General features: G+C 52.2%; 4 protein-coding genes across 4 annotated transcripts; 1 reads left to right on the top strand and 3 right to left on the bottom strand.

Moving 5' to 3' along the window:
• Nucleotides 1-18,567: 18,567 nt before the first annotated feature.
• Nucleotides 18,568-28,121, bottom strand: LRPAP1 (LDL receptor related protein associated protein 1). The gene is made up of 8 exons (XM_056849104.1): nt 27,918-28,121; nt 24,682-24,826; nt 24,018-24,142; nt 23,417-23,537; nt 22,024-22,182; nt 20,783-20,865; nt 20,428-20,604; nt 18,568-18,643 (listed from the first exon to the last, which is right to left on the bottom strand). The coding sequence occupies exons 1-8, from the start codon at nt 28,119-28,121 to the stop codon at nt 18,578-18,580; spliced, it is 1,080 nt and encodes a 359-aa protein (XP_056705082.1). The 3' UTR covers nt 18,568-18,577.
• A 6,544-nt stretch (nt 28,122-34,665) lies between these two features.
• CD72 (CD72 molecule) lies at nt 34,666-39,245 on the top strand. The gene is made up of 5 exons (XM_056849103.1): nt 34,666-34,815; nt 34,911-35,052; nt 35,290-35,604; nt 35,971-36,137; nt 39,135-39,245. The coding sequence occupies exons 1-5, from the start codon at nt 34,666-34,668 to the stop codon at nt 39,243-39,245; spliced, it is 885 nt and encodes a 294-aa protein (XP_056705081.1).
• A 4,787-nt stretch (nt 39,246-44,032) lies between these two features.
• On the bottom strand, nt 44,033-51,263 carry LOC130477110 (B-cell differentiation antigen CD72-like). Its single transcript, XM_056849102.1, has 5 exons — nt 51,114-51,263; nt 50,877-51,018; nt 50,382-50,675; nt 47,872-48,063; nt 44,033-44,244 (listed from the first exon to the last, which is right to left on the bottom strand). Exons 1-5 carry the CDS (start codon nt 51,261-51,263, stop codon nt 44,033-44,035), a joined length of 990 nt encoding a protein of 329 aa, XP_056705080.1.
• A 26,692-nt stretch (nt 51,264-77,955) lies between these two features.
• Nucleotides 77,956-120,779, bottom strand: TESK1 (testis associated actin remodelling kinase 1). Its single transcript, XM_056848451.1, has 10 exons — nt 120,660-120,779; nt 92,447-92,568; nt 89,611-89,659; nt 89,274-89,420; nt 89,037-89,119; nt 88,169-88,259; nt 87,788-87,871; nt 79,852-79,941; nt 79,195-79,336; nt 77,956-78,905 (listed from the first exon to the last, which is right to left on the bottom strand). Exons 2-10 carry the CDS (start codon nt 92,539-92,541, stop codon nt 77,956-77,958), a joined length of 1,731 nt encoding a protein of 576 aa, XP_056704429.1. The 5' UTR covers nt 92,542-92,568; nt 120,660-120,779.
• Between the last annotated feature and the right edge of the window lie 341 nt (nt 120,780-121,120).

Here is a 121,120-nt window from a genome sequence, read left to right as displayed (position 1 = left end):
CTATTCCCTTGTGTTTGCTCCTCACATATCTGAAGGAACCTTTCTTGTTGTAGCGAGCCTCCCTGGCCAGCAGCAGCTCACTGTGAGCTTTGGCCTCTCTGATGGCTGACCTACAGTGCCCAGCAACCCACAGATACTCTTCTTTAGAGGGATGTCCTTGACTCCATTTTTTGAACACGTCTTTTTTCCTCCCTTAGCTCACCATGGAGTTCTCTGTTCATCCACATTGGCTTCTTATATCCTCAACCATGTTTCCTTCTTGTTGGAATAGTGAGGGCTTGAGCTTGCAAGCGCTTCTGTTTTAGGAGAGCCCCACCCTCCCCTTGCTCCTTTCCCTTCCAGCAGTCTTGCTCATGGAATTACTCTCATTGTGCCTCTGGGTTCATTAAAACCTGCCCTACCAAAATCTAACAGACACGCATGTGGCTACGAACTTTCTTGGTCCCCCACAGCAAAAGGAATTCTAGGAGGACGTGGTCACTTCCCCCTAAGGTCCCCACCACCTTCACCTCATCACCCATCTCTTGCCTGTTGGTCAATATTCAGTCGAGTATGGCTGAGCCCCTCGTAGCTACCTCCACCATTTGAAAAAAAACAAAAACAAAACGTTTTCAGCCAGGCAGGTGCGGAACTTGCGTGACTGTGGTCACTTTGTGGAGTTTGTCTCCCAGCACACATCAGGGAAGTTGAAGTCACCCAAAACCGCCAGGGCATGTTGCTTGGATCCCCTGTCAAGCTGCTCACGGAGGGCCGCGTCCACCTCCTCACCCTGATCAGGAGGTCTGCCACAGACTCCAGCCACAATACCGTTTGTCCTTCCTTCCCTGATCCTCACCCAGATACTTCCCACTGGGCTGTCACCCTCCTCCTAAATTATTTCTTGACAAGTAAAACCTTGCATTACATACAGCGTCACTCCCCCACCTCTTTGACCCTTTCGGTTTTTCTTGAACAACTCTTCTCCGTCCACAACTACATTCTGGTCATGGGAATCATCCCACCAAGTCTCTGTAATGCCTACTAAATCATATCCCTCTGGCTGCATCAGAAGCCCAACATTGCTGGGGGGGGGGGGATATAAGATTAACAAATAAACAAATAAGCTCAAGCTCTTCCTTCTTATTGCCCAAGCTTTGGGGCATTGGTATCTCCGCACCTTTGGCTCCATTAGCCCTCCCAGGTGGGCCTCTGCTGTTTGCTCCCCTTGATTTCAATCCCTATGTTGGTCATCTCCTTCCCCTCGTGGTGTCAGTTTAAAGCCCTCCTGATGAACCCCGCCTGGTTTCTCCCAAACACATTCTTCCCTGACACTGATAGGTGAAGTCCATCCCGTGCTAGTAGGTCGCCGTCCAGAAAACCCAGCCCCTGGTCCCAGAATCCAAATTGCTCCTGCAGGCACCACCAAGGCAGCCAGGGGTTCGCCTCCATTCTGTTCCCGTCACTGGCCCTTTCCTCTGACAGGAAGGATCGAAGAGAATCCCCCTGTGCCCCCCGTTCCCTCCTGCTTCCTCTCAAGGGCTTCACAGTCAGCCTCAATGCTTTCGATGGTGTTCACGGCCATGTCGTTGGTTCCCATGTGGACCACCACAAGTGGGTAATGATCTGAAGGTTTGACCAGTTTTGGTATCTGGTCTACAATATCTTTAATTTTCACCCCTAGCAAGCAACACACCCTTGGGCCAGGGGGGTCTGGCCTGGACCCATGACATTCCAGACCCCTCAGCAGGGAGTCACCTACAGACAACACTTTCTTTTTCCTTCCAGTGCCGTTTCTTCGTGCCCCCTCATCCCCCTCCCTCTGTCTTCCTTGTGTTGGTGATTCTTCTGCTGGCCGTGTTTCTGCCTCTGCCGCCACTGCAAGGGCCTGGAATCGATTCCTGACTTCAGGTGGCACTGAGTGCTGTCTTGCTCAACACCTTTGGGGATGTGCTGTGACACTCGGAGGAGTCTCTTTAGGGCGGCCAGCCGTGCTGTGGTCCCTTTGACCGGTCTCCCCATCCCTGTGTGTCTTGCAGCATCCCCTTCAGCGTGTCTTTTCTCTGTCAGAGGAGACGAGGGTGTCCCTTTCCTTTATCCCCCTGCTGCGTTGCTGTCAGAAAGAAAATGTTTTCAGTGCACCAAACCTCAGGCCTCACCAGTCCCACCGTCAGGCTCCCACCATCAGAGCCAGGGAGGGAAATCAGCAAAAGAAGAAGAGGAAGAGAAAATGCAAGAGCATTCAATAGGTCCAGCTGAGAGGAAGCACACACTTGCTGGGTGGGGGGGAGATACATCAGCTAGGGGGCCCATATGCTCCCACAACAGCAGCAGAAGAGCCCCCACACATTGCCAGAAGGGAGAATTCCAACTTGAGCCGTGTGGCCATTCCTCCGGCCTAACGAAGGTGAGCCACGGGGGTTAGGGTTGCCAGGTCCCTCTTTGCCACCGGTGGGAGATTTTTGGGGCGGAGCCTGAGGAGGGCAGGGTTTGGGGAGGGACTTCAGTGCCATAGAGTTCAATTGCCAAAGCGGCCATTTTTCTCCAGGTGATCTGATCTCTATTGGCTGGAGATCAGTTGAATTAGCAGGAGATCTCCTGCTACTACCTGGTAGTTGTCTTAGGCTATAGTTACTACAACACAAATGAGTGAAACATCAAAGTGTAATCAATGCATACAATAGTGGAAAGGGACAAACATACAACTATATACAATGGTATTTCAATAGTCCACAAAGGTATGTATAAATGTGTTTTTTTCAATAGTCCATAAGGGTACATAGATCCAAGAAAATTCCAATAGTTGGTCACAAGACCTCAGCAGACGTGTAAAAGACTATTATGAAAGGAAGACGATCGTTTCATTCTTCATCAGTTCCATTCCTATGTCAAAAATCATTCTATTAAAATATTACTACTAGGCATAATGGATCAATAAATATCAATAAATATCAAAATGTCCATGTACTTACAATTCATGCAGTTCAAAAGGTATACAAGGTTCAAAAATTCATTTCTTCCCCTTAGGGATAAATCTTATAACTATATCCATTGGCAAATGTAATAGTCCATATGACTTAAAATCTATAGAGGATATAGTTGGAATAAACAGAAGTCATTGCAAATGTAACAGTTCCACAAGGGATACACAAAGTGAATGCTCAGCCGCTGGTTACAAAAGCTTAAATGAAGTACAGGTGGCACATGTACTATGCTGTTTCTTAAAGGGGCAGTATCAAATAAAGCAAGATAGGTCATTTTCAGCATTTAGTCCTTGGGGTTCTAGAGATTGAAATAAATTAATGAAATATGCCTCTTTCTGCCTTAAAAGTCGTTCATTATTCCTTTTGTCAAAGAGTTTACCCTTGAGTCGCCAAACTACAAAAAAACGAAGTTCATTTTCATTGTGGCGAGCTTTAAGGAAGTGATCTACAATGGGTGCAGAACGAATTCCTGCCCTAATTCTGGATTTATGTTCCAAAATCCTGGTTTTTATGGGCCGAATACTGGAACCGACATAAATCAATTGGCAAGGGCAAAGTAAACAATAAACACAGAATTTCGTGTTGCAATTAGAAAAGCTGTTAAGTTTAAAAGTAAAATTGCTGTCAGCACGTTTAAATTCTTTGACTTCTAAAGCCAGGTTACATGCAAGACATTTATTACAGCGAAAGTGGCCCTTAATATTAGTACCCTCATTATGATCACAAATTAAGTCGGCATGGACCAATTTGTCTCTAATAGACACCTGTACTTCATGGAACTGATGAAGAATGAAATGATCGTCTTCCTTTCATAATAGTCTTTTACACGTCTGCTGAGGTCTTGTGACCAACTATTGGAATCTTCTTGGATCTATGTACCCTTATGGACTATTGAAAAAAACACATTTATACATACCTTTGTGGACTATTGAAATACCATTGTATATAGTTGTATGTTTGTCCCTTTCCACTATTGTATGCATTGATTACACTTTGATGTTTCACTCATTTGTGTTGTAGTAACTATAGCCTAAGATTCCTGCACTACTTTCCTTATCCTTGATATTAGTGCAGAGGTGTTGATTTTGGTTTGCTCAACTACCTGGTAGTTGGCAACCCTAACGGGGGCACATCTGGGGCCAGCCGTCAGTGCCCATTGCGCTGCTTCAGTCCCAGGGTTCTCTGCTCCCAAGAAGTTCCCCCAAGAGCCGCCCACCCAGGGCTCCAGGTCCAGGACATCAGCAGGCTCCGATTCCTTCCTGAGCTCACAGCAAAATCCCCACTGCAGGACGCCAGAGCTGCGCCCAGCTGGCCACAAGTCTGGAGCAGTTTTGGCCCAGGCAGAGAGAGAGACCGCCTGCCTGCAACTCCTGCCACCAGCCCCCAGGACAGGCTCTCCGGCCTGCGCTCTTCCCCCTCCAGGCCCAGCATCCCACTTGTCACTGACATTTCTACAAACTGGTGTCTGATGCTCTTTCCACGCAGGAAGTTCGTCCGCTAGCCAACTAATCAAAGTTTCTCATGTTCACAACTGGGCTATGTGGGTCCAGCCAGTGAGTTCATGATTAAGTGAATTAAGAATTCGATTAAGAATTCGAACACAGGACTTGGAGAGGCTTTGGCAGCTCAAAACTGTGGCTAGGGGGAGGCACACCCTGACGGTCCCACATGTATTTGGTGCTCAAGATTGTGATGATCCTGTTGTAGGTCTGGCCATCTCCTTGCTGTGAGCGGGGGCCCCATCATAGGCTGCAGCTGAAAGCGAAGCCTGCTGAGAGTTCAGAATCTGACTGGAGAACCTTTGTGGCCCTTCAGGGGCAGCCGAGGCTTCCGAAAGGGCAGCTCCATTGCAGGTCTGGAATCAGAGCACCAAAGCAAGCCCTCTTTAGGAAGCAACCGCACCGGCCCCGGTTTGGACCAGGGGCCAATTGTGGGGGGGATGGAGGGATTAAACCTTTCCCCCTGTCTTGCCGTCACCACTAAGAGCACGCGTGGCGTAGTGGTCAGAGTGTCAGATGGGGATCTGGGAGGCCCAGGTTCAAATCCCTACTCTGCCATGGAAGCTTGGGCCGATCACACCCTCTCAGCTTACCCTGCCTTACAGGGTTGCTGTGTGGCTAAAATGGAGGAGCAAAGAACAATGTACATAAGCCTCAGAGATGAAACACAGAAGAACCACTACTGGGGTGGGGCTGGGGATGTTCCTCCCATGGATGTGGAGGCAAGTTCATAGAATCATTCCAAACTACCTCCCCCCCCCACACACACACACAATTACCCCCACTCCATGCCCAGAAGATGGCCACGGTGCCCTCCCTCTCATGATCTGCCTAAGGTTACAAAATCAGCAATGCTGACAGATGGCCATCTAACCTCTGCTTAAAAACCTCCAGGGAAGGAGAGCTTGCCACCTCCCGAGGAAGCCTGTTCCACTGAGGAACCGCTCTAACTGCTAGAAAATTCTTCCTAATGTCTAGACGGACTCTTTTAATTTCAACCCATTGGTTCTGGTCCGACCTTCTGGGGCAACAGAAAACAACTTGGCACCCTCCTCTATACGACAGCCCTTCAAGTACTTGAAGATGGTTATCCTGTCCCCTCTCAGTCTTCTCCTCTCCAGGCTAAACAAACCCAGCTCCTTCAACCTTTCCTCATAGGACTTGGTCTCCAGACCAAGGTCTCCAGGTCTCCCTCACCATCTTCATTGCCCTCCTCTGGACTTATTCCAGCTTGACTACATCTTTCTCAAACTGTCTACATCTTTCTTAATGGGTCAGCCCAGGAAGATGGGGCTGAGCTGCCCTGCCTCGGGTTTCACAGCCTCCATGCAGATCTCCTCCCCCTACTTTGCTCTTAAACTAGCAGCAGGAGATTTGTACTCAGAGAACTCGTGTGTGTGTGAAGAAGTCCACATTTCTAGCTGGAATTAGGGCTGAAGCTTTGGGGTGGGGCTGCTTTCCATGTTTGCATCTTTACATACCTGCCCCCCCTTCCTGGAATGTAACTTAGGTTCAGATTGGCCCATTTGAATGGAAAAGCTTGCGTTATTCTAAAAGCATATCTATTCTTCCCTAAAACGATTGATAGCATCTGATATGGTATTCTGGTGCATCGACTACAGTCAACATTTGGGATAAAAGGAACAGCCACCCTCTGTTGGGTCCACCTTTCTCTTGCTGGCAGGAAGCAAACCCCTCCCCACAAGAGAGGCCGGACCAGCCGGTTGGGACCTGAGAGGGGGGGGAGGGCTGTTTTACCCCCAGGGTTATGTCAGCTGTGCATAAAACTTTTGGCCCTTTGGGAGATCCAGGGTTGGTTGTCACCAATGCTCCGATGTCACCCAGTTGTCCATCTCATCATTAGCCAAGCCTCAAGAGGCTACTGGGAAGGGCCCCGGGGGCCCGCGTCTTGAGGCTGAGGGAGAACAACAGAAGAATCAATCCAGACAAGAGAAGAGGGGATGCTGGTTGTGAAGACACAGCGCTTAGCTGGGGTCGATCTACCAGATCTCTTTAGACCATCAGGACAGAAGCCTCGTCGATGGTCGGCCCTGTTTCTAAGAGCGGATTCTTTCTGTTAGTCCTTGTTTGTAGGCTGGCCCCTAATGTAGACCCCGCAGACCTCACCACACTGATCCATCCTGGAGGAAAATTTTGGGTTTCCAGGGAGAAGGTTAAAGGCCCAGACCTCCAAGGTAGCATTCTCAGAATTGCTACTGGTTCCACGTGCTGGGACAACTAGAAGGGCACGGATCAGGCCTCTCAGCGCGGTGCTGAGAGGAAGGGCTTCGCTTTGTTAGGCACTGGGGGGCTTTCTGGGACAAGCCAGACCGGTACAAATGAGATGGGCTTGGCTTGAACCAAAAGGGAACCCGGCTGCTGGCGCTGACCCCTTGAGAGTATGAGGCAGCTGGCAACCCAGGAGACCGGGGGGGGGGGGCATTCTCGGTGGTGGCACCAAAGCTCTGGAACTCTCTTCCCAGGGAGAACCGTCTGTCCCCTTCTGTTGTGTCTTGACTTTTTTGTTTTGCTTGGCCTCCTTCCCTCAATGATCTCTGCCTCCTAACCAATTGTTTGATTGCCATTTAAGTTTTGTATGTATTTTAACCCTTTTAAAAATTAATTTGATGATGTGTGTGGGAGGGGGGTAAATTATGATGTTTTAAAAATGTGATTTTTATCATGTATGTTTTAAATTGTCAGCCCCTTGCTGGCCCTTGTGAGGGCAGAACGGCAGGATACGAATTTTGTAAATAATAAATAAGGTGGCGATATTGTATCAGAATGGTGCAGGAAGCGCTTTTTTAAGGCCAACTGGACTGTGGGCTATAACCCTGTGCAGACTCTGCGTTTCATCCGCTTGCTGTATGTGTTTCCTTATTCTCCCTGCATTGTTGCCTACTTACATATTACCATTTTCTGCAGTTTTGGCATATTATGTCTCCTACTTTATGCCTGGTCTCTGATTTCTGGAATCCTAATCCTGTTACATTGTATTGCTGATTAGATGTCTCACTGTATTGATCGCATCGGCTTATGACTTACACTGTGTAATCCGCCTGAGTCTTAGTGAGAAAAGCAAACCATAATCAAAGGTGGGGGGGATTAAGCAGATGTTACACCATTTATTTCTCTAGCTCTCAAGCACAGCATCCCCGTCGCCCCCTAATAATCAGGTACCTTTGCAATACTGACGCCCCACAGCAAGCGGACACCCTCATGATGCTGTTCCCAAAAAATCTCCTGAGAGGAATCAGAGCAGCCAAACGGGCAAAGCACCTGGGGAAATCAGAGCCACAGGTGCAGTTTGTGGGTGCACGGAAGCCCCCGGGGGAGGAAGTGGAGCCATTCTCATACCTTCCAGCAATGAGCAATAGGATCCATCCATGTAAACAGATCCCACCCACCCCATCCGCATGAAACAAGGAGGCACCTTTGAGCTAGCCAGAGGGCTCGTTCAAATGGAACCAATGGGGCCCTTCCAGATTCCAGACCTGGGGCTCCCCGTAGATGGATGCTTGGGCCGAGGGAGCGCTGCCCCTCTGCAATGGGACATTGTGGGGACGTTTACAAGATATAATCTCTGGTCCTGGCAGAATGGCTCGCTAAACAGGCAACACACGATTCTCCCCCCCCTCCTGCCGCCAAGCCTCCACTGGCTCCTTGTAGGTAGACAAGTTGCTTACAGCCGTTTCAGTCCAAATGAAAAATCCAAAAAGCCAAGAACATGATCCATGACTGCTGAAGGGAGCTTTGACTCTTTCAAGCTCCTAGCCCCCCCCAAAAAAAATCTTTTTGGGGTTTTAAGGTGCTCCTGGACTCGAATCCAGCTCTTCTACTGCAGACCCACACGGGCTGCCCCCACATGAAACAATCGAAGTCCACGCCTTCCCGTTTGAACCAACCCAAGAACACCTAACAGTGGACAAAAGCTTTTGAGTTCCACCAGAACTCTTCCTTGGGCCAGATGTTACTAAGGGGGGAACAGATGTGCCGGGTCATGATTTTAAGACCTGGTCAGGCCCACATGAGGTCGCTCTTCTGACAGGCAAAGAGGTTGAGCTGCAGTCCGACGGCCCTAAAAGCAAGAGGAAATACATTAAAACCCATAGCGACGAGTCTTCCCCCCACCACACACACACATTATGTCCCTAAGTTCTCTCTTGGGAAGAAAGAACAGGACTTTAAAAAATCTCCATTTCACCTCTTTTTCATTTTGGACTATCCAGCCTGATGAAGAGTCCTGAGGGACATGAAAGCTTATGCATTGTGTTGTGTCCTAGGCCAACCCTGCCGGCAAAACGTGTGGCACGGATTGTGCTCTGGGCTTCCTGCGGGTGGCCCTGGAGTCCAGCATGAGGCTGGAGGAGACCCCCCAAGCCCTCTGGCCGACCCCTGGCCCTGCACCCCGGCTCAGAGATCACCAGCCCAGGCCCCGGGGAAACAAGGCCGCTGCTCATGCTGGACTCCGGGGCTGAAATCCAGCTCCCTCTGGCTGAAGCCGGCTGCCCGGCACAAGTAGCCGGCGAGGGATCAGCACCCCGCTTTTGGCACCCCTTTCTCCAAACAAGCAGCTCTGCTCCTGCAGCTCCGCAGCAGTCCGTCACCATAAATCAGGGGGAGAAAAGTCAACTGCAGTCCAGACTGTGCAGTCAGGCTCCCTGGATGCCAACTGCAGCACTGGAAACGCGCACGAAGTCACTAGAGGGGCACCCTGTGGATCACGGCAAGCAGCGCAACTCTCAGCAACGCAGCCTGGAGGGGACCCCCCCCCCCACACACACACACACTGCTCTTCCTGCTTCTGTTCCAGCCAGCTCTCTCCTGGAGGGATGAGGCCTCCCAAGAAAATTAGCAAACAGGAGATGGGGAGGGGGGGCGGGGAGGGCGGCAAAGGGCTATCTAGGGTCGCCAACCTCCAGGTGGTGGCTGGAGATCTCTTGCCATTACAACTGATCTGCAGGCGACAGAGATGAGTTCCCCTGGAGAAAACAGCTGCCTTGGAAGGGGGACTCTTCATTGTGCCCCACTGAAGTCCTTCCCCTCTCCAAACCCCGCCCTCCTCAGGTTCATCCCCCCCCCCACCAACATCCCTGTTCCACACCTGGCCTCCAGAAACTGCCCAAGCAGCCCCACGCACCCACCCCAGTTCTAGGGGAAAGCAGAAGCCTTTTCTTCCTCCTACACAGGGTCGCCATGGGTCGGAAGTAGCTGGATGGCACTTAACACACACACACACACACACACGCAAGTACTTGAAGGGCTGTCATAGAGAGGATGGTGCCCAGTTGTTTTCTGTTGTTCCAGAAGGTCGGACCAGAACCAACGAGTTAAAATTAAACCAAAAGAGTTTTCTAACAGTCAGAGCTGTTCCTCAGTGGAACAGGCTTCCTCGGGAGGTGGTGAGCTCTCCTTCCCTGGAGGTTTTTAAGCGGAGGCTAGATGGCCATCTGTCAGCAATGCTGATTCTGTGACCTTAGGCAGTTCATGAGAGGCAGATGATGAGAGGGAGGGCACCTTGGCCATCTTCTGGGCATGGAGTAGGGGGTCACTGGAGGTGTGGGGGGGGAGGTAGTTGAATTTCCTGCATTGTGCAGGGGGCTGGACTAGATGACCCTGGTGGTCCCTTCCAACTCTATGATTCTATGAAACACATGAAAGGGTGTTATGATTGGGGACCCTGAAACTGTGACAACAGTTTATTTTCCCAAGAGGGGAGTCAGGGAAAACAGGAACTTGATTTCATCAGGAGAACCAGCCACCTGGCCTACCTGCCAAAGGAGGGCGATGAGCGGGCAGCATGAAAACCTGTTGGGGGAGAGCTGTAGGTCACATCGGCAGTGCTCCAAGCATCTTCCACGAGGGGCAGGATTCTTAACTCTGTGTGTGTGTGTGTGTGGGGGGGGGGAGTTCACCTAAGCAGGCAGAAGTTTTGAATGGAGAAATCTTCCTGTGAAATGACTGTGCCTTCAAACAGTTGGTCATAGACCCAACCAGAAAGGAGGCGATCCTGGATTTAATACTCTGTGGTGGTGCCAGTGATTTAGTGCGGGATGTGGACGTAGTTGAGCCAGTTGGCAATAGTGATCACAATGGCATCAAATTTAATTTATATGCAAGTGGGAAAGTAACTGGGAAATCTTTCACAATTACCTTTGACTTGAAAAGAGGAAACTTCTCTAAAATGAGAAAACTGGTAAAGAGGAAGTTGAAAGGAACAGTTACAGTAAGGGAAAAAAGTATTTGATCCCCTGCTGAATTTGCCCGTTTGCCCTCTGATGAAGAAATGACCAGTCCATAATTTTAGTGGTAGGTCTATTGTAGCTGTGAGAGACAGAATAACAACAGGAAACCCCCCAGAAACCCAGAAGACAAAAGTCAGAGATTGATGTGCATTATAATGAGTGAAATAAGTATTTGATCCCTTGGCAAAAGATGACTTAGTACTTGGTGGCAAAACCCTTGTTGGCAATTACAGAGGTCAGACGTTTCTTGTAGGTGGCCACCAGGTTTGCACACATCTCAGGAGGTATTTTGTCCCACTCCTCTTTGCAGATCCTCTCCAAGTCAGTAAGATTTTGAGGCTGATGTGTAGCTACTCGAACCTTCAGCTCCCTCCACAGATTTTCGATGGGATTAAGGTCTGGAGACTGGCTAGGCCACTCCAGGACCTTAATGTGCTTCTTCTTGAGCCACTCCTTTGTTGCCTTGGCCGTGTGTTTTGGGTCATTGTCATGCTGGAAAACCAATCCTCGACCCATTTTCAATGCCCTGGCTGAGGGAAGGAGGTGCTCACCCAAGATTTCACTCATTATAATGCACATCAATCTCTGACTTTTGTCTTCTGGGTTTCTGGGGGTTTTCCTGTTGTTATTTTGTCTCTCACAGCTACAATAAACCTACCATTAAAATTATGGACTGGTCATTTCTTCGTCAGAGGGCAAACGGGCAAATTTAGCAGGGGATCAAATACTTTTTTCCCTCACTGAAGGAGGGTTAAATATCTTGATAAGGCTTGGGGGTTACACATGTCCACATTACTAGAGGCTCAGCGAGCTTGTATACCACAGGTCAGGAAAGGTAGTAATAAGTCCAAGAGGTCACCACCATGGCTAACGGGTAAGGTGAAGGAAGCAATTAAGAGAAAAAAAGTCTTCCTTCAGAGACTGGAAGGTTTGCCCAAACGAGGTGAACAGAAGCAAACACAAACTTGCACAAAGGAAATGCAAGCAAATAATTAGAGATGCAAAAAAAGATTTTGAGGGGCATATTGCTAAACACATCAAAACAAACAATAAGAAATTCTTTAAGTATATTAGGAGTAGGAAACCAGCTAGGGAAGCGGTTGGACCATTGGATGACAATGGGAGTAAAGGAACTCTAAGGGAGGATAAAGTGATTGCTGAAAAACTAAATGAATTCTTCTCATCTGTCTTCACTGTTGAAGATACAGGGCAGATTCCTTCTCCTGAACAGAGATTTTGGAGAGGGGAAAATGAGGAACTGAGGCAAATAGTGGTAACAAGGCAGGAAGTCCTAGAACATGTAGACAAACTGCAAACTAATAAGTCACAGGGACCAGACGGTATTCATCCTAGAGTTCTTCAATAACTCAAAAGGGAAATTGCTAAACTTCTAACAAAGATATGTAATATGTCCCTTCGATAAGCCTCTGTAGCAGAGGACTGGAGAATGGCCAATGTAACACCCATTTATAAAAAAGGTTCCAGGGGGGACCCAGGAAATTACAGGCCAGTTAGCTTAACATCTGTTCCGGGTAAATTAGTGGAAAGCATTATTAAAGATAGAATTGTCAAGCATATAGAAGGGCAAAACCCAACATGGCTTCTGTAAGGGTCGGCCCTGCCTCACTAACCTATTAGTTTTTTTTTGAAAGCGTCAATAAGCATGTGGCCAGGAATGAGCCTGTTGGATTTCCGAAAAGCTTTTGACAGTCCCCCACCAAAGACTGCTAAGCAAACTTCATAGTCATGGGATAAGAGGACAAGTCCTCTTCTGGATTGAGAGCTGGCTGAAAAATAGGAAGCAGAGAGTAGGAATCAATGGTCAGTTCTCCCAATGGCGGGATGTGAGCAGTGGGGTGCCTCAGGGATCTGTGTTGGGACCGGTGCTTTTCAACCTGTTCATCAATGACCTGGAGTTGGGATTAAACAGTGAAGTAGCCAAGTTTGCAGATGACACCAAATTATTTAGGGTGGTTAAAACAAAATCGGATGGTGAAGAGCTCCAGGAGGATCTCTGCATACTGGAAGAACGGGCATTAAAATGGCAAATGAGATTCAATGAGAGTAAGTGTAAAGTGATGCATATTGGGGGGGAAAATCCCAACTTCACATATACACTGATGGGAGCTGTGCTGGCAGCAACAGACCAAGAAAGGGATCTTGGGGTGGTAGTGGATAGTTCAATGAAGATGTCAACCTAGTGGGCGGCTGCTGTAAAAAAGGCAAATTCCATGCTGGCCATAATTAGACGAGGAATAGAGAATAAAACTGCTGATATCATACTGCCCTTGTGCAAATCTATGGTGAGGCCACACTTGGAATACTGTGTACAGTTCTGGTCACCACACTTAAAAAAGGATATTACAGAGCTTGAGAAGGTGCAGAAAAGAGCAACCAAAATGATTAGGGGACTAGAGCAACTGTCCTACGAGGAGCGGTTAAGAAGCTTAGGGCTGTTTAGCTTGGAAAGAAGGCGGCTAAGGGGAGACATGATAGAGGTCTATAAAATTATGCATGGTTTGGAGAGAGTGGACAGGGAGAAGTTTTTCTCCCTCTCCCATAATACTAGAACACGGGGTCATCTGCTGAAGCTGGAGGGTGAGAGATTCAAAACAGATAAAAGGAAGTATTTTTTCACACAACGCATAAATTGTGGAACTCCCTGCCCCAGGATGTGGTGATGGCTGCCAGCTTGGAGGGCTTTAAGAGGGGAGTGGACATACTCATGGAGGAGAGGGGTATTCATGGCTGTTAATTAGAATGGATACTAGTCATGCTGCATATCTATTCTCTCTAGTATCAAAGGAGCATGCCTATTATTTTGGGTGAGGTGGAACACGGGCAGGATGGTGCTGCTGCACTCGTCTTGTTACTGGCTTCCTAGAGGCACCTGGTTGGCCGCTGTGTGAACAGACTGCTGGACTTGATGGGCCTTGGTCTGATCCAGCAGGGCCTTTCTTATGTTCTTATGTTCCTTTGTTCTGGGTTCAAGCACTTTGCCTGGATGCCGTGACCAGCAGGCCTCCTCCTCCTGTGTAATGGGGATGTGTTTGTTCCATCTAAAGTAACTGTCCTGTAATGTAACTTAGCCAGACTCATAGAAATCATAAAAACATGGAGTTGGAAGGGACCTCTAAAGTAATCTAGTCCAACCCCCTGCACAATGCAGGAAATTCACCTCTACCTCCCCCACACATACCCCCCAGTGACCCCCCCCCCATGTTTCATTTGATTTCCTTAGATCTGCATCTTAACTATGATAGCTATTTTCCATGTACGTGCTCTAGTTTAATCTTTAGTAATAAAGCTTCTTTCCTGTTTAAGAAAGCAGACTGTATCTGAAGTCCCTCCTACATGCTAAGACCTCTCATACATACTAAGGACACACATGCACCGGGGAGTTAAAGTAATTGGAAGCTCTGCCCTTTGTACTTGCTCAGAGGTAGTCTTACCAGGGTACCCCAAGGCGCTGGTTACTTCAGAAGCTGGGCTTTATATATTTGGGTGGTGGTAACAAAGAGGAAACAAGCTTTTGCCTGCTGGAAAACATGAACATGCATGTGAGAACACACAAACCCAGGGTGGGATTGTAACAGGGAGAATGTGTGGTAACACCACGGAGACTCATTCCAATGGGATGCTGCTGTTAACTCTTGGGAAAATATTGGTGGGTGTGGGTCAAAATTTGAGAGATTGTAGGGCAGGAAAGTGAGGGCCGTATGAGGAGCCCCAAGGGCCGAGGGGGGCGAGGATCCCTGGAGAGGGAAACAAGGTACAGTTGCTCTGTGCCCATGCTCAAGGCCTCTGAGCCCAGATGGGGCGGGGCTGGAGCGCTTGGCCCTAAACAACCATTTAGTCATAGTCGGTATCACAGAAACCTGGTGGAATGAGGCAGATCAATGGGGCATGGTCATCCCTGGGTAGAGGCTCTTTAGGCAGGACCGGAAGGGGCATTCGGGGAGGGGTGGGGACAGGGCTGCTGTGAGTCAAGAAATGCCCTTGAAATCACCCCAACCTTTGGGACTACAATCTAGGAGTGCAGAGAAAAAACACTCAAAAAACAGAGGCAGGGCTCGAGAGGCAGATCTAAAGTGGTGGGCTGGAGAGTATGAGGCGACTGTTTGCCGGGTCCAGCTCTCTCTGTGCACGTAAAGCAGACGTCCACCCAGGAAGTGAGCTTTTGGATGGATGCAGCTGGTAATGTGCTTACCTGCTCTATGCTTTTGAAAGACAATGTGCACTGAACTTCGCTGTTGTCCGCTGTGTAGAAGTCAGGGCTAGATTTGGCTCCAGCATCTCCAGGTGAAAAGGATCAGGCCGTCGGTGGTGTGAAAAGCCCCCAGCTGAGACCCTGGAGATGGGGCACCCGTCTGATGGACCGAGGGTCTGATTCAGTATAAGGCAACCTCATGTGTTAGATTGGAAAAGTCCTTGCTCAGACCCCTGCTTAAACAGGAATGGGGCCAGCGCCAGTGGCTCGTTCTGCACAGAACCCGCTCCAAGAGGCCTCCCTCATGCCAGAAACCTAAATCATGAAATGCACATTTCTGCTAGAAGATCATTAACGTCTGCCACGAGGGGGCAGGCAGAGAAGCTAAAACTTGGAAATCTGAGAGAGGAGGCAGTAAACTGACTGCTGGAAATATGACTAGGCCCAAAGCAACAGAACATCGACTTTCCTCCTTTATTTTCCCCTTATTTAATAAAGTTTAACAGAATTTATTGTTGCAATCTTTCTCTTTCCTCCCTTGACATAAGAAACAGCACGGATCTGAGAGTTTTGAGGCACAGTTTTGAGCGAATAGCTCGGCCCAGCATCTGCAAGCCCTTCCCCCTCCACAAGTACAGTTACAAGGCTGTGCCTGCCAACGGGAGCTGGGGGGGGGGGGGACATTGGGGGCAACAGCAGTGCGTGAACCATGACGTCACTTCTGGGAGAACCAGAAATCGAAGTAACGTGAATGGGGCCCTCTCTCCACCTTAGTGCCAATGTCCCACTACGATGGCCGACCAAAGAAACCTGGCCTTCTACCATCTCAGCTCACTTAGGCTGAAGGCTTCGGTTTCACCCTCCCCGAAGCAAGTCCAACCTGGGCCATGACCCACACAGTAGCCAAGGGGTCATTCAGTCAAGTGACGAAGCTCCTCATGCAAGTCTGGAAAAAGCCCCCGAGACCTGGAATATGGTGAAATCAGAGCTTGCTTTATTGGAGAACATAATACATTCTGGCATTAGTGATAACAAGCATACAGTAATGCCCATATTAAGATGCAAATATTGCAAAAAAAAAAAAACCTCCAGAAAAACTGCAATGTGAACTGCTCCTGGGAGAGAGGCGAGGGAGCAACCTCGAGTCAGGGGAGGTGACAAAGCCAAGGCAGGTTCTGAGCAGCTCTCAACCGTTCCAGCACCAAATTAAGTAAATGGGAAACCTTTCAGGTGAAAATGCTCACCTGAGACCAGGTCTTCTTTGGCAAACAACTTAAGGCAGCCGGACCCTTCAGCCTGAATTTCTGAGAGGTGCTGACGGATGGCCTGGGGCTGGTTTGGGAATTTAGACAGCAAGAGCAGCTCTTGTTGTAGATAACCTTCATTTAGAGATGGAAAAAGGAAACGGCTCCCTATTGGATTTCTCCCTGCTGCATCTGACACAGTAGACCACGCCATTATTGAATTGTTTAGAGAACGCAGTGGGAAGGAAATGTTCTTTTCAGTTTCCACATGAAATGCAAAGCCAGCTGTATCAGACTTATCCCCCTGCAGTCCCGCAAGGGTCCACACTCGCACCTACAAGGGTACACCTCTATGGCAGGCTACGAAGCCAGGTTCCAAAGGACACCCCAGTCTGTATTCCATTATCTAAAACACCAGAAAAGGGTGTTCACATCCTGAGCCGGTCGTGCACAAGCTGTTGAGGGGAAACAAAATGAAACCTGAACGCAGACAAGACAAAGATGACACCAGTCAGGGAGACCGATATTCCACAAGGGACTGAGGTCCCTAGATGAATTGATCACTGGCAGGTTATGTAAAGAGTTGGGTGGGGGTTGGATCCAGCCCGTTATTGGTGGATCAGGTGAACACCACGGCTAAGAGCACCTCCTTCTGTGTGTGTGTGTTAAGTGCCGTCAAGTCGCTTCCGACTCATGGTGACCCTATGAATGAGAGTCCTCCAAAATGTCCTATCTTTGACAGCCTTGCTCAGATCTTGCAAATTGAAGGCTGTGGCTTCCTTTATTGAGTCAATCCACCTCCTTCTAGTAACACCTTTTTGCTCCTAAGTTACCTCCTCTCCTGGACTCATCTGACCTGGCCACGCTGACCCATTCTGTTTTAACACCATCTATGAAGAGCTGCCGTTAAAGACAACTGGGGAGCTTCTGTCATGCAGCTGTGGTCTGCACTCGCTTAACCAGGACAAGTGGCTTCGAACATCTCACTCGTGCTCTGGGACATCTTCACTGGTTGCCCATTTAAGAGGCAGATGCTTACCTCCGCGGCCATAGACTATCCCTGGACACCACACCTTCCTGTATGAATCCACATGCCAGGTGCAGTCTTCCCAGAAGCTCCAGCTCAGGGTGCGTTCCTGGAAATCTCTGTGCTCCTCTTCCATGCAATCTCGGGACCTCAGTCAGGGGACCAATTTTATGGGATGGAGGCCCCAAGGAGGCAAGGAAGGGACTAGGGGGGGTCATGAGATATCTACTTTCACAGGGCCTTTAATTAAGGTGGGATGTTTCGTATTTGGTGGGATAGTCTGGAAATTAAGAATTAGGCCATGCATTTTTGATATGTTGTATATTTATTTATTTCATTCATACCCCGCCTTTCTCCCCAATGGCTTACATTATTCTTCTCTTCTCTATTTTATCATCACAAGCCTGTAAGGTAGGTTAGGCTGAGTACGACTAGCCCAAGGTCACTCAGCAAGCCTCCATGGCATGAGTGGGGATTTGAACCCAAGCCTCTCAGATACTAGACCGACACTCTTAACCACTACTCTACATTGGCTCTCAGCTGGGATACTTCATTTAGTTTGACTTATTTATGCACACAGGCCTGTTAACTGCCTTGAATCTTCTAAGAGAAGTGGGATAGAGACATTTAAATAAACTAAATTTTCACTATTCCTTTATTTAACAAGATGTAACAACAGCAAGACAGAGACGTGAGGGGCAAGCGCTCAAGCCCTTCAGTTCTGGGTCTGCTCCAGGACCCCCCTTCTCCTTGGGCTTCACACACCTTGTCCTCCCGTAAGAGTCCCCTGGATTCCAGGTGCATGAACAAGATCCGTCCTCCCTCAGTGAGCAGCACTTCTGCTTAACAGATTTCCTGAGGAGTCAAACAAGCCCCCCAAAGCAGCCTCTGCTCTAAAGCTGGAGGGTCAAGAGCAGCTGGGAGAAGAGGGAAGAGAAACCACATTCGGCCCACAATGCAAATCCCGACCAGCTGTCAAGGGCTGCTGCTGCTGATGATCTCTGGGGAAGGGGGAGGAACAGTCTGATGCCGGACAACACATTGTGTGGCCCCTTTCCAATCAAATTCATGAAACAACACAGTGGACTAGCAGCTTAGAAATCCACCCCCTGACAAACACACTAACAACTGAGCTCTCATGATACTCTTTTTCTTAAGAGGCTCCCATTTCAAAGGCTTGTGTTTGATGCAGATATTAGACTACATAATATGGGGGGAAATTGTAACAGATAAAGTGGACCATTTTCACATTAACAGTAAAGTTCAAGAGCTTGATTAAAATACATGATTGGAACAAAAACCCTCCTCACCAAAGCCAAGAGGCATCAGAATTTCCAGCAATTGTACACATCACGAATTCAAAATTGCCTTTTGACAAACGTGCAAAGAGCTTCAGAGTTCATTGTGTTGAAGACCTCTGGAGATTCTGCCCGACAAATCCTGCAGGTGCTTCTTGACCTGAAGAAGAGAAAGACCACAGGATCCACTCAGCGAACAGACATGGGGAGGGAGGCCGGCCCCACCACCCTGGCACGGCGGCCGGATCACCGCAGGAACGAGTCGCCACCTGAAGCCTGGAAGCAGCAGCACAAATGGGGAGCGGGAGGGGGGAGACTGGAAGCTGTGCTGGGCAGCCTCTCTGCCGTGCTCCACCACAGGGACTCCAGAGGGAAAGGGCTGCCCAGCAAGGGCACTAGAGAAGGCCACGGCACCGGCAGGCAGAACGCTAGAAGATCAGCAGAGCTGCCCTGCTGGATCAGACCAGGGAGGGCCCACTCCGTTCAGCCTCCTGTCTCACACAGTGGCCAGCCAGTTAAGTCTGATGGTCCAACAGGACACAGAGGCCGAGGCCTTCCCCTAATGTTGCCTTCTGGCACCAGGATTCAGAGGTTGACTGCTTCTGTTGCCATGGCTAGTAGCCACTGATAGGCCTTCCCTCCATGAATCTGTCCAACCCCCCCCCCTTTTAAAGCCATTAAAGTTGCTGGCCATGGCTACAGCTTCTGGCAGCAAATTCTGCATTCTAATCACTTGTTGAATAAAGTATTTCTTCTTGTCCACCCTGAATCTACTGCCCATCAGCTTCGTTGGATAACCTCGAGTTCTAGTATTGTGGTGGTGGTGGGGAGCTCTCGGTCCACTCCCTCTACCCCGTGCATAATTTTATAAGCTTCTAACATGTCCCCCCTCAATCGTCTTCTGTCAAAGTCTTCAGCCTTTCCTCATAGGGATGGTGCTCCAATCCCCTAATCATCTTGGTTGCCCTTTTCCGGACTTTCCCCAGCTCTGCAATGTCCTTTTTGAGATTCAGCAGCCAGATAAGCCGCACTGGACAAGGGCATCACCATCTTGGCCACCTGATTTTCAGTCCCTTTCCAAATAATCTCAGCTGGGAGTTTGCCCTCTTCTCTGCTTTTGCACAGCTGCTGGCCATTTTCACCCAGCCCTCCACCCAGCCCTCGGGCAGATGGGAGACAGGACCTGGGCCAGGAGGCCACGGCCAGTGTTCTTAAGGCTGTGATCCGGGCAGTGGTCAGCTCCGAGGGAGAAACAAGAGCATTCCTCATTTGGGGCATTTTTACCTCACCCTTTCTCTAACGAGCTTAGAGTGGCAAACGTGGTTCTTGCCTTCTCCACTGCAGCCTCCCAACAATCCTGAGAGGTAGGCTAGGCTGAGATTGGGTGACTGGTTCAAGGTCTCCCAGTGAGTTTCATGGCAAGTGGGGATTTGGACCTGATTTTTCCTGAACCGAGCTCAACACTAAACACTAACCCACAATGGGCCAGTGAAACCGATGGGCAGCAGACAGAGAACCAAGAGCACATGGGGCTTGTTCACACCACACAGTTATAAGGACAGCCATGAGCTCCGAGAACTCTGAAAAACTATGACTCAAAAGTGTGGAGGGGAGGCCCACCGAGGGCTCTTCACTGCCTGGCCTGTGTGCTCCTGCCCCGGGCCTTCTGGGGCACCCCCTCAGACACCGCAGGGTCTGGTCAAGGCTCCTCTGGCCCAGCAAGTCTGAGCCACATTCTCACGAGAAACACACATGCAGCGGAGCTAGAACAGACTGATTTCATTGCAGAGGAGGGGTTGTGAGAGCTTCCCTCAGGACTGGGGTGGCCTGCCTGCGTATGCACTCACCTTTCATTCATCCTGCGCATTCCCAGACAAGCAGACAGCCCCCCCCCCAGGTCCCACAGAAGGCTCAGCAGAGGGCAATGGAAAACCTCACACTGACCTTGTAGCCCAGCTCCTTGGTCTTGTCTTCGAGCAGAGCGTACTTCTCCTTGCTTCTGCTCAGGTGCTCCTTGTCGCCAGTCCCTTCCACGTGCTTCAGCTTCTCATGGGAAATCTCCAGCTGCTTCTGATAATGATGGTGCTTTTCCACTTTTGCTTCAAAATGTTTCAGTTCTTCCTAGGAGAGCAGATCGAGGAACACGTCAGGGTCAAACCCACATCGCAGCAGCATCGAGCAGCCATGGAGGACTCCTTTCACCCATGACCCTCAGAGGGGCACAGTCTGGACTCCTCCTCACTTGGCGGTGTGTGTGTGTGGTCTTTATTAGGCTAAATATCAATGCAGCTCAACTCACCCGAAGTGATCCGAGTTCCTGCTCTGTAAAATTGCCTAGTTTCGCCATATCCCACAAGTCAATCACTCTGGGCTCTTCAAATTCTGTAGGGACAAAGAAGGTGGACTTCTGTTGCCAAAGAGCAAATATGAATTTATTTATTACATTTATGCCCCACCTTTCTCCTCTATAGGAACCCCAAGTGGCTTATCATTGTCCTTCCCTCCATTTTATCCTCACAATAACCCTGTGAGGTAGGTCAGGCTGAAAGGGTGTGACTTTCCTGAAGTCACGCAGCAAGCAGAGTGGAGATTTGAACCTGGAGTCTCCCAGGTCCTAGACTGACACTAACCACGATGTCACACTGGGTCCCATACCTGGTCCAGGGTGACCGAGATTCATTCGTTTATTCCAGAAATTCAAGCCTTGCCTCACTACTATAAAAGCCCTCAAGGGCACTCATTAGTACAACTGGAGAAAATGCCCTCAAAATGTCCAAACATGCCCTCAAAATGCCCAACATGCCCTCAAGCAACTGAAGCTGGCAACACAGACACATGAGACAGCAGACAGCTGCAAGATAAACATCAGCAGTTAAAGCTGTTGAACTGAGGAGAGCCCAGAAAGAGTGTGTGGGGAGGAAGGGTCTCTGTCCACCATGCACCACCGAGCCAGCCAAGTCCTGCATTGGGTCTCAGCTGAGGGGTGGCTCTCATATTTGGTCTGGTGCGCAACGCCGGCATTTTGCAACCGGAGCAAAGGAGCAAAGGCCGAAAGATGGGAATGCGAATGACGGATTTGAAAGGCCACAGCTCTGGGAATGTTGGGGAAGGCCAGCCACACTCAGCCTGCCTGGGAGAAGCCCCTCAGAGTGAAAGGCTCCTTCCCCTCCCTGTGCTTGAGCTCCGGCCCCCGGCCCAATTGGCTGCCTCCCAGCCGCAGTAGTGGGCTTACGTGCGGGTGGGCCCTTGGCCCTCTTTGGTAGGCTAGCAGGGTCAGAAAAGTGGTGTTCCCATGGCTGGTTCACTGCGCCCCTTCCCTGCCTGGCACATGCAAGCACCTGCTTGCGGCCCTGGCATGCTACCAGCTGACCATGCTCCACACACCTCACACCTACACAGAAGACAACCTTGAAGCTGGCTAGGTCTGGACCAGGTCTCCTTCCACCATGCCTAGGGTCACAGAGGCCCACCGACTTCCCAAATGTAAATGTGAAGAGAAGGGCTGCAGCAAGGCGTCCAGAAGAGGAGCGGCTCACGTACCGCTGGTGGCGTCGTAGCCCTGGTGACTGACTCTGCGCAGCCGCTCAAAGCCCTGGTTGATGCTCTGGAGCTTCTCCTTCAGCTCTCGGTGCTTCTGATGCAAGAGTTCCTCCTTCAGCGCATCCTCTTCCAGAGGGTGAATCACATTTTTAGAAAGATCTGTCACCAAGAAGCATCAGCAAGTGAATGCAAAGCTAGAAACGTACAAGGGCCCACCAGCAACCGCATCCAGCGACTCCCACTTCTCAGCCTTCCTCTCACCTTATGCCCCTTAACTCCCTACGGAGACACGTTTGCAAAAAATGCCCCAGGGAAAATGACAAACATTCATCAGACTTAATGCCCAATGTTTACAAGGAGAAATGTGTGACCCCGAAAAATGTCTACATCACAGGATTTCTCTGAGAGGTGGCACTCCGCACCCACACACCCCGTTCTTCCCATGTCAACAGAATAAAGCAAGAAAGGGGGGAGGTCAAAACCATTCCTCTTGACATTCTGACCCCTCCCCTACCTTCAAGGGTGGCATGGGTTGTTCTGTACTCTTCCATTTTATTCCCAGAACAACCCCGTGAGGTAGGCTAGGCTGAAAATGCATGACTGGCCTAAGGTCACCTAGCCCCAATCCTGGGGACCTGAATCTGACCCTCTACTACTCAAGCCTGTCACTGTAACCATTACGCTATGTTACGCTGGCACCTCTACAGTCACACTGGGGACCACAGCACCCGGGATCCACCAAGAACTGCTGATTTCTCTTTGAAACTGGCACGGCTCCATGGGGTCAAGGCGGGGGGAAGGGGCAAATGGGTGCCAGGACTGTGGGCCACAGGGAATACCCTTCACAGCCCAATCAGCGGCTACCCCAGATAGACATGCTGCACATTGACTTATTATTGGGAGAAATGAAGCTCAAAAAACGGTGAAATTTAAAGGTGACCTCTGAGAGAATTCCTGTGGTCCACTGTGGCCCAATCAGATCTGCCAGACGTCCCCAGGGGAAGACCTCCGAGAGACCCCTTCCTTAGCCAGGCTTTTAAATGGACTTTTATCCTCCTCTTTCTCAACTGCGTTTTTATGGCCTGTATATCCAACTTGATGGCCATCTTAGGACCTGTGCTGAGATTTCTTTTTTGATGGTTCTGTTGTCTGTGTACGGGGGGAATAGTATTCTGTACTGTTATTTGGAAGTTAAATTGCTTTTTTTATTCAACAGTTAACCACCTTAAGCAGGTCTCTGGAAAGCTGGCATCAGGGGCAGACCAGGAAGCAAATCGTGCCATGACATTGCCCATGTGACTCAAGCAAGAGCCATGACCTTGAGGTGTTGGTCACTCCCTGCCTCCCCACCAACCACGCCCTCCCTGCTGCCCCAGCCCTCGAGTGCCGTTACCTTCGGTACGACTCACAGTCTCCAGCAAGAGATGGTAATCGTGGACTTTCTCCTTGTGGTGCCTGAACTCCCTCCGCAGTTTCTCCAGCTCCTCCTCGGAGAACTTGTTCGAGGCTTTGGCCTGCAAAGAAGACCCGTGGGTTAGGAGGAACAGCAGTCCAGCGACATGAGCAGCCCGAGCCCAGGGTTTTGCATGGCAGCCTCAAGAAACCGACTCTGCCTTCCCGATACACAGATCCGCACTTAGTTTATAGTTGGGTGGAATTAAGTCTGTGATTGGAAAGAGACCGACTCAAACACGGAATGCAGAAACTCCACTTGAACACCCAATCATCAAATGCCACATGCCACGTTAGGACTTCAGATACAACTACCAGGTACACTCTGCTTGTTTATGCCTTGGCCTTTGGGGGGAAGCAGAGTATTAGGAAGGGAAAAGTTTCTTTCCAGCCTGTGCAGAAAACCAGTAAACAGCAGCCACCGGCATGTAAAAGAAGGAACTTAAAATGGGAGCACAGCTCAGTGCAAGAACCAAGACCGGGAAAACAGCAGCCAGGCCATATGACGGGAGGCCTCCCCCCTCCCGCACTCCCCCTCCCACCTTGTTCCACAGCTTCTCCAGTCTAGGGTCATCCAGCACGTCGTTTTCCAGGCCATCCTTGATGTAGTTTGTGCCCCCAAGATGAGCGTCCTTTTTGCCATCCAGGCCATATTTAGCCATAATGACTGAAAAGGGGGAAATAAGCAACAGAAAGTTAGACGCCACGGCCCACCACTCTGCTCGCACAACTTTTCTCCAAAGGCTTTCTGGGTCTCTGTGGCAGACAGCAGCCCACCTGCAGAGACTGCTTTGGACCTACTGGGGAACCGTGCGAGTTCTCACATGCACAATAGCACCAACAAAAGTGCAAGCAGATGACACGCCAGGACGGCCCCCCATCTTGCTTAAAAACCTAAGTCCTTGCTTAAAAACCTTTTCTGCTGATCTCAGACATACCCCTGCCTCATCAGTAGAGGATGAAAGGCAGGCCTGCCTGTTTACCTGGGCTTTTGAGGGGTTTGAAACGGTGGGCATCTTTTAATGGGGGGAGGGGGATTTGGGGGCTTGCTATGTTATCTTTGGTTTTAGCTGTGGATGTTTATTGTAAGCCACCTTAAACCAAGAGGAAAGGTTTAAGTGTTTAAATAAATAAATTATATAATCGCCATGGCCTGTTAGCCAAAAGTTCTTGGGAAAGCTTGCTCGCTAGGGGCATGATCTTTACCGTGTAGGCTCCGCCTGAGCTTGGCTTCTTTTTCTCCATCTTCATCCAGCCCTTCTGCCTTCAGTTTTTTCCAGCTCAGCTCATCCTTCTCTTGAATCTTGAGGTCGCTGTGCAGCTCAGCCAGTTTCACAGCAGAGAGATGAAGCTGCTACGGCAAAGGAAAAGCCCCCTCAGCCACTCTGGGAATTCAGCGCCATTCAAGCCCTCTGAGCCTGTGCCTCAAAGCAAGCATAGCAAAGGCACGGAGCAATGAGCTGGGGAGAGCCTCAGCGGGGACTGCACCCGGAGAGGAGGGTGGGATGGCCAGAGGCAGCATCACCACAGGGTCTTGTCTTGCAATGCAATCGCTCAGATCCACAAATCTGCACAGTGATCAAATCTGCAAACATCTCTTTGGGGAGAGGGGAGTTACGTGGGGTTTCATTTTGTATCTTTTAAACTGTGTGTATGTATGTGTGTTTCTTTTTTAATTCAGATTTTAAGTCATCTTGAGCCATAAGGAAAAAATAGGATATAAATAGTGTATTGAACAAACAAACGTCTAGTGTAGCATTGTGGCTAAATCCACACTTGCCTAGAAGTGCAACCCATCTCTCAGCCCAGCCCCACCTGTTAGAGCATATGGAAGAACCACAAACTCCCTGGTGGAAGGGCAGAAGAACAAGGTACCGATGGCCATATATATATTATATAAACACATACATATAGTCACAGCTAACTTATGGCGACCCCTCGTAGAGTTTTCAAGGTAAGAGACTAACGGAGGTGGTTGGCCATTGCCTGCCTCTGTGTACACGCTGGACTTCCTTGGTGGTCTCCCATCCAAACACAAACCAAGGGAGACCCTGCTTAGCTTCTGAGATCGGGCTAGTCTGGGCTATACAGGTCAAGACTTTTTACATATTATGTTATTTTAACTGTAAGCTGCCTTGAGTAGGACGCTGAAGAGGCAGCATAGGAATAGCCAGAATCAGTGAACCCTCCTCACTTCCGGTGTCGTTTTCCCCTTCTCTCCCAGCCTGTTTGGATCAGCATAGCAACAAGCAAGGTTTCTACTACGTTTGTTCTTCAACAGCACAAGTGGCTTTTTCCAGATCAGCAATTAATGCCTATTTCTCACATGCACACAGCTTATCTGTCATATGATCTCCACAGGAACACAAGACCAATGGCCGAGGCCCCATTGTCCCAGCGACTGACTGATGGTTGCTCCAGGACTGCTTCCCAGTGTCACAAAATCTCAGCGCCCCTTCCCCAGCTGGGCATTCCACACAGGCACACCCTCAGTGCCACCCATTCCAAACCAAGAAGGTCTTCCACCTCAAGGGTGAACAGTAAAAATGTAACATGGACCGTTGGCTGCCCCACAGGGACCGGCGGCACAGCTCAACAGGCGAGGAAAAATCAGGAAGTTGGGACTATGACAAAACCTCTTACAGAGTTTGCCAAAAGCTTCCCTTTTCCCTCCACTTCCAGATGGCCCTGGCAGCCAAGAGGGTGGTGTAAGAGCAGAACGAGCTGGACTTCTCTTGTTGGTGCCTCCCAAAGGCAAGCCTACAGCATTAACCAGACTTCTCCTTCAGCGTCTTAAAACACGGGCGTGAGCATCTATGCACACGAGGCATGGTGGCTCATGCTTCACACTGGCCTCTGGCACCACACAGGGTCAGGCTGACAGGCACATGGTAGTCAATGGCTCAACAACATCCCTGATGGAGGGGAGGGGAGGTCGGGGCTCTTTCTATGGCCAGCTCATATTCCCTCGCTCTATTTTGTCTTGGACTTCTCCCCATCATAACTCTTCTGCATATACCACTGCATGTTGGCCCTGTGGCTCATGTGTGCATGCATCTTGCTTAGATGGGGCCATCACGCAACATCACATCCACCAGACATCTGAGCAGCCGGCAAAATGAGAAAGAAAGGCCTGATGGAACCACCTCAGGGGACCCGCTCCAAAGTCCAGCAGGCAACAGGATTAGTGTGGCCAGCAATGAGTGAAACCCTGTTAATATTAACATCTCTGGCAATTTAAACTTTAACGTTTGGTCACGTTACAGGATAACATCAGCCAACGACACTGTAGGTCTCCGGTCAGGAACGATCACCATGCAATCTTAGGCCGACCTCTGCATTCAAAATTAAGGCACTTTGACTGCCAGGAGGGAGTGGGTTCCAAGTCCACCTGCCGCTTTCCAACTCTGCATCTTGGGGCACAGAGCATATGCCCCATCCACCTGGACATCACGTTACCAGGGCAAGGGCCAAAGGCTGCAGGACAACTGCACACGGCAGGGGAAGGAGGGGCGCACCCATGGCAATGGGGCTGCTGAGGAGGTGATGGCGAGCGAAGCACTGTGGATCAGTTGCTGTAACAACCCACTTGTCTTCAGGAGTTGCCCAAATGGGTGTGGCCCACATCACACGGTGGTGGCAAAGTCGGTTACCAACCTCCAGGAGGGCATAAAGTTCTCCTGAAGTTACAACTAGCAATGCCAAACCGTGGCCCAGCAGCCCCTGGAGCTGTGGCGGGGGAATCAGTGTCGGGCGCCATGCAGACGTCACAGCCAATCAAAAACCCAGATGCGACAACAGTGCATTGTTCAATGCTGTAGAAACTCTAGGCATTACCATAGAGTAGCTAGCTGGTCAGCTTCTTATTCTTAGGGCGCCAGCCTTTTAGGTACTTACATTTTTAATGGTTTATATTGACATGTATTGGTTTTATGGTTGTATTTATAATGTATGTGCACGTGCTATTGTTAGCCGCCCTGAGCCGAACTTAGTTCGGAAAGGGTGGGATATAAATCAAATAAAGTAAACTAAACTAAAGTCTGACGTCCAGGCTTTAGCACGCTGTTAGCACCCCGCCCGCCCGCAGGCACGTTCAGGCCCGAAATGCAAGGCTGGCGGTGTTGGGGGGGGGGGCGGGGGAGAGGGAGCCTTCCCCAGGGAGCCGCCCACCCGCTGCGGGCACCTGGCGAGCCCGGTCTCAAGGGAGGGCCGCAGCCCCCGCAGGGCACCGCCGGGCTTCGGGGGGCGGGGGCTGCCCATCGCGCGGGCACACACACACACACACACCCAACCGCCAGGGATTTCCCAAGACAGGGTCGGCCCCCCAGGGACGCGACACGTGTTGGCTGCGTTCAGGCGGGGCACACCCCGGACCAGCTAGCTGGCTGCCCCCCTCCCCCCCGGCGGCCGGGGGAACTCCCCGCCACGGGCCGGCGCCTCACCCGGTTGGCCTTCTGCCAGAGCTGCTCGAGCTTGACCAGGCGGAACTCGGCGGGGGGGGCCTCGTTGGCCGCGCGCGAGTAGCGGCCCGCCTCCTGGGCGGCGGCGGCGGCGGAGCTGAGGGCCGGCGGCGGCAGCACCAGCAGCGGCGGCAGCAGCAGCAGCAGCAGGGCCCCGAGCGGCGCAGGCAGGAGCGGCGGCCGCATCGCGACTCCCTCGCAGGCCCACCAGCCGGTGGCGCCCAGCATGCACCGCGCGCAGAGCAGGCGCCCTACGATGACGCGCCAGCGGTCGCCACGACAACAGTACCACTCGTGGGAGCGCCTGCGGTTGGCCGGCCGTCGCCTCGGCTACAGATCCCGCCCCCGGCGCCTAGAATCGCTCTCTGCGATCTGCCGGGGCTCCTACCTTGTCCCCATTGGCCGCGAGTGGCCGGGGCCGCCTTTCCGTCGCCTAGGCAACCCGGCGACGCAAGGGAGGGACACGCCCCTCCTCCCGCTCTCTTCTTCCCAGCCCCCCCCCCCACATGAGAGCGCCAGCGGGGAGGCGGAAGCGGCTGTCCCTGAAGCGCTAATTCTTTCCTTGCGGGGAGTTTTTCTGGGGGCCGCTTTCAAGCCTGGTACCCCCACCTGCCCGGAAGGGGGCGCCCTTCCAGGCCAGCTTTGGGCATCCCCCACCCCACCCCCACCACTGACATGTAGTTGCAACTGAGCCCCAATCCCTGGAGGTCGGTTTCCCAGTGGAGGGAAGTGGCAGCTTCAGAGGGTGGACTCCATGGTATACCATAGAGTCCAGAGAGGCCATGGAAGTCCTACTGTGACATCACATCCGCGCTGAGCTCCCCCCACTCACAATCAGCCCCCAGATCTCCAGGGATTTCCCTATTTGGAACTGGTGAGCCTGGCCACTGTCCTTGCAGCTAAAATGGCAGAAGCCGGGCAGCGTAAGAACCACTTGGGTTGGCAAGGGTGGCGCTTGGCCCGCTGGTCAAGTTCCGACCACCCTTTGGGGGCCTTGTGCGGCTGCTTCTCCCCTCTCCGGCCTTCGGGCAGCAGGAGGGGAAGGCCGGCCGCCACAGGGCCCACCCTCCAAAGCAGCCACTTTCTCCACGGGAAACGAGCTCCGTCACCTGGAGAGCAGGGCCTGGAGACAGAGGTGTTGGGGTTTTTCAATATGTTTTTGGTTAAAAGTATAGATTTTTTGACAAACTTCAGCATAGATTTGAATTAATTTTTTGAATTTTCCTGAATTCATTAAGAGGCTGGTTGGGAAATGTGAATGGATGGGAAAGGGCCAGAGAGACACACAGTGGCAGTCAGCAGAAATCAGCCGCTTGAGAACAGAGGCCAGGCAGACTTGCGGTTTGCTGATATGGAAGTACAGGGGAAAAAATGAGTTCAAAGTGACCTTTTAAAACTCTCTCACTCCTCCTCCCCCCCCCCAATGGGAATGGAAAGGAGATTTCCTTACCTACGTGATTTTGTTTGGGCTTTCTAGCCTCCGTCCCCAGCCAGTCACACAGAGCCATGCTGTGAGCCCCAGCCCGTGCCCCCTCACCCCAGCCCTTGTGACTCTCACCCCAAAGGGGAGGGAGAGGCCCCTGGTTTATCCACGGCAGACTGTGTTCCCGGCAAGCAAGACTGCAGCCGAGAAGGTCACCCGGCAGATCCAGAGTTAAAGGGCGGGAGTTTTGGGACATCTTGGCTGAGAACTACCTGGACCCACGTCAGAATCTGATCATGAGGATCCTGCCCAGTCTCAAGCAAGCTCACAAGAGGTGCTGAGGCTGCTGCACCCTCAAGGCAGATGGCGACTGCTTTGCCCGTAGTCAGCGGCTGCCAGAATTCCTGGCCAGATGAACGCTATCATGACCGAGCTCTCGGCCGGTTCCCTCTTTTCCCAAGAGAAGCTGCAAGTCATCCTGGAGCCCTCCAGCCAGTGGTACCTGCCATGGCCCAACTACTCCCTGAAGGAGTACCCACCCTACACTGGCAGCATCCTGTCAGTGGCCTGTCCCTTGATGTGGCCACACGTAACCCTTCAGGTGGCAGGATGGGTCCACCCAATCCCAATGGAAGATGCCTATGTGGGCAGGTGAAGCTGCAGCTGAAATCGAGTTCCTGCTTTGCCAAGCACCACAGGAGGAGGAGGAGGAGGTGTAGAGTGTGCAACTTCTGCTCTGTGAAAGGATTAAGCGCTTCAGTGCATGCGAACAGGAAGCTGCTGCAGAGAACATGCAAAAGGTCCGGGGGTGGGGGGTGTCACCAAGTGTAGCTGAGGCTGCCTGACAGGACATGCTGCCATGCCTTGCTGTTACCATTGCTGGGCTCTGTGGCAATTCGGGGCCCTCAACAAGCCCAGCTGCCTGACCACACACCCCTCCAAGAGGCAGAAGCTCCATGGCTGTTGGGCCGCCAGTCCGCCAGCCTCCCTCCGCTCAGCGTCTCTAACTTGTGGATAAAACTTGACAAAGCCAGCTGATGCAACAGATAAGAGGAGTTAAGAATCTGTGTTTAAACTGAGTCCAGAAGTTCACTCCAGAGAGTCCCATACCCTGAACTAGGAAAGAGCACGCAGAAGCCCGCCTCCCCCCCCCCCGCCTTCAATCCCCAAGAGCATTTCCAGTTCAAGGGATCAGGTAGTAGGTGATGCAAAAGGCCCTCTTTTGCCTGAGACCCTGGAGAGCCGCTGCTGGTCTGAGGGGACAGAAGTTGGGTGTGAGCCAGGAGACGGAGGGCCGTTTCGTGTGCTCACGTGAGCTGGTGCAAAGGCATAGCTAGAACAGAAATTGCAGCTTGAAGCAACACACCAAGGTCGTCTGGAAGAAGATGGGACAGGTGTCGTTAGGAAGTGCTAAATTTTGCTTGAACTCTTGTTTTGTATACACTTATGAAAGTCATCTCGCGGTTAGAACAGGAGCAGGAGAGAAAGTGATATAGTGAAAGTAAGTGAACTTGTGACCTGTTAACTGACAGCAAACTTTAAATAGGGACCATCTGGCCAGAGCTCAGAGCAGCCCAGGGAAGGAGAAGGCCCCTCCCCCATTTCCCCCACTGACGTTTGACTTGCATAACCCCGGGACCACATCTTCTGCTTCTTACAGGGAAGTTCCTTCCCAATTTGCACGTGGCAAATATATTTAGAAGAGAAAGAGAAAAAAAGTCCGAGAAAGAGCAGTCAAATACCAGGAAACCCTTGAAGATTTGCATGCCTTTTGCAGAGCAAGAGGAACATGGGACAGTCAGGGGGCACCACAGAGGGGGGAGGGGAAACTGGCAACTGGGCTGATGGGCTAGGATAGGCAACACTGATGAACCCAAAAGATTGGGACTGAGGGCACGCTGGGGGGAGGGAGAGAGGGTTAGGATAGCACCACATCCAGCACTCTTGTTCTGGAAGGACAGAGTGGGTGTCAAGCTTCAGCAAATGCACAGCGTTTCAGGTAATAGAAACTCCAATCCAGACAGCACAGTGATTCAGAGGTTTATTCTGAACGTCAGTGATTTCAGTCAAGACGGAGGTTAGAATGTAGAACATTGGGAAGTTGCTACATTTATAGAACGAACACAATAGTTACAGCAATACAAAGGAAACAGTAGATTTCTTTCTCCTGGTAACGACTTTAGTGGGTCAAGTACCGGGTACTTAAGGGCCATCAGAGGTGGGGGGCTGGTGGACTTCCTGGCACTGTGAGCGAGACCGGTATCAGACGGAAGATTAACACGGGCGGGTCTCCATACAAGTGTAGATCTCTTATCAGAGCTAGTGGGACGTGTGCAAAACAGGAGGGAGGGGGGAGCGCATGGAAAGATCATCTTGTCAGAAATCCTATCTGACAGTGGGCTCATCAACACTATTGGGGGGGTGGCAGCCTGCGGGGAGGGCCTTCTCGGTCATGGCACCAAAACTCTGAAACTCTCTCCCCAGGGAGACTCGTCTGTCCCCTTCTGTCGCCATCTTCTGCCAGTGGGTGAAGACCTTCTTTGTCTCCTTTGGCTTTCCTGCACAGATCCCTCCTTCCTGCCCTAAGTTTAAAATGTTGTTTTTATGTTTTGTATGTATTTGGGTCTAGTATTAAATGGTTTAAATATGTGTTTCTTGTGGTTTTGATGGGATGAGAGCCAGCGTGGTGTAGTGGTTATGAACAGTGGTTTGGAGCGATGGACTCTGATCTGGAGAACCAGGTTTGATTCCCCACTCCTCCACATGAAGCCGGCTGGGTGACCTTGGGCTAGTCACAGCTCTCTCAGCCCCACCTACCTCACAGGGTGTCTGTTGTGGGGAGGGGAAGATGACTGTAAGCTGGTTTGATTCTGGTTTGAGAGGGAGGGCATCTTGGCCATCTTCTGGTCACTAGGGGTGTGGAGGGGGGAGGTAGTTGAGAATTTCCTGCATTGTGCAGGGGGTTGGACTTGATGGCCCTGGTGGTCCCTTCCAACTCTATGATTCTATAATTCCTTATGTAGTAGAGAAAGTTGGAGTATAAAAACCAACTCTTCTTCTTTTAAGATGTGGTTTTGGGAGGGAAGGCAGCATGTAGCCCAATCCCGTCAGATCTCGGAAGCTAAGCAGGGTGAGCCCTGGTTAGTATTTGGATGAGGGATCAGATCACCAAGGAAGTCCAGGGCTTCCATGCAGAGGAAGACACTGGCAAATCACCTCTGTTAGTCTCTTGCCTTGAAAACCCCATAAAGGGTTGCCGTAAGTCAGGTGTGACTTGCCAGCACTTTACACACACACTCACACACACACACGAGATGTGGCTTTATTGTGTATGTTTGTAATTTGCTAGCCACCTACTGTCCCTTATGAGGGCAGAAAGGCAGAGTAAAAGAAACAGATGAACATTAATTACAGGCAAATGCTCCAAGTGGCCTTAGCCTCCACTTCGATCTAGGGTTGGAGAGAAGCTCAGGAGTGACTCCGCACCACTTCGCGGTCCACAGGAGAGCATCTTGACAACTGCAGCTGCCTCCCCAGCAAGGGGGTCACAGGGAAGAGGCAGAGAAGCCCTCAGCTAGAGGCCTGGTGGCACCCCTCCTCCCAACACACAGACTCCCCAGTCCTGAGCCACAGCCTGAAGAGTTTGTCTTGAGGACTGCAGGCCTCTCGGGCAGTTCTGGCTCTCTGGCAGATCTGGGAAGGAAGCCCCAACCCTAGCTACCTGCCCCCGTGTTCCTCCTCCTCCTCCAAATCTTCATTTCATTTATTAGAATAATTATTGCCCGCCTTTCTCCCACACGAGTGGGAACCAAAGTAGGGAACAGTATACACGAACGCCACAGTACAACCGTTACACCACAGAAAATGCAGCTGCTGCCCCCCCCCAAGTCCATAACTAGGACTGAGCACCCAGCATAGAAGCTCTGCTGCTCCCCCTGGCACCGGCTTTTGCTCCAGTGGGACAGCGCGGGGGGGGGAGTGCCTGAGCAGTGGGACAGAGTCCCCCGATAAGTGTCCTGCAAAGAGAAATGAGCTGCAGCACTGGGGTGCGTGCGCATGGCCTTGGCGGAGGGGGGGTGTAGTTTGTTCTTTGAGAAGGGTGTCTCCGTTTCAGTGGTATGGCTGGGTAGAGTTCTGATGATGGGGGGGGGGGGTTAATTAAACTGATAATTAAACTGACCTGGGGTGAGAAATTGGTGATCCAGTCGCTATCCAGTAGGGGCCCAGCACAGAATTCCACCTAGTACCCAACCGAACTGTATTAAGGAGGGAAGCCAACAAGGGCTGCATCGCTTCCGAAAGGCTAAAACGCTGGTCTGGAAGGGGGCCTTGAAGAATGGAAGAAACGGACCCTTGTGGAAGGGGGCTCCTACAAAGCCAGTGACTGGTGCCCTCCTCAGACCACATCTTCGACTTCTAGAAGGCAGATCTGTCTCCTGTGTGTGAGGCCGTCTGTGGCAGGGAGAGCCCCTGGCTCAGTGGGAGAGCATCTGCCTGGCAAGCAAAGAGTCCCCGGTTCAATCCCTGGCATCTCCCTTTAGGGGCAGAGGTGCTCCAGACCCTGGAGAGCTGCTGCCAGGCAGAACAGACGATAGCGGATGGGCGGAGGGTCATATGTGGCAACCGCACCCAGCAGCCCTTGCAGAAGGGGACTGGTGAGACTTAAGGAGCGGCGGTCTGTGCCACGAAATTTATAGTCTTTCTGTGCATCAAATTTGGCATGGTTCAAATCCAAGTTCTGTGTCCCAGCAGGTGGGATGAGTGGTTGGCAAAGAGGGAGGGGCTCAGTGGTAGAGCCTCTGCTTGGCATGCAGAAGGACCCAGGTTCCATCCCGGGCATCTGCAGTTAAAGGGACCAGGCGAGTAGGTGATGGGAAAGAGCCCCGCCTGAGACCCTGGAGAGCCGCTGCCGGTCTGAGTAGGGAAGACTGACCTCGAGGGACCCAGGAGGGGCTGGTTCAGTCTGTTCTCATGCTCCAACGCTTCCCGGGGTGGGCTTCCATTGGAGGGCGGAATCCTGACCCCCCCCCCAATATTACGGGCTGGAACAGGACTCCCCCCCCCCATCTGTCGGCCAGAGCCCCGCGGGATCCCAGCCCCCCGCAGCCCCTTCGGCCATCCCGCCTCTTGGGCACGAACTGCTTAGGCGAGGCGGGCCGGCACCGAGTTCGAGCGGGAACCCCCTCGGGCGTCCCCGGGGCGGGGCGGGGTGCCGGGCGAGACCGTCGCGGCGGGGCGGCCCCTTCCTTCTGCTGGTGCGAAGCCGGCCAGAGCGTGGCGGCGGAGCCCCCGAGGGCGGCTGGGCGGATGGCCGAGGCGGTGACCTACGCCGCCCTGCGCTTCGCCAAGAGCCCCCCGGGGCAGAGCCGGCCGCCCCCGGGACCCGCTGACGGCCCTCTCCGCTCCTCTCCCCCCGCAGAGGCCAGCGACGGCGAGCTCACCTACGAGAACCTCTCCGCCGCCCGGCCCCGACAGCAGGCGCCAGGTGAGGGACGGAGGGAGGGACGGAGGGGAGCAGCGCTCGGCTGGAGGGGAAGGGGCTTCGGCTGCAGCCGTCCGCGCGAGACCCCCGACGACCCCCGCGGCTTTCTCTTCCAGGGGCTCTCCCGAGGCGAATCTGGTCCGCAGCCCCGCTGGCCCTGCTGGCCGCCGGCCTCTTCCTCGCCGCCACCTGCATAGGACTGGGCGTCCGATGTAAGTCGGCCCCCCGCCCCCCCCCATGCGCCCGGGACGTGCGGCCCGCCCTGTTTCCCCAGGCAGGCAGCCTGCCCTGTCCCAATGGTTCCGGGCGGGTTGCACCCGGTTTCCCGGGTTGTCTGTCCACAACCCTCCCTTCTCAAGGGCGCAGGGTGCCCCAGAATCCCTGGCTCTGGTGGGGGTGGGGGCTCCAGTCCCTGCCGGCCTCTTGCCCACCCTGCCTTTGCTCTGCAGACTGGCAGGTCTCCCAGCAACTGCAGCGGGCATCCCAGAGGCACGCAGCAGAGAGCAGCGCCCTGGCACACAGAATCGGCGGCCAGGACGAGAACCTGACCTGGTCCTCGCAGCAGCTGTCCCGGGCCCAGGCAGAACTGGCAGACACACAGCTGGCCCTTCAGCAATGCTTGCAGGCTGGCAACAGCACTCAGCGGCAGCTGGAAGAGGAACAGAAGCAACGGAAGGAGGCTGAGAGCTCCTTGACTCTCCTGTGGCAGGAGAAGGAGAAAGGGATCTGGGATCTAGAAGCAGCCACATCCTGCCAGCAGATTGGTGAGGTTCACAGGGGTCAGGCTTGGCTGGTGGGTGGCGCCTGGGCCCAGCCCTCCAAGGAAGAGGATCTTGCCTTGCCCCCAAGCCCCATGATCTGGCGCCAGTTAATGAAAAGGACCGTCAGCCTCGTTCCACCTGGGGTCGCTTGTTTCAGCTCCTTTGAGTGTCAGCAAGAGCTGGGGATGCCATCCGATCTTGCTCTGTCCCCTCTTGTGTGTCTGATCAGCCTCTGTCCAAGTCCAGCAGCGCTTCAGCATGATGCCGGCATCGCTGTGATGCTTGGAGTTTCTGATCTGTCCCTGAAGGCCGCCCAACTTAAAGCACAAGTCAGTATCAAGACCCCCCCCCTTGTGTTTTCTTCGCCAGGCTGCTGCCCCGATGAATGGAGTCTCTTCCGATGGAAGTGCTTGCGGGTGTCAAGTGATAGGAAGAATTGGGCAGACAGCAGGCTGGACTGCCAAAGGCAACAGGCTCAGCTGCTGATTCTAAAGCCCTGGAGGGCCACAGCCATCTGGGAAGCCATAAGAGGAATGGTGAGATGCAATTAGGTAGAACAAAGTATGTGGGCTGGGATTGGGGGGCAGAGAGCTCCACAGGCAAGCCTTATTGGCCCATGGGTGGAGTCTGGAGGCAGCTCCATCCCAGTGCAGAAAGAGGGAGAAGAGCAGGCTTTTGACCTCCATGTCACACAAGGGCTGCTGAGCAGTAGTCACACCACTGAGTGGGATCTAGTGGGTCGTCCTCGTTCCATATTTGCCTCAAGGCAGGCCTTCCTACACCCAGCCCTAGACTTGGAAGGGGCCTAAGAGGCCCTTTAATCTAACTCCTGCTCAATCCAACACTAGAATATTCCAACGGATGAATGTCCAGCCACGGGGGAGAGCACAGGGAGCCCGTGCCCACCTGCCTTGGGGAGGGGGGAGAAGTACACCCCCCCCTCAGCCATTGTTGTGAGTGGACCTCACTGGCTGGCCAGGAAAGGAGAAGCCAAGAGAGGCCGGAGGCTCATCAGCACTGGGGCCCTTCTCCATTTCTGTACTCGGGGAGTTTCCCTGGGGTGGAGCAGAACTTCATCCCATGCCCTGCCCCCAGGACCATGAAAGTGCCGGGGGTTGAGGGCACCTTGGAAAGGACCAAACTCACATGCAGAGGTTAGGAAGGTTGGTCAGGGGGTACTGGAAAGGCGGGCTGGCAGAGTCCACCCAGCAGCCTGTGGGCGAGTCCCAGGAGACCCTCCGTTGCCTCGCATGTCTTACCAGAAGCACTGGAGTCAAGTCACTAGGCGAGCTGGTCTCTAATGAAAACATCCAGGGACAACATTCACCCAGTTTGCCATTTTCTTTTTGGCCCTAGAGTCTTCTGCAAACAAGGGAGTTCTGGGTTGGACTCAGTAAAAGCTGGAATTCTGCATGGGAATGGCGTTGGGTCGATGGCTCAAGCTATGAAGGGTAAGCGGAAGAGAGAAGGGGCAATTTCTCCCCACCAATGGGATTTGTTATGGTTATATGAATAGCTCAGTCCCTCCCATCCTTATGGGGCAGAATGGACTCTGTGACTTTGGCCCACCCCTTGTAATGACATTATTAAACAGTCAGCCAAACTGATGACCCCAAAGTACATGGTGTCCTCTGTCTGGTCCACAGAAAGGAAACCAAAGGCAGAAATCCACCCCCCCCTTGCCAAGGTGCAGAGGGCATTTTGATTGCAGGGGAGTCCAAGTAGCAACATCCCCCCTTGATGGAGTGACACACCCTCAGTGTCCCCATAAGTGGTGCATGGGGACACAATGAGTGTGGTCCAACATGGTCACAGCCCCATGAAGTCCAGCAATTGCCACTCACACATGGGTGACCAGGAAGAGACTTCCGCTCCTGGAAGGGGGACCTTGTGGCTACTAGTAGGGGCCCTGTAGCAAAACACACCAGGTGATCCTGCAGATATGGGTTCAAGAGAAGACCTCTTTTGCTGGGACACCCACAGGGAAGAAAGTGTGGCCGGTTCAGCCACAGGATCCTCTCACTCACTTACTGGAGGCCATACTGATAGAAAACTCATGACCTCTGCCACACCCGAGTTTGGGGCTCAGGCAAGAGAGGGCTTGTCTTTTGCCAGGCTAGGGATGATGGTGCCCATACCAAAGGCGTCCCTGTCAACAGCCCCCTGCAGAAAGACAAAAGGGGAGGCATGGCGGGGACCAAAGCAGGCAAAGGGGAGGCATGGCGGGGACCAAAGCAGGATACTGGTCAGTGGGCAAAGCTGACCCTCTGTCCAGCAGCAGCAAGGTAGCATGAAGAGGCCAGACTAGGACTGTGCCCCCCCCCAACACTCCTGGCTTAGGAGGATGTGTTTTCTGCAGGGGATGTGGGTTTCCCTCCATGCCAGGGGAAGCTTCAGCTGCCCATTTCCATTTTCCCATTAAAGGGACAGAACCTATTTCTCTAAGGCTGTTGTCCTCCCTATATCAGATACCAGCAATTACCTTGGGGAGTGTGCATCTTGGAGTCCTTCCCCTGCCCCTTTCACCTTCCAAGAGGCACCTGTGCATGCAGAAGACCACCTCTTCAGCCTCCCCCCCCCCAGCTGAGGACAGCCAAGGTTAGCCATGAGCCGGTGGGAGGGGCCTGGGCAGATGCACAGCTGAAGAGCACCGCACGCAGGTCCTGAGCAGCATCAGGAACACTGAAAGCAAGTCGGATGAAGGGGTTGCCAGCTCTCTCATTCCAGCGAGGCTCCTGAGTTATATGCAAGCTGCCCTGGCAAACTGCCAATTCACAAGTAGCACTGTCCCCGTGAGAGAGACAATGATGCCTGTCAGACCAGTGTCTGTGGAGCAGCTTTAAATGGTGCAGGTTGAAGTGGAGAGCCAGTGTGGTGTAGTGGTTCGAGTGTCAGATGAGTTTCCGAATCCCCTCTCTGCCATGGAAGCTCATTGGGTGAGCTGGGACCAGTCACCTGCTCTCAGCCTCACCTGCCTCACAGGGTGAGATGGAGGAGGGCAGTACCAATACGTAAGCTGTTCCGTGTCCCCACTGGGGAGAAAGGTGGGTATTAATAAATAAAGAATGGGCAGCAGCCAAGCAACTGGACGCAGAGGGGTCAGCACCGCCGGTGGTCATGTCGTAGAATGGGGCTCTTCCTGACCTCTCCCCCATTGGATGGCTGCCAGTAGAGAGCCCCAGAGACACAAAGACAGCAATGAGCATTAGCATTGTTCTGCAGTGGGTGGGCACAGCTTCGGGGGAGATTCTATAGGGTGGGCTGCCCTGTGGGAGCACTCAGCCACACTGACCCACCCCTTGCATTGGCACTGAGTCTGCCCTGTCTGCTGGAGCTGCTCTCTGGGGTTCTGATCCTGCCAGCCAATGGGCAGGAGTTGGCAGTTAGTCAGGCAGGGGGCTGCCCTACACCCTGGAGAGCAGCTGGGATCCCTCTGTCACCCCCACTACACACACACACACACACACACACAAACACACACACCTTTTTCATGAGGTTTTTATTTTCTTTCCAGCAATGAATTTTCTTTTCTTTCTGGGAATTGTGTAAAACTGAGCCAAGGAGCCCTAAAACAAGAGGACTGTTCTTCAAAGCATAATATGCAATACATTTGTGAGAAGCCAGCCACACCCTCACCCCAGTAAACCCAAGTGCTTGAGATGCCCGCCAAGTCCTAAAGCCAAAAGCAAAAGACCCCCTTTGAAGGACCCAACGGCTTCTGCCAGCACTGCAGTCCCCTCGGGCGACATGGCACAGTCCCAGAGCATGGACTCACGCGGAGCTGCCCTACCCTGTATCAGATCATCGGACCATCCAGGTCAGGATTGAACCTGAGACCTTCGGCATGCCAAGCAGAGGCCCTTCTGTTGATCCACAGCCCTTGCCTGCTGTGGTTGGGGGGGCACCTGAGGCAGCCACTTGGCTGAGGCCAAAGCAGGTCTAAGTGTTGGGAAATCTGCCCTTCCTAACGGTGTCACTTGTCTCCACATTGAGAGGGGAGGATTGACCAGAGAGTCAAATAGATAGAGAGGATGGAAGGAGTCATCTTCAGTTACACCTCACCCTCATTTCCTGTCCCCTTTGATGTTTAGAGATATATTGTTAGCGAAACTTCCCTTCTCTCTCTCTTCCCTTTTGCCCTTCATCCAAGCAAGCCCCTAGAGCCAAGCTCTCCTGTGCTCAGGCCTTCTCACTTCAACATGGAGTGGAAGGCAGTTACCTTTTTATACATAGAAGATTAGCAAAGTAGATTAGGATAAGGGACTCTGTTTGTCCTTTCCTATACTCATTGTATTTCACCAATAAATGAGTTTAGTTTAAATAGAACAGAAGCCTGAAGCTTCTTTTGTTTTCTGACTTGCACACACGCACATGTTGCACCGGATGCATATTTGCGCACCCTGCCTGACTACAGATTTACAACGCTAAGAGCACATGAAGACTTCTGCTGGACCAGACCGGGGGTCCATCCGGTGCAATGGCCAAGCAGGTAATCAGGAGCTTTCATGTTCTCCATCTGAATGGAAGCCCCCCACCCCTTTACGAAGGAGATTCCTTCCCACTCTTCTGGAGAACCCCCTTCCCTTCTCTCTTGAACTGGGGAGTCCTTCATTCCAGCACTAACAGTACGGACTCAACTTCCCCCCACCCCAACCCCTTTTTGCTGCCTACTCAAATAGTATCTGACGAAGGGAGCTTTGGGTCTCAAAAGCTTCTAACCCCCCCCCCCCAATCTTGTTAGTCTCCAAGGTGCTCCTGGACTCAAATCTAGCTGTTCTACTGCAGACCCCCACGGCTGCCCTCTGAAACGATGCTCAAAAGTGGAGAGAGAGACGGAGGACTCCTCCCCCACTGCATGGGGACACAACCATTGGGTGTGTCTTGTCCTCATCGCCACCATGCGAAGGATCTGCAGCTCCTGTTGCTGCCTCTGCTCTGGTGGCATTTGCTCCTCCTCCTCCTCCTCCAGGATTTGCCCTGTTGGCGTGAGCAACTCAGCATGTTTAGACATGGGGGTTGGGTGGGCTACATCACTCTAAGCGTGTATAAGGGTTATCTCCTTGAATGGCATGTCCCTTTCTTTGTTTTAACTTGGGAGCTGCCTCAGACCCCTCCTCTCCCTCTGTATCCACTGCTCTCCTTCTCTCCACATGGATCTTCATGGAATCTCACGTCTTTACAACTCTCTCCTGTAGAAACAATGCCTCATACTCCCATACTCATGGTGCCAGATTAACTGACCACTTGGGACAAGGAAAAGTACTCTTTAGATTAGGTTTCTCTTTCTTCCTTTTGACTGCAATCTGAATGTGAACAGAATCTACTTGAATAAATGTAAGTTTTACTTTTTGCAATATACTTCCTGGGAGATTTATTTACTGCACTCAACAACATGCTTCTATGACTGGGCAAACTCTGCTATATTCACCAAACATCCCAATACACCTTTTGTCCTCTGCCTCTTTTTCCTGCAGAAGCCGCTCCTGCCGGTCTTGGTCTGGGCCTCTTGCCCTCTTAGCTGCTCCCCATTCCTCATGTCTGGCTTGCACCTGGAGTCCCTGGCACTTTACCTTTGCTTCCCTTTCCCAGGTGAGATCTGCTTTGCTTGCAGCTGCAGCTTCTCTACCTCCACCTCCCTGAGGCAGCTTTCTGCTTGCTGGTTCAGGCTCTCAGCTCCTGGTGCCTCCAGTACTGGATGACTGGGAGTGGGCATGCCAGCTCCCACTTGCATACAGAAATTCAGCAAGGGACTTTAACGTATCTCACATTTGATCTCTTTTTTCTCAGACTCAGACTGCATCACCTTCTCAAACCTCCACTGCTCCTCTAGGTCCTTGCTGGCTATCCTAACACACCCTAATCCATAGTGAGAAAATAAAAATGAACCCATTACTCCACCAGCACATTCACCCAAATTTTTAAAATTACCAATTAATTTATTTAGTTTATCTTGATTTCAGTAAGGGTTGATTTCAGTAAGGCTTTTGATAAGGGTCCACATAATACTCTTGTTGACAAGATAGAGTCCCTAGTGAAGTTTCTAGAGTCCAATAAACAGACAATGAGGAGCAGGTTAAGATTTAAGCAGTCCGTTCTTTATTTAGCTAAATATAAGAGCTGGATGGGCAAACCGCTAATATAAAAGCGGAGCGTCACCACAAAGGAACAAAGAGATAGAAGGATCCTTATAGCTTAGGATCGGGGCAGGTACATTGCCTTACAAGGAAACGGTTCACAAAACAAAAAGACTAAAGAGCAAATACACAATACATAATAGCCAGTAACTAGCATAGCCTATAATGTAGCCTGAAGGCGTTTCTTAGAAAGCGCTTGCAAACTGCATTCCTAACTACAGATAAGAGAGTTCCCTTCATCAAGCCAAGGACAGTTTTACCATATATTTGAGGGGCCTATCAGCCCGGATGTGTGTGTGTCGAGGCTTGTGTTTCTTGGTGCCAACCTCCACAAACAAACCATACTGTGTGTTTGCTTTGCATCAGCCCTTATGTTTGGGCACAACACTAGGTACAAGCGGGTCCTTAATGGCTGTGGCCCCCTAGCCAGAAGTTGGAAGCTGAAAAAGCCTCTTCCTCTCGTCAAGAGTTTAAATACCCCGTCTTTCTTACTCCCCCCTTTAGGGTTGCCACAGGTTCCTCTTTGCTACCAGTGGGAGGTTTTGGGGCGGAGCCTGAGGAGGGCGGGGTTTGGGGAGGGGAGGGACTTCAATGCCATAGAGTCGCAATTGCCAAAGCAGCCATTTTCTCCTGGGGAACTGATCTCTGTCAGCAGCCCATTATATTGGGAGCTAATAAGAAAATACAAAAAGACAAAGTAAAAATTGAATAAGTTGAAGAACTCTCGAATTCAACCTGAACAATCTCCCAGAAAGATTACATACTGGTGGGCTTAAACCTTATTGCTGAGGCTGACGAAGCCAAATAATTGGTGAAAGCGCTACAAATATCCGGGATAACGTTCCCTCTGTCACCTTCTTTGGAGCAGCAAGAGGTGTTCCAGCAGACATTGATTCTTGAAACATGATATTGGACTTTGTTTCGTTGGAAGATAGCCATTGTGCTTGATTCAATATTGCTTTCACATTGTGAATAGCTTTGTATATAATTGTATTCTTGTGATAGTCTTTATGTTTAGCACTGTTGTTTGATATTTTGGATATAATTGCCTGCACTCTTTTCTCCCAAAGGAAGGACAGGCAGGGTTTGGAAATAACCAGTCTGGAGATGACGCCAGAGACCAGACTGAAATATTTTCATATCCTGAGTGTAAAACAGTAAAGTGCACTGATGGTGGACTCACAGTGGTTGGCGGAGGGGGAAGGGTTCAGCACACTACAGGAAGCCAGCCCCCCAGGGAGCAGACAGGACGGCAACCTCTGACATAACTGTGGTGGAGGAAGTTCAAAGCAGCCTGCTCGGCTGTTCTGCCCAGGAAGGGGGCAGGCAGCAGATGTCAGGTAAACTGCTCTAAGTGTAAGTTAGAATCCTTTTCTGATTTTACTTCCTTTTGCTAGAAGTGGTTTCCTAATGGCAGCCTGTACTTTTCTACTATTCTGTTTGTGCTCAGTCTTTAAATATAGCCATTCCTGATGGCACTTAACCTTCCCAAATGCTACGTTTTTCTCTGGGCTTAGTGCACCCCTTGACACTAAAAGGCTGCAAGGAGAGTAATGGGGGGTGGCAGCTGACGAACACCCCCCAGCCCCGTATGCATTGCTGTATTTTTATAATGCTGGTCAAATGACCGTAATAAATGATTGGTTGATTGACAGGGGCCCCTCAACTTTGGTGAGGGTTGGGGGGCAGAGAAGAAATCTCACAGGGATTCTCTTCATGGGACCCCTGCCCTCTGGACCAACTCAGGTCTCTCTCAGCTCACTGGTTTGTTGCAGGTGGCAGCGGGGGAGGGGAAAAGGGACCTCCACTGGACTGGAACTTCACCAGGGCAAGGATGGGTGGCATGCCAGGTGGGACGCATATCTACATTATACCCACATGGATCTGCAGACGAGTGCTGGACCAGAGTGTGTGACCCCGGAGAAACCCCAATGTGGCACTTAACCAAGTCAGCCAGGCTCAGCTGAAACCGATCACATCTGGAAAGTGCTACAGTCTCCAAGACCTCATCCTAAAGGGAACCTCCACACACGGAGGCAGTAAACCTTGAATACCAGTCCCAGGGGCAACAGCAGGGGAAAGTCTTGGCCCCCACAGCCTGTTGGTTGGCCCTCCAGGGCACCTTGCTTGGCCACCGCACCAGATGGACCACCGGTCTGGTCCAGCAGAAGTCTTCCTGTGCTCTTAGACCTGCTTGGCTTCAGTCAAAGGGCTGCCTCAAGTGCCCCCCAACCACAGCTGGGAGGGGCTGCAGCTCAACAGAAGGACCTCCACTTGGCATGCAGAAGGTCTCAGGCTCAATCCTGACCTGGCTGGACTGATGGGCTGGTGCAGGGTAAGGCAGCTTCGTGTGTGTCCACGCTCTGGGATTGCGCCACGTAGCCCAAGGGGAATGCAGTGCTGGTAGAAGCCACCGGGTCCTTCAAAAGGGGTCTTTTGCTTTTGGCTTTAGGACTTGACGGGCATCTCAAGCACTTGGGTCTATTGACCAGGAGAAGGGTGTGGCTGCCTTCTCACAAACAGAATGCTGAAGACTTGAAGAACAGGACTGTTGTATCAGGGCTCCTTGGCTCAGTTTTACACAATTATCAGGATAATAATTTAATCTGTTGATGCTGGAAAGAAAACAACAACCTCATGAAAAGGTGGGGAGGAAGCACAACTGCTCTCTGGCCCTTTGACCGAGGTTGGATGTGTGGAAAGGGGCAGCTGATGCTACCCCTGGCATGGAGGGAAACCACATTCCCTGCAAAAATACATCTTCCGAAGCCTCTGCTGAAGAGCAGAGCATTTCATCCTCGGGGCCCTTGGCAACCCTCAGAGTGTAGGGGCACAGTCCTAGTCTGGCCTCTTCATGCTATCTTGCTGCTGCTGCTGGGCAGAGGGTCAGCTTTGATGACTGACCGGTATCCTGCTTTGGTCCCCACCATGCCTCCCCTTTGCCACAGGGGGGTCTTTCTGCAGGGGGCTGTTGACAGGGACGCCTTTGGTATGGGCACCATCATCCCTAGCCTGGCAAAAGACAAGCCCTCTCTTGCCTGAGCCCCAAACCCGGGTGTGGCAGAGGTCATGAGTTTTCTATCAGTATGGCCTCCAGTAAGTGAGTGAGAGGATCCTGTGGCTGAACCAGCCATGCTTTCTTCCCTGTGGGTGTTCCAGCAAAAGAGGTCTTCTCTTGAACCCATATCTGCAGGATCGCCTGGTGTGTTTTGCTACAGGGCCCCTACTAGTAGCCACAAAGTCCCCCTTCCAGGAGCAGAAGTCTCTTCCTGGTCACCCATGTGTGAGTGGCAGTTGCTGGACTTCATGGGGCTGTGACCATGCTGGACCACACTCATTGTGTCCCCATGCACCACTTATGGGGGCACTGAGGGTGTGCCACTCCATCAAGGGGGGATGTTGCTTTTCAGACTCCCCTGCAATCAAAATGCTCTCTGCACCTTGGCAAAGGGGGGGGGTGGATTTCTGCCTCTGGTTTCCTTTCTGTGGACCAGACAGAGGACACCATGTACTTTGGGGTCATCAGTTTGGCTGACAGTTTAATAATGTCATTACAAAGGGTGGGCCAAAGTCACAGAGTCCATTCTGCCCCGTAAGGATGTGAGGGACTGAGCTATTCATACAACCAGAACAAATCCCAGTGGTGGGGAGAAATTGCCCCTTCTATCTTCCGCTTACCCTGCATAGGGTGTGTCATCGACCCAACGCCATTCCCAATACCATTCTTTCTTCCTTGTGAGTCCAACCCAGAACTCCTTTGATTGCAGAAGACTCTAGGGCCAAAAAGAAAATGGCAAACTGGGTGAATGTTGTCCTGGGATGTTTTCCGTAGAGGCCAGCCTCCCTGCAGCACTGCTCAGGGTGTTCCTGACACTCATGGGGGGGCACTGCTCCTCCCTCCCCCCAGGGGGGACCCACCGACTACTGACTCTGACTTCAGTGCTTCTGGTAAGAGGTCGGAGGTCGCAGGGGGCCTCCTGGCACTGGTGGCTGGGTGTGGGCTTTGCATGGACTCTGCCTCGGTGCCAGGCCAGCCTGCCTCTGCTGTGGCCGCTTCCCAATCACAAGTCTCTTCTCAGCCTCCATGAGCAAGCGTGAGCCATTTCCCAAGGCACCCTCAATGGCCAGAACTTCCCCTTTCGTGTCACATATGGAGAATCACAGAATCAAAGACTTGGAAGGGACCACCAGGGTCATCTAGTTCAACCCCCTGCACAATGCAGGAAATTCACAACTACCCCCCCCATGACCCCTACTCCATGCCAGAAGATGGCCACAGTCCCCTCCCTTTCATGATCTGCCTATGGTCACAGAACCAGCATTGCATTCAGATGGCCGTCTAGCCTCTGCTTAAAAACCTCCAGGGAAGGAGAGCCCACCACCTCCCAAGGAAGCCTGTTCCACTGAGGAACTGCTCTAACTGTTATAAATGTCTTCCTAATGTCTAGATGGAAACTCTTCTGATTTAATTTCAGCCCGTTGGCTCTGGTACGACCTTCTGGGGCAACAGAAAACAACTCGTCGGCACCCTCCTCTATGTGACAGCCCTTCAAGTACTTGAAGATGGTTATCATATCCCCTCTCAGTCTTCTCCTCTTCAGGCTAAACATACCCAGCTCTTTCAACCTTTCCTCATAGGACTTGGTCTCCAGACCCCTCACCATCCTTTCTGCCCTCCTCTGGACACGTTCCAGCTTGTCTACATCTTTCTTAAATTGTGGTGCCCAAAATTGAACACAGTACTCTAGGTGAGGTCTAACCAAAGCAGAGTAAAGCAATACCATCACTTTGCGTGATCTGGATACTATACTTCTGTTGATGCATCCCAAGATCGCATTTGCTTTTTTAGCTACTGCATCACACTGCTGACTCATGTTCAGTGTTTGGTCTACTAAGACTCCAAGATCCTTTTCGCACACATTACTGCTCAGACAAGTCTCCCCAATCCTATAATTAAGCCTTTGATTTTTCCTACCTAAATGTAGAACTTTACATTTATCTTTGTTGAAGTGCATTTTATTCGTTTTAGCCCAATTCTCCAGCCTGTCAAGATCATTCTGTATCCTGGCTCTGTCTTCTACTGTATTTGCTACCCCTCCCAATTTAGTATCATCTGCAGATTTAATAAGCGTCCCCTCTATTCCTTCATCCAAATCATTTATTAAAGTGGACACAGTAGCACCCTGGGGAGAAGAATTCCAGTGCAGACAAGCCTCTGTTTGATTCTCCTTTCCTAGCCAGCAAGTTCCACTCAGTGCTCTGGCAGAGGTGGGGAAGGGGCTCTTCTCCCTCTGTCCCTCCTGGAGGCTGGAGAGTTAGTGTGGTCTGACACCTGGCATCGCTTCCCTGGGGCGGGGGGCAGGAACAGTGCTCTCCCTCACAGCAGGGTCTTAAACCATGGCTTGACAATAATCTGTTGGCATATTCTAGCTTTCTATTGAGCAGGGATTAAATTTAATGGCCTCTATAGCCCTTTCCAACTCTAGAGCAGTGTGTAGGAATGCCTACCTTGAGACAAATATGGAATGAAAATGACCCACTAGATCTCTTCCAGCTGTGTGACAGCTAATCAGCAGCCCTTGGACCACACCAAACTCAAAAGATAGTTTCAGAGGGCAGCCCATGTTGGTCTGCAGTAGAACAGCTAGATTTGAAATATTGTCGAAGGCTTTCACAGTCAGAGTTCATTGGTTCTTGTAGGTTATCCGGGCTGTGTAACCGTGGTCTTGGAATTTTCTTTCCTGACGTTTCGCCAGCAGCTGTGGCAGGCATCTTCAGAGGAGTAACACTGAAGGACGGTGTCTCTCTGTCCTTCAGTGTTACTCCTCTGAAGATGCCTGCTACAGTTGCTGGCGAAACGTGAGGAAAGAAAATTCCAAGACCACGGTTACACAGCCTGGATAACCTACAAGAGCTAGATTTGAATCCAGTAGCACCTTGGAGACCAACAAGATTTTCAGGGAGACTTTCGAAATCTTGTTGGTTTCTCAAGTGCTACTGGACCCAAATCTAGCCAAATTTGAAAGTCTGGTCTTCTCCTCTTTCTGCACTAGAATGGAGCTGCCTCCATATTCCACCCACTGGCCAATAAGGCTTACCTGTGCAGCTCCCCTCACCCACATCTCAGTCCATCTACCTTGTTCTGCCTCATTGCATCTCACCACTATTACTGCAACGTCCCAGAAGGTGGCGGCATCCCAGGGCTTCAGAATCAGCAGCTGAGCCCCTTGATGCGCGCAGTCTTGCTTGCTCCCTTCCCAAGTCTTCCGTTCACTTGACAATCTCAGGCATTTCTGATTGAAAAGCTTCCATCCAAGGGGACAGCAATCTGGAAAAAGGCGACAGAAAGAGAGGGGTCTTTCAAAGGCCACTCCAGAGCTGTTCCTGTCCTCCTGCGAGGGGAGTCTCTGGGAGCCAACCTTGTTGCCAGTCAAGGTGGTGAGACTGGATGAAAATTCAGCAGTGAGATGCTTCAGAAGAGAGCCTGTGTTGGGGTTAAGGATGCCGTGAATTCCCCAGAGAACCCGTTCAGCAGGTGATTAGACTAAGGTGATCATTTCAGCAAGTCCGGGGAGCAACAAAGTTTCCTGGATGGGAGAGCAGAAGGACACGGCTTCCAGCTGTGTCAGAAGACAATTCAGAAGCTTCAAGTGGTTCACAAACTGGTAGCCTGTCTGATTACTGGGGCCGAGATCATGTTCCCCGCACCTCATTGTGACCTCTGCAGCTGCCAAAGGGTTTCTAGGATCAAAGTGCCATTTTTAACTTTGAAACCCCTTCACAGGCTGGACCTCACAGGCCAGGAGGGACGCCACTCCCTGTACGAAGCTGTAGGGCAGCTCCCTTCTGGCCACCCCTCTTCACTGGCTCTTTCTCCCCATGGTGCACTTGGCTACCGCTCATGCTAGAGCCTTCTCAACGGTGGCCCCCGTGTGATGGGACACCCTTCCCAAGCAAGTAAGGAAGGATCCCAACCTGCTTGTTCCAGAGAGGCTGTAAAACTGAGCTCTTTAGGGGAGCGTTTCCTCCCCCCCCCCCCCGAAGATGGCTGCATTTGTGGGAGCAGCAAAGTATGTGTCTTGGGATCTTGGACATAGTTATGAAGTTTCATGTTGTCTGGATTGTATATTTTCTGTAGTTTTCTTTTTTACATAGAAGTTGCTCCCTCTCTTGGTTTCACTATGGTATGGAAGAAAATACAAAATGGGCTACAACTATTTGAATAAATAAAATAAATGAAATGGCTGGTGGAAATCCAGAGCACAGCTTTGCCTTGGAGTTGCCCTTTGGTGAAGTTGTCACAGCCATTCCAGAGCCTAGGTGTACCATCCTTAAAGTCTAAACATCCAAGAAACACAACTGGGATCAGAGATTATCCTAGATGGTGACCCAGCTGGGGCCTGGCGTTCTTTGAGACAGGGCAAGGGGCTTCAATATAACCCCCCCCCCCCAGCCACATCCTTGTGGAGTGGCTGGATACTGTACATTCTTGATTGACATGTATTATCTCTTCTATGAACTGCAAAAGGTATAAAGCTTGGTTGATTCTTTTATTCCATGCTTCATGCAACCAGTGCTTTGTGCAGGCTTTGGTATGCAGACGGAATATATTCCTTTGTATAAAGCTTGCTATATTATGCATCACTGCTTTACTCATGTGTAATGGCATGCATGTTTCTTTTCAGTTTATTTTATGGTGTAATAAATAGCTATAGATTATTCAATCGTAAGAACATAAGAAAGGCCCGGCTGGATCAGACCAAGGCCCATCAAGTCCAGCAGTCTGTTCTCACAGTGGCCAACCAGGTGCCTCTAGGGAGCCCCCAAGCAAGATGACTGCAGCAGCACCATCCTGCCTGTGTTCCACTGCACCCAAAATAATAGGCATGCTCCTCTGATACTAGAGAGAATAGGGATGCATCATGACTAGTATCCATATTTCTTAGTAGCCATGAATAGCCCTCTCCTCCATTAAGATGTCCACTCCCCTCTTCAAGCCTTCTGAGTTTGTAGCCCTCACCACATCCTGGGGCAGGGAGTTCCACAATTTAACTATGCATTGCGTTCCTTTAATCAGTTTTGAATATTTCACCCTCCAGCTTCAGCAGATGACCCCGTGTTCTAGTATTATGGGAGAGGGAGAAAAACTTCTCCCTGTCCACTCTCTCAAAACTATGCATAATTTTATAGACCTCTATCATGTCTCCCCTTAGCCGCCTTCTTTCCAAGCTAAACAGCCCTAAGCATCTTAACCTCTCCCCATAGGGCAGTTGCTATAGTCCCCTAATCACTTTGGTTGCTCTTTTCTGCACCTTCTCAAGCTCTGTAATATCCTTTTTTAGGTGTGGTGACCAGAACTGCACATAGTATTCCAAGTGTGGTCTCACCATAGATTTGTAACTCTCTCTCTCTGTGGATTTCATCTGTGCATCCATCCAGCCACTCACTCCAGCCTGCCCATGAACTTGGGGGAACCTGGAGCTCCAGAACACTTTCATGGATTTGGGTTTCCACAACAGGCAGAATGGAGGAATGTGACCTGGAGCAGTATTTCTTTAAGAAATAACCAGGGATGTGGGCTTTGCTAGCCTCCCTCTCGGGGTATGTTCAGAGGTGCGGGGGCGGGGGGCTTAGGCCTAGACTTACCAGTCTGCTGGCACAATCTCGCACGATCCAAAACTCTCTTGGTCGCCTCCAACTCTTGGGTCACATTGGCCTTCTTTTTCTGTTCTTCTTCCAGCTGCCGCTGAGTGCTGTTGGCAGCCTGCAAGCATTGCTGAAGGGCCAGCCAGGTGTCTGCCAGTTCTGCCTTGGCCCGGGACAGCTGCTGCGAGGACCAGGTCAGGTTCTTGTCCTGGCCGCCGATTCTGTGTGCCAGGGCGCTGCTCTCTGCTGCGTGCCTCTGGGATGCCCGCTGCAGTTGCTGGGAGACCTGCCAGTCTGCAGAGCAAAGGCAGGGTGGGCAAGAGGTGGGTAGGGACAGAGCCAGGGATTCTGGGGCACTTGAGAAGGATGTGGACAGACAGCCGGAAAACCGGGTGCAACCCGCCCGGAACCATTGGGACAGGACAGGCTGCCTGCCTGGGGAAACAGGGCGGGCCGCACGTCCCGGGCGCATGGGGGGGCGGGGGGGCGACTTACATCGGACGCCCAGTCCTATGCAGGTGGCGGCGAGGAAGAGGCCGGCGGCCAGCAGGGCCAGCGGGGCTGCGGACCAGATTCGCCTCGGGAGAGCCCCTGGAAGAGAAAGCCGCGGGGGTCGTCGGGGGTCTCGCGCGGACGGCTGCAGCCGAAGCCCCTTCCCCTCCAGCCGAGCGCTGCTCCCCTCCGTCCCTCCCTCCGTCCCTCACCTGGCGCCTGCTGTCGGGGCCGGGCGGCGGAGAGGTTCTCGTAGGTGAGCTCGCCGTCGCTGGCCTCTGCGGGGGGAGAGGAGCGGAGAGGGCCGTCAGCGGGTCCCGGGGGCGGCCGGCTCTGCCCCGGGGGGCTCTTGGCGAAGCGCAGGGCGGCGTAGGTCACCGCCTCGGCCATCCGCCCAGCCGCCCTCGGGGGCTCCGCCGCCACGCTCTGGCCGGCTTCGCACCAGCAGAAGGAAGGGGCCGCCCCGCCGCGACGGTCTCGCCCGGCACCCCGCCCCGCCCCGGGGACGCCCGAGGGGGTTCCCGCTCGAACTCGGTGCCGGCCCGCCTCGCCTAAGCAGTTCGTGCCCAAGAGGCGGGATGGCCGAAGGGGCTGCGGGGGGCTGGGATCCCGCGGGGCTCTGGCCGACAGATGGGGGGGGGGAGTCCTGTTCCAGCCCGTAATATTGGGGGGGGGGTCAGGATTCCGCCCTCCAATGGAAGCCCACCCCGGGAAGCGTTGGAGCATGAGAACAGACTGAACCAGCCCCTCCTGGGTCCCTCGAGGTCAGTCTTCCCTATTCAGACCGGCAGCGGCTCTCCAGGGTCTCAGGCGGGGCTCTTTCCCATCACCTACTCGCCTGGTCCCTTTAACTGCAGATGCCCGGGATGGAACCTGGGACCTTCTGCATGCCAAGAGGCGGGATGCCCGAAGGGGCTGGGGTCTCGCGGGGCTCCAGCCGACAGATTAGGGGGGGGGAGTCCTATTCCAGCCCGTAATATTCAGGGGGGGGTCAGGATTCCCCCCTCCAATGACAAGGGGAACCCCATCCCGGAAGCGTTGGAGCATGAGAACAGGTGAGGCTGCCTTCCCCTGAGTCCGACCCTCAGTCCATCAGGGTCGGTATCGGCTACTCAGACCGGCAGCGGCTCTCCAGGATCTCAGGCAGAGAAAGGCCTTTCCCATCACCTCCCGCCTGGTCCCTTTTCACTGGAGATGCTGCCAGGGACTGAACCTGAGAGGACCTTGTGCAGCCAGGCAGAGGCTCTGCCTCTGAGTGAGGGCCCCTCCCTCTTTGCCATCCACTCCTCCCACCTGCTGGGACACAGAACACACCCAGGATTTGAGCCACCTGGGTGTGAGGCATACCAAATTTGATGCCCAGAAATGGTATCGACTGACGGGGAGGAGCACAGGGCGGAGACACCTTTTCAGGCCTCCCTGCCTTGCGGTGCAAGCGGCCATGGCAACGACCCCCCCATTCCATTCCTTAAGACTCACCACTCCCCTTCCCCAAGGGCAGCTGGGGGTGGCTGCCACATATGAAGCTCCGCCCATCTGCTATAGTCTGTTCTACTGAAGGCAGCTCTCCAGAGTCTCCAGCACTTCTGCCCCTAAAGGAAGATGCTGGAGATTGAAGTGGGGGGGCTCTTGCCAGGCAGATGCTGTCCCACGGAACCAGGGCAGAGTTTCTTGAATGTGGGGATGTATGAGATTTGGTGGTCCAAACCTTATTGTGAGGTGCAGAGCTTTTACGTTTTCCTCAATGTCTGCTATTGCATTTGCCAATAAGTGCTAATAGGGAACTGGGAACTGACAGGGAGCATGCTGGGGATTGAACCCAGGACTTTTTTCCTACCAGGCAGCTGCTCTCCAGCTGAGCCATGGCCTCCCCACTGCACATAATACAGATCTGCCTTCTTGATGATGTGCTTTGATGAGGGCACCGTTCCCTGCCTTTGTATGGCCCAGTGGTCCATTTCTTCAATACTTCCTGTCAAGGCCCCCTTCCAAAACAGTGCTTTGGCCCGGGGCCAGTAGCCAGCTTCTCTCCCCCCCCCCCCTGCAGTTTCATGTGACTCTGCCATTTCCTCCGACGCTTCATCAGCCATGCAGATCAGGGGTTTTCTGGCAACTGACTTCTCTTTCTCAGCAAGCCCAGGTCACAGGGTTTTGACGTATATTGACAACATGCAAATTGGGGAAGAACTCCCCTCCCGAAAGGAGAAGACGGTTCTGCCACTTTTCAGTGTGGCTGCGTCTGAGTGGAGGGCAGTCCTTGGCTGTCACCTGTGAGCAGGAGGGGGCTCTGACGAGTGGGCTGGCAGCTGCAGCATCTCAAGGAAGAGCTTTGCTTTCAAGCCATAAAGCCCAGGTGTGGCCCAGAGTGAGCTTGGCTATATAAGTCCTGATCTGGAAGGGCCAGGCTAACCTGATCTTGTCATGCCTCAGAAGCTAAGCAGGGTCAGGCCCAGGTTACTACTTGGATGGGGGACCACTGAGGAAGCCTAGGGTTGCTACACAAAGGCAGGCAATGGCAAGACACGTAAGAACATAAGAACATTAGAAAGGCCCTGCTGGATCAGACCCAGGCCCATCAAGTCCAGCAGTCTGTTCACACAGTGGCCAACCAGGTGCCTCTAGGAAGCCCACAAAAAAGATGACTGCAGCAGCACCATCCTGCCTGTCTTCCACCACACCCAATATTAGGCATGCTCCTCTGATACTAGAGAGAATAGGTATGCAGCATGACTAGAATCCATTCTAACTAATAGCCATGAATACCCCTTTCCTCCATGAACATGTCCACTCCCTTCTTAAAGCCCTCCAAGCTGGCAGCCATCACCACATCCTGGGACAGGGAGTTGCACAATTTAACTATGCGTTGTGTGAAAAAATACTTCCTTTTATCTGTTTTGAATCTCTCACCCTCCAGCTTTAGCAGGTGACCCCGTGTTCTAGTATTATGGGAGAGGGAGAAAAACTTCTTCCTGTCCACTCTCTCCAAACCATGCATAATTTTATAGACCTCTATCATGTCTCCCCTCAGCTGCCTTCTTTCCAAGCTAAACAGCTCTAAGCGTCTTAACTGCTCCCCATAGGACAGTTGCTCTAGTCCCCTATCATTTTGGTTGCTCTTTTCTGCACCTTCTCAAGCTCTGTAATATCCTTTTTTAGGTGTGGTGACCAGAACTGTACACAGTATTCCAAGTGTGGTCTCACCATAGATTTGTACAAGGGCAGTATGATATCAGCAGTTTTATTCTCTATTCCTCGTCTAATTATGGCCAGCATGGAATTTGCCTTTTTTACAGCAGCCGCACACTGGGTTGACATCTTCATTGAGCTATCCACTACCACCCCAAGATCCCTTTCTTGGTCTGTCACTGCCAGCACAGATCCCATCAGTGTATATGTGAAGTTGGGATTTTTTTGCCCCAATAGGCATCACTTTACACTTATTCACATTGAATCTCATTTGCCATTTTAATGCCCATTCTTCCAGTATGTAGAGATCCTTCTGGAGCTCTTCACAGTTTGATTTTGTTTTAATCACCCTAAATAACTTGGTGTCATCTGCAAACTTGGCTACTTCACTGTTTAACCCCAACTCCAGGTCATTGATGAACAGGTTGAAAAGCAACAGTCCCAACACAGATCCCTGAGGCACCCCACTGCTCACATCCCGCCATTGGGAGAACTGACCATTGATTCCTACTCTCTGCTTCCTATTTTTCAGCCAGCTCTCAATCCAGAAGAGGACTTCTCCTCTTATCCCATGACTATGAAGTTTGCTTAGCAGTCTTTGGTGGGGGGCTTTGTCAAAAGCTTTTTGGAAATCCAAATACACAATATCCACAGGCTCATTTCTGTCCACATGCTTACTGACGCTTTCAAAAAACTATAATAGGTTAGTGAGACAGGACCTACCCTTACAGAAGCCATGTTGGGTTTTGCCCAGCAGACCCTGCCCTTCTATATGCTTGACATCTCTGACTATCTCTTGCCAAGTGGACTTGTGCTCTTTCTGGGTCCAAATCCCAGTTCTTGTGCCATCAGCTCCTAAGTGGGGTGCCCCCAGGACAAATGCACATGCAGACATCGGGGCCCAGCTACACCCACCCCTCCTTAAAACCTACATTTATTATTATAAACCTTTCTCCCACACCAGAGCAGAAACTAAGATGCGGAACAGTATACATGAAAGCAACAGTACAACCATTACACCACAGAAAATGCAGACCCCAGAGCCCCCCCCCATTGAGTCCATAACTAGGACTGAGCACCCAGCATAGAAACTCCACTGCTCTGTCCGGCACCAGCTTCTTCTCCTACAAGGTCACCACAATTGGCTGTAACTTGATGGCACTCACCCCCCCATAGTCTTTACAGCCCCACAGGACACCTGCTTTCCTTTGCTGCTGCATCAAAGACGGCCACCCAGCTGGAATGGTCGGGATGGATCCTACCCCTTCCCAGTGAGCACCCTTAGCAGCTGTCCTCATTCTGTTGGAGGAAGAGTGGTATAAGCTGCAGGAAGGCTCCAAGGCCCCACTGGTATCCTGCTGTCATTTTTTCACTGTTGATGTTCAGAAGTTTGCCCCATTGAGGAGTCTGCAGTCTGCTGTAGGACAGGCTAGACCTCTCTATAGTGAAAGGGATGAGCAGAGCAGGGAGAAAGAGGAAAGGTGGAAGGGGAAGGGGAGCAGGGGCTGCAAGGAGGGCAGAAGGACAAAACCTCCTTGTGGTTGGAGTCCTGCCTTGTCTGGTTTCCTTGCCTGCATCAAGCTACGAAACAGCAATAGTGGAGTCCCAGCTAATCTGGCCCCAGACACAACTGTCTGATCTCCCATCCAAGAGTTTCTTAGAGGCCTAGAACTGGGAGGGCCTTGGAACAAGATGCATTGCAGTGAGGTTGTGGGAATGGCACAGAGAGCGCACTCCGCATCTCAGAGAGGGCAGTCAGCACTAACAGCCAAGGGAGAGAGCAAACGTTTGATATAGTTTGACTAATGTGTCTCTCTGCCCAGATACCTGATCTCTGCAGAAAGACATTATGTAACTCAAAAGTGGAACAGAAGTCTTTCAACAAATAAAAGAAGCAGAAACTGAAGACAGAGAGGAAAAAAAGGGGGGGGGGACAACCAGAGACTGCGAGCTAAGCAACAAAGCTCCCCCACCAGACCCAAAAAAGAAGAAAAAGACCCAGCTAAGGATAGGAATGGTGGTGGTGGTGGTGGGAGCCAAGTAAAGCAGCTTAAAAAAAACAGAGACCACACACACACATACACACAGAAGCCCAAAACAGTAGAAAAAACAAGTCCAACCACAAAGCAAGCAACACAACAGCAAAAGCAAAGAACCAAACAGAAGGAAACAAAGGACCTTTAGGTTTTACTAAGCCCTTTGGCCTCAGCCCCCACCCTATAACCCACCACCAGGCCCACAGAACAACTGTCAAGATAAACAACTAAGAAACTTTAAATAGTTTTAAAATGAACCATTTTGTTCAAAGCAGTCGATGATCGACGACCTTCTCCAGGTAGGAAGGCAGGCAGGCACCAATGCAGCTCCAGATGCAGCAGATCTCCAGAGGCTCAGAGCAGCAGCTAAAGCCAAGAGTAGCAGTGCAGCACACTCCAGAAATCTCTCTCTGCCAGGGCCTGCTTTTATGTTCCTTGCCCATGCTCAGAAGAATTTGAAAGAAAACCAGCCATGAAGCAACTCTTGTGATTGGGCAAAGAGCACTGCTCCCCCTAACATGTAATCCTATTTGCCACTGCCTCCTTCGCCCTTCCTCCTGTTTCCTGGGAAAGGTACTAATGGGAGGGAAAAACAAGGTTGTTGGACTTCACATTTGAAGCTGAACACCCTGTAAAACAACAGCTATGATCGGGCAAACAGTACAGCTCCCCTAACGTGCTCTCCTATGTGCCTGTGAGAAATGCTTTCCCCCCTCCTTGTTGCTCTGGAAACCAGTCCAAATGCAGGAAAGGGGCATTGGGCAACAGTAGAGCCTAACTGCTGTTATTAAGCATTCCTGAATAATCCTGAGTAAACCCAATTTTTTTTTGGGGGGGGGATTGAAATAACCAGTTAGCATGGGGGATTCTCTGATGTGTATTCAGCTGAAAAATACTCAAAAATACTGCTAAGGTATTTTTCAGATTCTGTTTGGTTTGGATATACTAAATGCACATCCCTCATAGCCACTGTCAGGCCCAGCCAAGTTACACAAGTCATCTATTATTTGGATGAAACTTCTCAGATTTGGTTTTAAAATAAGAATTGGGAACTGCAAGGCTATATGACCAGATAGCGCTGAAATGGGAGCCAGTCCTTTAGATGCATGTGTGGTTTATATATAAGTAATTTTGTTTGGATATTTCTGGGGGAGGGGGTTCCCAACAAAATAATTTTAAAGCCATGTTTTCTTTTTAGGTTTTGGGTTTTTTTAACCTGAGGGTGCCCATAGGGGCTTTTCTCAGAGGGATTTGTAGAAATATCAATCTTTTCATAGTCCCAGCCTAATCTTGGGCCTAGTAGTAGTAGTAGGAGGAGGAGGAGGAGAAGGAGAAGGAGAAGGAGGAGAAGAAGAAGAAGAGGAGGAGGAGGTTTTTATACTTTGATTTTCTCTATCTTTTTAAGGAGTCTCAGCGTGGCTTACAGTCGCCTTTCCTTCTCTCCACAACTGACACCTTGTGAGGTAGGTGAGGCTGAGAGAGCTTTAAGAGAACTGTGACTAGCCCAAGATCACCCAGCTGGCTTCATGTGGAGAAGTGGGGAAACCAACCCGGTTCACCAGATTAGAGCCCACCGCTCCAAACCACTATACCACGCTGCCTCTCCATCTCAATCCCTGTCTGCAATATGTGTCATTAATGCTGGGTCGTTTATTAGTTCCTTGTTAGGGCAGGGACCATTTGCAGGGCAATTTTAAAATATTTTTACACCCCCCCAACGTTCACTTTCCGCACACAAGACCACTTGTGCTTTCCCTTCAGTTTCACTTCTCCTTTTAGGGGAGCAGAGCGGGGAGAGGGGAAGAAGATGCAGTCAGATCTCCCCCCCCCCCATTCTGTGCTTCCCCCTTGTCTTCCCACTGTATGGCAAACAAACAATGTGATTGAACCTCAGAGGAGAGTTTGGCCAACGGGGGGACGGGGGACGGGGGGGTGTTCTGCATGCTGTGCAGGGGCCCCCTGAGGAGCAGGAGGCAGCCCCTGCAGAAGGGGGCCTGTTCACTTGCTGGCACAGCCAATGGGGTGTGTGGGTGTGCTCAGGCCTTGGGCGATGCTTGGCTGGCTCCATCTGCTCCTGAGAGACATCTGCTTATCAAACACTCACTGCAACCACATCCTTCCTGCAAAAAGGAAGCACAGAAGTCTCAGGGAAATTGGTGGTGCCGTCTCTCTTCAGGGCAGCAGAACCCCAAGATGTCTCAGAGTGTCACCTACGCTGACCTGCAGTTTGTGAGGACCCCTCCGGAGAAGACCCCTCAGCCGCTGCAGGAAGGTAGAGTGACAGAACTCCTTCCCCAGCTTCTAGACATCCCTTTGGCACCCCAAGGAAGCCTTTCTAATATTGTCCACCCCCACCTCACCCCTTCTGCTATCCTAGGGCCAGGTGACGGGGACCTAACCTATGAGAACATCCGGGCGCCCAAGCCCCAGGCAGCAGAAGCCCCAAACATCGCCAAGCAGCACAAAGGTGAGCACCTGGCCCCACCCCAGGGAAGGGAAGAGGAAACCTCTAGGAGAGGGCTGCTCCCTGCCCACCCGACTGTAAGGTTCCTACCCCCTCCCCAGAGAGGGGGTGGATAGGACCAAACCTTGTTGCCAAGGATGCTGTTTTGGCCACTCGCTCTGCATCCCTGGGTCTTTCTATGAGAGCTGGTGTAATGTAGTGGTTAGAGTGTCAGGCTAGGATCCAGAGAACCCAGGTTCGAATCCCTGCTCTGTCATCAAAGGGTGACCTCAGGCCACTCACACTCTCTCAGCCTGAGAATACAGTGGAGGAGAGGGGAATGGTGTTAGCCGCTTCGCGTCCCCACCAGGGAGGAAGGCGGGGTCTAAAGGAACTAAATAACTAAATGAAATAAGTAAGAGTCTTATTGTGTAGGAATGATTCAGCTTGTGGCATAAATCAAGATATGATCACTGAGGGAAAGAGCCCAAGGATTTTGCCACTCTGCACCTTGGCTTGGCAGACCGTACAGCATGGAGATGCTCTGTGAAGATGCAGGTCAACGGTGGCTCTTGCGTCTCTTTGCTTGTTGTTAGGGATGAGCTTCCCATTATTAGCCCTCACTTGGAACTGTCTTCTCCTTGCTGAATTTTCCAGTCAGTCTCAAGCACAGATAACCCCGTTGGCTGCCCAATAGGTGGGACTAGGGGAAGAGGCAGATGTGTGTGTGTGTGTGGGGATGCTCAGTGTGCTTTCAGGAATAATTTTACTTTTCATTTTACATCAGCAATTAACATTTTGTTGTAGCATAATCACATTATAGTGATCTGCATACTCATTCTTCTGAATCCTCAGCTTTCCAGGGGAAAGGCGTATCTCCGCAGCAAAAGGAACTACAGATACTTAAAAAAAAAAAAACCAACCAGACGCAGGACTTCAGAGGAGGCCTGGCTAGTGGGGAGGAAGGGGCAACCTCTCTTAGTGCAGCCCCGCACTGTAGTTGCCTTTTGGCTGCCTCGTCACACGGCCCCCTCCTATGCAGATGGTGACCGACTACAACCCCAAGAGCCTCCTCACCCATGCTGCTGTGCGTTTGCCGGCCAGCAAGGGTGAGGATAGCCTCAGAAAGTAGTGCCAGTTCAGCAGAATGGCGGACTGAAGCCCCTCATTTTCTCTTGCAGGGCCAAACAAGCTATCCTGGCCCATAGCCTTGGGGCTGCTGGGGGCATCCCTTTTCCTCCTGGCTACTACTGTCGGATTTGGAGTACGATGTAAGAGTCCCAAACACGCTCCCCACACCCACACCCACCCCACTCAGGAGGGCCTGGCAAGCTGCGGTGTTTGGGGGGCTTCCTAGAGATCGGCCACTGTGTGCTGGATGAAATCGGCCTCATTGGGGGGGGGGTGATCCCCCATGGCTATGGGTCTCCAGTGCTAGGAGGGGTGGTGGTGTGAGGGGCCACAGCCCCTGTACTGACAGAATCTTTGCAGACCGGCAGGTCTCCCAGCGCCTTCACGAAGCCTCGGAAGCTTCTGCTGCAGAGAGCAGCCACCTGGCGCTGGTCCTGGGTGCCCAGGAGCGGGGCCTGGTGCAGATGCAGTTGAGGCTGCGGGAGGCTGAAGCCAAACTCAACCAGAGCCGGGCAGCCCTGCGAGAGAGTCAGCGGCTGGTGAACAGCACTCAGGGGCAGCTGCAAGAGCAGATGGGGATGCTGGTGGCGGCGATCCAGGAGAGAAGGGCGGTGGAAGAGGCGCTGAATGCCACGCTGGCCAAGGCTTGCGCTGGTGAGCTCATGAGAACCCCCCACACACATTTCCTGTGGCCTGAGAGCCAACAACTACCTCCCCCCACATCTCCAGTGACCCCAACCCTCCCCCCGCCATGCAGGATCCCACAATCAAAGCACTCCCAACAGATGGCCATCTAGCCTCTGCTTAAAGACCTCCAAAGACGGGGACTCCACCACCCTCCAAGGCAGCGCATTCCACCGTTGAACAGCCCTCACCATCAGAAAGTTCTTCTTAATGCTTAGGTGGAATCGGTTCTTGTAGGTTATCCGGGTTGTGTGACCGTGGTCTTGGTATTTTCTTTCCTGATGTTTCGCCAGCAGCTGTGGCAGGCATCTTCAGAGGAGTAACACTGACTCCTCTGAAGATGCCTGGCACAGCTGCTGGCGAAACATCAGGAAAGAAAATACCAAGACCACGGTCACACAGCCCGGATAACCTACAAGAACCAATGAACTCTGACCATGAAAGCCTTCGACAATACTTGGATGGAATCGCTTTTCTATTAGTTTAAATGCATTACTCCGTTTCCTAGTCTCTGGAGCAACAGAGAACAAGCTAGTTCCCTCATCAACGTGACATCCCTTAAAATATTTAAACATGGCTATCATGTCTCCCCTCAACCTTCTCTTCTCCAAACTAAACAAACCCAACTCCCTAAGTCTCTCCTCATGGGGCATGGATTCCAGACCTCTGACCATTCTGGTCGCCCTCCTCTGGACACGCTCCAACTTGTCAACAGCCTTCTTAAATTGTGGAGCCTGAAACTGGACACAGTATTCCAAGTGAGGTCTGACCAATGCAGAATACAGTGGTAGTATTACTTCCCTTGATCTAGACACAATACTCCTATTGATGCAGCCCAGAATTGCATTGGCCTTCTTAGCCGCCATATCACACTGTTGACTCATGTTCAGTTTGTGGTCCACTAAGACTCCCAGATCTCTTTCACATGTACTGTTGTCAAGCCAACTATCTCCCATCCTGTACCTGTGCCTTATGTTGTTTCTGCCTAGGTGAAGTACCTTACACTTCTCCCTACTGAAATCCATTTTATTGCTTATGGCCCAGCTCTCCAGTCTATCGAGGTCATTCTGAACTCTGATCCTACCCTCTGGAATATTAACTACCCCTCCTAACTTGGTGTGATCTGGAAATTTGATTAGCATGCTCTATATTCCATCATCCAAGTCATTTATAAAAATATTAAATAGTACCGGTCCCAGGACAGACCCCCGTGGTACCCCACTGGTCACTCCTCTCCAGGATGAAGTTGTGCCATTAATGGGCACCCTTTGGGTTCAGTTGGTCAACCAATTCCCAATCCACCTAACAGTAGCAGTGTCCAGCAGTGTCCTCTCTGGTCTCTCAGGTCCTTGTGGATGACAGGACTCAAACCTCTGCTCCCCAATGTAGGAACAGGCGAGTGTTGGTTATTGGGGATTCCCTACTGAGAGGGGTGGAGGGTAAAGTGTGTCGACCGGACTTGTTGTCTCGAGAGGTGTGTTGTCTGCCGGGAGCGCATATCCAGGATGTGATGGAATGTCTGGATAGAGTTGTTAGACCCACGGATCATTATCCCTTCCTTCTTATTCATGTGGGAACAAACGATACTGCCTGGCACAGCCCAGAAAGTATTAAAAGGGACTATACAGCTTTGGGTAAAAAGGTGAAGGAACTGGGAGCAAAGGTTGTGTTTTCATCGGTTCTTCCTGTAGTAGGCTGTGGATTGGGAAGAGAACGAAAAATTCTGGAAATAAATGAGTGGCTGCGTTGATGGTGTCGCCAGGAAAGGTTTGTTTTTTTGGACCATGGCTTACACTACCTGGATAAAGTTCTTCAATCGGGAGATGGTTTGCACCTCTCAAAGGTGGGTAAAAATGTGTTTGGCCACAGCCTTGCAAGCCTGATAAGGAGGGCTTTAAACCAAATCTTTCTGGGGAGCGAGACATAAATTTAAAGCCTCAAGTGAGGACAATAATTGCAAATATAGATATGAACGATTTGCAGAGGGTAGCACATACGTAAGGAAAGACGTACCAATGGGAGGGAGACAATCTTAAATAAGCTGCCAAGAAGAAGGACCTGTGATCTAAGAAGATAATTCACAGTGGATTGGACAGATGGATTCACAGTGGATTGGACAGATGGATTCACATTCTAGCTGTATCTGAAGAAGTGAGCTGTGGCTCACGAAAGCTCATACCTTGCCAGAAAATATTTTTGTTAGTTTTAAGGTGCTACTGAACTCTTGCTCTTTTCTGCTACTGTGGTCTAAGGTGTCTCTACATTAATGCACAGAGCATGGGAAATAAGCAAGATGAACTAGAACTTTTAATAGCAAAAAGCAAATATGATATAATAGGCATTACGGAAACCTGTTGGGACGAGTCTCATGATTGGAATGTATTAATTGAAGGGTATAACCTATTTCGGAGAAATAGACCAAATCGGAAGCGGGGAGGGGTAGCATTATACATTAGGGATGATTACACTTGTGAGGAGGTCCAGGACTTAAATGCTGCAACCCAGTTTGAAACCATCTGGGTAAAAATTAAGGGAGAGAAAAATAGTGATGTCATTGTGGGGGTATATTATAGACCCCCGAGCCAAACTGAAGAGTTAGATGATGCTTTCCTGGAACAGATGTCCAAACATTCAAAAAAGAAAGATGTGGTGGTAATGGGAGATTTCAATTATCCTGACAACTGTTGGAAGGCTAAGTCTGCCAAAACAACTAGGTCCGACAAAGGGAACAGCCATTTTGGATCTCATCTTAACCAATAATGGTGACTTGGTTTATGGGGTAGAAGGAGTGGGATCTTTAGGTGGGAGTGACCATGTTCTTCTGGAGTTTGTTATACAGCAGAAAGGAGAAGCAAGAAATAGTCAGACATGTACTCTAGACTTTAAGAATGCTGATTTCAATAAATTTAGGGAACTACTGGGTGTGATCCTGTGGGTGAGAATATTGAATGAGAAGGGAGTACATGAAGGATGGGAAATTCTTAAAAGGGAGATATTGAAGGCACAATTTCAATCAATTCCCACGAGGAGAAAAAAAGGTAGAGGTTTGAAGAAACCAAGGTGGATGACTAAAGAACTTTTGGTTGAGATAGGATTTAAGAAGGGCATGTACAAGAAATGAAAAAAGGGAGAAATCAACAAAGAGGAATTCAAACAAGTAGCAGGCACATGTGGGGAGAAAGGAAGGCTAAAGCGCAGAATGATCTCCGGCTAGCCAGGAAAGTTAAAAACAACAAAAAAGGGTTTTTTGGTTATGTCCATAACAAAAGGAAGATCAAGGTAACGATCGGGTCATTGCGTGGAGAGGATGGTGAGTTATTAACAGGGGAGGCAGAAAAGGCAGAATTACTTAACTCCTTTTTTGCATGAGTCTTCTCCCAAAAGGGGAGTAGTGCTCAACCTGGGAATAATGGAACAGAGGATGCAATAGGGGAACTACAGCATAGTATAGTCACTGAGATAGTACGGGAATACCTGGCTGTGTGTGTGTGTAAAGTGCCTTCAAGTCGCAGCTGACTTATGGCGACCCCTTTTGGGGGGGGGGTTTCATGGCAAGGGACTAACAGAGGTGGTTTGCCAGTGCCTTCCTCTGCACAGCAACTCTGGTATTCCTTGGTGGTCTCCCATCCAAATACTAACCAGGGCTGACCCTGCTTAGCTTCTGAGATCTGACGAGATCAGGCTAGCCTGGGCCATCCAGGTCAGGGCACAATACCTGGCTACTCTTAATTAATTCAAGTCTCCGGGGCCGGACGAACTGCATCCAAGGGTGTTAAAAGAACTGGCTGAAGTGATTTCAGAACCACTGGCAATAATCTTTGAGAATTCATGGAGAACAGGAAAAGTTCCAGCAGACTGGAGGAGGGCAAATGTGGTCCCCATCTTTAAAAGGGGGGGGGAGAAATCCCAAACAATTATCACCCAGTCAACCTGACATCAATACCAGGAAAGATACTAGAGCAGATAATTAAACAGACGGTCTTAAGCACTTAGAAATGCCATGATCACTGACAGTCAACATGGGTTTCTCAAAAACAGGTCATGCCAAACTAATCTCACATCTTTTTTTGAAAGAGTGACAAGAATGGTAGATGAAGGGAATGCTGTAGATGTAGTGTACCTTGATTTCAGTAAAGCCTTTGATAAAGTTCCCCATGATCTTTTGAAACAAAGCTAGTAAAATGTGGGCTGGACACTGCTATTGTTAGGTGGATTGGTAATTGGTTGACCGACCTAACCCAACTGGTGTGTCTGATCCAACTAAGGCTCTTGGTGGCAGGGCTGGGCAAGAGAGGAGAAAAGATGAGATGGACCAGGGGCTCTGGTTTGGAGATCGGCTCATGGAGACCCTCGTTTGTATCAGGGGCGCCACCACAAATGGAAACTGCATCCTCATGGCTGGGTACATCAGGCCACCTGAGCCACGCTTCCATTCTGATGCTGCCTTGTGAATGGTCATGTGGCCAGCTCATAGCTAACATGACCCTGAGGATGGTTTGAGGCAGCAACAACCCATGGGAGCAAGCTTCAGCCTGGATTCTGGGACCAGGACAAGAGGAAACCAAGGGGGAAGCTCACAGGGGGGGACACACCTTCACACATGCACAAACTCTTCCCGTCTTGTGTCTTCCGCAGACTGGTGCCCAGAGGGATGGCTGCTCCATGGGGGGAAGTGCCTCTTCTTCTCTGCCCAAGGAAAGAACTGGCAACAGAGCAGGACAGACTGTGAGGAGAGGGCTGCTCGGCTGCTCATCATCAAATCAGAGGTTTCCACAGTGATACCGGTACAGTGAAAACACCCACAGCAAAGCGTTGGCACATCACTGGGGAGGCCCTATAGCTGCCCCATGGGGGAGGCTAGCGAAAGCCCCTTCTCAGTAGGGCTGTCAAAAAAAAAATTCGGTACAGTTCGGATTCGGCCGAATTTGGCCCTTGTGGGTTTGGTACGTGCCGAAGTCCGAACTCCCCCACTTCGGATCCGTTCAATTCGGCAGGAATTCAAAGTTTGGAAAAAAAATTCGGCCGAATAAAGCCATTAAAAACACAATCGCGCCTTTCCGCGGCTCTGGGGGGGCATTTTTGGGCTTAGAGGTCCCAAACTTTCAGCAGAGCTTCAAAGGACGTATATTGAAAGACTCCCCAAGTTTTGTAAAGATTGGGTCAGGGGGGGCTGAGATATGGGCCCTGAAAGGGGTCCCCCCCACCCTTAATGTGTATCTCTCAGCAGAGCTTGCTGCCCACGCACAAAGATCCCAGCCCCGACAAACAGCTGATGAGAGCAAGGGCGGGGCAGGTGCTAAGAACTTTGCAAAGCAACACAACTGAAAAGCAACACCTTTGCAAACATGCAAAGGGCGGGGCAGGTGTGAAGAATTTTGCAAAACAATACAACTGCAAAGCAACACAAGCACGCAATGCAACACCTTTGCAACAGTGCAAAGCAACACCTGACACCTGGGAGTTTGCATACCATGGAAAGGGACAGAAGCAGCTAGCTATGCATAATGAGCAGGAGGGGGTGGAATTTCTCCTTTTGCATTGGACTTGGGACCAGGCAGATGCATTCTTTAAGTCACCATTTGAAAACCAGTTTTGAGCAAGCATCAAAATAACCTAACTGATCTTATGAATGAGGAAAAACCTGAAGAATAAAAATGAAGCCCCCCCTCAAACCAGGGAGAGAGAGACTGGAGGGGGAACACACACCCCAGGCAGAACCGGCAAAAGCCCCCTTTGGCTTCCCCCCACCCACCCACCCACAGAAACTGCTCCCTCCCCACACACACACACACAGACTCTGCTTTCCCCACACACACACACACAGAAAAGAAAAATTATAGATTAAAGCCCCCAAAGGGGTCTTACTGTGGCTGTCTTCTGTTCCAGCAGGAGGGGCTGGGAGGCTGGGTAATCCAATATGATTCCATTTGTATCCAATATAAGATCCATATGTATGCATCTCTCGAGGGTGATCCATTCATCCCAATAGGGAAAAGGGGAAAGCCCATATCTCGGGGGGCCCTGACCCAATGTTTACAAAACTTGGGTGGTCTCTTAAAAAGCCTTGTCTAAAGCTCCGCTGAAAGTTTGGGGTTGGCACACCCAAAAATGCGCCCCCTGCAGCCACGGAAAGAGAAAAGGGGGGAGCCGATATTTCTGCCCCCACTGAACCCATCTTTACAAAACTTGGGTGGTCTCTTAAGAGGGATTCTCTGAAGCTATGATAAAAGTTTGGGGGCTGCACCCCCAAAAAAGTGCCCCCTGCAGCCACGAAAATGGAAAAGGGGGAGAGGAAAAAGGGGTGGAGCCCATATCTCGGGACCCCCTGACCCAATGTTTACAAAACTTGGGGGGTATCTTAAGAAGCCTTGTCTGATGCTCCGCTGAAAGTTTGGGGTCGGCACACCCAAAAATGCGCCCTCTGCAGCCATGGAAAGAAAAAGGGGGGGAGCCCATATCTCGGGACCCCCTGACCCAATGTTTACAAAACTTGGGTGGTATCTTAAGAAAACTTGTCTGAATATCCACGGAAAGTTTGGGGTCTGTACCCCAAAAAATGCGCCCCCTGCAGCCACGGAAAGGAGCGAATGTGCACAAGCACCCCCTCACACACACATGAGGATTTCCCTCTCTCTATCTCTTTCCCCGGCCGGCCGCACATCAGCTGATTCCTCCAGTACTCAATCCTGACTGATTGGCCAGAAGAAGACCCAGCTTGGCCACCGATTGGCCGGGGGAGGAGAATGCTGCTTACTGAAGGTTATGCTGCTTACTGACGGCCCCGAATTGGCCGAATTTATTCGCGAACTCGCGAACTCGCTGAATTCGGCCCCCCCGGTTGCCCGCCAGTTTTGAGTTCGGTTCCTCCCGAACTAAAAACCGCCGAATCAAGGGAAATTCGGCTGATTTTCAGTTCAGGCCGAACCGAATTGACAGCCCTACTTCCCAGTGACCCTCCCCCTCCCCTGCCACCAATAGGTCCTCTCCCCCTTGCAGGGGCTCCCTCTGGAGCATCAGCTGGCAATCCTAGCTGCTTGGAGTGGCAGACCTCAGGCAGTTAGTTGCTGCCCACTCAAGAGGCTTCCAAAGGGGGGCGGAGCTCAACAGCCACCTGGGCTTGGGTGGGCATTGCCCATATGGGCATGGATCCTGCACTGAGGACACAAGGGTGCTCACCCAAACCGGCTAACACCCCTTGGTGAACACACTCATGACTAAAAGTCCTCGATTGGGGGGGCTGAATGCTAGAGCCCGGGGGCCGCAAGGCTTTTCCAGAGGACTTCTGGGGCCCTGACTCAGCGCCAGTGAGCTTGCCTGAAGGGGGGGTGGTCCTGCTTTCCCCAGCGGGCTCTTTGCTGCTGCTTCAGAGCTGGTCAGATTCTTGCTGCTGTGCTCTTGCGTGAAACCCACGGGCCCAGCAGGTCTGCTGATGGGAGGAGGAGAGGCTCAACTAAGTGACGGGGGGGGGGGGCACCTGTTGCCTTTCCATAGGGCAAGTTCATATTTTAACTGATTTTATGACCAATGTGAGTGTCTGGGGAGGGGGGCAGACAAGCAAACAAATATTACCCATCAGTTCTTGTAGGTTATCCAGGCTGTGTGACCATGGTCTTGGTATTTTCTTTCCTGACGTTTCGCCAGCAGCTGTGGCAGGCATCTTCAGAGGAGTAACACTGAAGGACAGTGTCTCTCAGTGTCAAGTGTGTAGGAAGAGTAATATATAGTCAGAAAGGGGGGGGTTGAGCTGAATCATTGTCTTGCAAAAAGTATCAAAGGTAATGTGCTAATCATTGTCCTGGAATTCACAAGATAATGTGCTAATGAGGGTGTGGTATGTTAATATGGAACCATTGTATCCTGAAGTGATCTGTTAATGTGTGAAATCCAAAGCTAATCTGCATGGCTATTGTGGACTGTAGTCTTTGTTAGTCTGGAGGTTTTCAGGACAGGAAGCCAAGCCTTATTCATTCTTTTTTTTCCCCTTTGGCCAATTTGTTTTTTTTATTTTTAATAATTTTTTTTATTATTTTCTCATTTTATACATCATTTCCCCATAAGACTTAACAATATAAGATTAAATCTATAAAAATTTCTAATCTAAAAAATAACAAAGCATAAATGACTTCCCCTCACTCTCTTCTGTCCATAATTAAATTGTATATACTTTTGCTAACAGTTTAATCCCCCTACTCAATCTAAGTGATATGCCTGTAATCCTCCTTATATTTTAATATACCAAATAAATGTGAGGAATTAAATCAAAGAGTAACCTTTAAATTAACCCATCAAGAAATATTTTTCACAATAAATTCTCCACATCTCCCACTCCCCCTTTAAACACCTATTTCAACAAATACAAATAAGCAGTAAAGATCAGTTTCCATTATTTAGCTATCCCTTAATATAACAATAAATATAACAATAAATAAAAAAGAAAAAAAGAAAAAAATCTCTTTCTCCCTAACACCAATTCAATGAAATATTACTGATAAATTTATTATCAAATACAATCCATATTCATAAGACCTGTCCTTTTAGCCATTCCATTTGTTAATCTTCACCACATAAAACACTAAAGTCAATTAAATTAGTCCCTTCATCCGAGTTTTCCAACGTCTCCTTCTTTCCATCATTTTCATTAAACAGCGAAGATGATCTTTAAAAGTTGTTAACAGGCTCTCTTCCAAAAATGAATAGTCCTCAGAGCATATCTTAGTTGCAATGTTTTCTAAATCCAGTTCTAAGAGGAAGATTCCAACAAATCGAGTTTTCCTGTCCAAGTATGTATTGAACCATTCATCAAGCAGATTGAAGAGATCACTTACATTCAATTCCATTGGTATTGGCAGAGTTATTGGAGTTTGATCTATTATATGTTCTTTCTCTTGTTCCTCAGCTAGAGAGCTCTCTTGCATTGCAGTATTTGGGAATGCATCTTCAGAATCTTCTATGACTTCATTCTTGTTTGGGATTACTGGCAGATTCAATTCCTTTAATTCTTCAGTTACTCCATTCATCTTCTGTGTCAGCGTCTGGGCCAGGGAATTCATAATTGTAGTCAATTTGTTTAGACAGCTGTTCATGTTGTTTGGCAGTAGTTTCGTTTTGCTTAACAAACAATTATTGAATTTTCTTATCCATGGTCACTTCTTGGAAAAAAAAAACTTGTGTCTGAATGTTGCAGGTAACAATATTGATCCAGACCAATTGTCACTGTTAAAAGCGATTTTGGTGGGTCCAATTATGAGAGTTCTGATCAGTATGGGTAGTTCAATAACAGTTAGTAAGCATAGTCGTCAAAAATTTTTCCCAGAAAGTGCTTTAGAACTTGTAATATTTAACATTGAAGTTTTAAAAAACCAACAAGTTTTTTCGAACGCTCTAGATCGGCACAAACAGGAAGTAGGAAGTAAACCGGAAATGGTGCAGCCACGGACCTTCCGATGTCCCCGTTTTGTAGTTTTTCCAAGGTAACCTTTAGATGATGCAGTCGGGGGACTCCTTCCGGTGCTGCACGTTTGTAAAACTTCCCTTCTTCCCCAAGTCAGCAGAGATGTTATGCAGAGCACATCCGGAGATTGCAGAAACGAAAGTTAAAAAGCACAAACTGGGAGCGGTCAGGAAAAAGGTAGGGTGGCCAAGGGGAGGGAGAGGTTTATTCCTCCTGTCCCCTCAAATGCCACGACTTGATTGGTCCCTCTCACGTCAATCAGAAGAGTTCAATTGTTGTGTCTACCCATAGATCGATTTGATAGAGTTCCTGCCGCTTTATCTGATGACTTATCTTGACAGAAGAAATCTTATTGTAATGGGGGGGGAGTATGCAAAGATCCCTGGAGTTACCAACTTCCCGGTTGACTTTATTTGCTCGGTAAGATCAAAAGTATTTCTTGTACTCACTTGACTTCTGAGAGTGAGGTATTTTTCTTAAATAGTTCATAAAATGGTTATAGGTGCTGGAGGTCCAGGCCGGTAGCCCAAGGCAATGTTTTCTCCCCTCAAAGCCGAGCAGGAAAGCGTCCACACCTCCGGGGGACTTAAAAAGCTCCCTCAGAGAGTATGGGAGTCACACTGCTATTCTTCTGGCAGCAGAGGAATTCCTGCAACCTAGCTCACTATTTAGAGCCAGGCTAGTGTGCTATTGCACTCCAATTTAAAGCAATTCTTGGATTCTCCTGGGAGAGCCCTCCCTGGAGACTGTTGCCGGGGCCAAACCAGACACCGGAAGTCCAAGCCTTATTCATTCTTAAACTCTCGTCTTTTCTGTTAAAGTTGTGCTGATGTTTATGAATTTCAATGGCTTCTCTGTGCAATCTGACAAAATACTTGGTAGAATTGTCCAGTCTTTCAGTGTCTTGGAATAAGACCCTGTTTGTGTCAGTCCATGTTCAACCACTGCTGATTTCTCAGGTTGGCCAAGTCTGCAGTATCTTTCATGTTCTTTTATCCTTGTTTGTATGCTGCGTTGTGTGGTCCCGATGTAAACTTGTCCACAACTGCAAGGTATACGATATACTCCTGCAGAGGTGAGGGGGTCTCTTTTGTCTTTTGCTGATCGTAGCATCTGTTGTATTTTCTTGGTGGGTTTAAACACTGTTTGTAGGTTATGTTTTTTCAAAAGTTTCTCCATCCTATCAGTGACTCCTTTAATAAATGGCAAGAATACCTTTCCTATGGGAGACTGTTTTTCCTGAGTTTTCTGATTTTTGTTTGGTTTAATGGCCCTTCTGATTTCATTTCTGGAATAGCCGTTTGCTAGCAGTGCGTGATTTAGATTAGTTTCTTCCTTGAGAAACTGTGGTTCACAGATCCGTCTTGCACGGTCCATTAATGCTTTGATTATTCCTCTTTTCTGTCGGGGGTGGTGGTTGGAGTTTTTGTGTAAGTAGCGATCTGTGTGAGTTGGTTTCCGGTAGACCTTGTGACCTAACTGAAAGTTTGTTTTACGGATGACAAGGGTATCAAGAAATGGGAGTTTACCCTCAATTTCCTTTTCCATGGTAAACTGAATGTTTGGATGGATATTTTTCTTCACCATGGCTCCATATAGTAAATGTATCATATACGAACCTGAACCAGACTGTAGGTTTGTAAGGTGCCGATTCTAATGCTGTCTTTTCAAAATATTCCATGTAAAAGTTTGCTATTACTGGACTGAGTGGACTTCCCATAGCTACTCCATCAATCTGTTCATAAAATTCTTTATCCCATAGGAAATAACTTGTTGTCAAACAATGGTGAAATAAGGCTGTTATATCTTCTGGAAAAATCTGGTTAATCAATGAGATTGTGTCTTTTACTGGAACCTTGGTAAAAAGGGATACAACATCAAAACTGACTAATATATCCTGTGGATTGAGTCTCAACGGACTGATTTTGTTGATGAAATGAGTTGAATCTTTGATGTAAGAAGTGGTTTTCCCAATGTGGTCCTGTAGGAGGGTGGTCAAATATCTAGCTAATTCATATGTTGGAGAACCAATGGCGCTCACAATGGGTCGGAGTGGGAGTATTCTTGCCATCTATTAAAGGAGTCACTGATAGGATGGAGAAACTTTTGAAAAAACATAACCTACAAACGGTGTTTAAACCCACCAAGAAAATATAATAGATGCTACGATCAGCAAAAGACAAAAGAGACCCCCTCACCTCTGCAGGAGTATATCGTATACCTTGCAGTTGTGGACAAGTTTACATCGGGACCACAAAACGCAGCATACAAACAAGGATAAAAGAACATGAAAGATACTGCAGACTTGGCCAACCTGAGAAATTAGCAGTGGCTGAACATGGACTGACATAAACAGGACACAGGGTCTTATTCCAAGACACTGAAAGACTGGACAATTCTACCAACTATTTTGTCAGATTGCACAGAGAAGCCATTGAAATTCATAAACATCAGCACAACTTTAACAGAAAAGAAGAGAGTTTAAGAATGAATAAGGCTTGATTTTCTGTCCTGAAAACCTCCAGACCAACAAAGACTACAGTCCACAATAGCCATGCAGATTAGCTTTGGATTTCACACATTAACAGATCATTTCAGGATACAATGGTTCCATATTAACATACCACACCCTCATTAGCACATTATCTTGATACTTACAGGACAATGATCAGCACATTACCTTTGATACTTTTTGCAGGACAATGATTCAGCTCAAACCCAACCCCTTTCTGACTATATATTACTCTTCCTACACACTTGACACTGAGAGACACTGTCCTTCAGTGTTACTCCTCTGAAGATGCCTGCCACAGCTGCTGGCGAAACGTCAGGAAAGAAAATACCAAGACCATGGTCACACAGCCCGGATAACCTACAAGAACCAATGAACTCTGACCGTGAAAGCCTTCGCCAATAATGTGCTAATCATTGTCCTGTAAGTATCAAGGTAATGTGCTAATGAGGGTGTGGTATGTTAATGTGGAACCATTGTATCCTGAAGTGATCTGTTAATGTATGAAATCTAAAACTAATCAGCATGGCTATTGTGGACTGTAGACTTTGTTAGTCTGGAGGTTTTTCAGGGCAGGAAGCCAAGCCTTATTCATTCTTAAACTCTCTTCTTTTCTGTTAAAGTTGTGCTGATGTTTATGAATTTCAATGGCTTCTCTGTGCAATCTGACAAAATAGTTGGTAGAATTGCCCAGTATTTCAGTGTCTTGGAATAAGACTACAGTCCACAATAGCCATGCAGATTAGCTTTCAGTGACTTGGAATAAGACTACAGTCCACAATAGCCATGCAGATTAGCTTTGGATTCCACATGTTAACAGACCACTTCAGGATACAATGGTTCCATATTAACATACCACACCCTCATTAGCACATTACCTTGATACTTACAGGACAATGATTAGCACATTACCTTTAATACTTTGCAGGACAATGACTCAGCTCAACCCCCCCTTCTGACTATATATATTACTCTTCCAACACACTTTGACACTGAGAGACACTGACCTTCAGTGTTATTCCTCTGAAGATGCCTGCCACAGCTGCTGGTGAAATGTCAGGAAAGAAAATACCAAGACCACGGTCACACAGCCCGGATAACCTACAAGAACCAGTGAACTCTGACCGTGAAAGCCTTTGACAAAATATTACCCAGGTAATTTTCTTTCTTTTTTTATCCCAGGGACCTCTGGAATCAAATGTATACTGGATAGGATGTTATGTTGCATGGTCTAAAGAGGAGAGAAGATGGCGTTGGTTTTGGCTTGATGGCTCACGCTGCAGAGGGTAAGTGTAACTGAGGAGGGGGCTGTGCCCCACATCTCCCGGGCTCTGTGTGCTGGGGGGTATATGGATGGTCATCATCCTGGTTCTTCTACCGCGTGGCCTCCACCCAGACAGACATCTTATCTTATCTTATCTTATCTTTTCTTAACTTATCTTATCTCCCTAGTCATTAATCAACTAATAATTAAAACAAGTGGCACTCAACTCTAGAGTATGGGTCAGAGTGAGCCTGAAAGAACAGCTGGCCCCCCAAATTCAAGTTAATAAACAGCATAAAGAAGTGGGGGGTATGGAGGCCAGCTCTGATGACAGACCGTCGCCACCCTCAATGATCGGCCTGGCAGAATATCTGGGGCCTCTGCTAGTTCAGGTCAGACTGCACTACTACAAGCCAAATAAGAGCTCTGTTGTTGAGTGTGGGTCCCTCTTGGAGGACCCTTCCGGCTGATACAGCCGGTGTGGTGCAGGGGACGGGGTCCCACTACGAACCCCGGTCCCCTATCACAGCCATTGGTCCCCCTCTGCCCCTGGGGGGCCATTTTTTAAATTGGCAATTGTGTATCATTATAAGGTGATAACTGTCTGTGTGCATCAGGGTCTCTGAATTCCCAGCGTTCTTTTTTTAAATTAAAGTAAGTCTCTAGTCCTTTTCGTTGCAAAAACAGAAGGGGAATTCTGCACATCTCCACAATGAAAGGGGAGACTTTTTTTTTTTTAATGAAGGCTGGTTATTCAGAGAACTTGATATGCAGATTGTTATAATGTTATATTGATATTTAATTACCTATTGAAGAAAAACAACTGTAAGAGGCCCCAATGGCCCAGGGGAGGAGGGATGGCTGCTGCTGGGGGTGGGGGTGGGAAACTGCAGGGAAGCCTGCCCCTTGGGAGCCCCATGGCCTGCTTTGGTGGCTGCAGGGGCCACGGGGAACCACACAAGCCTTCCCCCTTGTGGGAAACTCCAAAGCCTTGGGGCACACCGGGCCCTTCCAGCACCTGCCCTGCAGCTGCTCGGTGGAGATCCGGGCTCCCAGCTCCATCGCTGCCACCAGCAGGGAGCTCTGGACAGGTGGGTGCTGCTCAGGATGAGTGTGGGATGCCGGGTGAGCGGCTGAAGTTTGGAATTTTCTACCTTTGTAACATTTTATCTTCCACAGAACTGACAGTAACCATTACAGATGTACAACACTGAACTCAGGCAAGTGGACATCAGACTATTGCTCAGAGAAGCACCACTACATCTGTGAGAAGCCAGCTGAGCATGGACAGCCAGTCCCCCTTCTGGGCTAGTTGGCATGAGACCCGGAGGCTACCTGTCTAGCAGGAAGTCCCAGAGATGCCCAGGTAAGTACAGAATCCCTCCCGCACGGCCACAGCTGAGGATGGCATCATTTCCTGCCGGTTGCACAGAGCCCAGAGCCCAGCCCCACCCCTCAGCTGCATGCATGCCTTCTGCCAATCCCAGGTTTTTTAAATGGCAGTGGGGGGGGGGAAGTCAGCTTCCTGCTACTTACTATTCCTCCTCCTTTTAAACCCTTGAAAGGGCTCCCCCCCCTTTGTACAGCTTGGTAGGGAAAGTGAGGAGAAAGGGAGGGGGACTCTGTGCTTTTGTTCCGGCGTGATGGGGAGGAGGGGGGTGAAGTGGGGTGGGGGTGGCATCCCCAGGGGAGAGGGACTTGGCGTTACAGGCTACCTTAGTCTCAGAGGGTAGCCGCGTTGGTTTGCAGTAGGAGTGCAAGATTTGAGTCCAGAGCGTTGACTCTTGAGAGCTCATACCCCACCCTCCCAAAACCTTATTGGTCTCTAAGGTGCTTTTGGTGGTGGTGGTGGGGGTTTACTATCACATCATCGCCAACTTATGGCAACCCCCATAGGGTTTTCAAGGCAAGAGATGTTCAGAGGTAGTTTGCCATTGCCTGCCTCTGCGTAACAACCCTGGGACTTCCTCAGTGGTCTCCCATCTGAGCACTGACCAGGGCCAGCCCTGCTTAGTTTCCGCAATCTGATGAGATCGGGCCATCCTGGGCCACCCAGCTCAGGCCCTCTAAGGTGCTGCCGGACTTGACTCCAGCTGGCCTAGCTTAGGAGGCCAGCATGGGTCATGCTCTGGAGGGGTGGGGGGCCAGCATGGGTCATGCTCTGGAGGGGTGGGGGGCAGCACAGAGTGCCAGAGAGGCTCCCCCCAAGAGCAGCCCTTTGATTTAGCCAACAGCAGGAGGCCCACTAAACTCTTATCCTTGAAACAAAACCTTTCCCACAGGCTTTGTGGAGGCCGACGTCTCCCTGAATGCGATTTCTGCTGAAGTCTGAAGAGGGGTCTCGCTTGATCGTGGGTAGAACGGATTCCGTCCCTCCGGACAGCGTTTCTTTGACCTCTCTCGGCTCTCCCGTCCTTGCTGCGGGGCCACCCAGCCCGGTCCAGGGGCCACAGTTCTTGTCTCTGCTTGGGCAGAGCCGCGTTTTCCCATGCAGCTCAACAGAATAAATTCTGTGCTCTAGATAAATGTGTGTAACTTGGTCCAACTTCTTGCCGGAGGCAGCAAACCACCTCCTCCTCCTCCGAAGCCAGGGAAACATTCTAAGCTCCCACATCAGCCCCCGGAATCAGAGGCTGCAACTGTCAGGTGTGCTCCACTCCCTGAAACAAGGGCCAGGTGAAGACCAAGCCCTTCTGGGGTCTCCACGCATCCCATCCTCTGCTAAGGTTACCCATGGCACAGAAGCAGAGGAAGGAAGGAAGGAAGGAAGGAAGGAAGGAAGGAAGGAAGGAAGGAAGGAAGGAAGGAAGGAAGGAAGGAAGGAAGGAAGGAAGGAAGGAAGGAAGGAAGGAAGGAAGGAAGGAAGGAAGGAAGGAAGGGGGGAGGCTGAGAACTCTCCCCCCAGCAGTGTGGGGGATCCTGCCAGCCTGAAGCCCAACAGGGACTCGTTCCTCCCAGAAACACCTCCCTCCCCCCCCCCCCACAGCTAACAGGCAGACCTCAGGAGGTGATACGAACATAAGAACATAAGAAAGGCCCTGCTAGATCAGACCCAGGCCCATCAAGTACAGCAGTCTGTTCACACAGTGGCTAACCAGGCAGCTTTAGGAACCCCATAACCAAAACAACTGCAGCAACATTATCCTGCCTGTGTTCCACAGCACCTCATATGATAGGCCTGCTCCTCTGATCCTGGAGAGAATAGGTATGCAGAATAACTAGTAGCCATTTTTACTAGTAGCCATGAATACTCCTCCATGAACCTGTCCGCTCCCCTCTTCAAGCCTTCAAAGTTGGCAGCTTGCCCACTTGCTGGGGACTGTTCCGGCTCAGCAGCAAAAAAACCAGCCCTGCGCTGGGAGGACACTTGTCAGATTTTATTTCTTGAACACTTTAAATAAGGTGTATATATTAAGTAGCATTTATCATAATTAAAAATGCAGCTGCGTTCTCTGCCAGTGCACTGAATACTGGTGGGGGGGGGGGTTGCTGAGCCCCGTCCAGGATTACCTCTGGCCACCATTATTGCACCAGTGGGGAAGGGTTGGGCTGTACGTGTTGGTCACGTCCCCCTGTGACACGCAGACATTTCGGCCAAGAACCCGCTGCCCCTCTCATTCCGCAAAACCAAAAGGCTGCCCCCATTTAAGAGGACCCGCCTCTCCCCATTTCTGATCCCTGTGCAAAAGGACCAAATGGGAAGCCAACCTCAACAGCTTACAGGACTCTTAACCCCCTTCTGTTCTCCCCCCTCCCAAAATAAAAGGGCACATCCAGGCAAAGGCAGCCCAGCCATGCCAAGAGGGTGCCCAACCCACTCCAGTACCAAGGGGGGTTCTCCTGGCCTAGGCAGGCAAGCCTCAGGTTCAACCTTGTGAGGAAGATTGCTTTGGGACACTGGGGGAGGGGAGACACTGGGCTGAGGGGGGCAGGACCCAAAGACCCGATGGAAAGCGACTGGCAGCCGTTCGTGGGTCGTCTCCCTCTCCCACGTGGAAGCTACAAGACGTGCGTGTGTGCGCAAGTATGTGTAAGAGACACGGCCCTCTTATTGCACTTCCGGCAAGGGTTGGGGGGATGCCACCCACCCTTTTTTAACAGCACCTGTCAGGCTGGGACCCAGGGGCTGCCCAGCCCCCCTCCCCAGAATGGCCTCCAACTCAGGCCCAGCAGTACCTGCACATCCCCCGTTTCCCAGCCCCTGGAGCAGGCCGAGCACTGCCCTGGCAACGGCCGACCCCCTGACCATACTGCTGCCTCCCTGAGGCTGCCGGAGAGGCCTGGGGCCGGGAGGCCCACTCGAGGGTCCAGTGGAGGCTCACCGCCCCCTCCTGCCCTGTGGGGCAGCTCTGCAGCCCTCTCCCTCGGCCCACCATTACGACTGGGCTTCAGGCAACTTGAGGCTGGGCTCGGCCCGCCCTGGCCCGGTGGCCTTGTGCTGCCGTGGGTGCCGGTCTGGGCACAGCAGGCTCGTGGCCTCGCAGCCCAGGTTCTGGTAGTGAGGGGTGCTGCCGGCCGGCCGGCGGCAAACAGAGGCGAAGCTGAAGCCGAAGGGGCCGAGGCAGCAGGCCGGGCAGGCCAGGACCTCCTCCTGCTCTGCCAAGCCGGCGCTGGGGGCGCTCAGGGCCAGCGCTGCCCCCACGTGTTCTGGCTGCACCCCGTCCACAGTGGGGGGCACGCTCAGCTCAGACAGCCCCCCGCCCCAGCTGTGGGGCTTGCTGTTATTGTTCAAGAGGAGCCCGTTCGGGGGCCACAGCTGGACACCGGACGTGGCCGTGCTGATGAAGGTGCCGTTGGCCACAGAAGGGGCTGGCCGTGGCTCAGGGCTGTCCAAGCTGCAGTCTGTGAGCTCCTGAGGTGGTGGGGCGGGGGCAGGCTCGAGACGGCTGCAGTCGAGCGCCAGGAGGCAGTTGCTGTGGGGCTGCAGCTGCTCCCGGCGAGGCAGCTCTGGGGAGGCGGGCAGTGAGCGGCACTTGCGCCCGCGGGAGACGGGCTCCGAGAAGTCACACTGAGCCTCCACCGCAGGCTCCGGCGTGATGGGCGTGCCCGGTGGGAAGGGCGAGGGAGGCGGGAGGTCAAAAGTCAAGGATATCAAGGACTTGCTGGGCGTGTCAAAGAGCTTGATCCGGCCCCCCTGGAGGTCCTGGCGGTGAGAGAAGGGATTGACCCGCTGAGGAGTGTCCTGGGCACGGGGCAAGCGGGGCGATCCGGGAGGGAACATGTCCGACTGGCTGCGGGAGAGGCACTGGTCCGGTGGCAAAAGGTGCTGGGCGGGCAGGCCAGAGAGCGGCTGCGGGGTGGCGGGCTCCTTGGCTGCAGCTTTGCCTGGGGACAGAGGAAGGGGTGTGAGGGGCCCGTGCGGAACCAGACCGCGAAACATCTCGTGTGGCCTCAGCCCAGCAGGACAAGCCAGGGCCACGCTCTGTCCACACACCTGGGGCTTGAAGGAGAGTGGGGACAGGGGCTGATCTCCAGGAAGCTCCTGACCTAAATAGACCGCCCCCCCCCATTCCCCGCTTGGCTCAGTGGACCACAGTGAAGACTCGGCCTGCAGTGCAGACCCTGTCCCTCCCACGCACTACAGCGGACTCCTCGCTGAGGAGGGAAGCGGTACCGTTCAGCGCCGCCTCAGGGCTCCCGGGGGCACTGGGCCCGTCGCTCTGGAGGGCAGGGTCCCCCGCCTTGCGCTGCTCCTCCAGGACGGCTTCCAGGCGCTGCGTGATCTCCAGGAAGGAGGGCCGGGAGGTGGGCTCCATCTGGAGGGAAGGAGAAGAGAGGGCGACCTGAGTGGTGGCCGCAGGCCCGCGTTTGTCCCCGGGGGCCGCAGAAGAGACAGAAGCCCTTGGGGGCAAAGGAGGGAGCCCCACACCGGCTTCCCACTTGGCCTGGGGCCACTCTGGAGTGCCTCTGGGGGGTAAGGGGGAGATTGCCTGCCTGATCTCTGTCTCCTGGAAGTACCACGGCCGGGCGGGGGGGGGGTTCAAGGAAGGAGAGCAGCTGCCGGGCAGCCCTGCTGGACCCCCTCTGGATGGGGGGGGGGGTAAATCACTGAGCAGCAGGCCCCCAGCAAGGACACCGCTCAAGACAGGCAGCGAAAGGAGCTCTGGGGAGCCAGAAGATGGTGAAAGGAAGATCCTAGTGTGAGGGAGCTGCATAAAAGGCTTTGGACCCCTGGGCTGGTACGGAGGGGGTACAGCTCCTCTGTGAGCACACACATCTCTGGCGGCAAAGCAAGCACACGCCCCCTCCAAAGCAGGGGGGGCACACTTACGCTGCAGCAGTGGAAAGCCAACTGGAGGAAAGGCGCCGGGCAGTCGACTCCTACCAGGGTGCAGAAGGCGGCCACGTCCAGTCCAAAGTCCTGCAGCAGACAAGGGAGCCAGGCCGGGGGGGGGGGGGGAAGAGAGAGAGAAGTGAAGGGTCTGCTGGGGCTGGAGACCACAAGATGCATGCAGGTGCAGGGCAGGCCCTGGTCCCCTGCCACTACAGGACGCAGCAATGGCTTCAGTCCTATATGGCTTTAAAAGTAGATGGCACACATTTGAGTGGGGGGGGGGGACACGCCTATCAATCATTATTATCGATTTTGCCTCATTTATAGCCCACCTTTCTCACTGAGGCTCAAGGTGGATTGTACAGTATAAGTGGGACAGGTCACCCAATAAACACTGTAATGGAGTTTGGGATTGTAGACATCTGAAACAGACCTGAAATGAAGCAGACGCTCCCATGACGCTGCCGCCTACCGAATCAGACCCTCAGTTCCTCTAAGTCTACTCAGACTAGCAGCAGCTCTCCAGGGTCTCAGGTGGAGAAAGGGCTTCCACATCACTTACAACTTGTTGCTTTTAACTGGAGATGCTGCCAGGGATTGAACTAGGGACCTTCTGCATGCCAAGCAGAGGCTCTTCCACACCGAGCCCTTCCATCCGGCAAGCATTGAAAGAGGACTAGAGTTTCACAATTAGAAACCAATGTAAACAAAAAAGCCACTTAAGGCCTGACCTATTGTAAAGCAGTGAGTGGATCACAAAGGCAGAAGGCAATGCAATAAAAGCAAGGTGGCACCTACAATAACCTTGCAAAAGACAACAATCCCGTCCCCATCTAAAAGCACCCTCGTGAGCTGCTCAGTTGTACTACAGTTCCAATCCCTTGATAATCACGTCCTTCTGATGTGTGGGACCTTCCTGGACATCTTCAGGCACGGCGTGAGCCACAGCAGAGGACACCGGGGCCATTGCCACTCTTACCACTTTGCAGGAATCATAGAAGCATAGAGTTGGAAGGGACCACCAGGGTCATCTAGTCTAACCCCCTGCACAATGCAGGAAACTCACAACTACCTCCCGCGCACACCTCCAGCGACCCCTACTCTATGCCCAGAAGATGGCCAAAGTTCCCTCCCTCTCATGATCTGCCTAAGGTCATAGAATCAGCATTGCTGACAGGTGACCATCTGCTTAAAAACCTCCAGGGAAGGAGAGCCCACCACCTCCCGAGGAAGTCTGTTCCACTGAGGATCCACTCTAACTGTTAGGAAGTTCTTCCTAATGTTTAGATGGAAACTCTTTTGATTTAATTTCAACCCGTTGGTTCTGGTCCGACCTTCTGGGGCAACAGAAAACAACTCGGCACCATCCTCTATATGACAGCCCTTCAAGTACTTGAAGATGGTTATCATATCCCCTCTTGGTCTTCTCCTCTCCAGGCTAAACATATCCAGCTCCTTCAACCTTTCCTCATAGGACTTGGTCTCCAGACCCCTCACCATCTTTGCTGCCCTCCCCTGGACCCGTTCCAGCTTGTCTACATCTTTCTTAAATTGCGGTGCCCAAAACTGAACACAATACTCTTTTGGGAAATTAAGGCAATCTTTTAGAAACTGTCTGCCAGTAAGCCAAATAAAGCCAAGCCCAGTAACTCCCAGGCTGCACACCAGAGCCAGGCATGCCCCCACCCCCGCACCCCCCACGGCCATCTCTGCTATGCACGATGTGGCCACAAGGTGGCGCCCCTTTCTCAGCAGAAGGGGGTTTAATGGTTGCTGCGGAGCTTTTCCGGCGGGCAGCCCTGGCGCGTGCCCTTCTCTGCCTGCCAGCACCTCACCCTGGCATGGAAAAGCTCTTCACATCGAGGCCCAAATATGCTTCCCCCCTCTTCTTTATTTTGTAACAGCTGGTGAAGAGTTCTGGGCAACTCAGAAGCTGACACACTTCTACATATCAGTGGGTGAGCCCTCCTGGTAAACGGTGTTGCATGGATTGGGTTTGTAGGTTAAGGGAGACCCTGGAAGGAGCAGCTTCCTTCTGTGCCCCCCCCCCCGCAATCTCCTGCTGGGGAGGCCCCACCCAGACCAGCCCACAGCCATGAGACCCTCATCCCTGCCCTGCACCCAAGGCCCCCACTGGCCGGTTGTCCACTGTTGTCCTCCACAGTGAAAACCATTCTGTGCTGGGGTGGGGTGGGGTTGCTTGCAGCCAGCTGCTGCCACATGGACCGTTCCTTTGCAGCCCAGAGGAAGGGGCACCAAACAAAGGGCCCTTCGCCCCACAGGACCTTCCTTGAGCTTAGTAACGGCAGGGCTCTGCCAAAGCCTCTGTTCATGATAGAAAGGAGGAGGTTAGAGAGGCCTTTGCCTCTATGGAGGCTGTGGGGGAAAGCAGCTGAGCTGCCGTGGGTTTCTTTAGACATTTAGGCCCCACTTTCCCCCCAAACAGAAACACAAAGAGGCCGGCAACATGATTCTCCCCTCCTCTATTCTATCCTCACAACAAACCTGTGAGGTAGGTTATGCTGAGAGAGAGAACGACTGGCCCAAGGCAGAACAGTGCGCTTCTGTGGCCAAGAAGGGATTCAAATCCGGGTCCTCCCAGATCCTAGCCTAACACGCTGTCACATCATCGTGGGTGTGTGTGTGTGGGGGTAAGGTGTGAGGGATCTTTGGGGGCTGGATTTGGCCTGTGGGCAGAAGCCTCAGCTGGTATAGAACACAAGGACCAGCTTTGGATGGGGGGGGGTCCCCAGGTGGCCCAGCCCGTGCGACAATATCTCTGCTGGCCCCCACTCCATAGAATCATACAGATGGAAGGGACCACCAGGGCCATCAAGTCCAGCCCCCTGCACAATGCAGAAAACTCACAACTACCCCCCAATGACCCCTACTCCATGCCTAGAAGATGGCCAAGGTGCCCTCCCTCTCATCATCTGCCTAAGGTCACAGAATCAGCATTGCTGACAGATGACCATCTAGCCTCTGCTTCAAAACCTCCAGGGAAGGGAGCACTCCAAGGGGGCTTCCCTCAACACAAGCATCATCTTCTCCAGCACTCCAAAGCAGCCCCTCCCTTATGGACTGCCAAGAACCCCCTCCTCAAGCTGCAGCCCTCCCCACAAGACCAGCTGCACACTCACTGGGGACAGAAGCAAGCAGTGCGGGGGGGGGGCATGGTCACTGCAGCAACTGCTGACCCCTCCCCCCCCACAGCCCGACTTCTGATTATCAAGCCAAGTACCAATGGGGGGGGCAGGGGAGGGGATTCCACCCAAGGTCCCGTTCACACAGTACAAAGCCTTTGGATCAGAGCCACGCCTCAACTCCATGCCCAGCCACGTAAGGGCTGAAGACGTTCCCATGGTGGAACTCCTCAGCCATGGGTCCCTTACATGAACTTTGCAACATGCGGCTCAAACCCATAATTTTAAAAAAATCCTGGCTGGTCTTTCCGGTGTGCATTGTCAACTCCCCCAAGAAGGGCCAGCTTGAAACCGGAGCCAAGTATTCCCGAAGCCGCCTCTGCATGCCTGCCAAGCGCTGTGTGGGGCACGGGCAAACACCGGCCACGCCAGGGAAGCCACCGGGAGGCCAGGAACAGCTCGAGTCACATCTCTCTATACCTGTTGAGGGGCGGGGGGGGGGGGCTTGAGGTTCACATGGGAGCACGTCATCCCTCTGAGAGCCCAGGCGGAAGCAGCACCTCTACCAGCCCCCCACGCCCCAGATCTCTGGGCAGTGGCGGCCAAAGAAGGCTCATTCAAGACAGCTGGTGGATGGGGGGGGGCAGGGAAAGTTCTGCCTCTCCCAGTTCTTTTCCGCTCCGCACGGCCAGGCAAGCTTCTCCTCATGCTTGGCCTCTGGAGCAAGCTCACCCCATCCTGCCTCCAGGGTGACCAACATAGTTTCCTTGTTTTATCTTCACAGCAACCCTGCGAGGAGGTCCGTGAGGGTGAGTTTCCTGAACCCAGATATCTCAGGTGAGAGATTGACACGGGCTCTGGGAAGCACCAAGAGGCTTCTGGGTCTGCCACCAGTCACTCCAGAAACACCGGTGCTCTCCGCCCTGCCTTAATGACGCCCTACGTGCTAACGTATTATTAAAATGTCACCGGCCTGCACCCACGAGGCCACAACCCAGCACCAAGCCAGTGCTCCGCTGGGTGAGCCGACGGCAGCTGCCGCAAAAACCAACAAGCCACAACCCCCTTTGGAGGACTCGTGCGCAGGGCCCTCCCCTCAGCCACCAGCCAAACCCCAGGTCTCTCCCCACATGAAACACAGGAAAAATCTCCCTGGGGAGGCGGGAGGGCTCGCTTGACCATTCCACAGAATTTCATACCATCCAAAGGGCTCTCCTGCCTTACCAACTTTTGGAAGTGGTGTGAGCAGGTTAACAAGCATGTGGATCAGGGTGACCCACCAGGCATTATCTACTGCAGGGGTGGGGAACATCAGGCCCGGGGGCGTTTAAAGCCCTCGAAATCATTTGGTCTGGCCCTTCGTGGGTCCTGGCAGATCTCTAGCTCAGAAGGATCTAAGAGTGGTGATCCGCCCCCTCCCGCAGACAGGAAGAGCCTCTATTCAAGGCAGATGTGAGTTTGTTTTGCCAAGAAACGGAACCTTTCCCCACCCCCTTGCAGAACAGCCCTTAGCTATGGAGCTGCTAGGACCGCCCAAGAAACTGTGTTAACCCTTTCCCATCTGGGCCATGGAGAAACGCATTCCCTCTGTACTACAAGAGGGCTGGGGGTGGAAGTGGCGACAATGGAGGAGTTAAAGGGGGCAGGGCCAGAATGAGTGCGGGGGGGGGGGAGTTCTTAGCCAGTGTGTCCTCATTTCATCCCTGCAGGTGGAGGTAGCAGGAGCCGGCTGTAGAATCCGGCCCCGACCATACAGAGCAGGAGCAACTCTGGTGTGTGGCTGGATGGCTATGTTCGGCTGGTGCAACAGACCATCCTGTGCCACCAGGTGGGTGAGTGCGCCACTGGTTGGATGCCTACCTGCTTGCCCGTGCCAGGGGGGTCATCTGGGGCAGCTGCCTACTTGGGGCTTGGTTGGCTAATTTTTAAGTTGATAATTTTGTATGGCCCACGAATGCTGTTATAAATATCCAAATGGCCCTTGGCAGGAAAAAGGTTCCCCACCCCTGATCTACTGGGACTTCTGAAAGGATTAGAGCAGGTCCCTCACCAAAGACTCCCGAGTAAGCTTAGCAGTCATGGGATGAGAGGACCGGTTCTCTTATAGGTTATTGGGACTGGTGCTACTTAACTTGTTCATCAGTGATCTGGAACTGAGGGTGAGCAGCGTAATGGCCAAGTTTGCAGACGATATCAAATTATTCAGGATGGTGAGAACCAAGGATGATAGTGAAGAGCTACGTGAGGGTCTCTCTCAATTGAGTGGGTGGGCAATCACCTGGCAAATGAGGTTCATTGTGGGCAAATGTAAGGTGATACACATTGGGACAAAAAAATCCAAACTTCAAGTACAGGCTACCAGGATCTGAACTTACTGGGATTGAGAGGGAAAGAGACCCAGGGGTCGTAGCAGACAGCTCAGTGGAAGGGCCCAGCTCAGTGAGCGGCAGCAGAGAAAAAGGCAAACTCAATGTTGGGGATTGTTAGGAAAGGGTTGAAAATAAAACCACCAATATTGTTGTGCATTCTGAGCAGTGTAGTATTTCACAGTGTGTAACACAAGTCATGGAAGGGACCACCAGAGTCATCTACTCCAACCCCCTGCACAATGCAGGAAATTCACAACTTCCTCCCCCCTCCACACCCCTAGTGACTAGAAGATGGCCAAGATGCCCTCCCTCTCATCATCTGCCTAAGGTCACAGAATCAGCATTGCTGACAGATGGCCATCCAACCTCTTCTTAAAAACCTCCAGGGAAGGAGAGCTACCACCTCCCAAGGAAGCCTGTTCCATTGAGGAACCGCTCTAACTGTTAGAAGTCAGGGGCACCCAATGAAATTGCTGGCAAATTGTTTCAGTACAGGCAAAAGGAAATACTTCTTTACTCAAAGAGTAACTAAATTGTGGAGTTCTCCGCACATCAAGGTAGCTCTGGCCAGGAGGACAGGCTGGTTTAAAGGAAGATTAGACAGATCCATGGAGGAGGAGCGGCCCATCAGAGCCTACAAGCCGTGGTGACTAAAAGGAACCTCCTCATTCAGGGACAGGAAATCTCTGGATCCCAGTGCCGGGAGGCAGCATCAGTCAGCCTCCGTGACCTGTTTGTTTGGCCCTCTGGGGCAACCACTTGGCTGCTGTGGCAGACGCTGGACTAGGCGGACCCTCACTGTCGGGTTCTTGTGTTAATTTCCCTCGACTGGGGAGAAGTCAAGTGAAGCTTCCGCTGTACAAAGTGCTTTACAATTCTGTCTTTGCATCTCCCCACCCTTTTTTTTTGTATCCCACTTTAATTTAAAATCAATAAAAAATATTTATGAAAAAAAACAATTCTGTCTTTAATTCTCACAGCAGAGCACTGTAGTGTGCACAGAAAGGGGCTTACAACTTGCTGTTGACAATTTACTCCACTGATGACAGGGCAGGGGAGGGACCGTGGCTCAGTGGTAGAGCCTCTGCTTGGCATACAGAAGGTCCCAGGTACAATCCCCAGCATCTCCAGTTGAAAGGATCCAGTAGTAGGGGATGTGAAAGACCTCAGCCTGAGACCCTGGGCAGCCGCTGCCAGTCCGAGTAGGCAATATTGAACTTGATGGATCCTCAAGGGTCTGACTGACTATTAGGCAGCTTCATGTGTTCATGAGAATGAGCCACGTTTGCAGGAGATTCAGAACTCTGCATCAGGCAGGAGGGACCAGCTACTCAGAGCCCTGCTCTCTCTCCCCGCATTAGCTCATTCCACGCATGGATCCTCCAGCGGGACAAGACCAAGCACAACACACACACACATCTGTTTGGGTGAGTCATTCCGCAGGCTGGAGGAACCCACAACCAATCCAAGGTGACCACTCCTCTTGGGCACTCAGCCGTGGGGCCTCAACCATGCTGCTATGTAGCCTGGAGCTCCATCCACGTCAATATCTCTTAAGGCCTCTTCAGAATCTAGCCATGCATTTGAACATCCGGAACATCTACCTCTACCTGCCCAACAAGAACAGATCTGGTCTGATCTGTTCTGATCTGACAGCCAGCCCCAGGGCCCCCCAGGGCCTCTCGGCTCTCTCTTGACTCAACAGGCAAGAACCTCTTCCAGGTTCAGCAGTCAATCAAGTCTTCACATTCCCAGACAGGCAACGACCTCTCTGCTGGGTGAGCCACGTCCTCCGGAGTTCCCTGCAGGGACCGTCCCACAGGAGGGGAAGGAGTACCAATCACTCTCCCTCCTCTCCTGGCAAACGGTAATTAAGTGCCTGCCTAACTCTCCTGGGGAGGAAGGAGTAATTGGATGGCACTTCTCTACATTAGGATTGGATCTCTGGGGGCCAGCCTTTTCTGGGGGAGGGGGAGGGAGGAGCCATGCACACTCCCCCTTCCCCCACTCTGCCATCCTGAACAGCCTCCGGGCCGGGCACCAGATCTTGCCCTCCCCGGCTGCAGAGAAGCAAGAGGGGCTCACCAAGTTTCCTGGGCAAGCTCAGCGACGACCGAGTATGAACTGCCCAAAGGTGGCATCTTCAGGACAACAGAGCCATGAAGAACTTTTTCTTCCCTGTCCCCCGGGAGACTCCCTCACAAAGGCTCCATGCCTGGAAAGGGCTGCAGGGCCTGGGGGACTTTTGTTCAAGGCAACTCCATGGGGCTGGGTTCATGGGAGGGGGCGTCAGGACCCAGCCCAAGCCCACAGCACAGGCGGTTGCCTTACAAAGAGCAAGCAACACTGTGGGGCCAGCCAAGGCAGGGGGGCTGCCACCTGACCGCCAGGCACAGCCAGGGCCCCGGAAGAGGGTCTTACCTCTGTGCGGGGCAAGTAGTCTGGGTCAGCCGGCACCCGGGCAAGGATCTCACAGAGGATGATGCCGTACGCAAAGACATCCGCCTAGGCGGGGGGAAGAAGGAGGCTGTGAGCCAGGCCCCCCATGTGGAGAGCAGGACAGAGCCCACCCCTTGGCCTCCCTCCTCTGCAGCCCCAGCCTCCTGCCCCCCCCAGCAGAAGGTGCCATAGAGAGCCAGCCAGAGCAGAGAAAGTGGGAAAGCAGCTCTGCCCCCCCAGCCGCCCCTTCACGCTGACAAGTCAGGCCCAAATCTTGCCCCCATCACCCCAGAAAGCACCTCTGTCCACAACTAGGCTAGCACAACCACGGGGGAGGCACTCCCTGCCCCTCTTCCCCATTACCTTCTCATTGTATAGCTCCCCCCGCAGAACCTCGGGGGCCATCCAGTATGGGGATCCCACCACGGCCAGGGGCTCCTTTTCACCAGTCTCACTGGGGGAGAAAAAGAGACATTAGTGCGGAGCCCCCCTAGGTAGGGGCTGCCATGGGGGGAAGGCAAGATGGCTGGGGGCAGTCTGGAGGGAGACCTGCGCTTTACTTCGGAGGTTTGGGCTGCACGAAACCTTTGCCTTTAGCTTGAAAGAGATTTTCTGTCTCTTTGGAGAGAACAGGCAGGAAGGGGGAAATCAAGCCGCACCTAGCCAGGCTTTAGAAATGCTAACGGCCTCCCGGGCCAAAGACCATGAGATGGTCAGCTCACCCCGCAGGCTGGGGAGGTTTAAAATGCTAGGAAGTCTCTTCCTGGAGACTGGAAGAAAGGCTTCATGGCCCCGCAGGGGGGTGGGCAAACAGATAATAAAATCCCTTGTCACGTAGGGGGAAGGCCACTTTGGCTGATTCCACCTAGGAGGAAGGAACTCTTGCATCTGGGCTCCTACTGGTCGCCACTGCCCTGTGGAGGAGGACTGCAGGCCTGAACAGAGACTCCAAGGAAACAAGAAGCTTTAAAAACACTGTTAACGCCTAAGTTAAAGCACCTGCCTTAGAATAAGATCAGGTAGGGTATGTACTGATGAACGGCGCATTTTCACGTTTCCGAAAGAGGGAGAGGAAAATCCACCAAGGGTCGGGAAAGCCGGGAGAGGGGGGCACGTAGCCAGGCAGGGTCTCGGATGGCTGCTGGTGCCCAGACCCCTCGTGGGGCAAGAGGGAACAGGGCCTGCGGGTCAGTGGGGCTGTTCTGTCACAGTCAGGGTCTTCAAGACTCACCTGTAGGTTGGGATCTTCTCAGCCAGGCCAAAGTCGCCCACGACAGCCGTGTAGCCGTTGTCTTCACATTTCACCAGGCAGTTCTGGGAGGGGTGAGAAGGAGAATCCCACACCGTGAGCCCCCCACCCCAGCCACAGAGCAGCCTCCCCTGCCCAGGAGAGGCCCAGCAGCGGTGGCGGCGGCAGCAGGCAGGAAGGCAGGAGGAGGAAAGGGGGCACCGTTCCAAGCCGCTTTACCTTGGAGGTGAGGTCGCGGTGGAAGATGCCCTTGCTGTGGAGGTAGCGCAGGCCGCGGGCGATGTCTAGGGCCAGCTTGCCCCGCACGGGCCAGGGCAGAGGGACGGGGCTGTCCAGTAGCTGTTCCAGGTTGCCACCGTTGATGTACTAAAGGGAGACATGCCCAAAAGGAGACGTGTGGGCACAGCCCCCACCAGCAGCCCACCCCTCTTCCCTTCTCACCCCCAGAAGCCCCGCCAGTCCCCCAGCCCAGCCCAGCCGCAGCCCCCCCCCCACCAGAAGAGACCTGTTCCGGTCAGGGTTACCCGGAGGCCAAAAGCCCAGCCGCGGTTCTCACCTCGGTCAGCGCGTGCAGCTGGCCCTGGTGCACACAGACGCCCATGAACCTGGGGCAGAAGGAGCACAGAGGTCAGCACCCAAGCCCTGGGAGGGACCCCTCAGCAAAATGACCCCCAGCGCAGACTGCTCTAGCAGGGGCAGGTGACGTCACCCCTCTTGCCTTGCTGAGTTTGCAAGCTGGCTGAGAGTCCACAGGCACTTTTCAACTGTCAATGAACTCTGTCAATTAGAGCTACTCTCATCTTGGACAGTTAGTTGAAACAGTTACAGGAAAAAATTGGTTAATTGCTTTTTAATAGAGGTTAAGAGCTGAGACGGGCCTTTTTATCTTGCTGTATCAGATGTATCTCATATACACATGTTGACTGGCTTATTTGCACATATGCTGATCTCATATTTACTTATAACCAATCAGATATCTAGAGATCTTGACATGATTACACAGATCAGATTCAGAGAACTGGAGGGCTATGATAGTAGAAGTGGTTGGCACGAATATTTGTGGTATGATAAAGTCAAAACTCATGCATCATTTCAGCAACGTATGGTAAAATCATCCCTCTATAGGATATGGATTAGATATAAATATTTATTAGAAACAAAGACCCCGTTATGGATCTCATCACAAGAAATGTTAACATTACACCCATTAAGACCAGCTCAATTTATAACATATCAGGATCTTTTGAAATGGGAAGGTACAAAATGTTCACTAAAAGAATATGAAGAAGTTAAAGATTTATTATCTTGGTTCCAGTATCATCAAATAAACTCGGTCTTTTTAAAGGATGCGAAAACAGGATTTTTTAAAACTAAATCAACTTTACAGAAACTTTTGCTGGATACAAATGATCATCTTATTTCCAAGATGTATAAACTATTGTTAGAACTCTATTGTGAACAAGAACGAATAAAACCTACCATAATTGGTTGGGCACAAATGTTGGGCCATGATATAATGTTACAAAAGTGGGAAAGGCTTTGGACAAGAGACTTGAAACTTATATCTTCGCAGTTATTAAGAGAAAATGTATATAAAATGATGTATAAATGGTATCTAACACCAAAGAAATTAGCAAAATCATTTCCCTCAATGTCACCTAAATGTTGGAAATGTAATACAGAAGTAGGATCCTTTCACCATATGTGGTGGACTTGTGAAAAAGCCAAAAAATTATGGGAGATGATATATAATGAAATAAGGTTGATTCTTCAACAAAACATTTCTAAAACACCTGAAATGATGCTATTAAGTATGATACCAGATAATATTTTTACTCATCGAACTTTTTTGATATATGCCACCACGGCTGCACGTGTGATTTATGCAGCTAAATGGAAGACTGGAGAGATACTGGACAAGAAAGACTGGATAAATAAGATGCTGGAACTGACTAAGATGGCAAAACTTACAGCTTTAATAAATCAAAATGATAATGTACAATTTTGGGGGGAATGGGAGGAGTGGAGAATTTATTGTGAAAATCAATTTTTAATGGGACCATTTAAAGGATACTTTTGATCTAATCCCTGATCTATAGCCTACTAAATAAAATAATATTAATATATGTTATATAACAATGGGATTAGTTTCGCTAGCAAAATAAAAAATTTTAGCAAGAGGGTGAGGGGGAAGTCACCTTATCGTTGAATTGTAATATTATTTGTTTTTCTTTTTATCATTATTACTATTATCTTAGTATTGGATATTGTTTTATATGTTGGTATATTAAATGAAGAAAATAATGAAATTTTTTTTTAAAAAGATTCAGAGAACGATATGATTGACGTTTTTCTATAAATATGCACTCTTGTGACAAGCAAATCAGATTTCTCCGGCTGGAAGTCTCAAAAGAAGAACAGGTGAGATCTCCAGGTGAGATTGCTAGGGTAACTTGGGCCTTTTGATAATCCCTAAATGCAGTGAGACAAAAATCTGAAACCTGATTTGCTCTTTAAAATTATTACTTCACGTAATAATACTTCATGATTAAGCAATGCCAGGAACTTTGATAACTTTAGCATTTATCTTCACAGGAATTGTAGGGTTAACTTTTCCATGCCTGTATTTTTTCCTGTCTTGCTCAATAAAATTAATCTTTTCTTTTCTCAATAAAAGATAAGTTTCTGTAGGCATTCTGCCTGGTTTGCTGGTTAATAGTTCAGAGAATTGAACCATACCCCTTCTTCTTTTGTCTTATCAGAGTTAAAGATTGTAAATCACCTTTATCGATAAATCCTGGAGAACTCCGCTGCTAATCAGTTTTGCACAGGCAAAGCCTCAAAGTAGTTGAGTACCGATCATCTAGTAGGATGGGGGGGGGGGAATCTTTCATTACACCATGAAGGACTTTGCACTTGAGTCCTCTGCAGAGGGGCCCTCCCCAGATTGGGGGGGGAGGGTTGTGAAGGTTTTACACCATGGCAGGGGCTTTGGAGAGCAGCCCTGATGCTTCAGTGCTCAGCTTCTCATAGGTTGTTTGGCAGACTAGTTAGTGCTTTTCCGTATGCAATTTAGGCATACAATATACTTTGTTTAAACCCACAGTGCTGACTTGACACACAAATGATGTTGAAAAATGCATACATTCTACAGCACCGAGATGCATGAAAGGATCCATTTGCCCAAGGGAGAAATGAAATTTAATGGGGACTTGGGAGTCAAAACTGCAGGGATGAGAAATCTGAAATCCTCTTTAGGCAGAAAGAGCTCAGAAGAGGGGCATTTCCTGTCTCTTTACTTGGGTCAAATCTCCCCCCCTCCTCGTCACAGCAAGCTGTAAGCCCCCACTGCTCCAATACACACACACACACACACACACACACCAGCTCACCGGAGGATGTTCGGGTGCGAGAGGCGATTCATGAGCTGCACCTCACGCAGCATGTTGGCTCGGTTGCTCATCAGCTTGTTCATCTTCAGCACCATGATCTGTCCTGACTGGCGGTGGCGCACCTGTAGGGAAGGACAGTGGTGAGTCTGGAGGGCAGCAGCAGCATCTCTCTCTTTCCCCCCCACTCACCCCAGGCAGGCAGTGACAACCCACAAGAACACAGAACGGGGCCCAAGCTGCTTCATCCCACCTAGGGCAGGATCTTCCCCCAGGACAGGATGGCAGAAGTCATCCAGAGACTGGGGCTGAGTTGCCACCACTATGCAGACGGCACGCAGCTCAATCTCACACTTCCAGCTAATCCCAGGGAGACGGTGGACACCCTGAACTGGTACCTGGAGGCAGTTTTGGAGTGGATGCGGGCTAAGAAACTGAAGCTCAATCCCAACAAGACGGAGATGCTACTGGTGAGCAGACGGCCTGGCCCAGGAACTGGGATATTTCCTGTCCTGTTGCACTCCCCCTAAAGGAACAGGTTTGTAGCCTGGGGGTGCTGCTGGACCCAGGTCTCTGATTGGATGAACAGGTGGCAATGGTGGCCAGTGGCACCTTGCACCTGCTACAGCTGGTGACCTTGCCGGGCAGGAAACATGCCCTGGTAAAATCTAGATTAGATTACTGCAATGTGCTATATGTGGGACTCCCCTCAAAGACTGTCTGGCAGCTAGAGTGGATGCAGAATGCTGTGGCCAGAGAGTTGACTGGAGCAGGTCATAGGGACCATATCACTTCAGTCTTTTTTCCATCTACACTGGCCCCCAATTCACTTCTGGGCCCAATTCAAGGGGGCTAGCATTGACCTTTAAAGCCCTACATGGCTTACGGCCAGCACACCTTAAGGACTGCGTACTTCCACTCCAGTCATCTTTGGAGGCCCTGCTTTGGTCACCCCTGTCACCTGAGGCTAGATGTGGGGGGCAGCCCAAGACAGGGCCTTCTCAGTCGAGGCACCAAAATTTTGGAATTCCCTCCCCAGGGAGAATCGTCAGTCTCCCTCCATCGGGGTCTTTTGTTAGCAGGTTAAGACTTTTTTGTTTTGTCTGACAGACCCTTAATAACTGTCAGTAACCCTGTTCCCTAGTTTTGCTTTTATGTTAATTTATATATTTTTTCACTGAATTTTTAATACATACTTGATTTTAGAAGTTGTTTTATTGTTGGAAAGTTTTAATGTTCACTGCCATGGGAACCATATTTGGGTGGGAAAGCAGCATAGAACCGTTTTAAGCAACCCATTCCCGTCCCGCAATAATGCCTCAACGAATCCCGGCCCGTCAGACTCCTGACTCCCAGCCCCACTCCTGCATTTCCTGTCAATTCAGGCAACCAACCAGGATCTGGCCTGCGAGCCTTACGTCTGACATAACTGCCATAGGGTTTTCAAGGCAGACGAACGTCTCCCATCGCCTGCCTCTGCACAGTGACCCTAGACTCCCTTGGTGGTCTCCCATCCAAACACTAAGCAGGGCTGACCCAGCATGCGTCACTCACATCACCTACTGCCTGGTCCTTGTAACTGAAGATGCTGGGGACTGAACCAGGGACCTTCCGCATGACAAGCAGAGGCTCTGCCACTGAGCCACAGCACCACCTCTCCCTGAACCCTTCCCACCACTCAGATCTTGCCTGGTTGACAAAGGCTGTAGTGCACAGAGCCAGCGTTAGACCAACTACCAAATCTGGCCAAACCATGAAGAAGGATGGGTGGGGGAGAGTGCAAAGGAAACAGGAGAGGGCTGAAGAGAGGCAGGGGGCCCAGCCAGTGCCGGGGCCCAGCAGAACTGGCAGAAGCTGGAGCAGTCTTCTTTCCTACCTCCCCCACCCCACAAGTGGCCCAGAATTGATGCCCTCCTTGGCAGCATCTTGGGGACCCCGGTTGTGCCAGTGAGCATCAGGGGCTTGGGAGGAGAAGGCGGGTCCTGGACTACCAGGTGAAAAGACGGCCCTCAGAGATGCCGTCCACACTGCAGAAACAGATGCCAACTGGGCTTGAATGGACCTGGTCTGAAATGCCCATTCTTCACCCAGGCCAGGCTCTCTTTTGAGAGTGCCACAAATATGCTCACAATGCAAAATGAGCAGTTTTGCATCTGCAAAGATTTATGTCTCTTACAGCCCACCATTCTCACTGACACCGCTGGTGGATTACAAAATATATAAACAATTCAGTCAGGTAACACAGGACATCCAATAAACAATGCATTAGGACGGGGATTACAGAGTTAGACCGCAATGCCGGAAGAAAACTGTCTAAGGCACGATGTGTCACAATGCAGAGAGGGGATGACAGAGGTGGAAGGCAGTGAAGTAAAAAGCAAGATGCTCCAGACAAGACACACTGCAACGGCCAAAGTCTGAGTCTCTTATAAAAGTGTCCTCCTGAGTGGTTCCATTATGCTGCAGTTCTAATGCCCTGATAAAACTTCCCTCCCAAACAATTCTGTTTTATGAAATTTGCAGAATTATAGAATTGTGGGACCCTTCCAGATCTCCTCAGGCAAGGAGGGAGCCACAAGAAAGGAAGCCATTGCTGATCTTACCCATTTCCAGGGTGGCCCCGCAGAAGGCTCTGCTCATTCGGTGGAGCAGAGCAGGTGAGGTAGTCCTGCAGGTACCTGGGACCAAGGCCATGAAGGGCTTTTGAGCTGATAGCCAGTAGCTTGGATTGAACCCAGTAACTGATCAGTAACCGATAGCGTGACTGCAGAACTGGTGTGATGGAAATGCTCCACCCAACTTCTGATGATAACCGAGCTGTGGCAACAGCTTGAGTTTCTGGGTTTCCTTTAGGGGCATGCCCGTGCAAAACGCCAGGCAACAGTCGGCCTTCAAGGATGCAGTGGCCTGGATCCAGGTGGCCAGATCATCTGAGTCAAGGTAAGGGGCCACCTTGCGGGCCAGGCCAAGTGGGAAGGAAGCCTGTTTTGCAGTTGCATTAACTGGCTTCTCCAGCAGTAATGCTGGGTCCCAGTGCAGCTACAAAGCTCTCAGCTGAGTCAGCAAGGGACAGCTGAGCTCCACCAAAATAAGGGAACACAACGTCCCTCCAGACCTCAACTTGCCCCGACAACATCTCCTCCGTCTTGTTGGGATTCAGTTTCAACTTGTTCTCCATGAGCCATTCGACCACAGCACTCGGGCAGCGGCTTAAGGCCTCTGCAGCACAGCGGGGCCATTTGGGTAAGGAAATACAGAGCTGGGTGTCATCAGCATATTGATGACAGCCGAATCCCAAACCACACATGATTTCCACAAAAAGCTTTCCATCGGGCGAGAACACACGGGCTCTTGCAGTGTGGCTGTTAGCCTGGGGCCCAGAACCTCCACCCTTCAGCTGGGAAAAACCTTCTATATCAGGAGAGACAGAGAGATTCTCATCATCTGCTGGGAATCAGATGCAGTAGCTAAAAATGCAAATGAGATTTTGGGCTGCATCAACAGAAGTATAGTGTCCAGATCAACACGAAATGATGGTATCACTTTGCTCTGGTTAGACCTCACTCGGGAGGATTTAGTTCAGTTTTGGCCACTGCTGTTTAAGAAGGATGTAGACAAGCTGGAACGGGTCCAGGGGAGGGAAACCAAGATGGTGAGGGGGTCTGGAGACCAAGTCCTATGAGGAAAGGTTGAAGGATCTGGATATGTTTAGCCTGGAGAGGAGAAGACCGAGAGGGGATATGATAACCATCTTCAAGTACTTGAAGGGCTGTCATAGAGAGGATGGTGCCGAGTTGTGTTCTGTTGCCCCAGAAGGTCGGACCAGAACCAACGGGTTGAAATTAAATCAAAAGAGTTTCCATCTAAACATTAGGAAGAACTTTCTAACAGTTAGAGTGGTTCCAGTCAGGAGCTATAATGCAAAGTCTGACCAAATAATATCAGTCAGATTTCAGGGAAAGCCTATCAATATAAGCATCATTCAAGTTTATGCCCCAACTACAGATGCTGATGAGGAAGAAATTGAAAGTTTTTATGCCAGTGTTCAGGAAGAAATTGATCACACACCTAAACAAGATATGCTGATAATCATAGGTGATTGGAACGCAAAAGTAGGAAACAAAGCAGAATCAAATGTTGTTGGCAGATTTGGGCTAGGAGCACGGAATGAAGCAGGAGAACGCCTCGTAGAATTCTGTGAAGACAACAATCTGTTCATTGCAAACACATGTTTCAGGCAACCAAATAGACGATTGTATACATGGACATCACCAGACGGCCAGTATAGAAATCAAATAGATTATATAATTGGAAGCAGAAGATGGAGAAGCTCCATTCTCTCGGCCAAAACAAGACCAGGAGCCGACTGCGGTACCAATCATGAATTGTTAATATCGAAAATCAAGATAAAGCTTAAGAAAAACCCCAAAACATTCATAGCACCAAAATACAATCTAAGCAATATTTCGGAAGAGTTTAAAGACCATGTAAGGAACAGATTTGCATTACTGAGTTCAAGTGAATGTAAACCTGAAGAACTATGGGTGGTAACTAGAGATATTATCAAGGAATAATGTGCAAAGACTATTCCTGTAGCCAAAAGAAAAGAAAAACCTTGATGGATGTCTGAGGAGACTCTTAAAATTGCCAGAGATAGACGAGAAGCAAAAGTAGAAGGTGATAGAAATAGAATCAAAAGTGCAACGTTCCAGCGACTCGCACGTAGAGACAAAGAGACCTATTATAATAACCAGTGTAAAGAAATAGAAGAGAACAACAAAAAAAGGAAGAACAAGAGATCTGTTCCACAAGATCCAAGAAATCAAAGGGAAATTTAAAGCACGGTTAGGCATGCTGAAAGATCAGCATGGAAATACATGAACTGAACAGGACAAAATAATGAAAAGGTGGGAACAATACACTGAAGAACTATACAGAAGAGATGAAAGGATAAAAGATTCTTTCCAAGAAGAATCTTTTGAAGAAGAACCTACAGTTTTAGAAAGTGAAGTGAAAGCTGCATTGAGAGCAATCGGGAGAAACAAATCGCCAGGAGCAGATGGGATATCAATAGAGCTATTCCAAGCCACAGAAACCGAGTCCATCAAAATCTTGACAAGAATATGCCAACAGATATGGAAAACAAAACAATGGCCCACAGACTGGAAATGATCCATTTACATTCCAATTCCCAAGAAAGGAGACATCAAAGATTGCAGCAACTATCGGACCATCGCATTAATTTCTCATGCAAGTAAAGTGATGCTCAAAATCTTACAGCAAAGGCTGTTACCATATATGGAACGAGAAATGCCTGATGTTCAAGCTGGTTTCAGAAAAGGAAAAGGCACTAGAAATCATATTGCAAATATACGCTGGTTACTGGCCCATATGAGAGAATTTCAGAAGAAAATCAGCTTGTGTTTCATAGATTACAGCAAAGCTTTTGACTGTGTGGATCATGAAAAGCTATGGCTGGTTTTAAAGGAAATGGGTGTGCCACAACATCTGATCGTTTTGATGCGCAACCTGTACTCTGGACAAGAGGCCTCAGTTAGAACAGAATATGGAGAAACGGAATGGTTTCCAATTGGCAAAGGTGTCAGACAAGGATGTATTTTATCTCCCTATCTCTTCAATCTATATGCAGAACATATAATTAGGAAAGCTGGATTAGATTTAGATGAAGGTGGAGTGAAAATTGGAGGGAGGAACATTAATAATTTGAGATATGCTGATGACACTACGTTATTGGCAGAAAATGGTGAAGATTTGAAATGACTGCTGAAAGTTAAAAGAGAAATTGCCTAAGCGGGACTACAGCTGAACATCAAGAAAACAAAAGTAATGACTACAGGAGAATTACACAACTTTAAGGTTGACAATGAGGAAATTGAAATTGTTCAAGACTTTCTATTCCTTGGCTCCACCATCAACCAAAAGGGAGACTGCAGCCAAGAAATCAGAAGGAGATTGAGACTGGGAAGGGCAGCCATGAAGGAGCTAGAAAAGATTTTGAAGTGTAAGGATGTGTCACTGGCCACCAAGACTAGATTAATTCATGCCATCGTATTCCCTATGGATGGGTGTGAAAGCTGGACAGTGAAGAAAGCTGACAGGAAGAAAGTAGATTCCTTTGAAATGTGGTGTTGGAGGAGAGTGTTACGGATACCGTGGACGGCCAAAAAAACAAATCAGTGGGTTATAGATCAAATCAAGCCTGAACTGACCCTACAAGCTAAAATGACTAAACTGAGGCTGTCGTATTTTGGTCACGTCATGAGACGACAAGTGGCTAACCACTGCTTCTCACTTGGACTGCTTCTTTGGCATTCCTACAGTTGACAGGATGCTGAGTGCTAAGCGACCCCTAGAGTGGTGTTGGGGGTGACTCTGTACTGAAGCAGGATGTGTAGAGAAAGCTCTGTTCCCATGGAACAGGAAGATATTGGGGTGGAGATTCCGAAAGCTGGTCTGTGACATCAGCTTTGGCCACATGGACTTGCCTTATACTGAATCAGAACATCAGTCCATCAAGGTCAGTATTGTCTACGCAGACTGACAGCTGCTCTCCACGGTCTCCAACAGAGAAAGGTCTTTCACATCACCTCCTACCTGATCCTTTCTCATTGGAGTTGCCGAGGATTGAACCTGGGACTTCTGCATGCCAAGCAGAGGCTCTGCCACTGAGCCACAGCCCCTCTCAAAATAATCCCCTTTGACATTGAAGTAGCATTGCTCTCACATGGGACTCACTCTCCTGCTGGGGTGTTCCAAACAGCTTTTCTTCCTCAGCCTCCGGAACACACCTGAAGCTACTGTCTACTGATCCAGACCCTTGGGGGCCATCAAAGTCAGTACTGACTACTCAGACTGGCAGCAGCTCCCCAGGGTCTCAGGCAGAGAAAGTTCTTTTACATCCCCTATCTTTTAACTAGAGATGCGGGGATTGAACCTGGGACCTTCTGTATGCCAAGCAGAAGCTCTGCCACTGAGCCACGGCCCCTCCTCTCATCTCTGGCTAACTTTGGACTGCTTCATGGCTTCTTTGGGATGGACTGGACAGAGAGCGCTGGGGGATTCCTAGCTGTCCTGGGCCGCTCTCTGCTTGGGCAGGGTGTTCAGCGAGGCTTCTGCCCCTGTGCAGCTGGGAGCCGGAAGAGACTGGGATGGGGGGTCTTGAACGCTGGATGGTGAGGCGTGGCTGGGCCGCCTGCTCTTCCAGACTTTTCCCCATTCCAAGGAAGGCTGTTGCCAGGGCGCCGACTGCCTCTGCTTCTTCACCAGTGTTATGTAACACCAGATCAGCGAGGAAGAAAACCTCACTGCTGAAAGAGGAGAAAACCGATCTGGCCTGCGTTACCAAGGCCTGGGTGGAAGAAAATGATGGAGGACCTCTATTTCGGTTACCTCTGCCAAATTATGCAGTCCTTCATCAAACCAGCCCCAAAAGACTGGAGGGGGGATCTATCATCCTTTGTGACTCTTTTCCCTTCCACAGATTCCCCTTACAAGCTATTGCCAGCATTGATTTGACTCCTTACATTAGCTTCCCCCAGGGCAAGTGGTCTCCCTTGGCAAGGGTCATCTTGGGTTTGGCATTAGAGACACCAGGATGGATCACTCGGCATGATTTCAACATCCACGTGGACAGTGTCTTATCTGGGCTGGCTCGGGATTTCACAGTCGTCAGCCACTATGGGCCACTATGGGCTTCAGATTATTATGGGCCCCAAACACAACAAAGAACATATCTTAGACTTTTCTGCAAAGAGCCTTATATATTTATTTCAAACATTTATTAGCCACCTTTGTACCTTACAGAACTCAAGGCAGACAGAACATGAAACATAAAAATACACAGAACCCACAAACAGGTCTATCCCTGGAAGCTAACAGGAGTGGACAATCCTTGCTGGCAATAGTTTACCCTGGGAATCTGTGGAAGGGGAAAGACTCATGGGGGAGGACGCTCGCCCCCCCTCCCTGACCTCCGGTGTGGGTTGACGAAGGGCTGCATAACCAAGGAGAGGTAACCGAGAGAGACGCAGCCCATCGTCCTAGTTCATCACACAAGCCAGATCCAGGAGGGTGCTTTTTTTCCTTACTGATCTGGGGTTGCATAATATTAGTGGAGACGCAGAGGGGTCCTGATGGTGGTTGGATAAGCAGCAAGCTCCGCTATGTCTCACTGTCCAACTTTCAAGACCCCCACCCCAATACCTTCCATCTCCCAGCTGCACAGGACCGCTACCCGCATTGGACGTCCCACCCCAGTAGAGGAGTTCCCAGCACAGGTTGGAAGCCTGACATCCAGTCCACCCCAAAGAAGCCATAAAAGAGGCCCAGAAGATACTCGATTGATGAGCTAAAGCTGATGTCCCAGTCCATCCATATGCCAGGGGGGTTCCTGGGTCGGATCCTGCCGTTTCTGACCCAGCCACAGGGCGAGCCCCAGGCTAAGCGCCACAGGGCAAGCGGCCAAAGTTTCAGGCGTCGGGTGCCACAGCCATTCCCGGGAGCAGAACACCAGCTGTTCAAAGAACACAAACACGTCAGCTGCGGCTTCACAGCTCCAACCCTCGCTCAAAAACCAAGCAGCCCTCTGCTTTCTGCCTCCTCCACAGGTCTCTTCAGGTGCAAGCCTTTCCTAAAATTATTCCTTTTTTTTAAATTAGATTTCTATCCCGTCCTTTCCCTACCAAGGTAGGGCTTAGGGCAGCATCACCACATGGTCACATGGTGCTCACCTGAAGGGCCAGGTGGAATTCCTGCCTGCTTGCCAGGAGGATGGCAGCCTTTGGCGTGGCCGCTGTTCGCTAACAGATGATGTAAAACTGTAGTATAAGTACTCCTTTTTCATTTTTGTATTTTTTTGTTTTTATGTGATTTATAATTTGTTGTTTTTCTTATAAAAACTAATTATATATATATATATATATATATATATATATATATATATATACACATATATATATATATATATATATATACATATATATATATATATATGCAGCTACATAAGGTTGCGTGTGCTGCCTTTGTTCATGCGCAGTTAGTGGCACTCCTTCCTCCCTGCCCTCCTCTGCCCAGGCGCTCCACAGCCAGGATCCTCCTCTCTCCCTTCCACTTTTTCTAAAGGGGCAGAGAGCTGAGGTTAAGGGGGGGCGGCTGGTCCATTTCGTTTCACTCCCGGAGCAGCTCCTGCAGGGACCACATCCTGTGGGACACACAGAGGCCTTCAGGGGCTCAGGAAAAGGGCAAAGCAGCAGAGGGACAACTTGTTCCTTTTTGCTGGTTTGGGTTCTCCCGCCGCCACCACCACCCCGGGCATGTAACGGTTTTTCTTCCGAATTTTTTCTTGGGTCAGAGGGGACAGATGAAGCAACACATTGCAAAACCACACATCCAAAAAGGATTGGAGTCAAGAGGGTTGGGGAAATGCAAACGGATCCTTGTTTCACTGCAATCTGAGCAGTATCGTGGCCAAGTCTGCAGACAACACAAAATTATTCGAGACGGTGAAAACCAAGGATGACTGCGAAGAGGTCCAGGAGGATCTCGGACACCTGGGGGGTTGCGGGGAAGAGGCACCCGGGGCTGGTCTCCGGGAGAGGGGGGGAGGAGGAGTCCCCACCCCTGCACAGTGGGCCCTGGGGCATGACCGGAAACATTGCAGGAGAGGGGACCCCAGGACCACCAGCCAGAGAAGGGCCCCCTTTCCCCCCTCTGCACTGTGTGCCATCTCTTGGGTCAGGGCAACACACCCTGTGGGGCACCAGGGATGGGGCTCCCCCACTTCCTGTCAGGGTTTCTCTCCAGGGATGCATCTCAGCCCCCCCCCCCCGTGGCCCCCTCCAGTCCAGGCCTTGCCAAGTGAAGCGTGTGCGTCTGTGCCGTGAAGTGAAGTCACAGCCAACTTATGGCGACCCCAGCAAGGGCCTTTCAAGGCAAGGGATAAAGCATCGGAGGTTTGCCACAGCCTTCCTCTGCAGAGCCTTCCTCGGTGGCCCCCATCCAAGAACCGACCCAGCTTAGCTTTGGAAATGTGACAAGACCGGGCTATGGGAGACCATTCCACATCCACTGAGAAAACCGGCAGGGCCCAATCCCACTGAGCTCAACGCCCCTCCGAGTCCACACACGCCCCCCCGTCTCTCTCTACAGGGGCTCAGGGGGCAAGGCTTCCCGGAAGGGGGCAGGCAGCGGGGCAAACAGCCCATTCAGGAGTGGCGTGGGGGGGGTTGGGGCTAGAGGAGCCCGTCTGTCTCTGCCTCTCCCTGCTCAGCGTCTGCAGAATAAGCTCACGGTGCAGACTCAAATCCTGCGTGGGGAGGTGTTAACCATGGGGTGGGGGAGAAGGGTCCAGCCTGCCTTCTGGAGGGTTAGGCCAGAGGCCCTCTGGGGCAGCCCCCCCCCAAAACAGCAGCTGCCACCCACAGGCCCAGCGGCAGCTGCTTCTGCCTCCGTCTCCTCCACCCCCTCCGCCATCCAAGGAGGCTGCACATTCCTCCCCGCTGCAGTCAGCTCTCCGCTCTTTCCCTTTTTAGTCAACGCAGCTGCAAAGCAGGCCAGCCTCTGCCCCTGACCAGGGAGGCCGCCAGCACAGGGCGTGGGCAGGGAGGAGGCTGGGGGTGTGTTTTGGCTGCAGACAGCAGGAGGGGAACCTCTCTCCCCACCCCAGCTCTTCAACGGGGCATCAGCCTCCAGGTGACACCGGGTGGGGGCAGCCCTCCGTCACTCAGGCCCGGTCAGAGCTGCGCAGGCGGTTCACGGCTCGGCCCCCAGCTGAGGCACTTCACGGATCAATGGGGCGGGGGCTCCCCCTCAGCCCGGAAAGCCCAGGCAGGCGGTGCCAAGTGGCAGGCACCAGCGATGACTGAAGAGCACTCTGCACACACTCAGGGCATGGGGTCCTTCCAGGCCGGGATTCTGGGGCTGAGGAGGGGCTCCAATCCAGCCACCTCCTGGAGACCCCCACCCCCTGCAGACTGGGGGGGGGCACTCCGCTCCTCTTCGCTGCCCTGGGTGGGAGGCCGGTCACACGCACAATGCACGGGGTACTCAACGAGTAATTCAGGGGTGGAATTAGCTGCCCAGAGGATGTAGAGGTGAGGCCACAAGCAGGGGCGGCTTTAAAAGGGGGACAGACAGATGCACGGAGGGGAGCTCCATCAGTGGCCACTAGTCTTGGTGAGCAAAGGGAACCTCCACATCCAGAGGCAGTCAACCTCTGAAACCCAGTGCCAGGAGGCAGCATCAGGGGAAGGCCTCGGCCTCTACGCTCTGTTTGTTTGGCCCTCCAGGGGAACTGGTCGGCCACTGGGTGAGAAGGCAGGATGCTGGACCAGATGGACCCTCACTGGTCTGACCCCGCAGGGCTCTTTGGATGTTCACAGGGGCACTGAAAAGTCACAACAAGCTTCCAGCCCTCATTATGCCCCAAGGAAAACTGTAAGCAGGCTCTCTGCTTTAATGTCTTGACACCCCCAGTGGGCTGTGGGGTGAGTGGGAGACAGCTGCACTCGGTCCCAGGAGTACAGACCCCCACCCGCTCCCAGCAAAGCAAAGCAGTCAGACTTCCTGAAACACCAGGACAAGATTGAAGAGCTTTTGCAAAAGGTCATGGATTCCCCATTCCTTGAATGTTGGCTGGGATGCCGGCTCCTGGGAGACTTCAACAGAGGCCCCTCCTCCAAAGTCAGCTGGGGGGGGGGGGCTTTATGCGGCTGGTCAACAATAAATGTGTCATATCCCAAACACTGAACCTGCCCCCAAAGTGTCTGCTAATCCCCGCTGGAAGGCTGCTGGCTGCTTCTATGGACTGGTGTCCGCAGAGCATTTTTAGTGTTCAGGTGTGGTGCCCGCTTTCTCTTGCTTGTCTTCTCACACACACACACACACACACACACACACACACACACACACACACACACACGTAGCATAGCAATGCAATATGATATTTACTGATCTATGACTGCAATAAATTGTTGTTGTTGTTCCTTTCTTTTCAAGGTTTCCATGTTTTACCTCACGCCAAAGCCTACAGTGGCCTCCTCCTGCTTGTCCCACACCAGCGGCGCCAAACTCATTTGTTATGAGGGCCGGCTATGACGTAAATGTCACTTGGCCAGCCGGCCCATGCCTCGCCAGCCCACGTTGGGACTGGGGGGGGGGTGGCTGCCTCGGCTGGCTCGCGGGCTGGGTAAGACCTCTCAAGGGGCCGGATCCGACCTGCGGGCCATATGTTTGACATGCATGGTCTGCACCGTTTCCACGAGCGACCACCGGTGTCCACAGCCTTTGCTGATCACCCCTGAATGCGCCAAGTGCTTCAAACAACTCAGCAGTGAACGGGACCCGGGGGCAGGAGGCGGAATGTCAGGCCCCCATAGAGGCCTGGGCAGCTCCCCGTGAGCAGCACCAGCTGAGTGAATGTGAACACTCTTTCTCTGTCTGTCCACTTCTAAGCTGCCCCTCTTCCAAGGCGCTCAGGGCGGCTCACTGCCCCCCCCTCATTTTATCCTCTTCACAACCCTGCAAGGTAGGTTACGCTGAAGGGGGAGCGACTGGCCTAGAGTCATCCAGTGAGCTTCATGCACAGGAGGGGCTGCAGCCTGGCTCTCCAACGCTTCAGCCCTTACACCACAGTGGAGACAGGTACCACAGGATCAGGTGTCCACACCTCTGCCTCGCCTGTTCTTCTATGGAAGAGAGGGACAGACAAGCCCCTTTCCCCCCCGCAATGTGTCTGAGAAGACTCTGCTGCATGTTCCCTTCCCTTCCTCCGAGGTGCCTCCATTTGGTCCACAAAACAACCCCGGCCTCCAGGCAGAACCCCCCTCACCGGGAGCTGGCCGGGGTCCTGCCTGCTGAGACTGGGAGACCCAAAGCCCCAGCGAGCGGCCTCCGGGAAAGGTACTGGCTGCAGCACCGCTAACGCCATGACCCCAAACCCAAGCGGAATGAGGCGTCCTAAGAGCAGGCCTGCCCACACCGAGGTCCAGCTGTCATAGCTGCCACCTGCAAAGGAGCTAACAAGTCATTCTCGGCATTCCCACAAAAACTGCAATTCCCACGGTCCTTTGAGGGGAACTCTCCATCAGCAGCGCCCTCCTGGGCAGGCCGGTTTCCCAGAGGAGCAGAAGCGGCCCCAGCAGCGCAGGGGGAAAGAAACGCACGGCTGGAGTGACGGGGAGGCCACCCGCGAGCCGAGCCCCGTCCTCAGCCCTTCCTGCTTGCTGGGAATGCTGCCCAAGCGCCAAGGCCTACGAGAACCTTTTATGGCCGTGCAAACGACATCTCTGCAAGCACAAGAACACAACCAAGGACAAAAGTCTACAGAGAACACAAAGCCCCACCTCAGCTGAGGTGGGCCATGCAAGGGCTACAAACCAAGGGCTACAAACCATGGAGGGAGGGCTGTGGCTCAGTGGCAGAGCCTCTGCTGGGCATGCATAAGGTCCCAGGTTCAATCCCCAGTGGCCTCTCCAGTTAAAAGGGACCAAGCAAGTAGGTGATGTGAAAGACCCTTTTCTGCCTGACACCCTGGAGAGCCACTGCCGGTCTGAGGAGACAATACTGACTTTGATGGACTAAAGGTCTGATTCAGTATAAGGCAGCTTCATGTGTTCAAGCCTCCTCTCTGCTTCTGGATCCTCCCCTTGGAAGCGGCACTCTGTGCCAGCCTCAGTTCACCAGAGGCCAAGGGGTCCCCCTCCCCACTTACTTTGTGGGTGGTCTTGTCATCTCAGGAGTCGTCTCTGCTGGGAGCTCATGGTGCCATTTCTATTATTATCACCATCATTTCATAGAGTTTAATCTGCTTTAACTGTTCCTGATTTTAAATGTATATTTGACTTGATACCCGCCCTGAGCCCTGCTATACTGGGAGGGGAGGGATTCAATCTAAACAAACAAATAAATAAATAAAACCCAAGTAACCCAAACAAGGCACAGGAGAGCCCACCTCCCATCTGCATAAGTGGGACAGACCTTGCTGAGAAGGAGGCAAGCCCCCCCACCCCCCAGCATCCGGAGGGCAGCTCGGCTGCAGAGGCCGCAGGGTCAGCCTCTTGGCCATCGCCTCCCTGGGGCAGCCCTTGACCCCAGCACAGGGGGCGCCCATGAGAGAGGGCCCTGGTTGCCAACCCCCCTCCCCCTCTGAGGAAGTCCTGCGCAGCTCCGGGCTGTCAGCAGTTGTGGGATTGCAGCCTGCATTGCAAAAGGTCCCCTTGTGGGTCTCTGCCTCACAGCAGCTGGCGGGGGGGGGGGGTAGATTTCAAAACATCTGAGTGGTCACAGAATAACGTCCGGCCCACGTGAGTTCAAGGCAGAAAGTGGAAATGAGGCAGATTCAGATCCAAGTTTTCAGGGAGCTCAGCCTCCCCCACCCCGAGCCCTCGATGAGCAGGGAAGCCTCGATTCTTCCCTCTGTTAAATGGGCAGACCCACGGCCTGCCCCTCAGGACGGCAGGCTCAGGACAACCAAAAGGAAGGCCCCGGACTACACATACCAAAACACTGCTGAAGAAAAAGAATTAGCAACCCGGAAAGACATTTCGAAAGCTTCTTTGTGCTTTTTCAACATTTCCCTCCAGGCCAAAGTGGTCCAGGAGCTAAAGGCGTCAGACGAGGAAAACGGAGACCCGGGTTCCCACTCCTGCTCTGCCATGGAAGCTCGCTGGGAGACCTTGGGCCAACCTCTCCTTTTCAGCCTCACCAACCTCACAGGGCTGTTTGAGGATAAAATGCAGGAGGAGGGGGAGAGCCAGGCACGCGGCGGGGGGCCATGCTTCTAGGCAGAAGGGCAGCACGGGGGGGGGTGTTTCAAGACCTGCGGAGACAATGAGAACTGACTCACGGTGCTGACCTCCAATTGCTTCGGCCCCTGTTTGTTGTGACCACATCACTGATAAGACACCCCCCCCCCCAAGATCCGGTCATGGGATCCTGCCTGAACCACACCCTGAGAAGGAGGGTGGGTCTCAAGGAGAAGCCCTGCTGGGGGCGAGGGTGGCAGACTGAGAAACCCCCAGCCCAAGCACACCTCTGCGGGATTTAATCTTTAGGACGCCACAGAGCTCAGCTCAAGCCTACCACTGATGGGGAGGGGGCATAGCTGAAAGGCACAGCCCCCGCCTCATGCCGCTCCTGGAGCGCAGGCCTGGTCTCTGCACACAGCCTGGGAGGGGGGCAGCCCAGGCCGGGCAGGGGGGGCCCAGTCTGGCCCCAAGAGGAGCTCACCTGGGGGCTTTCTTCGCACCCTGCGTCCCAGTCTCACCCCCCCATCGCCAAACAGGAGAGAAATACCCATGTCCAAAGGAGACCACCCCCCAGCACCATCAATGCTCAGGAAAACAGAGGGGTAGGGAGCAGCAGGGTTGGGCTTAGGAGCAGCAGCTCGGCATCCCCCCCCCCCAGACACACACTGCCAGGAGCCTCCCGATCCTCCTCAGTCTGGCTGGCCCAGCCCCCCCTCCACCCCATCTGTCCAATCTCTCTCCTACAACCTCCTAGGAACAAGCTCCCCCCCCCTTCCCGGTGTGCCCCAGGGCCTTGGCACTGCCCCAGTAGGAAAACCTGCCTCAACCAGCCCCGGCACACAGGACGAAGGAGGACTGGAGGGTGGCGGAGACACCCCAGAAACCGGAAGACTCCTCCTTGTACCTGACCAAGGGGGCTTTGGCCCTCGAAAGCTCCTACCACCCCCCACCCCCACCCCCAAAAAGATCTTGTTGGTCTCTACGGTGGTGCTGCTCGGCCCGCTCACACTGTCCTGGAAAGAGCTGGGCTGACTCCACACACCCCCTTGCACAAAGAGCCCGGCCCCTCCACCTGAGATCGGGAGCACACCCAGCTTTTGCTCACAACCATACAGAGGCGCACACATGCGCACACAGAACATGGCTGTTCCAGGCCTTCAGAGACACCCCCCCCCCTACCAGCAGCCGGCACACTCGAGAGGCAGGGGCAAACCCAGGTTAGCTGGCCCCATAATCCCCCTCCGGAAAGCATTCCGGGCTGGGGAGGTCCAGGAGCCGAATGCCCCCCAACCCCTCCAAGTAGGAAAACAGGCGGGGAGGGGTGTGTCTGGAACCGAAAGGCAGCAGCCAGGCTGGGCCCTGGGGAGGGGGACGCAGGAGTCCCAGCAGTAGCCAGCACAGCGCATACAAATCCCTTCCCTGTGGCCAGTGGGGACCTGGCAACCCTATATAGGATCCCTCATGAGGGGCACAAGCCCCCCTGGCAAGAAGCTGCCCCCGGCACAGACAAGGGAACCCCTGACCCATGCGTGGAAAGGCGGCCCATCTGGATAGGACTTCGCACAGCAGGCTGAGCGGGCACGTGCCGGGGGATCTGCATGCGCCCCCACCCCCATGTCCGGACCGGGGGTTCTGGCTCACAGCAAGGTGGGGGAGGGCAGCAGCCACGATTCCCTCTGCAATACCACCGGCTCCCCCCACCCCACCCCCCGGGTCCTGGCACCCGGCCCAGAATCCAGGCACATTTTAAGCGAGTCGAGCTGTGGGGGTCCATTGCACATCTTCTCAATCACCCGGAGGCCACTTCCATCCCAGCCAAAGGCTTCTGGCCTCACCCCCACCCAAACAACACCCCACAGCCTGACTGGGGAATTCTCTCCCCCCACCCTGGAGATCTGGGCCCTTGGTAGAAGAAATTCCAGCCTGAGTTACAGCAACAGCACTGAGACAGTCCCCGGGCACCGAGCCAGGTCTCCCCCCCAAGGCCTCCCTTCCACCCTCAAACATGCGCACTCCGCACAGGCATCCAGCAACCCCCCCCCCAGCTCCAGGCTACCAGGCAGGCCTGCTCAGCTTGCAATGCACCAGGCCGAAGGCGGCCCGGAAGCCCCACATGGGGCTCTGGAGAGCTGGCTCGGCCCCTCGAGCCGACACCAGCAGAGTGGTTGTCCAGCGCCCGGCAGCCCCCTCTGGCCTCTTTAGTCCCACGCCCTGAACAGCCTATGGAGGTGTCCTTCCATTTGTTGCTGGGGGGCAGAGAGAGCTCCGTGCTGCTCAGAATCCCTTTCCGTGGCCCCAGCCAGGGAGGTCATTGGGAGCAAGCTTCCCAGCCACCCTTCTTCCGGTGCAGAGACCGACCCCCTCCTCCGGCACGCAGCCCTGGAAATTGACCAGCTGTTTCTGCTGCAGCGGGGGGGGGGGGGGGCACAAGTTGCCAAAGCAGGGAAGGATCCCCCCAAAGGCCATCTAGACCAGCCCCCAGCTGAAAGACAGGGCCAAGTCCAGCCTCGGAAGAGCAGACTGCACGGAGGAAAAAGCAGGAGCCTGGCAGAAAGAGGCTTCCTTTGCCCAAGCCCCCTCCTGCAGAAGAAAATCCTTCTTGACGCCAGAGGCAGAGCTCAGAGGCCCCAAACGCCAGCAAACGCCACCCACCAAAAACTCTTCACAAGCTGTGCCTGGCCCCACAGACACAAAGTAGTTCTGGGGCCGGCACAGGGTGGATGAGGCCGGTCAGCAGACCCAGCAGACTGGCAGGAAGGGAGTTTCCGGGCAACACCAGCTGGCTGGTCAAGCAGAGGGAGCTCAGGCAGGCAGGGAAGGGCGGAGCGGCTCGGCCGGCCAAGGGGGAGAGAACCCCTTGTTCACGGGGGAAATCCAGTCCATTGGGGGAAAACGTTTGCCCTGCAAGTAAAACAGAAACAGCCACAGCAAGCAGAGTGACTGACACTGAGAAGAGGGAGAGGAATTCTCCCCCCCACCCCCCGCCAAGCACCAATATAAAAACATAAGAAAAGCCCTGCTGGATCAGACCCAGGCCCATCAGGTCCAGCAGTCTGTCCACACAGTGGCCAACCAGGTGCCCCTAAGGAAGCCCACAAACAAGACGACGGCAGCAGCACCATCCTGCCCATGTTCCACCGCACCCAAAATAATAGGCCTGCTCCTAATGATCCTGGAGAGATCATGTACACACACTCTCACACACCCCATGTACTGCTCCAGTTACACCACCAGATGAGTTGGCACAGAAGGACCGGGCATCCCTCTGGCTCCAGCAGCCAGGCTCAAGTTCAAGAAGGAGATAAAAACCAGTCCCAGCAACTGCAGGACTCCACACAAGAAACCCCCGGTCTTCCCCCACCGGTGATCAGTCCTCTGGCGCACAACCCTGCACACCTGCACAAACCCAGAGCAGTCGAGAGCCAGTGTGGTGTAGCGGCCTCAGACTCTGGGAGACCCGAGTTCAAATCCCCACTCCTGCCATGGAAACTCGATGGTAACCTCAGGCCAATCACAGACTCTCAGCCCGGCCTACTTCACAGAGCTCTTGTTGTGAGAGAATGGAGGAGGGGGAAACGGTGTGCTAAAAGAATTAAAACTGGGGAGAAAAATGGGATATAAATACAGAAACATAAAAGCATGCCCACATCTTTCTTGGTCCAGCTAAGCACGTGGCCCTCCTTAGCTGAAACGTGCTGCCAGAGGAGGGCATCAGACACCTGAACCGACCATGGAAATCCAAGGCAGAAAGCCAGAAAGACAAGAATATCTGAAGCCAGGACCTCAAAGGGGCACAAGGAGGGCTGCCCAAAAGATGAGGGGCTGTTTGCAAACAGATGGCTGACAGCCTCGCCTGGCCATCTCTGCAGGGGGAGCAGGAAACTTATAAGAACACAAGAAAAGTCCTGCTGGATCAGACCAAGGCCTGTCAAGTCCAGCAGTCTGTACACACAGTGGCCAACTATGTGAGGGTCTCTGTCTTTGTGTCTCTGCTTTCCATCACCTGCGGTGTTATCAGTGAACTCGTAAAAGCAGTTCACACCTTCTGGTCTCAGGCGCCAGGCCTGATGGCCCATGTATCTTCCCCCCCCGCTGTTCTTCCTGCCAGTACTCCCTCAGGCCGGTGCGGCCTTGGAAGTGTGATAGCCGCACCAGACTTCCTGGGATCCGTCTGATGTTTTGTATTATGCCAAGCTTGTAACTTCCCATAACAATAAGTGTGAACCCCAGTGCCCCAGTGCCCTGGAGTCAATATATTCTGTAAACCTGTATAGCCCCTCACTTGCAACTTGCTACCTGTGCCTGTCTCATCTCCTGAAGGCTTCAATAAATCTATTGTTTCTGTATCAACGTCTGAGCAACTGATTTGGAGAAGCAAACTCAGAGAGGGGGATCTCTCACATTAAGTTGCAAGTCCTTGCCTCTCGGACTGCAGCTGTACCGCTTTGGACAGAATGTCAGCCGACGAGGACACCACCCCTAACCCCGATGCCCCCAAGGAACCGGACGAGCCGGAGAAGCCGGACCCGAAGGAGGAGGGAGCCAAGCCAAAGAAACCGAAGGGTCGCGCACCCGACCAAGATCGGGACGGACGTCCCCGGGGGCTTACTTATTGGCTGGACTCTCCCAAGGGCTGGTCGCTCTCGCGGACTGCGGCGAAGGATCGCCGGTTGGCCTTCCCCAGCACGGGACTCGAAGGGGACCCGGCCCGCAAAGAGGCCCTCATGGAGGAAGAACGAAAGCAGTGGCAGGAAGACCGCCGGGCTATGCAGGAGCAGATGGAGATCATGCAACGCGTAATGGGTGAGATGGCCACGACCCTAGATGCGCTGAAGTTGCAACCTCCAGCCGGTGCTCCCCCAGACGGGGCGCCGGTAGTTCCGCCCGCAACCCCTGCCCCCCCGGCCCGTCGGGACCTGAAAGTCACGTATGACGGGTCGGGAGACCAGTTGACCTTTTTTATGGTCCAAGTAGACATTTTTATGCGGGAACAAGGCCGAACCTTCGTTTCTGAGGAGTCCCGGGTGCAGTACGTGGCTTCCTTACTGCAAGGGGAGGCGGCTGCCTGGATGGTGTTGCAGTATGAACTCCGCTCGCCGGTGCTGCGAACCCTGGACGAGTTCATGGTAGCACTCCGAAACCGTTTTGAGGACCCGACTCTGGGTGAGCGGGCTAAAGCCTCCCTGATGCAACTGCGCCAAGGGACTAAGTCGGTGGCGCAGTATGCAAGTGAGTTCCAGTCACTGGCTAGCCGAATTCTGGACTGGAGTGAAACTACCTTGGTACAATGTTTCAGGGAGGGTCTCAACCCAGACCTCCAACATTGGGCCTTCATGCAAGGGAACCCCCCGGATGTGGAAGGTTGGGTTCGCCATGCTGCTGACATCGAGAATCGCAAACAACTCCTGAACTTGTCCAAGCAACGGCTTGGGCGAGACCCCAGGCCCCGAGGTGACCGTGGCCGGGAACTCCGGCAAGGGGGTGGCGGGGGTCTCTCGGCCGCGGAACGCCGCAAGCGGTTCGAGGCCGGCGTCTGCCTGATCTGCGGGGGAAAGGGTCACTTTGCATCGCAATGCCCCTCTCGCTCAGGCCGTCCGACCCCCCCCCGCCAAACCCAGGCCGAGCCGACGAAACCGGCCGCCGACAGCCAGCCTCGCCGCAGAAGTGGACCACTGAGCCGGCGCTCCGGCGCACCCTCCGCTCTCCACGCGCGCCCCCAGGATGGGGCATCCGACTCTACGGTCCCATCGGGGTCCCGGATTACAAATACCGTCTTTGATTCGGACGGCTCCCCGGAAGCCACCACCCCGTCCCCCTCTTCCAGCGAGGAGGAAGAGTGGGAACAGCCGGCAAAAAACGCCGTCGGTCTGCTGTAGAGGGGGCTCCGCAGCAGACCGTCCCTATCGTTGTGCAAGGAGCTCCACCGATGGTAAGCGCCCAAGAGGACAATGTATTTGTGCGTGTTCATCTGTCCCTACCCAAAGGGGGTCCCCCGTTAGAGGTCCCCGCGTTGGTCGACTCGGGGTGTGCCCGCACCATGATAAATGAGGAAACTGCCAAGAAGTTGGGTGTCCGGCGCAAGCGGCTTCCGGGACCCCTCCGTTTTTCCCAAATGGACGGGAGTGACTTTAAACGGGGCCCTGTGACCCACAGAACTGCAGCCGTGATTATGTCCGTGGGGGAACATTGGGAACGGTTGTATTTCACCATCGCCCCTATTGTAACCCCTGTGGTGTTAGGGATGAACTGGTTAAGGGGACACAATCCCTCCATTGATTGGGTTAAACGGGTGCTTTCCTTCCCCGAAAACCCCTGTGGGTTGCATGACAAGGAACGGGTACTCAGAACTCCAGCCGCCGCACTAGTAGGGTCCCCCGCCCCAGTCTCTCCTCAATTACCCTCTGAGTACTCGCAGTTTACTGATGTTTTCGATGTTAGAGAGTGCGACGAACTGCCTCCCCACAGAGAAACGGACTGTGCCATCGAGATTGTAGGGGAAGGCAAACTGTCTAAGGGAAAGGTTTACCCCATGAGCCCTAGTGAAAAGACTGTATTGCGAGACTATCTGGATGTCAATCTGGCGAGGGGTTTCATACGCCCCTCCAAGGCTCCTTATTCAGCCCCAGCTTTCTTTGTAAAGAAAAAGACGGGAGATTTAAGACTGTGTATTGACTTTCGCAGACTGAACGCAGTCACCCAGTCTAATGCTTACCCCCTCCCTCTTATTCCTGACCTTCTAGCACAATTAAAGGAGGGCCGAATCTTCACCAAACTGGACTTGGTAGAAGCCTACCACCGCATTCGCATCAAAGAAGGAGACGAACCCAAAACGGCCTTTTCCAGTTGTTTTGGGATGTTTGAGTACCTGGTCATGCCGTTCGGACTTTCGGGGGCTCCGAGTGTCTTTATGCAATTAATTAATGAAGTTTTGCATGATTTACTGTTTCGGGGGGTGGTGGTATTTCTCGATGACATTCTTATTTACTCTGAGACCATGGAAGAACATGTGCGCCTAGTGCGAGAAGTGCTCCAGCGGCTGCGGGAGCACAAACTGTATGCTAAGGTGTCCAAGTGTGAATTCCACCAACCTTCTATTACATTTCTGGGGTATGTGATTTCCCACCAAGGGTTGGAAATGGACCCCGCCAAGGTCCAGGCGGTGCGGGACTGGGAAACCCCCACTACCCGCCGCCAACTTCAACAGTTTTTGGGGTTTGCCAACTTTTACCGGAATTTCATTCCCAACTTTGCCCAAGTTGCGCTTCCCCTCACTGCCCTGTTGCGTACCAAGGACAGGGGGGCTAGCGCCGCACTCCCCTCAGCCCGTCTGCAATGGTCTCCCCAGTGCCAGCAAGCTTTTGAACGTTTAAAGCTACTTTTTTCATCCGAACCCGTTTTGGCTCACCCGGATTGCACCAAGCCCTTCGTGGTGCAGGTGGATGCCTCGGATGTAGCCATGGGCGGGGCCCTATTGCAGAGGGATGAGGGGGGACGGTTGAGGCCATGCGCCTACTTCTCCAAGAAATTTTCCCAGTCCGAAATCAACTGGGCCATTTGGGAGAAGGAGGCAGCAGCGGTCAAACATGCCCTTACCATATGGAGACACTTCTTAGAGGGGGCCGAGCTGCCGTTCGAAGTGTGCACAGATCACAAGAATCTTGAGGCTCTCAAGGGAGCTAGAAAACTCAATGCCAAACAAATTCGGTGGGCCCAATTTTTTGCAAAATTCCGGTTCACCCTCAAACATGTCCCTGGCAAAGAAAATGCCCTAGCTGATGCTTTGTCACGACTTCCCCAGTATCGCAACGATTTCGATCGCCCCGTCGACTCCCTGTTCACTCCCGAACAGCGAGGGGAAGTCCCTGGCTTGGCCGTCACCACCCGATCCCAAGCCCGCCAACCGGAGACCCCCCCTACGCTCAAAGGTATCCCGGAAGCATTCCAACAGCGACTCCGGGACGCCTCCTTACAGGAGGAGGAGCACCATCTCCTCCCCACTGGCTTGGAACGAACCAACACTTGGTGGGTGCAAGGGGGGAAACTATATGTCCCATCTTCCCTTCGCAAAGAAGTATTGGGACTTGTACATGGGGCCAGGCTAGCGGGTCATTTTGGTTTCATAAAAACGCTTCACCTGGTTCGAAGGCAATTCTGGTGGCCCGGTATGAGATCTGATGTAGAGTTGTATGTGCGCAGCTGCCCCACCTGCGCCACAGCCAAGAAACGGATGGGAAAACCCCCGGGGCTTCTCAAACCGCTTGAGAACCCCTCCCGTCCCTGGGAAGTCATCGCCATGGATTTTATCACCGACCTACCTCCAAGTCGGGGGAAAACGGTTCTCTGGGTTATCACAGACCTCTTTTCCAAACAGGTTCATTTCGTTCCATGTGCAGGTCTTCCTTCAGCCCAGGGCTTAGCTAAACTGTTCATCACGCACGTCCTCAGGCTACACTCGATCCCGAGGAAGGTCCTCTCCGACCGGGGGGTCCAGTTTGTTGCCAAATTCTGGCGGGCTTTCCTAAAGTTAATGGGAGTGGAGGAACAGGGCCTTTCTTCCGCCTATCACCCCCAAACGGATGGTCAAACGGAACGAGTAAATGCGGTAGTAGAATGTTATTTGCGTTGCTATGTAAATTTCCACCAGGACGACTGGGTCGACCTGCTGCCATTTGCCGAATATGCGTACAACAATGCGCCTCATTCCTCTACCGGCTTTAGTCCCTTCCAAGTTATATACGGGACGGATTTTGGCCCTTTCGGTTCTGCCCCCGTCTCGCCAGAGCTCCAGTCTACCCCTGATCTTCAGGAGTGGATTCAGGTGGTTAAATCCACCTGGCCATGGTTGCTCAAAAATCTGGAAAGGGCAAAAAGCAAGTACAAGGAACAAGCAGACAAACACCGGTCTCCGGGATGGGAACTCAAGGTGGGGGAGCAAGTCTATCTGTCCACCAAAAACCTCCGCTCTCTTCGCCCCTGCAAAAAACTGAGCGACCGTTATGTAGGACCTTTCCCCATTACCAGAGTAATCAACGAGGTTACCGTGGAACTGAGTCTCCCTAAGACTCTCAAGGGAGTTCATCCAGTCTTCCATATAAGCCTCCTCAAACCTTATGTAGCAGCTCCCCAGTTCCACCCCCCTCCCGCTCATGAGATTCCTACCGTAGTAGGAGGGGATACCCATTTGGAAATATCCAAGGTTTTAGATTCCAAATGGAAGAAAGGGAAACTGTTTTACTTTGTTCGCTGGAAAAACCTTGGCTCCGCTCATGACGAATGGGTGGCCGCACCCCACATGGCAGCTCCTCGCTTGGTCCGAGAATTCCACCTCGCTTATCCCGATAAGCCTCGTCCTCTCGGAGGGGGGCCTTAAGGGGGGCAGAATGTGAGGGTCTCTGTCTTTGTGTCTCTGCTTTCCATCACCTGCGGTGTTATCAGTGAACTCGTAAAAGCAGTTCACACCTTCTGGTCTCAGGCGCCAGGCCTGATGGCCCATGTATCTTCCCCCCCCGCTGTTCTTCCTGCCAGTACTCCCTCAGGCCGGTGCGGCCTTGGAAGTGTGATAGCCGCACCAGACTTCCTGGGATCCGTCTGATGTTTTGTATTATGCCAAGCTTGTAACTTCCCATAACAATAAGTGTGAACCCCAGTGCCCCAGTGCCCTGGAGTCAATATATTCTGTAAACCTGTATAGCCCCTCACTTGCAACTTGCTACCTGTGCCTGTCTCATCTCCTGAAGGCTTCAATAAATCTATTGTTTCTGTATCAACGTCTGAGCAACTGATTTGGAGAAGCAAACTCAGAGAGGGGGATCTCTCACAAACTAGGTGCCTCTAGGAAGCCACAAACAAGACAACTGCAGCAGCATTATCCCGCCTGTCACAGAATTATAGAGTTGGAAGGGACCACCAGGGTCATCTAGTCCAACCCCCTGCACAATGCAGGAAATTCAATACTACCTCCCCCACCCCACACACCCAGTGACCCCTACTACATGCCCAGAAGATGGCCAAGGTGCCCTCCCTCTCATGATCTGCCTAAGTTCATAGAATCAGCATTGCTGACAGATAGCCTGTGTTTCAAAGTACCTCATATAATATATAATTCTCTGATCCTGGAGAGAATACGTACGCATCATAAGAACATCAGAAAGGCCCTGCTGGATCAGATCCAGGCCCATTGAGTCCAGCAGTCTGTTCACACAGTGGCCAACCAGGTGTGTCTAGGAAGCCCACAAACAAGACAACTGCAGCAGCATTATCCTGCCTGTCATAGAATCATAAGAGTTGGAAGGGACCACCAGGGTCATCTAGTCCAACCCCCTGCACAATGCAGGAAATTCAATACTACCTCCCCCACCCCACACACCCAGTGACCCCTACTACATGCCCAGAAGATGGCCAAGGTGCCTTCCCTCTCATGATCTGCCTAAATTCATAGAATCAGCATTGCTGTACAGATGGCCTGTGTTTCAAAGCACCTCATATAATAGGCATGCCTCTCTGATCCTGGAGAGAATACGTATGCATCATAAGAACATAAGACAGGCCCTGCTGGATCAGACCCAGGCCCATCGAGTCCAGCAGTCTGTTCACATAGGGGCCAAACAGGTGCCTCCAGGAAGCCCCACAAGCAAGACGACTGACTGCAGCATTATTATCCTACAGAATGGAGGGCTGCAAAAAAACAGCCAGTTGCCCCACAGCCTGGGGGACAGAGAGCCACTCTGGTGCCGGGGACCTTCTCCCCCCGCCCTCCGTCTTGGATTGCAAACTCTCTGGAAAGGACACACATGTTTCCCCCACGGTGGCCCCACCCTGCCTGGATGCAAGGCAGCTGCCCGCCAGGCAAAGGGGCTCCAAGGAGCATGGCCAGCCGGACCGCAGGGGTGGTTTTTCAGGGGCCTCTGGAAAGCCCAGAGGGGGGCTCTGCAAGAACGGGCCCTGCAGCCACTTCGGGTGGCCAAGGGGAGTGGGCGGGCTGGCCTTGGTCACAGCAAGGTGGGGAAACCACACGGCCCTCCCCTTCTGTTGTGGGGAGGTCAGTCCACACTGCAGGACTGTGGTTAGCCTGATTAATAACAGATCAACAAGATGCAGCACAGTGAAGGCAAAGATGGCAGGCAGGCTGGCAGAGAACTCGGAAGCTGCAGCAGCCAGAGGGCAGGCAGTCGAAAAAGCCAGTATGGAGGGCTGGGCCTTGGCCTCGCTGGGCCAGCCACTGCCTGGGATTGTGCCCTGGGCTCCCTGCCCCCCAGCCCTTCCCACGCCCAGCTGCCGGAGCCGGGTGGACCTTGCCTGCCCAGAGCCTCCCTTAATGCCCCTGCTAGGGAGTGCTGGAGAGAGCTTTAGCTTCCTCTCCTGCCCAGGCACCGACAGGCACCACCATGGACTTTGCTGCTTGGACTGTCTGCCCCTTTCCAAAGCCCTGCCAAGAACTCCCCACCTGCCGCTGGCAAGGCACAATCCCAGCATGCACTGCTCCTGCCACCAGCACACCTTCAACGCCACCCTCCAGATCAGGGGAGAGGGGGAGGAGGTAGCCCCTCCCCCAAATGCCATGCCAGGGCCACTCAAGGGGCCTGAGGAGGTCGGTGGGCACCCCCACCTGCAAGGGGCAGCAGCTTCACAGTTCGGGGGGGAGGGCAAAAGGAACAGGGTGGGCAACTCTAGTCTGTGTTTGTGGGAGGACCAGGCAGGGGCTGGCCGGACGCTGCAAGGGCATCCCAGTTCCGGGCACAAGAGTTTTGTGGGGTCACTCACAGGGCACACGGCAGGCGGCACCAGAGACTCCGGGGGGGGGGGGACCACATCTGCCAAGGCTCCCTTACAAGACTCAAAAGCAGGTGTCTCCACGGGGGAGTGGAAGAAAGAGTGCATGAACTGCAGTGGTCATGGCCGGCGGGGGGTGGGTGTGGGTGGTTAAACCGGGGCTTTCCCCAGAATGCCATTCGCTTCCAGGGAAGGGAGTCAATTACATCTAGTGAAGCAGCACACCCAAACACCCCCGCCCCCCAACCGAGTTCTCCCCTTTTTACAGGATTGTGGGATGATCTGATCGGGGCTTTCCGCAGAGGGCGCAGATCGGCTCTTTGGGGCCTGCATCAAAAGGCTGTTAATGAGGGTAACGGATCCTTCAGAAGCTCCATCAGGTCCAGTGGGGGGGGGGGATCTCTGCTTGACTGCAAGGGGGGCAGGATGGCAGCTCCAGGACCTGCCACATTACCCAAAGGCGCCAGGGCACACCCAGAAGCAGAGCTGCTGGGTGCCACGCCCCTCTGGGCCATGCGGTGCCTCAGCCCCTTCTCTCCGGTCAGGTCCCAGCCGCCCTGACCGGGTCTCCCATGAAAAGTAACCCTGCTTGGTCAGCCATCTGGGTGGACGCGATGCTGCAAGTCCCGGCCAGCATTTCCCCAGTCTTTCTTAAGCACCGCCTCCACCCTCAGGACCACCCTGTGAGGTGGGCCGGTATTGCTATCCCCTTTTGGGGGCGAGGCACTGAGGGATTATGCCATGCCTACATCTGCCAGGTGGGTTCCAGGCTCAGGAGGGCTCAAACCAACTCAAAAGCAGTTCCTTCTGCAGGGGGAACGCAAGGCCGCTCCCCCCTGCTTTTCCGCCTGCCGGGACCTTGTGGTCCTCCGAGCCCAGACTGGGGACTCAGGGGTCTCACGTTGCTATTCAAGTGGGGACACAACTGACCCCTCTCCAAAGAGAGACGGGCTGCTGGGGCTCCAGAGAGGGCCGAAACTGGCACCTCAGACAGGAGCAGCATCACGGGCTCACCAGGCGCTCCGGCGGGCATCGGAGGCTTCTGAGCTCATGCTGCCCACCACTGGGCCACCACCTCTGGACGCCTCCCCCAGCTGTGCCCAGCACCCTCGCCCTGCCCACCTCGAGGGCAGCCAACAGTCAAGGGCCGCTCCCTTGCCCTGCTTGCCCCCTCCCCTCCAGCTGCCCTCCCGACGGCCGCATCCGGGCCAACGGCCCAAGAAGCCAGGCTGGCTGCAGAGCGTGCGGGGAGGCTGGGCATCCGCTGCAACCCGCCATGGGGAGCAGAAGGAAGGCAGCGGCCGGGGCCCCCGGCACCGCACCTGGGGCCACGCAGGCCGGGGCTGCCACCCTCGGGGGCCCCGGGGCTCTCCGGCAGCGGGCCCCGGCCCCCGGCCCGGCAAACAGGCCACAGGCCGGGAGGCCCTCGCGACCCCTCGGCCGTTGCCGCCTCTGCCCCGCACCGACGCCGCCCCAGACCCCTCGGCAGGCTGCGCGGCAGGGGCTCGGCGGGCGGCAGCCCAGGAGCCAGCCTGCCCTCCCTTGGCTGCACACAGAGCCCGGCGCTGGCCGGGGCGCCGCGGATCCCCCTGCCCCCCAGGCGCAGGCGGGCGGCGGCGAGGGGCGAGGCCTGGCAGCGCCCCGGGAGCGCGCGCGCGCGGCCGTCCGGCCGGCGGGCTCACCTTGAAGACCTCGGAGAAGAAGCCGGCGCCGATCTTCTCGCAGAAGAAGTCGTCGATGCGCGCCAGGGTGGAGACGGCGCTGCGCAGCGCCCGGTACGACGAGGGCCGCGGACGCCCCCCGCCCGCCCAGACCCCCTCGCCCGCCTCGCCCCCCACGCCCGGCCGCCGGCACAGCGGCTCCCGCTCCATGGCCCGCGCCCACCCAGGCCGCGTGCCCACGGGCACGGCGCCCCTGCCCGCCGCCCCGGGAGCCAGGCGGGCAGCGGCGCCAGAGGCCGCCGAGGGGGGGCGGCACGGCACGGCACGGCGCAGCGGCCAGGCCCCCCGACCCACCCTCGCTCGCTCGCCCGGGCCGGCGGGCGGGCAGGCAGGCAGCAGGGCGCGGCGCGGCGCGCGGGGGGCTGGCCGGGCCGGGCCGGGCGGCGGCGGCGGCTTGGGCGCGTCGCGGGGCTCGGGATCTC

The sequence above is a fragment of the Euleptes europaea genome, chromosome 4, assembly GCF_029931775.1.
Source record: "Euleptes europaea isolate rEulEur1 chromosome 4, rEulEur1.hap1, whole genome shotgun sequence".
NCBI lineage: Eukaryota > Metazoa > Chordata > Lepidosauria > Squamata > Sphaerodactylidae > Euleptes > Euleptes europaea.
The sequence above is the reverse complement of the archived record's forward strand: the minus strand, read 5'-3'. Positions and strand labels throughout refer to the sequence as shown.

Excerpts from the sequence above, each read along its gene's own strand:
- LRPAP1 (XM_056849104.1), bottom strand. The coding sequence starts at position 28,121 with ATGCGGCCGCCGCTCCTGCCTGCGCCGCTCGGGGCCCTGCTGCTGCTG. Across the intron at positions 24,827-27,917 it reads TCTGGCAGAAGGCCAACCGG|CTTCATCTCTCTGCTGTGAA; the intron begins GTGAGGCGCCGG and ends TTGCCGTAGCAG. Across the intron at positions 22,183-23,416 it reads GACTGTGAGTCGTACCGAAG|ATCTTTCTAAAAATGTGATT; the intron begins GTAACGGCACTC and ends TCTTGGTGACAG.
- CD72 (XM_056849103.1), top strand. The coding sequence starts at position 34,666 with ATGGCCGAGGCGGTGACCTACGCCGCCCTGCGCTTCGCCAAGAGCCCC. Across the intron at positions 34,816-34,910 it reads TCACCTACGAGAACCTCTCC|CCGTCCGCGCGAGACCCCCG; the intron begins GCCGCCCGGCCC and ends CTTCGGCTGCAG. Across the intron at positions 36,138-39,134 it reads GGGAAGCCATAAGAGGAATG|TCTGGGAATTGTGTAAAACT; the intron begins GTGAGATGCAAT and ends TTTTCTTTTCTT.
- LOC130477110 (XM_056849102.1), bottom strand. The coding sequence starts at position 51,263 with ATGGCCGAGGCGGTGACCTACGCCGCCCTGCGCTTCGCCAAGAGCCCC. Across the intron at positions 50,676-50,876 it reads CATAGGACTGGGCGTCCGAT|ACTGGCAGGTCTCCCAGCAA; the intron begins GTAAGTCGCCCC and ends TTTGCTCTGCAG. Across the intron at positions 44,245-47,871 it reads ATGCAATGAGGCAGAACAAG|GCAGCCACACCCTTCTCCTG; the intron begins GTAGATGGACTG and ends GTTTGTGAGAAG.
- TESK1 (XM_056848451.1), bottom strand. The coding sequence starts at position 92,541 with ATGGTGCTGAAGATGAACAAGCTGATGAGCAACCGAGCCAACATGCTG. Across the intron at positions 87,872-88,168 it reads GGGAGCTATACAATGAGAAG|GCGGATGTCTTTGCGTACGG; the intron begins GTAATGGGGAAG and ends CCCCCCGCCTAG. Across the intron at positions 78,906-79,194 it reads CCCTGAGGCGGCGCTGAACG|GCAAAGCTGCAGCCAAGGAG; the intron begins GTACCGCTTCCC and ends CTCTGTCCCCAG.